Source organism: Clarias gariepinus, chromosome 6 (genome assembly GCF_024256425.1).
Source record: "Clarias gariepinus isolate MV-2021 ecotype Netherlands chromosome 6, CGAR_prim_01v2, whole genome shotgun sequence".
Lineage (NCBI taxonomy): Eukaryota > Metazoa > Chordata > Actinopteri > Siluriformes > Clariidae > Clarias > Clarias gariepinus.
In genome coordinates, this window is record NC_071105.1 from 22,543,624 (window position 1) to 22,666,266 (window position 122,643).

The following is a 122,643-nucleotide window of genomic DNA, read 5'->3' on the forward strand; positions in this document are numbered from 1 at the left end:
AAATAAATAAAATAAACTAACATAAAATAAAACGTCATTCATTTCTATAACTGCTGTGCAGAGCCAAGCACATAAATTAAAATGTATGATAATAAGAAAAGTATGTGAAGGAAACTTTAATGCCATATTTTAATGCAAATGCCCTCAGGAGAGCATGAAAGGATCCATTTGCCTTTGATAACACTCCACTTGAATAGCAGTAAAAGCACTTTTTTTAACGAGAATGTAAAAAGTATGTAGTCTTGAAGTAGTCAAAAAAATGCTTTTTGTGGTACATTTATATTTAAGCCTCTGTATCCTGACAGAGCTGGAATAAATGTGCTGAATTAAATTCTAATTATCTCCCAGCATACCCTAAATAATGAAATGGGATTAGTCATTAAACTAGCGGTCGCCAAAGCGAACTGTACCCTTAGATCAAATTGAATTCAAGTAAAAATCAGTAAATTACCAATCTATACGAGTTCAAATAACGTCCTGACATTTTAGAAGAAACTAATTTGTCATTTTTATCAAAGCTTACAAAAATCCATCAAATTACCCAGTTACTTTTTTTATATAAAATATTTCTAAGTAAAACATTTATCGAACGTACTGTAGTGCGACAAGATTTATAATCAGATGCCTGTTATTCACCTCTGTTATTCACGGTGTGATTTTCTCATGCTTCTTACTTCTTGCCTAGCTTCCAACCTCACGTGTTCCTAATAGACTGGAGACAATCAATAACAAGAGGCTTGTGCAAGGAAGAAACGAAACATCGGTCTTTAATTCTGTAACGTAAAATAAAAAACAACAACAAAAAAGAACCTCCCCTCGTTTTCCTCTCTCGCTTTCTCTATGTGTTGCACAACTAGAAGAAATAGACTCACTGCTTAGGTAGGGTGTTAGTGTGGCATGCTTCTAGAAATAGAGAGAAGGTCTGAAGAAACGAGAGAGACAGAAAAACAGATGGAAGGGAAGACGGTGAAATAGAGAGAATATGCACATTTTACCCAACAGCGACTTTCACTTTTAGCCGTCTGAATCTGTCACCTCTTTCTCAGGTTGACAGAGTCGAGTGGATAAAAGGTGAATGTAAAATGGCAGAAAGCCTGACAATAACCAAACTGCTGATCTTAGTCATTTCATTGGCTCTGAGTCAAAGCTTTTGTTGAGGGAAAATACGACTCTTCGGCAAGTGGAGTGCACTCATTTTGATTTTTAAATGTCACAGTTATTACAAGTAAGCAAGCCCCTGCATTATTATTCATAATGCAAACAGTATGAGTGTTATTTAGAGGACATGAGTGTACAGACTGAGAGTGCGAAATGTGTGCAGTGAGAAATGGCTTCAAATCAGTAATTTCAATTCAGTTAAAAAAAAAAAGACAAAAATAACAATTAATTAAACTCTGGTCAAGAAAAATAGAAATAAATAGCTTTAATTAAAAAATCAGGAGAGGGCCACCATCATTTCGCATTGTTTTACACTGTCATTAGCTATTGTTTTATACTGTACCATCATTCTGCATTTGTTTTTAATAGTAACTGTTGTGCAATGGTTACATAATATAATCATAATATAATCTCTTATACTACAGAAAACAAGATGATGCAAATCTATATCAAATGTATGACACAATCAATATACCAAACTATCAATAATTACTGATTTGAACAAAGGCATGAGAAAAGAACAGACTAGGAGTATCGGTGAGAGGTTTTTTTAGGGCCAGTCAGCAAAAAAAAAAAAAAAAACAGATCAGGAATGAATATAACGAACACAAAAATTCTCACATTCATAACAAAATGTGAAAAAGGTTGAGTATTCAACTGTATCTAATGTACGACTGCGATAAGCGCACACACAATACGAGTTTGAACGACAATTAATTACAAAAACACCTCCTCACCCACTAGTTTCCCCAAAACACTGAGAAATGTGAAATCTACCATTTTCTGGTGATCTGTTTGACACAATACTTTCAGGAAACTATAGGGGAAACCCATAAAACTGAACAAAAAAATGGCATTGCACGAAAAGGGTTAAAAGATATATCGTTATCTGGCTGCCTCGGTTATTCCCTTCTGCCAGAATCTACAGCAGGGCTGTATCGCACCCACACAGTTAAGCGGTTCATGGTGTATCCAAGCAGAGCAGCTCGAGAAACTTTTAAGGAATCTCAGAGGAAATGCTGGGAAAAAAATTTCACTGTTCATACAAAGAAAGTGTGTACACCGTTTAGAGATACGAAGGCGGGGTTGGGGTGGTATCGAATGCAAATAGGTTCCTGGCAACAAAAAAAGTGTTTTTTTTTTTTTTTTTTTTTTTTTAGAAATGATCGATTTTTTGGTTTGTTTTGAGCTAGCTGTTCCAAAAATGTTTATAAAAAATAAATTATTGCATGTTATATCATTACATATATGTTTACTGTATATGTTTACATGGAAATCTTGAAGTTTGAAATTGTTAACTTTTTACCAAACAAATGCATTGAATATTTTCACTCTTTCATGCCATATTGCAAAAAACAGCATTTAATTCACAAAAAAAAGTGGAACACAACTGATGATGAGGCACAGTGAGTATAATGTGAACAGTGGATGCTTTTGTTCACCGAGGCGAGCTGTGATGGAAGCTCAAGTTGACAGGCTCAGCTCAGATAAAGCATGATTTCCCTGATGCTCTCATCGTTCTGACATTAAATAACACTTGTGTTACTTCTTTGGATGCATTTGTATTTACGATTATTTGTGATGGAGAAATACGGAAATCTACGTATATACATATACACACAAATCTATTTACAGTGGGACAGAGAAATCTGTAGAAATAAGCAGTGTATTTATACATTTGGGCAGAGATAGATAAGAGAGAGAGAGAGAGAGAGAGAGAGAGAGAGAGAATAACTGCATTAATCTAAGTTAAAAAAAAAAGTTCATTACTGCCATTTTAATTATTTCGGGAAAAAAATCTGCATCCCCTAATGTGGTCTGTTTCCTTTCATTCAAGCTATAAAAGGCGAAGCTTCATTTGTTCTTTTAATTGGCTAAGTGGTGGAGTGATTAAGGCAGACTAAAGCCTGCTTGTAATTGGTTTCGGTTGGCTGTTGCATAGCACCCGATCCATTGTAGTAAATAAAACTAATTTTTTAGAATGCCGTTGCCAGATTTTAATTCGTTCTGTTAACACAGATGGATTTAGGGAAGGAAGGCACTGTACATTCCAATCCCGTGATGATAAAGCACCCCAGAGCTTGTTAAATCCATTAATGTGAGCAAACACGCAACATGTAAACAATGTAAACCATACGAGACTCGCATGACAACACCCACACACGCGCACACACACACACACACATATAGGATTTCGCTGTTCTTGTAATGTACCTACAGTATATGGATTCCTGTATTACTGTAACTAAACAACGCTATGCCTACCTAAACACCTTAACACCTTAACTCTCAGTAACTAAAGGTTTTTCACACAAATGCCACACACACACACACACACACACACACATAAGCTATTGTTTCTGGCTTTGACTGGCTCCACACACCCATGGAGTATTCCATCTGTGACTCTTATTAAGCAGGCTCCTACTCTAGGACCCTGCTTTACACAGACACATATATACACACACACACACACACACACACACTACATGCATAAAAAAGAAGCTTGATGCACAAGCCATATCCTAGAGAGAACACAAGCATCCCACTGTGATGAGAATGGCAGCTCACACAAGCCACCGTACACACAAATACACATATAAAAAAGTCTACTAATGCAATCATATATGGATAGGATTTGTAGAAAATATTAGTTTTTTTTCCTATTCATTAAATCTGGATAGTTATTAGGCCCTAATTATTGTATAATGACATTCATGGAGGAAATTACCTAAAAACACACACAAGTCCATGTTGAATGTCCTGGAGATGTTGAACCGGACTACTAACCCCTCAAAATAGGCCACAAATCAGTTTCCCTCCATTTCATCCCTCATTCTGCCAGCTGATTAATTTCTTCCCCAGAGATTATTTTCCCACTTAGAGATATACACACTTCATCGTCTGGCTGACTAGTGAACCCTTGGCTACGCGTTGCGAGAGTGTTCGAGGGGCTTTTCCCCCCACCACAACAAGTACTGCATGATTAACTGAGCCATGCTGCAAGACAATTGCTCAGAAAGACAGTGTTTGAATGCTTTGGATGCTTAAGCAGCAACATGTGTTCAGGGCCTTGGTATTGGTCTTCCTAAAGAGGCATTGCTTCGATCAGACATCCCCCATGCTGCCTGTGTGGCAATGTGGCTGACAGATTAAGATGCTGATTCAGAATCAAATGTGACCCAAACAACTTTCCAGTTATAAGCCTCATCCAGCAACAGCTGTAAGAAGTCGAGAGAGCAAAGTTACTGTATGTGTGATCTGACCTGGCTTAGTTAAAATCTAAAGAAAAAAAAAGGGTCTGGAGGAGAGATCACGCAGCATGGAAGGAAGGTAGTGTTCATCAACAAGACTTTCTTAAAGCCTGAAAATGGCTCCTATACTCTGGTCTTGAAGCTGTTTTGTGAATGCCGTGTGTCTCATTGCCCAGATAGAGTGCAATAACTGATTCTCAATGGCAAGTTCCCATCTATACTAAGGTATACAGTATGCGGTGTGAGATCACAACCTGTTAACTCACAGGAATTCAGTGTAGAAAAAAAAAAGTTCTGAGATTTATTCATCATGTGAAAAACAATCTTAAACTTTTTTACGTTTATAGGACATGAATCTTTCAATAAACACTTGTACTAGGATACGTAGTATATGTAGAATATGTAGTAACAGTTTATCTTGTAACAGTACCTTATCAGAGAGTCTAATGACATTGTGGTATATGCTATTCAAGTAACTGTTACCACTTTAGAGGTTCGAATATGCAAACTGAAACCATGAAAATACAAGTGTGTTAAAATGAACTTTTCTTCGAATCCGGTCTAGAACCAAAACTCCCCCTTTCTTCACTAAACCGCCTCATGCACTGTGATATTAAATAGACGTAATATAAATCAATAGTTTAAATAAAATCACGCAAAACACTGTAAATTGTTCCTTCAACATGGTCTTTAAATGTCCTTGAATTCTTACATTGTCAAAAATAAAGCATCTTGTACCTACACAGTGGGCACAGAAAGGACTTCAGGATGTCTTCAGAACCTTGCAATCTAGAGACACATTAGGAACACCTTCAAGACACATTAAAGTCCTAATATTATTAACACCCCAGACATCGTCAGGACTAATTTAAAGCCTCATGTTAAAACCATGGTGAAAATAAAGTGATTAGCACTGTGGCCTCGCACCTCCAGGGTCATGGGTTTGATTCCCATCTCAGGTCTGTGTGCATGGGGTTTGCATATTCTCACGGTGAGTTACCTCAGGGTACTCTGGTTTCTTCTCACAGTTCAAGGACAGGATGATTAGGCCAATTGGTGTGTGAACGAGTGTGTGAATGAGTGTGTGAGTGAGCGCTGAATTGGCATCCAGTCCAGACTGTATCGCGCCTGAAGTGTCCTGGACAATCAGTATAGAGGATAAATGAATGAACGTTAAAGTCCTACTGTATAATGAAGGAGTAACAAAGAATTAGGAATATTATTTTAATGAAGATGAACGTAAGACCTCTTGACTTTTAAAAGACCTATTATAGATGACCTCGTGGCTAGCCTGCATGCCCACTAGGTATGAGAGAGGAAAACAAAAAAGTGTACAGGTAAGTTTTGATATAGGACAGATAGTCTGAGTGCTTAGTTGCATAGTGGTTAGCACTGTTGCCTTGCACCTCCAGGGTCCGAGTTCGATTCCGGCCTTGGGTCTGTTGGGTCTTGGGTGTGTTGCATGTTCTCTCCATGCTTGGTGGGTTTTCTCCAGGTACTCTGGTTTCCTTCCACAGTCCAAAAACACGCATTAGTCTAATTGGCGATCCCAAATTACTCATAGTGTGTGAATGAGCGTGTGTGTGTGTGTGGATTGGCACCATGTCCAGGGTGAACCCTGCCTTGTTCCCTAAGTCTTTCGGGATAGGCTCCAGACTCCCCATGACCCTGTATACAGGATAAAGCGTTATAGTCGATGAATTTGAACAAAAATAATTTAATTTGCTTGATTTTAAGGCAATACATAGATACATATGTCCAAACATTAAATATGCAAAAAACAAATACATATTCAAATAATAACAAAAATCCTGAAACTTGTTCACACTGATTCCAGGTACATCACAGAGTAGCTATATTGTCCTGAGCTGGTTTATCCCATGCACGGTCCACTTCCGGTTTAACCTTCCGTTAATGGTGACCGTAAAGCCGGGTGCAGCACCTCTCTCTCTCTCTCTCTCTCTCTCTCTGTTCCTTTTCCCAACGGCAGAGGTCGCTTGGCGTTTCCCAGGGACTCTGGGCGCATGGACGCGTTCTCCCTCCACAACACACCGAGTGTGTGTGAATTAACACTAAACCCATCCACGGCGCGTTCTACACCATAACGCATGGCACTGCTGCTTTTTTTTTAAAGGTCTCTCACACACACACACACTAGTTGTCAGGTCGCAGTTTAGCCTTAGAGTCTAAGAACCACTTTTATTATAGCTGCTTATAAAAGTGAACTTTTTTTATTCTTTGGACTGGCGCTCGGTCCGGTGAACCTGAACAGCAGTCAGTAGACCATCCTCAGGCATAATGTGCTTTATCGTGCTGAAGTAAAAACCGCGAACGGATGTGAGGAAAAGAGCGCCTGGAGAGAGAGAGAGAGAGAAAGAGAGAGAGAGAGAGAGACTCAACCCCTTTTTTTCTTCTTTCAATCGTTCTGTTTCTTTTTTGTTTGGGTTAACAATAGAGCAAGCGCGCTCGAGAGAGAGAGAGAGAGAGAGGGAGAGAGAGAGACTGGTAGACGCTGAACCTGTTTTCATGCCTTCAGTGGAGCGGAGCGGGCGATGGATGTGAGATTTTATCCTGCACCCCCTTCGAGCGTGGGCTCCTGCACGTTATCCACCGACTCCAGCCTTGCCTCTCTGGACTATTACCACTGCAACAAGGTAATGACCCAAGTGCAACCATGCTTTGCTTTTTTCCCCTCTTCTTTTTCTTTTCCTGCGCGCAGACTTACTTTTCTATCTCGGTTTTCCAAAAACGCATAGCTGGTGCGTCCATGCCGCGCGGCTCAACTCTGTCTGCCTGCGGAAGTTGAACAGATGCTCTCCTGTCCTTCCTTAGCTCCCGTGTTGTTGTTTAGGTGTGCGTTTTCACAATCGCGCGACCATAGACTAAAACAAGCAAACAATCAAACAAACAATAAAAAAAGCAAAAACAAACACGCGTAGACCGGCGATGCGTGAAAGAAGATGGGATGTCTGGGGGAAGAATTTCCAAACTTTGTCTTTGGAGGAATCGTGGAGGCGAACAGCCGAGCGCGCGATGCTCTCTGACTATTGGCTAATTGGTGGCACAACAAAAACAAGGGCGCGTGCCTGAATTTGACGTCGCGCCTCTGGGGAAACTTCGGCTCCCGAAACGAGAAGAAACTCAGCGCGTGTATCAGCCGCAGGATTTCTCGAGACACGAAACTTTTTTTTTTTTTTGGAGGGGGATTTGCTGAGACGGAGAATGTTATTGGAAGTGAAATTGACACCAGGTTTCGGCGTGGTTAAATTTCCCAAGTTTAAAAACAAATAAATAGACATAGGCACTTTTTTTCTCTCTCCCGCGCGCGCTTTCTCATTTAGGACAAGATGAGCTACATTGTTGCGAAATTGTAATACAAAAGTTACAGTTTCAAAGCCTTGAACGTACAGTATTTTATCGGACTTTTCATGTCTGCTCGGTTTGGTGTTGATGCCACTCTAACCCTGTAAACGGCGCTGCGGTGACGTAGTCCAGCTCCACGTGCTAGCAGAGACCGACAATTAATTACCGCGCGGTCTAATTATTCCCCAAACTAATCGGATTCTCTTATTGGTCAACGGAGGGCAACGTGGAATGTGCAAACGAATAAATCAGTCGTTTTAGCTAAAAAAAAATAAATAAAAAAATGCACAACTAAACAAAAACATGCTTTCCCCACAGATGAATAGATCCTATCATTTTTAAAGCCTGTGTAACCAAACTGGCCGGTGCGCGCGCTGCATTTTAGTAACCTACTGCTACTTCTCACTGGGACCATATATGGCATTATATACTCTGCCTCTAACTTCTAAGAAATAACAGTCCTAATTATAACATCCTCAAGCTTAAATTAAACCTTAAATCAATAGACATTTCAGCACGTGTCTCCGGCTCATGTGCAATAGTTAGTCACAGGGCGTAGGCTAATACACCTTACAGAACAGCAATATCAGCTGAGGAGAGATGTGTGTATCGCCGCAGGGCCTTGAAAGCCGAGCAGACACACAGCTGTGAGTCGGTTACATGCTTCCACGGGTGGGCTTTTTCCCCCACATCTCATACAGAATTTGATGTTATTTCATGCAATGTTAAAACTGGTCTGTTTTGGGGAGTTTATTGTTTTGCCAAGCGACTTGAAGTGAATTCGGCTTTTAGTTCCATCCCCATGAACAGTGTTAAGATATGTTTAAAGTGTTATTTTGACTCATTAAGGATGCAACAGCTCTGAAAGCACTTAGAGGTGATGGGGAAGTGCGCCTCTTGGAGTTCTGCTTCCACTGACCGTCTTTGCATTCTGCTAAAATTGTGCAGCTTTTTAAAACTAGATTGTTTATATATATTTTTGTTTACCCAATTTTATAAAATATTTCTTTGCATGCAGATTTTAATGAAGGCGTGATGTGTTACATATAACACATCAATTTAGTTTTTAATATATCAGTTAATGTTTTTTTGCATGAAGGTTGCCATGGCCCTGTTTGTCAGGATTGCGGTTACGGCTCTTTTTTTAGACCAGTCACATTTTTAAATTAAAGAGCTGAAAGATTTAGTGGTGAAATTGCCTTTAAATGTTTCTGAGAGGGCAGTATGTTGAGTAGAACGACATCTACGATCGATATGCCACCAAACCAATCATGTTGTGTCAGTTGTTCATTGTCCATCCTGGTGACCTTCTGCTTGTGTGTGTGTGTAATGGCTATTCGCGAGAAATTTACTATAGTCACATCCATGTTGGGATCTGACTTATGCATGGATTCATTTTTTTGTTTAAAAATCACAGCCACGAAAGCACTTTTATTTAAACTTTTTTGTCTATTAAAAATGTAAGCACAGCAGGTAGTCTCTTAGATAAATGGTGTCAGTAAATAAAAGTCAGAAGTATCATTAAATAACTTTATGCAACAATGTAGGAAAGAAAATGGATGGAAGGCTTTGATGTATGACTGGTATTGCTTTGCTCCTCATCCTGTGGTACTGCACTTAAAACTCCCCATCTCCCCTGTAAGTAACTCATAATTTGGTGATGTGTGTTTATAGAAGTGTGTCGCAGAGTTTAGCTTGTGGGTCGGAACATATGGAAAAGATCAGCCCTCGAGCCAAAGAGGGTACAGTATGCCGACTGCACAGGCTGAAAAATGATCTTTTTTTTTTTTAAGTGGACATTATGCAGCAAATTTGAAGGGAAACGTCTGCTCTCTTGGCCACAATAGCCCCTTTATGTAAGCCTGCTTTAATAAAGCAAATGTTCAAATGCGGCTGTGAGGTCGTGCATCCTATAGGAGCCCGCATGTGCATAATAAGAGCATCGAGATATACATTGGGGTTCTGTGGCATCCCTTGAACCGGAAATGGTTCTGCGAAACTAGGCCAACCATAATGAGTGGCTCTCGTTTCCTGTTGCTAACATGTTAATGCACTAGCTGCTGACTTTTAACATCTACACATGAACGCTGGCACTTGCAGTGGAAATGGCACTTTTGGGAGGAAACTCGATGCTAGAAGGGGCGAGCAGGTTCCTCATTCGAACCAGAGAATTAATAACGCGGATTGTCCCAGGCTGTTCTGTTCTGTTCTGTAGTAGCTGCCCTGAAAGAGCTGGATGCCGTGGAATAAATAACTTGTTGCTTGTTGCTATAGGAAATTCAAAATACCAGTCAACAGCAATATTTAAATGGGAGGAGCATAACTACTACGATCATGTAAAAAAAATCGATAAGCGTACATGCTTGGTCTTAAATAAAGGCCCAGGACAAGAATCCACTAGACATGTTTGCATTCATTTAGAAAAACTAACCACCATTGCATCACAATGCAACAGTCAGATGTTTTATTTATTGTTTTTATCAACCTATGAAAAGAAATCTTTCTAACCTCCTCTTATCAGAATGCTTTTTTTGGTAACATGCCACATGTTTTGTGTAGCATAACTCATGCTGACTTCCGTTAAACAGAAGACCCAGCACACTTAGCATTACAAAACATCAATATGCAGTCACTGAGGAAGTGATAAATAGGCAACAAGCAGTCAAATGATCATTCGCGATCACTTATGTCATACTTCCTGTGATATGCACACTGAGTTTATATAGCCTGAACTGTAAGGTGTTGGAAGCGAATAGATTCTAATAATTGTATCACATACACCAGAGCTGACACTTATTTCATATTCAAGACATGTTTTCCTGTTTGGAGTAGCCTAAACTGAAGGAGTTTAACTGCAGGCAGTCTCCTCTTTTCCTGATCTATTCAGCTGCATTTTATCTATGCGTTCATGTTGAACTCTGGAGCTGAGATTAGCTAGCAGCTAGAACAGCGTGGCAACCATTTTGTACAGTGGTAATATAGAAAGCTATTATCTCTCACAAATGCACAAATTCATTTTATATCCTCTGTCTCTCTCTCTCTCTCTCTCTCTCTCTCTCTCGTGTGTGGGTGTATTGTTTGTTAAGCATACTCTCTATGCATTCCTCCAGTAAAGGCCATCTCTTTATAAATGCATGTTTTGTCCAGAGAATATTTGCTGAATGCATTATGATTTGTGTGCTTACAGCCTCAGGCTTGTTCACTTAGCACACACAAAAAAAGAAAAAAGTAGGAAAGTTTATGAGAAGCCCCTATACCCACCCTCCCCCATCCTCCACGCTCACCCAACTTGCTAACCTTATTGTATAGGACTGAAATGCTCTACAATACAAACATTCAGATGAAATGAGACAAATCAGGCAAACATACTGTAGCATGAATGTAATCAGACCTGCCAAGTTCAACAACATTCAATACATGGTTTCGAGCATGCTGAACCACTTTTGGCCATTAGCGAGGACATTTAGAACACAGAGTGGCAGTACAAAAGGTTTTCAAACATTTACAGTAAACAGTAGAACCTGAAACCTATTTTGAGATATAATACACTGCGTTAGGAACCGTAGGAAAACAGAACCATATGTATATAAAAAAAACATGCTTTTGTTTCATGTTGTGCGGGCTATACCTGAAAGAGTTCATTAAACAGCCGCAAAACTTTAAGTCCACTGTTTAATTACATGCCCGTGTCCAACTGTCAAAACTGAGCTTAAAGTATTTGGCCCAGTTTCTCTTATCAATATAAAGTTACACCAAACTTTAAATGACAGTTTAGATTTTTTTTTTCAACCCCATTTTCAGTCTGAATCACTAATCAGTGTGTGGGTGGGAGTGACAGGTTCTCTGTTACCTGCCTGATGACTGTAAAAGACCTTGATTCATTTAAGGATACTTTGAAGCCCCATTAGTGAACTCAGCGCATTATTCAAACCTCCCTCTCTCTCTCTTTCTCTCTCTCTCACTCTTTCTCTCCCTCTCTCTCACTCTTTCTTTCTCTCTCTCTCTCACTCTCTTTCTCTCGGTGCCTATATCTACTTCTCTTTCTTTCTCTAGCTTTCACATGTCCACTTATACCAACTAAAAATAGCTTGAAAGCAGTGCAATTACTGGAAATTGTTAGCACTGAATCTAAGAGTAGGATGATATGGCTTGTAGACTCAAGATATATAACAACATTTAATGACAACAAAATCAATTAAAAAAAGGCAGCAATGCAACAGCATTAAAGAAACAAAAACAAGAATACCAACAACAATAATAATACATGTAATAATAATAATAATAATAATAATCATAATATTATTATTATTACAAGAAGCAATCTGTGGGGTCCAAGCACACTTGACAGCAACATTGTTTTTGAGAGTTACGGTTTAGACGAGGATGAGTGTTTTGACACCAACCATATGAAGATAGTTACACCAGAAAATCTCCCAGGACTAACAAGGTTTCACATTTTATGCAAAGGAGTTCCAAAATGAGGTAGGCGGAGCTAAATGTGTCTGTGTTACAAGTTTTACCCCATTAAACCCTGTTATCAGGGATAAAAATGTTTCTCTGACTCATGTCTCTTGAGATGTTTCTTTATTAAGGCACATCTTTTCTGCTAAAGTGAAGGCTGTACAGCAGAGGGAATTTTTTTTAATGTAGAAGAAAAATTGTGGGAAAAATGGAAACAAAAGGGTTCCAAGCACCTTGTGTTTGGCTCAGTAATCATAATAATAATAATGCATTCTACTGTGCGTGTGTGCGTGTGTGTCTGTGTGTGTGTGCGCGCATGCATGTGTATGTGTAATGTGCTCACATTGATAATACACCCTAAGGCAAGATCTATGGAGCATATGATTCGATGGGAATAAGCCCCAGGTGTACAATCGTACTGATTTAACACACACATGCGCACACACATGCGCACACACATAAAACAGTTTCTTTTCCATATTTTGATACCTTCCTCTTTCCCTACTCTGAACATGCGTCTGTTTTTTTCTTTTTTTCTCTATCATCCTGCTTTACATCCAACTGGTTACACTCGCTATCAGTAAGTAAAGTGTTGTTCATGTACAATAAAAGTGCTTGTTCCTCTTTTCCTAAACCGATTCCCTACAACCATGTTTACAGTCAACATCTTCCCCCTCCCATGACTCAAACATTGTGGAAATATTAGATATGGCATTTACATTTATTCTTTTGGCAGATGCTTTTATCCACGGCAACTTATGAATGAGGCAAAATACAATGCAAGCAGGTACGAAATGAAGCGTTGGCCCGCAGCACTCCGTTTTTTCACACGGCAAGGGTAATTAGGCAGAAAGAAGCAGTCTAACTGACTGAGAGACAGAATAACTGACTGAAATCGAGGCCGCTCCTGGGTTCCTCATTCACTTTGACCGGAGGGAAACTTGCTCTGCTCACCAGGCGAGGAGCTAAACCACTCGTATTGTAAAGCAAGGAACGCACTACTGAATAAAAACGGCAGAGACAGGACACAAAAGGATCAGCTCCGCTAGGAATATTTATGAGTTCGAAATGACAGTCATCAAAGTCCTCTTTGCGTGTGAAAATGATTTGGTTCGGCTTCAAGAATGTTAGATAAAACGTCAAAAATACTTGTAAAAATCTCCGTCTCTAAGCCAAATTACATGTTGTCACATATTTTGCAGTGAGCAAATTATACCTTTCATACTTGCATAAAAAAAAAGAAACCATAAAGGTGTTTTTGCTTGGAAAAAAAAATGAGTAGTAAACCTCATAGTGTGCAGTTAAGGGGAAAAGTGAAATGTTACGATGCGTACCCTACGCCTGGTGACACCTTTCCCATGGTGCGAACGCTGCATTCTGCATGAGTCACAAGTGAGTGTACGCACCCCTGTATGTGTGTGTGTGTGTGTGTGTGTTACTCCACTCGACCGAGAGATGCGGGGGCATAAGCCGACCTTATGGTTCCCGGAAACTAAAAGTGTCCACATCGATGATCCCTCTCGATTTGATGCAGCCAGCTGACTAATTTATCCATTCCTGGCTGACTAAATTTTCTCAAATGAAGGTCCTAAACTGACAAAGTGTGATTAATAATGTTATGAATATTCAAGCACTAAAAAAAAAACTTGTTGGTTGCTAAAAATGCCTAAACACTTCAAAACATACAACACTGATACTTTATGGGGTCCTGTTCATGCAGCGTTTTAATTACATAGAAAATAAAAAAAATCACCTAGAAGGTTGATATAGTTTCTATCATTGTTATACAGTTTTATTTACTTAGATACTTTAGTAGTGAAATATATTGTTTTCAATTTTATTCTTTACATTAAACATATTTTCGGTATTAAACCCAAAGATTTTGTGCGTTCCGGTCCTCTACCCTGCCACTTAGTGGTATTAAAGAAATTACTACCTTCTCTAGTGACATCATAGCATTATGAGTTTTTCCCCCATTATGTGGCTACTTTCCTCTGAAATCCACTCCCGAGGTAGACGTGTAGCTGAGTTTCCTTTTGACAAACGTATAAAGTTGCTTAATCGATCCGCCCAAGCTTAACATTTCCACTCTGTCAGCATGAAATATGTTGGAAGTCATTAAAACAAACCTTTGAAAATGTTCTAGTTTAAGAATGCAACGGCCAGACATCATGCGAGTGTGCTAACAGTTGCTTGTAATCGAAATGCTGACTGTTGCTTGAAATCTTTACTGTTGTAGTTCATCGTGTCAGACATTTGTACATTACTGAGTTATCAGTTTACAACACGAGTAGCATCTTTGATTACCTGATAGTCCTTAAATGTACTTTTCAGATGTATTAAATCAACTTTGTGAAATATCCTGTTCTGTTACATTTACAACAGCATCCACTTAAATTTTTTTTTTAAACGAAAATCACTTTTTGTTTTATTGTTATTTCAAAACAACAAAAAAAAGTGATAACATTACATATATTTTAACACTACTCTACACACTGAACAGCCATGGCATTAAAACTACCAGCACAATATTGCAAAGGTTGTCCATGTAACTGACCTGCTAAGACATGGACTTCACATGAGGCCTCTGAGGATGTGCGGTGGTATCTGGCATCAAGGCATTAGCAGGAATCCTGTAAGTTGTCAGGGCCATGGATTGGACTTGTTGGTCCAGCACATCCCACAGATATGAAGGCCACCTTAACACACCTTGAACTTATCGTTATGTGCCTTAAACCATTTTTGAACCAATTTTGCAGTGTGGCAGGGTGCGATATCCATTGCCATCAGGGACAGTTGTTACTTGTGCCAGCAACATTGTTTGGGTAGGTGGTAGGTGTCGAAGTAGCATCCATGTGTATACCAGGATGCAAGGTTTCCCAGCAACTTATTACCCAGAGCATCCTACTATGTGGTGCCGTTTCTTCCCCAGGTAAGCAACACTGACACAAGTGGTATCCACAAGAAAATCTGATTCATCAGAGCAGGCCACCTTGTTCCAGTGTTCTGATCCAGTTCTGATGCCCAGTGTAGATGCTTTTGATGGTGGACACAGGTCAGCATGGGCACTCTGATTAGTCTGCTGCGACTTAACCACATACTGTACACATAAAGCTGTGATGCTCTCGGCAGCATTCAGCAGTTTGTCTCCTCTAGGATTAAACCAGTACCATGTTACCTGTTCACTTTTGGTAGCTACTAAACCACTGCATACTGGAAACATCCACAAGACCTTCCTTTTTGGAGATACTCTGGCCAAGTTTTCCAGACCCATGTCGAAGTCATGCAGATCTTACGCTTGCCCCTTTTTTACCTGCTTTCAACACATCCTGCCTTTAACTTGACTGTTGAAATGACAATTTAATTGCTGCATAGTATATCTCACCCCCTGACAGGTGGCACTGTAATCACTGTCTGTGATTTATGGATGACCGGTATAGATATGGGTGGGTGTTTTTTAAGTTTATGCTTCAAATATCAGTCTCTATGTATTAATTATTAAAAAAGGAAATTAAGACTATAATAATTGAGTAGTGTAAAGCTGATAAGCTGCCTTATAGTATTTTTTTTAGATGCTGTACAGAGTGGATATAAATTATAAGAAAGCATCAGTGTTAGATTTTAAAGACTGTTATCTTAGCTAGCTAACAATGCTTTACATTTACTTACCATTACACATGGATATGAAAATAAATTTGCAGTGGATAAAAGCTTAATAATGTAAATGGCGGTTCAAATATTCATACTTATACGATACTTTAAAAAATGTGAATGTGGAGGGATAAATGATCTATCACTAGCTCTACAATCTAACTAGGATTACGTAATGCAATATATCACAATGTCTCATCAATGGTATAATAAAAATGATTTGAGGCAAACTATTACACACACACACACACACACACACGTGAGATTGATAAGCCGCTGCATTTGTGATTTCTAATTTTGTTTAAGTCTATAATCCCCAACTGGCTTGATGCCAGATTTTCTCCTAATACCAACAACAGAAAAGTGGTAACTCTTAGATAATAATAATAACCATAATAATATAATAAAACCCCTTAAATTTACTGATATCTGTGCTTTTGAAAAATGTTTACCTATAGACTAGACAGTTTGTGCTTAGTCTTTTTTGTAAATAATGGATGATCCTACTCTACTTTGTTCACATTTATTACACCAGGATAATATTTCACAAACACCTTCTCAATCACTGCTGATGATGTGGTATGGACATGCAAAGCAAGCTACCGAGCCTTTGACCCTGTCACTCATTGGACTGAATAACATCACTGCATTGGTTGCTTCGCTATACAATTCTGGCTATTTCTCATGAACGTTGGTGTTGATGTTGTGCTCAGTTGCAAAAACGTTAAAAAAAATTTACATTAATAGATTTATTAACAGAAATGAAACATCTTATTTATGAAAAAACTCTAGTATGTTTATTTCCGCTGCCTCTACATGAGAAAATTAGTAAAATACTGAATATATGTGTGTGTGTGTGTGTGTATAGATATATACAGTGTATATATATATATATATATATATATATATATATATATATGTATATAATCGAGTGCGTGTAGCTGCTGTTTGGTAAAGGCTTGTCGGTAGCAGTGGGAGAGCTAGCCCAGCATTGCGCTAATTGGCCTTGGCAGAAAAGACAGAGTTGGAGCCCTTGTGAGCAGGGGCCTCGGTTTTGAAAGGCTGCTGGCTGGACGCTGAATAGCAGACTGATTCACTAATGCACACTGTAAATAATAATGATTCCCCATCCATGGGGAAAAGAGTGCTATGGACTTCTGTTGAAATTTGCTGAAATAGCAGAGGGTAAAAAAAAAAAAAAAAAACCTTTTCATCTGTAGAGATGCCAAGACCTGCTGAGAGAAGATCTCACAGCTCATAATGTAGCATCGTAGCTCCAGGTGCTGGGAGACCAAAATACCTGTCGGGAACAAAAATAGATCCTGTCTTGATTATTGCAAATGATTTCACTGGTTAACCGTGAGTCTGAGTGCTTAAGTTGTAAAGGCTTTACTGCTAGCGTTAATGACGCTGTCTGTGAATAGTAATTTTATTTGCAAGGTAAAACTCCATTTCGAGTTAAGTGAAATGCTTGACCCTTGTAGTTTTACTCATAGTCACATTCTTTCCAGTGAAACGTAAGAAGAGATTATACCTATTTAATCACCTCTACAGGATTTTACACTGCCATGATAGCCGGTGACGATTACTCTGATTATATTATATTACTAGATCTGTCAATTTTTATGTTTTTTTCTTATATTTTTGCATAAAAGCTCTGCAGTTAAAATAGAGCGAAAAGAGCTCTCATTTTCTTCTCAATAAAATAGCAGATGAGACACATTAAAACATGTGAGCGGCCGCAACAAGCCCTGATGTGTAAAAGACTTATATTGAAAAATATTGGACAGTTTTTTTTTGCACATTAATGCAGAATGATATAACTGACCCGGCTGCACAGCTGACAAGCTTTTTACTCCCTGTCATTCTTCCCTTAAACCCCAGAATGATGGAAATCGCTATTTTCTTGTCTCGTTTAATATAACAAAAAACGAATATCACACACGCCTAGTAATAAGTTTGACCTTGTGTATGACCTTACAGTAAACAACTCAGGGCAACTTCAAGAAGATCTATTAATATAAGTCCTTTTCAGTGATTTGGGGCACTTTGATCAGGATCGGTCGGTCCTTGATGTGGGCCTGCATTTCCTACCCATCCGCCCATAGCTACAGTGGTGTGCCGTGGTGCTCTAACACACCCCCACCTACACAAGGAAGTGGTGGAGGGTTCAGCAGTAGCTGCTACAGCCCCCCACAGCACACATTTACCCCCACCCCCACCCCCACCCCCATCGCATCATATTTCCCCTGCTCCTCATTATATCAATGGGGGAAGGTGAACCTCAACGGGTAAGGTTTTTTTTCTTGCTCATAATTTTTCAAGGGTCTGCAATGTCAATCAGTGAGGTAGAAACCTAAGAGGAAGGAATGGCGGATTATAGATGGAAGGGCGTGACAGATATTTTCTGGGGCACAGTATTTTTCAGACGACTATAATGTCAATCAATGGTGTGGAAACCCAAAATGAGCCGCGCCACCAGATGTTGCCACACTCCGACTGTCACTTTAAAGACAGAGGTTTATTGTTCTAGTCCAGCCAGCGTGGTTGAGAACTCAGAACCCATAAAGTGCTGACTGATGTCTCCTCTCTTTATGGAGGAACAAAAACTAAAGAAGGCTTCTTCGGAAGAATCCAATCCAAAGCGGCTAAGTACAAGTGTTCCTGTTTAATAGTGGTGCCAGATTTTTTTTTCTGTAATTTTTATTCTTTTCTTTTTTTTGTGTAGTATTAAAAACATGTAATATATCATTCATGATGGATGATGGATGAGCAGACAGTCACTGCTGTTATAGTGCAACATTTCAGATGGACATGAAAAGCATTTTTGTGTCTCGGTTCCATTATAGGCAAAGCCATTGTGTATTGGATTGTCTGATACATATGGCTTCTTGGCTAAGTTTGAAATGGGAAGTGTCTTTGTGGCAGCAGAGCCTCAACCAAACAGGATGGCATCTCACATGCAGCACAGTTTCTTTGTCACCCACGTGTATGTGGCTTTCAGTATTGCGCTTTTTGGTCAGGAAGTGTTTTAACCCCTGCACAAATGTGTGCGTGCGTGTGTGTGTGTGTGTGTGTGTGTGTGTGTGTGTGTGTGCATGTCTTTGTGTCTATGCATGGCCGTGTGTGTGCATGTAGAGCTGCTGTAATTCCAGAATGGACACTGGGGATGTTGACTTAGTAGCAGATAACCGAGGTTTCTAATGGCCTTTCTTTGATTTACTGCTGTTGCTGTTCTACCCCCGTAAGTCTCCAGTTGTTTCAGGTCTTTCTCACAAGTCCTCCGGGGGAAATAAATAATGGTAATTAAATAAAAGTCCAAATAAAACTAGGAACATAATGTAAGCTTGAACATCTCATGAGTGGAAAGGTTTTACATAACTGCTGTCATTTTTCAATAAAATAATAATAATAACAATAATAATAATAATAATAAAAATATGGCATCACTATCAGCTATGAAAAAAAGGAGAGGAAAAATAGTCAACTTTAGCACTACATACAATGATGGTGTTTTTTTTTTTTCCCAGCACACGATTGGTGTTCTGAGTGTTGTGCTGTTCTGATGAGGGACTTTTTAAAGGAAGCGTTACATAAATACAATGAAACTGCTTGCCTTATTTTTAGCCCACCCGCTCGCAGACCTTTCTCATCTGTGGCTTTTCAGCGAGACCTGCAAACTTGTAGTTCAAGCTTTTGAACTGTGTTTGCTTAGAAAGCTTTTGCTCAGTGCCTCTTTTTTTTCCTCCTAGTTCTGCATTTTCTATTTTTTATTGTTTTTAACCAAGGGCTTACTCTGTTCTGGGCTGAAAACTTGAAATTGTATAAACCTTTGTTAGATTGAAAACTGTGTCAAGTCTTAGCACAATGTAACTTTTCACCATGGAAAAAGAATGAGCTGTGGGAATGTGTGTAAAAACGAATCTGAAACAGAAGATTAAACACAGTGCAAGGATGCTAGCTCTTGTTTACTGTAATCATATTTAAGCTGTTGCTTACCTTTTGGAAAATTAAGATGTGTATTCTGGTAGTAAAACCTGTAACACATATACTCATGTTTTCGAACGAAAGATGCCAAAGACACATGACTCGTTTCTAAATTATGCTAATTATATTTAATGCTAAGCGTGTTTGTTTGTTAGCGCCGCAGCTTCGTGACTGCAGTGTATGCTGTCATTTTGCTAGTAACGGTTTTGGGTTTTGGATGTTCAGCTTCAGGTTTCAGTTTTATTTGTATCGGAAGAAAATCTGAGGGTTTTTTAAAAAGTTTGAAGTGATTTATTGTGAGCGTTTTGAATCCCAATAGTTTTAGTTCAAACTAGTTGTGGGTAGTATTAGCGTGAAGTAATAGCAGGCTTTTTATGGCGGAGTTATTTCGGTAGCTTTCCCTCATCACATAGCATAATAGAATGTAGCCTAACAGTGTGAAATGGACTCTCATCGTCCTCTTTTTTATCTGTAAAGTGAGTCTGGTGTAACAAAAAAGAGAGACAATTTCATGCAGGTTTGACTACCTGTAATGTGGAAAAAAAAGTTTGACATGGGCCTGAAAGTTGCTGATAGTCTATCTGAGTTGATTATCAAAACATTTGACCAGGAGAAATGTGAGAGACATGTGGAAATGGTTTTCACGTGTATTTGAGAGGGCTTGACCCAACGCGGAGCCCCAGACAAAGCTAAAAGACTAATAGGGAACTACCACATAGTTTGCAAGTTAGGATGAAGTATGACTAAAAACTTTCACCGACTGGGGTTTGAGGTACCAAAAGGAGGTTTAAGAAAAAAGCAGGGTGTCTTATCTTAATAAGATCAGCTTTTTGTAGATCTTTGAGAAAACCAGGAATGAATGTAACTTGTGTTCTCTTTTATTATTTTTTTTTATGGCATTTTTGAGAAGTGGAAGCATAGCTGAGTAGATTCCATAGGCTAAGTAGGAGAATATGGGATAAATAAACAGAGCGGGCAAGGGGTATGGACGTAGAAGAGGAATGCACTGTCGGGCTTTATTGAGAAAGAGAGAGAGAGAAAATAGAGAGAGAGAGAGAGAGAGAGAGAGCAGGGTTGGGCAAACACAGGCAGTTGTCTTAGCTTCCTATGGCATGTCCTGAGCAAACAGTGGCAGAGCTGACTGGCTTAGGATTGCCTGGGGCCTCCAGTAGGAGCTCCCCCCAAGGCCCACACACACACACACACACACACACATTCACAAGCATACATGTACGTGCAGTCATGCATACACACTTCTTGTAGCTTACTGTACATGCTAGCTACACTAAATTAATATAACCTGCTTTGTCATTTTTTGCCCAACTGTGTCACTATATTTGCTCATGTCACGTTTTTGGCTGCTGCTGATCGCTCGTGAGAGTCTAAAACAAAAATCCCCTTTAGACTATTATTGCATGTTTACAGATGACTGTCCTGGCTAAGTGTGAACTTTGAGCCGCGCAGGGACCCTCCCAGCCACAATCACTACACCTTGAATTTCCTGGAACACACCAACGACTTCAAGGTGCTGCATACAGTACAGCTATTAATGACATCCTTTCTATATGTGTATATATTTATATTTCTTTAGTCCACACAATCCTGTATCACAACATGCTTATTTCGTGTCTGGAATTTAGTGGTGTTTAATGGCCGAGTAAAGAGTTTGTGTAATTGTAATAAAAGCTTGAGTTTCTTTGAGTTTTGATTTCTTTAAGGCTGCACTGTTCTCTGTCTCAGCGTGCATGTATGCATGTGTGTGTGTGTGTACCGGTGTGTGTACTAGTGAGGAATGTGATGTGTTGTTGTAGCAGAGATAATGTACGATCACAGTGCAAACAGAGAGCTCTCTTATTCCAGCTCACTCCTAATCACTCCTAATCTTTGACACAAAGACACTGGAATCTGTCCTTTCTTTCTCTATCTCTCGTTCTGCCTCTCTCTCTCTCTCTCTCTCTCTCTCTCTCTCTCTCTCTCTCTCTGTGTGAATGGCAGGATGTTGGGGTACGTGTGGGTTGGTAATCACATAGAGCATAGAGGCACTATGGCACAGGAACTGACAGCTGTCTTTATCATATACTCTGCATCCTGGGAAAGCAATTTAGTGCAGTTTTTATACAGTTTCACTCAATTGCCCAGTAGATGTGTTTTCGTTAGCAGCGAAAGAAGGTGCAGAGGAAGATAGTTTCCTGTAATTACCGGATTCTCAGAGCACAGCAGTGATGATACTTTTTCTTTAGATGTTAGACAAGCAATTAAATACATTTCATACGTGTATTAGCAGGCTGGTTTCCCATAGACTGGTGCATGTAGTATATGGAAAATGTTTGGTGCTTCCAGGTTTGTTTTTAAATAAGTTTTGAGATCATTATGATGGTGTATATATATATATATATATATATATATATATATATATGTTTGTGTGTGTGTGTGTGTACTGTATATATGCACACAGAGTACTAGTTAAAAATTTGGATTTATTTGCTACATCCTAGAACAATAGTGGATTTTTTTCAAAACCAGGAAATAACACATATGGCATTAGGTAATTGAGTGAAAACACCAACAACAATCAGTAGTTATTTTAAGACACGAAGGTAAGCCTTTCTCGAATAGGTATTGCAAGAACAGTATTGTCAAGTGCATTTGCAAAACCCATCAAGCACCATGATTAAACAGGCTCTCATGAAGACCTTCTCAGAAAGGCAAGACCAAAACTTACATCAAGTTCATTTAGAGTTACCAGCCTCAGAAATCACTAATACAGCACCTCAGATTAGAACCGTTATGAAGGCTTCACAGAGCATAAGTAGCAGACAACTTCAGCAGACTATGGAATTAGAGGGTGTGTCCAAGGTTTTAACTGGTAGTGTGTTTATACATAAATATGTAGTAATGTAAGGAGAGATCAATTGAAGTCAGTACCCCTTTTTCTATTCTACTGTATGTGTTTTTGTGTAAACACATAATAGAAATAATCTGCTTGTAGTGGGTCTTAGGTTTAGGCAAATACAACCGCAGACTAATAACAAGATATAACCTTTTCCCAGTGCCATTATTTATTAAATGAAACTGAGGCCAAAAAAATGCTGATCATCAGCACTTTATAATTGTTCATCAACAGATGTGCAGACCTCTATAAAAGCAGAAGTTTAGGCAGTTTGCTGGCCTGGAGCAATCTGGTATGTGTTAACACAATGCCAAAAGGGCAAAGACATAACCAATGTTCTTAGAGAAGCAACTTTTGCTGCACATTCCTCTGGAAAAAAGTTATGAGATCATTTCCAAACAATTTGAAGTGGAACGTTCTACAGAGAGAAAGATTATTCACTAGTTAAAGCACTTTCAGCACAACGTCAGACCATACAATCCTGAGAGAAATGTAAGAGGAACACCTCAGACCCTACAGACATCACTGAGCATGTTAAATGTTAAAGTCTGTGACAGCACAATTAGAAGAAGACTGAACAAGTACAGACTGAGTTCACAAAACTGCATCTGAACAATGTCCTATAGAGAAATGAGACAGAAGTGAATTTGTTTGGCCTTGATGCCCAGTGCCATGTTTGGTGAAAACTAAACAGCATTTCAGCGGAAACACCTCATATCCACTGTCAAGCATGGCGGTCGATGGACGATGGTTTGGACTTGATTTGCAGCCACAGGACCTGGGTACCTTGTGTGTGTGTGTATGTCTGTGCATCTATATACCGTATGTGCATATATTGTATACATGGTGACATTACATTATAGCTTTGTCTCATATGACAGAATCCCATTGATGAAAAAAGTAACCCTCTTTGTATAACAGTACCCCCATTTCTTTGACCCTCCTACATCCCAATCAAGCTCTGTTCTTTTCTCCTTCATTACTGTATATTCAGACTGCCGCTTCAATTGAGTAACTCTGCACCCTGTACTGTAATTATCCCGAACCCACAGCAATGCGTTGTGTATAAGCCTCTCTCCTCCGCCGCTATGATTTTCCTCCCAGGCTGCACTCTCTTCAACCTCTGACCCTCGTGAAAACGAGATAAAATGTTTGTTTTTCCAAGTGCGGTTACAGCTTTCGGCGGCGCAGGGTAAACTTCAAATTACAAGAGCCGAGCGAAAGTGGCACGGCTGCCGCTGACATCTGGTCTCAACCGGGTCCTCCTTGTCCTCTGTCTTTTTTTTTTTTTTTTTTCCTTTTTCTTTTTATATCAGAGCTGAACAAACAGGCATCCCTTAACACTTTTTTAAGACACTAATCAATAAAGCCAGGTTGTCTTAGCCTGCTTTGATTCTTAATCTTTATTTCCTTTTTTTTTTTCTGGCTGTTCTTTTTAAGTGCCCTTAATTTAGTCCCCTGCTGCTGGCTGCGATTAGGAGAAAAGAGGAAAGCATGTAATGCAGCGCAGTCGAAGCATTGATGAAACACTCTTATTTTAGAGCCCCTTAAAGCCGTGTTGGAGGAAACCACAGCACCTATGGCAGGGCTTATGTCGGGGCTGGATGCTCTGTGCAGTTTTGGAGTGTTCCATGTCCAAACTGGCAGCTCGCCAATATGCATGCATCCATTTTATTATACTGAGTGTGTGTGTGTGAGAGAGAGAGGACCACGAAAAGAGAGAGAGGAATTTATTTTTTAAAGTGCTGCAGGGGGAATAGCACAGTTGAATATTTAAATTCCTTGTTTAGGTTTTAAATGAGTTTCGAATTGAGTTAGTCTCCAGCAAGGCTTTGACATTTTTAAGGTACAAAGCTGGTACTTTTTTTCCTATCTGTAACCCATTACGTTCTTTTTCTTTTTTTGTTAATTATTGATGTGTGCTTGCTTCATAAACTTGCTTCTGTACCGCCTTATATTGGAAACTGTGATGCAACTCTGAAAACTCTTTCATACTGAAGATTTCAACACTAAGCATCCATCTCATCTGCATTTCTTTATCACTGTACTATAGCTTTAGGAGTGAGGAAGAAATTTTTTTTTTTCTGTAAGCTAAAGTAAAATTCGGGAAACATACAAAGTGGCAACACGACCGTGCTTTAATGAAGCGAGTGCTGTAGACTTCTGTAACTAAATAGAAAGAGTCAGGTGAAGAGGAAAATAGCGGTGCTGCTCGGCAAGGACGCGATGACTACGTTCAAATAGGCCCTGGGAATTTTAATAGCCCGGGAAGTGCAAGCTCAGATGTAAATTTGCATTCTCAGCAAAGTCCTATTAAATAAAACTGTTTCTCAGAGACCCACTTCGGTCTGTGCCATGTAGTGTTAGCCAAGGCCACTTAATACAACTGGATTTTTATAAAGTAGATACTGTTATATTTATAAAGGGCTTTAATAAATAAATTCGGGTTAATAAAGTGCAAACTGTATTTAGAGTATTAATCAGGCCCAGATGCTTTTCGATTGGTATTTATGTAAAGTGCATATCTTTCTATTAGACAGTATATACTGTATATTTATTTATTTATTTATTTATTTATTTCTTACATTTTTGAATGGCTTTTTTATTTTATTTTATTTTATTTTGTTATTATTTTTTTACAAAATGCATGTCAGGTGAAAACATTTCACATAAGGAACTCTCTAAAAGAGACTTTAGCATTTGCATTTATAGAACAAAGAAGAGATAGAAATGTAAATAAATGCATTTATTAAGGCTTTCTCTCGAACTCCTCTCGCTATGGTAATAGCATTCCTGTGTACTTGTCCTATCAGATAAGCTCGAGCTATTTTAGTGATATTCTATGTTTGGCTCAGAGACTGTTTCTCTGTGATGCCAGCATTCAGTCCAGGTAATGCAGACTTTCCATTCATCCCGCTTTTTTTCTGTTTATGAGAAAGAAAGAAAAAAAAAATTACCACCTGGTGCATTCCCTGCCCTCAATACCCAACTCGACGATGATTATTCCATAGAAGGATGCAGAGGGCCCACCCCCACGATGTTAAATACACAAAAACACACAGGCAGAGGTTGCACATGACTGACGCTGAATAGAATGAAAACGATGGCTGGTGCTGACTTGCACAGCGTATAGTGGATCACATACAGGGACTATTGTGTGCAGTCAACATCACCATACAAACTCATGAGGCCCTTCTCTTTACTAATATTCTTGCATGCATCAGTGTGCCACACAAAGCTTTTATTTTCTTCCCTCCCCTTTTCTGACGGTGCATTCTCTGTATTCTGGTGTGAAACCTATACTATGTCTTAATCCAGTAACCATCTGGAATTTAAAAATCAGACATCAAAAGCCTTCCTAAGGCTGGTGTGTTTCGCCTTGAGAATACAGTTCCTCCAGCGACTGAATGAGAGAATAGCTAGCTAATATTTAAAGAGAGTTTGAGAGAGAGAGAGAGAGAGAGAGAGAGGCTAAAGTGGCGTATGTTTGCCAAGGCCCTGTGGGCATGCGTGGGGTGATGCTTTCATGTGCCTCAAACACGAACCAAGAAAAACACAGAAACACTCACTAAGTCTTTGTCAGTGTTGCCATTGTCATTTGTTGGCCAACGTAAAACAAGGAGTGATCTCCAAAAGAGCGAGAGTGAGAGAGAGAGGGGCAGCGAGACAGAATCGCTGTACGAAAGGAGAGCAAACGGCCTAGTAACAGGCCACAGCTCATGAGAATGGAGAGAGGGAGAGAGATGGAGAGAATAATGCTTGAGCCCTGGGATTAGAAGCGTAACAGCTGGTGTATAAAGCCAGGATACAAAAAAACCTTCAACAAGCCCCTTAGGCTCATCATTCACTCATGCAACAGTAAAACACACACACGCACACAAGCACACACACACAGCAACACATACAAGTTTATACTGTATAAATATACTACGAGTAGGGCCTTAATTAACTGGTTACGTAGTTCAGTTGCTTGGGTGACCCTTAACAACACACACACACACAATATGCATGTTTGGCCGTGCATATTATTAGTAGTAGTAGTATTGTTAACAAAAAATAAAGCTTAATGTCTCTATATGGTCTACATTCATAGAGCAATATAGGGATATTCGGTCATCACCAAAATATAAAAAAACAACCCCTCCTCCATACACACACACACACACACAAATTGAAAGGAAGGAACCCAGGCAGGATGGTACATGTGTTCGTGCTGATTGTGACTCTCTCTTTTCTTAAGCAAATATAATACACTGTTCATGCATTGTATCGTTTCGGCTCCTGTGTCCGCTCTAAATCATGCCCATCTCTCTCTCTCTTTCTCTCTGTCTTTCTCTTTCTCTCTCTATCTATCTCTTTATCTATCTCTCTATCTATCTTGTACTATTTCCATATTATGCTGACTTAATTAGGGACAAAGTTCAACCTGTTTTCTAAACCCTCCACACAAACTTACACACTTCTCTCTGATTTAATGACTGGTTTGCTCGGTGGTGTGGAAGCAGAACCAAGCGCGAATGGCTCGCTTGCAGCCGCTGCATCTGTCTCACGTTCTTCCAGTTATTAAAGCAATCTTCCGTGATTAAGAATGCTAATTTCTGAATCGTTTGGCGAGTTTACATATTTTGTCGTATTACGCAAATTAATTAGAGAGAAAATAAAACAGGGTGCAGCTGATTAAATCTTTTCAGAGCATGCAATTTGATTATATTTACAAAGGGAAATCAAATATGATGGCAGTCTAAGTTTCTTTCTTTTTTTTTTGGAGTACTTCAGGGATAGCCCTAGCTTTATATAAAGACCTTTCTTAGAAGTACTTGGAGGAAATATCTGGAGGGAAAATTACAACCTATAGTCTCAATAATCCTAATTGCACATCTGGGAGTTGAACTAGTGACCTGTGGGGTCCTGACGGGGGCCTTAACCGAGCCGCTGCCTTCCTCCATCAGCTCACCACCTACCTCAATTAAACTTACAGTAGACTTTTAGACCTTATCTCCCTGGAGTGTGTCACACATACAGTACACACCTCTAATGTTCCTCAGCGAAATGAATAACACATGTTCTACAGCCAGTGACGAGGGTCGTCAGAGATTATTCAGCCGAACAGTCATCCATTTGCCTAGAGCACAGCCCTTCTTAGCTATTTAATACTGTATCTGACGGTGAGGTGATTTGTTATGCGCTCACACAATGTACAGGCCGTTCCACCTGCCGCCGTATTGTCCGTTGTTCTCTTTGACCTTTCGTTTGGCCATGCATTAGCGCACTTGAGCTCATAAACAAGAAGAATGCCGTACTGTAATAAAATTGGTTCAAAAGTGCTCAAGAACAATGCGACTTTTGTTTCGTCAAGAACTTTCCTGCTTAAGGCAGTCATTGTATGTGCGCTGAATATTTGTGGTTTTCTTTTTTTCTCTCGTTGATTGGCCAAGGGATTCTGTTGTGGGGCTGATACATCCCACAAATCCACAGCCATTAGTGAATCGCAAGATGGATCTCAGATTCCTGGAGAGTCTCTTTCTCCCTTTCACTCTACTAGGGCTATTACTAGTGATGCACGAGCACATTTTTCTTGGCCCGATTCCGATTTCCGAAGTCCGACCTGCTGATTCCGATTTCTTTTCTTTCTAAAAACTATAATTGATTATAAAAGCATTCGCAAATATTTGAAAAACGTTTCTTTAATGAAAATTTCAGCTGCATGTTTATAATAAAACATGGACTATTAGATAACTTTCATAAACAAAAACAAAAAAAAAATGTTACTGGACAGATTTTAACGTCAAATAAAAAAAAATGTCATCCAGCTTCCTCTGAGCCACGTGACACCAGTGTCTTTATTTTATACTGCCGTATAAATTTTAAATTTAAATTAGGGGCAAAAATTGGAGGAAAAAATATAATCGACATAATAATAATAATATGACATTTATGGTTTATGAGCATCGATGCATTATCGCCACCTACAGGACTGGAGTGTTGTGCAAAAGATTGGCGCCTTGTATGCAATAAGACATAAAAAAAGTCGCTTTGTTTGAGATAAGACATTTACAAAAATCAACAAGTTACGCAGTATTTGAATCGATATTAAGTATTTTTATTCCTTTATAATATTTGAAAATCTAGATTGACTTTTTAAAATATTGTTTTAAATGCATTTACATCCATATCTACAGTATTGCTTTTTTACCTAATAAAGTTCTTTACTCCAGATGTTTCTTATCCCCTTTGTCTCCTTTAGGACTGCTTGTACATCCTAATCTAGAAGGCTCTGTTTCTTCACACAGGGTGATCGACTGCACTGTAAACGTTACCTTTACACGTTTGCTGCTGTTTTCATACATGGCGGCTATCAAACCCACTAAAGAGCATGACATTGCTCTCCAGAACTAAGTGAAGCAACTCTCTATTTTCGGCTGAGTAACACTGCACACTTGTGAAGGTTTTTTTTTTTTTTTTTTTCACACAGCGGGCTACCTTTTCTTGAAGCCACACTCTCTTTCAGCTTATCACAGCAACATGATTTTATAGAAAGGTCATTCTCGAAAAATGCGGCATGGTTTGAGTTCACTTGTCCACGTTTGAGAGAAGGGTCCATAAATCATGAGAAGGAAGGTTTTTTTTGCCTTTTTAATTGACTACCTGAGAGATTTTGGACCAATGTATCAGCCAGTGCTTTTCACCACCACCATTAAAGCACCAATTCTTTTGGCAGAATGGTGTTCAGAGTTCACAATGCATGTGGCTTATGGAGACACAATACCTTATAAAGACATGAATGTAAAAATAAAACATGCTGTTTGGGGACATACTATACTGTGCACTATTAAATATGTTGGAATTTGCATTATATGTACAGGCATAAGCTCCTTTATAGGGAGAAAAATATGAGAGGTCCTCTTTGTGTCTCTATTAGAGTTGCTCAGTTATTTTGACTTTTATTTGTCCCTCCCAACATGACCAGAGGAGATATTTTTTAGGATTTTTATAATCCTGGTTGCCATTGCTTATAATATACTCAGTCTTATCACCTGCATATCTCACAGGCTGCTCCGCTCTTGTCTGCCTCTAGAGGGTGCATGTACAACCCTTGTTTACTTTAATGCAGATGTTTGCGGTTTGGACTAAATGTGCTTGCTGAGTCATAAGAGTGTTGTTCTGGTAATGCACATCAAGCAAACAATCTAGGTTACGTTAAAAACAGGTAGCTGTGAAAATCTGCCCTGCAGCTCGTCTGGTTTGGTTTCATTTAATGGAACTAGTTAAGGTCATTTGCACGCTGTTTTGTTTTAAGATTCATCAAAATCAGTTGGTTGTGTTGCAGATGTATCTAGTCCTATTCCTCTGCCCTGGGCTTTCCAGATGTCTCACTTATAGCAGAATCTTAGTGTGTGTGTGTGTGTGCGTGTGTGGGTGTGTGCGTGTGCGTGTGTGTGTGTGTGTGTGCGTGCATGAGAGAGAGTGCAGACACACTCTGACTGGCCCCTAAATGGGTCACTCGGTCTACACACAATGACCCCACTGTTCAGACCTTATTACAGCTCATCAGGTGGCTGTTTGGCAAAGCCATGTGCAAATCACATCCTGACATCCGATCATATGCACATACATACACATACGTACCAGACAAGTTTGAAATTATGTTCTACATTCTAGATCGATTCAGGATCTTTTTTTTTTTTTTCAAAATGATGAAAAATGCCATTAGGTAATTAAGTAACAACAACAACGACAACAACATTCAGTTGTTATTTTAAAACATGAAGGTCAGCTGTTCTGCAACAGTTCTTGCAAGAACAGTATAGTCAAGTGCATTTCTAAAACATCATGATAAAACTTGTTTCATAAAGACCATCCCAGGAAAGCAAGAACAAAACTTATATCTTCTGCAAAGGAAAAGTTAATTTAGAGTTATCAGCCTAAAAAAATCAATAACTATATATATATATGATTGTGTCCATGTGTCTGTTTTATACACACATACATACATAGAGTACATATTGTTTGTGTATCTATATATATTGTATGGTAGAAAAAACACACACACACACACACACACAGCTTGAACCCTGGAAATGACCTAGGCATGTTTTATGCATTATAATTTTGCTAAATTATATTATTAATTAATTAACTAATTTATTATATATATATATATATATATATATATATATATATTTATATATATATATATATATATCTTATATATTATTATATGTTTTTCTTTCAATATAACTAAAAACACATGATGTCACACACTGGAAAATACACAGTCACTTCCACATGCCAGGTATATATGTGTGTGTGAAGTGTACGTGTGTGCTAAGTTTAGCTGCCTGCTATGGAGCCGGCATACGCAGAGACATCTCACACAGGGAAAAATCACCTAAAGTGTCTGGAGTATAGCTGTACTTTGACAGATACTTTTTGACGAGTAAAACCCGAGTCCCTGAGCTCGCCGCTTACTCTGCCATACTGTTTCTAGTAGTCCTGCAGATATTCTTTTTTTTTTTGTTGTTGTATGTTCACTCTTTGAAGCTTTTTTAAATTTAGCACTTCCCTATGTAAATCCTGTACTTAATTACATGTGTAGAGAGAATGCAAATCTCTTAAAAGCATGCATTAAACATTTAACTTGATCCTTTCCTGCAGACACCCTGTTGTGTCATATTGATATTTTTTGCCCCTTTCTGAACTCCAAAACTCCGCTAAAGCGCTACAGCATTGCTCTGCACTAATAAGCACTGATTGATATTGGCATTTCTTTCTAAGCGTATTAAAGCTGAACTTGAGTCAGCCCTCTGTCTGTTTTTTTTTTTTTTTTTTTACAGGAAGAGTCCTGGTGTCAAACATCAGCCAATTATTTCTTCTAGCGAATCAGTTAATCGCAGAAGCATGACAAGGCAGGATTTCTTCCACTGTCAAGCGAGCCATTTCGCTGTGTTCATCATGAACGGCCGGCAATCAGTTTCACGCCGTTCAATTCCACAGCCACGCCGCATCCTTTAGTGACTCGGAAGGGCTGGAATCGAGACGAAATCAAAAGCACACAGAGGTCCCGAATTGAGAAATCCGTGCATGTTCCTGATCCGGACGAGGGTCAGGTCTTTGTTGTGCGTCTGCCTGCTTGAGAACGGTTCGCCTCTCTTACGGAGTTGAGCATGTAATTTAAGATTCACTCTCATTCTGTCAGTCATGTTATTCCTCTTTTTGAAATTGCTCTGACTTCAGTGCAAAATACAATAATGCAATTCACTCTAATGCATCTTTTGAGATCCGCTACTTGCTTGTGTGTGTGTGTATGTGTGTGTGTGTGTGTGTGTGTGTGAGTGAGTTATGGTGTGATTATATAGCTAAGAGCTGCCATGTTGGAGAGCCAGTCACGTGAAAGCATGCTCAGTGCAGCACAAGTCCATTAACATGAAGAGCCTAGAGGAGGAAAAAAAAACCTTTCAGATAGACACAGAGAAAATGGTTGCTCTCTCTCTCTCTCTCTTTTTTAATATATGCACATATATATATATATATATATATATATATATATATAGTCAAGACATACACACATTCAAAACATTTCTCCTGGTAAAATTGTAGACACGCATCTTGCAGGCCTGACTTAAGCGAGCCTCAGAATAAAAACTTAATCCGACAGTAAAGTTCTTTAGGGTGACAAGTTCTCGCCACTATATTCATCTGTGGTCAGAGATGCCCAAGCCTTCACCACCGTCTAACCTTCCATGCTCCTTCTTCTCCTTTTTTCGTCCGTCGATGTCGCCGCAAACTGGCCCAGACGAGCCAGTGTGATTTCACTGCTTTAGAGAATGGGGAAGCTCCACAGAGGTCTGAGAGTGTGTTCTCGTTTCTTTTATTCACTCAGCGCAGTTCTCTTATCCAGTGTGTTATGCATTACTGAAACGCATTAGTTAGACCACTGAGAGTGATGACTGATGACTGCTTGGTGCGAGCTGTCAGTGGACAGTGGTTTCTGTAGGAGGGTTTTTCTAAATGGTTTTCATTAGAGGGCCGAAGGCAATCTGAGCGCGAGTAACGTCAAGATTTAAGCGTCTCACATCTGCCTTCCAGATTCTGGGGATGCGTATTGACGGATGTTTATAGGATTAAAAGACATTCCGGGCTTATTCCGGAGCGATGCATGGACTTCCAACGAGATTCCACCCGTGGAGGTTTTATCAGAGGTTTAAAAAAAAAGGGTTGAGAATTAGGATAACTGTATTATGATTGAATAAATCCAATGGTTATACCCTTGGCCTTTAGTGGTCGACGTTGGCCTCCACAGTCCCTAGTTGGACTACAGAGGTTTGTAGATGGATGGATTGATATTATGATTTACATACATTACACTCACTCACTCATCATCTATACCGCTTTATCCTGTATTCAGGGTCACGGGGACCTGGAGCCTATCCCAGGAGGCTTAGAGCGTGAGGCGGGGTACACCCTGGACAGGGTGCCAATCCATCGCAGGGCACACACACACACACACTCACACACCACGGGTAATTTGAGAACGCCAATCAGCCTAACCTACATTTCTTTGGACTGTGGGAGGAAACCGGAGTACCCGGGGGAAAACCAACAAGCACGAGGAGAACATGCAAACTCCATGCACACAGAGACAGGAATCGAGCCTGGCAGGGATTGAACTCAGACCCTGGAGGTGCAAGGCGACAGTGTTAACCACTATACCACCGTGCCACCGACATACATTTCAGTTTATTTTAAAACTTGATTTTGGCAGCATTGTGTTGGGTGGGGCGACATGGTGGCTTAGTGGTTAGCACCGTCATCCCACACCTTCATGGCTGGAGGTCAGAATCTCGCCTGTGGTCTGTGTGTGTGGAGTATGTGCTTGGTGGGTTCCCTCCAGGTTCTCCTACAGTCCAAAGACTTGCTCGTACCCGGCAATAGGTTGGCCTTGCAACCAAGTTCCCTTGGAAAGTCTCCAGGCATAATCGGTATAGTCAATAGGAGGGATGTATATCATAGATAGCTTCTCTGTGTTGTCTGAGTTGAATTTTGTGAATTTTCTCTGTATGTCCATTTGGGTTTTGTTTTTTTTTGGATTTTTGTCACCTCCAAGGAACATGCTGCTAGGTAGCTCGGCGGTGCTAAAGCCTCTCTTAACGTGTCGAAGTCTGTCCTACCTGTCTCGCTGCTCTGAAGATTCTATTTTATCAAAGCGTCTGGGATTTGATTCCCGCGGGTCAATCAGTTATTTGAAGGCTATGTAAAAGCTTTGCCTAAAATAAACATTACAGCAAAGCTCGATACGGTATTGATCTGAAATATTTTAAGTATCAAAGACACATGAATAGCATTCGCAACTGTAAAAGTGTAATTTTCTATTAAAGTCTCTGATCAAGTGGTAATGAGACCGCAAGACCGAACGTAATCCGTAGCTCGGTTGTAGCTGTGCGGTTTTGTTTTGAAAATGTTTGTATATTTAGAAGTTAGGACCGGATGAATGACATCAACTATTGGAAAAATTCAGATAGAATGAGCTTGAATCACTTCCTCAGTCTTTGCTTGGTTAAAGAATTGTGTGTTTCCTTGAGTGATGTACAGTTCGGATGAAGCAAGCTATCCATGACCAGTTATGAAGTATTTCAGTTGAGTGACTGATCCTAACGGTGCCTCTGCTTTAAAGGTTTGGAAAGCACACATGAAGATTTCATGTATCATCCATCATCCTGTCTTCCCTCGCTTTTGTCTTGTGCCATGCTACACCCATATTTTCTTCCTTCAGAAATATCAAAATCGTCTGAAGTCATCTCATGGGTTACTTTGTAAAAGTAGGCTATATGTGGCGAGCCCTGCGTCTCGCACAAAGAGCTAACAGTAGCAAGGCAAGGGGTATTCCCGTTCGAAAGCCGGTGTCGAGGAGGTATGTCAATGGCAGGAAGTGTGTGTGTGTTAGGAGGAAAAGGCTGCCTTGGGTACTGGTAAAGGCAGGGGGTAAAAATAGGGCATTGGGCAAGTAGGCAGGAAACCAGCGAACTGTGGCCTCGTAGAGGAATGTCTTCTGCAGCCCAGAGATAAGAGTTTTAACTCTCTCCTCTTCGTTCATACACAGATGCACACACTTAGCACATCAAGCATACTCGCACACACTTTGTTTCGGATCTAAAGCACTAAATGCCACCATCACAGCTGTGAAAGCTCTCCTGTATAAAAGCTCTTAACTTTAATCCCAGCTGCAGGCTGTAATGAGCCGGTCTTCATGTCTTTGACATTACAAGGCCGGTGTCACTCCACTTCCCTGTGCATGTTTGTGGGAGCAGATATACAAAGTAGAAAAAAACGGGGGGGAAAAAAAACCAGGTCCCTACGTATATAGCCGCAGATTCACCTGTTTTGTAATCAAATCCAGCACTTGGTATAATCTTGGTCCAGGAAACTACACTTTAATTGCAAGTGGAATATTTCTCGCACAAATACGTTGTGACCAAAACAAACATTCCACTAGTGGAAAATGCCAATTGAAACAGATTAATTTCAGTGTTATTGCATTCAAAGGCACAACTTTCACTGCTCAATCACATCTCGTCATTTCATCGGAGTTACCGAGTGACATGAGAAACTGCGAAACCAACGTTTAACACTTTAAGCGCCTGGAGCCTGTTTGATTGATAAGACGTAGGACGTACAGTAGGATTGGAGCCATGGGCAAAGCTTAAGGTAGGAAGAAAGACATAAAAAACGAGTTGGCAAGAGAATGCACTAAAATATCAACTGTATTTATATTGGCTATTTTTTTGCGGTCTCTCAGGGCAGTGATCAGAAGCTTGTGAGTTCAAGTCCCAGAACTGCCAGAGATCATGATCTCTCTGATATCCTCTTAACGAGTGCGCGTACAGTATGAGTGACAATGACTCGGTGGTTAAAGCAAGCTGACCAGGAGCTAATAGAGATCAGGGCAGCTGGAGGATCTGTTTCGACATTCGTTTTTTTTCCTCTCCTCTGGGCTGCATCCTCTTCTCTCCGTCCTTCTGTCACTCTCCACTTACTCACTGTTCCTTTTTTTTTTTCCAGGAGTCTACCTTTTTCATTCCTTCCATCATTCTGTACTCGTAGCTCTCTGTCTCTGTCTCTCTCTCTCTCTCTCTCCCCCCACAGGCCCAGTGGCATGCCATTACAGGGCTAATGAGAGCTGTCCACAGGCAGAGAGCTGGCTCGGTCGACACACACTAACCAACACTGACACACTCATTATACAACTGGCACCCGCCGAGCGAGGGAGTCCCTTCTCGTGCCCTCTCTTTTTTCTTCAAATCCTCTCCTCCAGTGCTTTTTCCTTCTTGTACCATGTCCTTCTGTTCCTTCCATGGAGTTCCTCTAACCGCCTTGAAATGTCCCGCACTGTGATTTGTTAATCGCAACCGAAGCTGAGGTCAGCGTTGCTTTGTCACCCCGGAGCACAGCGCGATTCTAGAAGTGTGATATGTTATCTGAAAAGAGTAGCTCAGACAAAGTTTGAGGTTGATCCCAGTGGGATCTCAGCGTACACCAGAATCCACAAGTATTCAAATCTACTGATAGTTTTTACGACTATTGGCTTCATGACATATCAGGACATGCTCCGGGTTCCATACATGATCCGAGTTAAGCATTCTGCTGATGTACACTGACCACGAGGAAAGTTATAACATAAAACAACATCACAGAGCTTCTCATGGTCCAGCACTTGGGAGTTTGTCCACATTCTAAAGAGACCACCATTCACAGTTAAAAAAAAAAAGGAATCGGTACTAATATGTAATTTATCTTGTTGGTCATGTGGTATTCTTATCCTTTACATCTTTAACACCCTGCAAATGTTTTTAGCCATGCCTCATTTCTTCAAATAAAATGAAATTTAATTATGTAGATTAAATTAAAGAAATAGGAACTAATGTTTTACTGTGACAGGCTGCAAAGTGCCTAAAGGTACAGTTAAAAAAAAAAAAGGGTGTTTATGTAACAACCTCATTCAGCAACCTCATTTCCCCTCTCGTCTGTTTCAGCCATTCAGCATCAGCCGTGTACTAATCACCGCGCTGATCATATGTCATCATCTGCACACACTTCTCATGGGTTTGTGCATTAAGTTAGATTTCTTTTTGGTTAGGTACAGGTTACTGGATTTAAAATAAGTCCTGGACAACTATTCGTTAAGACTGCAAGAAAGTCTGGCTCATTGGATACAAAATATGAAGCAATAAGGGGTGGCTCAGAAACCTTTGCACCGTGCTGTACCTTTTATTTGTATCTTCCACAAATACTAAAAATGTGTCCATATTTAAAATGAATTACATTACATATTTGTACCGTGATTACCTTTTCGTGTAAAGATGCATGTTTCTAGGTTAAAAATGCATTTTAAAGGTACAAAAAAAAGTGTCCCCTTGATGAGACCACCTCCCATTCGTTGGTAGAGTTTGTATCTTTCATCTTTTTATGTGTGCCTGGTGGACTTGTAAAATGTCACAGGAAACAAGTGCGCAATCTCACGACACACAGATTGAAATGAAAAACATTGTCATGTTACACCATCTCTGTGTGGGTGTGTGCATGTTTGTTTTTAGATCTTTATGGGGACCAAATGGTCCCATAAACACAGGCAGGTTTGATTTAGTTCAGATCGACGGCTGGTCACAATGAGCAGGAAAAAACGAGCGAGGAAAAATCTTAATGTTTTGTTTTTGCTTGTTGAGATTACAGTAAGGGTTAGGATCAGGGTCAGGTGTTAATTAGCTGCATTAATTATTAAGGTCCTCATAAGGATAGTAGGACGTGTGTGTGTGTGTGTTGGCTAGGGACTTCCCCCTCTGTGGTCTGTAAGGTAAACATGACATTACTGGCTAATTGAACTGCCAGATATTGCTGACCAATCAGCATGCGGGACGGTTGCCACGGCCGAACAAATAGGGAAGGAGGGAGCAGTAAATGAGTGCAGGGAAGGATACGGAGGCAGAACAATGAAGGCCGGGCAGCCGGCCAACAAAACAAGCAGAAACGGATGCCATATTGCTGGAGCTTATCGCTGGTGTGAGGAGATACTTACCAGGCCAGAGCAATGCGTGCATTCTGATATTTTAGAGTGCTTTCCCTTTGACTCCCCTCCAACCCCACGATCTAATGCGTCTAATAACGAGAAACTTCTTGACCAGAAGTGAAAAAGCCAGTACAAAAGAGAATCTGGTACCTTTTTGCTGAGCTTGGCTCAGGATGCTTTGGAGTTCTGCCATTTAGTGTAATAACAGGGTTATGTAGCAGGTGTAGGGACCTGGTTTCAGGGGTTCCATTCGAACTGTGTAAAACACGCACTGTTATTGCACATGCACACCAGGACCAACCCACTGGCTTTTTGCTGTGTGTGTAGCCAGTTATGCGAGACCCCCAAGAGCAGCTGGCTGGGTAATGTTACCTGAAACGTAAGTCCTCTCATGTTGTATCATTTACACCCATCTGCATTAATGGTCTGTGTGTATGAGAGAGAGAGAGTAGGTTCTATCTGTGGGTGTGTGTGTGTGTGTGTGTGTGTGTGTGTCTTCACCTATGAATGGAATCTTAAGCATTACCCAGTTCCCTCATTCCCCATCACTGGAAGATAAAGACCCTCTTATAGTCCATGCATTGTGTTCACACACACACACACACACACACACACACACGCATGCACGCACCATTCCAGTGTGTATGTGTGTGTGCGTGTGTGTGTGTGTGTTACATATGTCTGTGTATACAAGAGTTACCAGAATACACATCAATGGTCTTTTTTTTTTAACCATAACAACATAAAAATTTCACAGCGCACTGTACTGCACATTCCTCATATTCTCATATCAGCAGCAAATGCACAAATTCGAGCTTCCTTTGTTGTTTGCACAGACCACAGAATCTTAGCAGGCACTTTCAGTATTGCACAAGCAGTTTATCATTTATATCGTTGTGGTGCAAAGTGCTGACATTTAACAACAAATAAGAAAAAGTGAATCATCTCCTGAGCCCAGCTTCACGGTGTCCCCGAATCGCTCCATGTGGCTCCAGGTGTGCCCGCTGCGCTCTCTGCCATGGTGATGGTCAGTCTTATAGCGGCGTATAGAACACTAGCTTAGATAATTTCATACCACTTGTGGACCACTGTGAGCCTCGGCTTATGTACCAGCGTTACTCATAAAGTAAACACAAGCCTGCCAGGCTTTCCCTTCCTTTCCTTTCCTTTTCTTTTCTTTTCTTTTCTTTTTTTTTCTCTCTCTGAAGAGTTGTTCAAGTTTACTTCTGGTGAGCTAACTCTCAGGTACCACACACACAAACAGAGTTAAAAAATATATATATAATACACACACACACACACACACACACACACACACACTTGGGTGAATTTCCTAAGCAGAAATGTTTACAGGGTTTTTGCTCAACAGCTTGTCAGGTATGATCAGAGGGATCTTTAATATTTTTTACAGAGTTTATGAAAACATTTCAACTCCTCATTACCCAACGTTTCCTTTAGTCGTCTCTTACTTAAATCAGGTCATTGGTGGACTAAAAATATTTTGATAACAAGCTAGTAATAACCATTTGTTAATTTTTATTTCCTTACATGATTTTTTTTTTTTGTCTTTTTTTTTTATTTTGCTCTCAAGGCACCAAGTTAGATTTTTAAAATCTTGTTTAAAATGTGTTTATTAAGCTGTTAAACTATGATTTTGATCAGAAAATAACTTTGTGATTATTTCAACACATATTGCGATTGCAGTTTACACTGCGATATCAACTGCGATAAAACTATTAAATGTAGCATTGATCTAGGCTAGCAGCAAATAATTGGACAATTGAGAGTTTGTTTACCAAATTGTATTTATTACCTTAAAAGTAAATAAATAAATAAATTAACAGATATTTGACAAGTAATAAATCGCAGGCTTTTACAATTAAATAACTGCACAGGTCCATATTGCGCTTTCGATTTTAATGCGATTTATTCCGTTATCAATGTCTCTGGGCACCGAGCTAGACTTTTTAAAATCTAGTTTGAAATGTGTTTATTAATCCAGCCATTAGGGCGGCGCCATTTGATCAATCAAAAAATCACTTTACGCGGTTTAAACTGTGACGTTTAACTATTAAGTGTACCATTTGTATTCAATTGTAAAAAAAAAAACTCATATTTAACAAATAAGCAAATACATCAATTCGCATTTACACTTGGTTTGTCTTTTACTTCAGTACTTTTTAGCATTCTTTCTTCGAATGTCCTTCTGCTGCACTTTGCTCGACACTTGTCTTTAAACGTCCTGTACGCAGAAAAGTGATAAATAAAACCCTAAGTCTGTAAGAGGTTTTAGAAGATCTCGTAATGACTTGCAGCCACTCTTTATAACCATGCTGAACTCATTTCTTCTTGTTAATGTGTCATGCTCAACTTTGTACAGTACTGTCTGCTTTCATATTCACTTTAGACAGGAACGATTTCAGATCTTTCTACTACTTCCTGTCGTAAGACGTAGCGTTTCACTGTGATTCCCTAACCAGCCTTAATCGAACGCTGTACGTCTGTGGTTTCTTTAAACCTTTGATTTAAACACTCCAGATGCCTGTGGTGGAGCCTAAAGACAAAACATTCCAAAACTAAACGTAAATTCGGGCTCTGTGTTGAACACTCAGTCATATCACACTTTTGATACTCGTGTACAGTATGTATCATGATAGAGCATGTACTGTAGGTTTTTTTTTTTAAGAGAGTGTGAAATATTGAGCTTAGGTGACCTGGGCCTCATCCCAAGGAACTCAGGGCAGATGGCAGGGTACTCCCTGGATGGGCTGCCAACTTATCGCAGGGCACAAGCACAAGCACTCAAGCATCCAGGCATACACTATGAACGATTTGGTAACACGAGTCAGCCTACAGCGCATATCTTCTCCTTCTTTTGAGGTTTATGAGTTGTTGATGCAGTACCGCCACCTGCTGGACTGGAGTATGGCGCAGAAGATTGACAGGCAACAAAAAAGATTATTGCTTTGTATAAAGCAATCAGAAGTCACACAGTATTTCAGTGCTTATAGGACACTTTAATAAACGATACCTGTAATAAATATAGCTGCTTGAAATAAATTAGACAGTAAACATTAATGTTATTGAATTGATTCGAATATTGGAATAAGCAAAAATCTAATTAAATCGAACTGTCTAGCTGTGATTCACAGTTCCACTGGTCCAATATCTCTAGTTTCATCACCTAAACATGTGCATCTCTCTCTCTCTCTCTCTCTCTCCAAGACATGAGAAGCCACAGTGCTCTAAAGACAATGTGGGAATTTAATCCGAGTATAAGGACGACAGGTCCGGGTGGGTTAAACGATGAAACTTTCCCATCTGGCACCAGTTTGATGAACAAATAAATTGGAATTGTCAGAAGTTTTAGGGGCCACGTGTGTCCTCTCGGTTATTGCGGTTTGGCTGATTACATTTGGCAGATGCAAAAATTTCAGCCTGCTTTAGGAACAGATGGTTGTAAGTAGATTGCTTTAACGTTTTGGACGACTCTTTCCTTCTTTTGTGTGGCGTGAGTCATGCAAATGGGAGATTATTTTAAAGCAGCGTGCATGTTATTACTGCAAAGGCAATAATCCGTAAAGAAAGGAACAGAGAGCAGGGCTCAACTGATGAAAGCACCTTCTCAGCTTAATTTGTCTTGCAACTGTCAAGAAACGCAGGTGTGCTTTTTCTTTTTTTAAAAAAACAACAACGTATTTTAACTTTTCACCGGCGCCGTATAGCGGCGGTATCTCAGGGGAGCGCCACCTGTCTGCGAGGATGAAGGCTGCATTCATTCTTTCCAAACGCAGATGCGTTTCCTTTGGAACGGTTACACGACCTGACCATGAGTTCAGCTGATTAGCGGTTAGGGAGGAGAGCGAGAATGCAACCGTTCAGACCTTATCCGTAGGACGTGCGATTCACTGACATCATCGTCTCCTGACGTCATCGTCTTATTCCGTGTTAATAAGCTTCAGAGAAATGCTGGAGCGAGCAAGATCCGTTTCCTCATGCAGACACACACGAGTGCTCACATTAGATCCTTAGGAGCGTGTTCGGGGCGCATGTCGTACCCTGACCTTCACACTAGAGCAATAAAAATCTTGTGCGCAAGTAGAAAAAAGAAAAAAGACGCAAGCTGAAGAAAAAATTGTTAAGCTCAGTGATATGTAGATATTACAGGTATCGTCAGGGATTTTGGTGGTTAGGTGAACTTAGCTGTTTCGAAACTCAAAATCCACCTCAGAAAAGTCCCCTGAACTTGTTCACTGTTCTCACCTACACCATGTCCCATGAACACACACACACACACACTTATGTTTTTAGTTTAAAAAACGACTAACCTTGACTTTAAATTGGCTGATTTCACAAAGATTATTCTTTTTTTCTGTCTCTCTCTCTCTCTTCCAAGACCTGCGCAGAAAGAGTGTGCTATTCTTACACTCCGAATACTGAATCATTCAACAGTTCTTTCCTTGAGAGCGATACAGACAGACACAAAGACAGAGAGACAGATCGGGGAGTCGAAATCTCTCATTTATACCACATCGTTACTAACAAGCTCGACATGTCGACTATTCTTAGCGCTGAGAGCTTGATTCCTGGAGAAACTCGTGTATTTTTGTGTGTGTGTGTGTGTGTGTGTGTGTGTGTGAGTAAGTGAGAAAGCGAGCATGTAAAGCACAACAACTTCTTTTACCCAGTTGTAATTTACACAACTTTCTCCGCGAGTTCCAGAATTAACTCCTAACCGCCAAGTTCGGCTTCTCGTCCGCGGGTTGCCATCAAAGGTGATCAGTGTTCTGACCGACTGCACCCGTGTCCTAACAGCGACCACATCCCGGCCACGTGTTTATGGATATGTAACCCTGGGTTACTGGTTGGTTCCTATGGCAACGCCCATCAGTAATGCCTTCCAATCAGCAACGGATCCGAATACCGAGTGCAGTGGCCTGTGCTTGTGTGTGGGGGCTCTTTAGAAACAGCAGTATTGAATTGCAGGTGCACTGTTCAGCAGGCCCCCCTCCCCCTACGAACCCAGCACCCTCGTTCGCTGCGTTATCTTAATTAGAACCCGCTGACACACACACACACAGACACGCGCATGCACACATATACACACACACACACACACATACACATACACTGTGCAGCTGAAATGCAATTTTCTCAATTTGCATAATGAGGATTCAGAGAGCCTGGGAAAAGCTGAGAGAGAGAGAGAGAGAATGAGAGAGTCAGAGACAGAGAAAAGAGAGAGAGAGAGAGAGAGAGAACAAGAGAGAGAGGCTTTTAGTTGCAGTTGTTTTGATGATGCATATTTTTCTGTTTTTCCCTCATCTGTTTTCGTGTGTGTGTGTGTGTGTGTGTGTGTATCTGTGTGTGTTTGCGTGCGCATGCTAGCAGGTCACACTCGCAGAAAAGACCTGCCATCACAATCAACACCAGAACAACACCCACACAGCATGCGACACACACTTTAGAGTTCGCAGCTGTTAGAAATCAGATTATTAAACCTGAGCATCGGCGTAATAGTGTGGAGATTGTTTAAAAAAATCCGCAACTTAATTATGAGAAAATATGTTTGCTTTCAACAAAACACACCAGTCCCTGTGAAACCTCCCTCTTTTTAATTTTTAACTTCAGTGTGTGTTAAAACTTTCTTTGGCATCACACAGCCGATGTTTATGTTGCCACACACTAGGTAGATTTATTACACCTGTATTTCAGTGTTTGACTTGGCACATAGCCACACACACACACACACACACACACACACACACAAACACACAGGTCTATACATGCACTTTAATAATTATGCACTCCATACATACATACTCGCACGCATATAGGCACACACATACACACACACACACACACACACACACACACACACACACATTCCATCCCATAAACGTACATTAATCCGTACACAGAGCGTCCACTCTAAACCCAGCCTAATATCGGAGTATCAGAGCTGAATCTGATACACACTAAGAGCATCTTGTCCCTGTCGTGTCCCTGCAGGCAGAGACTCTGAATATAGAATAATTCCACTGGCCTCCATGGCTTTCAGACCATAATTGCAACTTAATCTCTGGCCCTGTGCAATTTGCATGGTAATAATATCCAATATTCAAAATGTAATAATGCTCTTGTGGTCGAGGCCTTGCATTTGCATCCGAACTCGAGCAGCTGCTGTTCCACTGCTCTTCTCTTTGATGCAGATGTTTCTCTCTCTCTCTCTCTCTCTCTCTCTCTCTTTCTGTTGTACAAGTGACTACACTGTATTTTTATTTTATTATACACTACCACAGTTCCACTGCCTCTGTTCTGGTGTCACTAGGCTATATATATATAGATATATAATTCTGAATATGTGAGTTTTCTTAGAAGAGGTGAACTGGGCGTGGTCTGTGGGAAAAACGTGGTTGGTGACAATTTATGATTAGGGTAGCATAATAATGTTTATTTTTCTTAAGTATTAAATATGTATAAGTATTCTGCTTTAGCAGAGTAATGAATTACTAGCATTATTTAATATTTTGCTATTTATAGTTTATATATATATTTTAGACCCAACATGGCTTCGAAACTAACAGTAGAAGATGGACCTACTGTATAATAGATCCAAACCCAACACCACTGGACTTTTGTTCCCTTTGAGTTCATTTGAAGCCATTAGTCTATCAGAATCAGAACAATCGTTGCACTAAAGGAGGAAATCATCTCTGCATGAAACATCACTTCTAATCCATTAAGAAACGTTCGACGTTCTTGTATTCGGCATATACACGAGTTTGAAACCCGAGGCCATCAATTTAAGCGTTTGCGCAAGTAATTTATTCATTTAAATACATTTTACCTATGGGTCCAGACTTTTAGGGCCCTCTGTATATGTGTATAGTTTCACTAAATAATCCTGAGCAGCTGATGTCATTAAAGAGAATCAATAAACACTAACATCTAATGTTATTAGCATCTAAAGCAGACACCTTTAGCTAGTTTTGGCATCACAGCTGATTATGATCATAGCGGGCACGTTCAAGTCGAAACGGGATTTGTGATTACAAGGAATAAGAGAAGAAAAACAACTACTATACTATTTCTCTATATAATACCCTGCTACACTAATGCACTTATGTTAGTGCTTGGGTACTGGAGTCGTGATTGGACTGCCTGCTTCATGTTTAAAACACTGGCCTCCCAGGATCTCCTTACAACATAAGGAAATCTCTTGGAGATTGTGCTTTCCCCTGCAGGAACAGAATGTCTTGGTAAACAAACCGGTATGTTTTTCTTTTATTAAAGGAAAGGAACAATAAAGGTGTATCTGGAAGGGGCCAAGTTTTAACGGTGATGATGAGATGAAGCAGGCGGTCTGATCATACCTCTGGTGTACTGAGAAAACTTTATTCAAGCACTAGTGAAACACTGGGATAAGAGCATTAGCGTAGCAGAGGAGTATATAGAGACATATATAGGTAGTTTCGACTCTCATTACTGTGTTCTCCTGCACAATCCAAAGTCCAGGGTCGACTTGAACACCCTTTTAAACAGTGATGTGTGTATGTGTATGTGTGTGTGTGTTTGTGTGTATGTTTGTGGTGATAAACCTATCACTCTCTTAATCTCTATGAGTCTCTATTGTGCATGTGTGTGCCCATTTCTTTACAGCTATAAAAGAATGAGGCAGTCTTTTGTGAAAACTGTTGCTTTTGATATTCTGCTACTGCATTGCTTTAAGTTGCTTTAACATTAAGTAAAAGCTTCTGTAAAACTAATTCAGGTAAGGATTAGCCTCTGTAGTGGTGTCAAGTGCAAACTAGTGCATATGTGTGTGTGTGTGTGTGTGTGTGTGTGTAAGAGTTGACTGTTGTGCTGCATGCAGTTACTGTAAACGCCTTGGCCTTACTGACACGTGCAGTGGTTAACAGGAGGTGCAAAGAAAAGGTTACACGTCTAAGTTTAGAAGCATGTAAAAGTGCGCGAGAGTCTCATAAGTCAGAACGATGCACGGAATCGGCCTACCTCAACTGACACCAAACACCGTCCAAGTGTTAATAATGACAGAATGATTACGCTTGTCATTACATTAATTTCTTGAAAGATGCTCATTCCAGGACAACACTTCGCCCGATAAAGACGCTCGACAGACTGAGCGAGGAAGTGTGTCGGACTTTTTTCTGTAAGGGGATTAGGAATGGGCAATTCCACCACATATTGGTGGAGTCACTGTATGAGCATAGCCTGAACTTTATACCTTGACTGCTTTGTACATTTCCCGAAAACCTTTTTTATCTAGTGGTTACTGTATTTCTGTAGTACTCATATACTGGAATATTTTAATGTTGCACCAGTAGTTAATCAGATACACTGTGCAAAGGTACATAGGAATATTTGCATTTGTATTTATTTGCACAACCACCAACCACCTGGACAGCTGCGCATTCGTGCAGATGTCTGAGCGGCCAATCGGGTGGCAGCGTCTCGATGCATGCAATCATCCAGATACAGGTCCAGAGTGTCACCTAATGTTAAAATCAATGATCAGAATAGGGGAAATGTGCGATCTTGGTTCTTTTGAATGTGGTACGGGTGCTGGCGTGGGTTGATGGGCTTGTTTAAGTGCTTGAATTAGCAAAATGCTGCATAAAACAAAAAACTTTGGAGATGAGATTTTCTCCCAGTTACATTCTCTATATCCGTGTATGGTATAAAATTAAGGAAGATTGAGAAGGGACTGCAACGTTCATAGCAGTAGCATCCAGATCAGGAGGTCACCAGTTATGTGGCTGGAAACACCTCGGGGATGAAAGTCAGAGGAGAATAGACGGACCGATTTGAGCTGGAGAGAAAACCATGGTGACTCATATAGCCACTCTGTGCATCCGCGGTCTGCAGAAAAGCACTGCTTGTTTGTTTGTTTGTTTGTTTTTCACACTACACTACTACTCAGCAGTTTCTCAAATACTCCAACCGCAACATCCATCCTACGGTCAAGTCACTGAAAACACATTTTCCTCCATCATGATGTTTGACGTGACATTACAGTAACTTGAAGCTCTTGAGCTCTACTGTGTCGGCGTTGCGTCGCTGCCGCCTGATTGGCTGATTAAATAACTGCATGAATAAGCAGGTATAGTTTTTCTACTGACTCATGCATCATTTGAGTGTTTCTTTTTCCCCCCAGTACTCATCTTATTCACAGGTAGGTTAACAGATGACTTCATGGCAATATTTCTCACTAGACCTCTTCCCACCTGTGAGAGACAACAGTCATTTACAGAATCCAAAAAGAGAAATGTACATGGACTGGTTCAAAATATTTACCCACCCCCAATTCTAGTTCGGTGTTTGCAATGAGCAGAAGTGTGTGAGTGTGTGTGTGTGTGTGTGTTTGAAAGGAAGAGATTGATACTGGGCAGACTGGAGGCTCTAATTAGTTGTTGCCACAAGCATCTGTTAATCTTTTACACTTCAATCTTTCTTTAGCTGGCCAAACAAGAGAGAAATACAAGTTGCATGAGACGTGAAGCCTCTGTGCAGTGTGTATACGTGCGTGTGTGTGTGTGTGTGTGTGTGTGTTTGGCACCGAGTGCTGTGTGAATCATTAGATGCTGGATTACTCGGGTTCCCAAACCCAGCCTGCCAACCCTCCCGCCGCTAGTGTTTTCCCAACCCGTCGTCACACATGGCGCGAAGCGGAGGAGATCCCTCACTGTGGGCCGCGCCACGCGTTCCTGCCATAACTCATAGCCTGCTTCAGGACATCATCTCACTCACACACATACACACACACACACACACTTGAGCGGAGTCATCATTTCTTGTGATCAAAATGTCTAGCACTGTCATTACACTGAATTGTCCCTGTTCTTGTCCTTTCTTTCCTTCTGTCTTTGCCTTTCTCATTCTTTCTGCCCTGTCCTGTATGTGCCATTTCAATGTCTCTGTCTTTCTCTGTGTCTCTGTCCCTCCTCTACAGAACAGATACAGTGTAGGAGACCGCGCTAGGCTGTACAGCGGTTTGCCCGTGAGGCCCAACCCTGACGGGAAAAGACTGCCCTCTTCAGGGGTGAGACCCTCCAGCTCTCCCTCTCTTGCTCTCTCTCTCTTTCTCTTTCTGCTGCACCATGTCTCTCTCTTTTCTTTTAGTGCCCTCAGCAGACGGTAAAGCCTGTCTTGCGTGGTTTTGTGGTTAAGAAAGCTGCCAGGCAGAAGGGTCATGTGATTGACTGACAGCCACGACCAAGCGCGTCCCCATGGGGTCACACTTCACACCCACGACAGGCTCCCGAACTCCCCATCCACCCCCTCAACACTTACACACAAACACGCACACACGCACACACACACACACACACACACACCCACATACAGTTTAAATCAGAAATAAAAGATCTCCTGAATATGAATGGCCTGTGAGTGAGCGATGTGAGTGCTGAAGAGAGACTTCATGATAATTCAGCGACACGAGCGAGTGTATACGTCAAAGCCTTCTGCACTTGTTATATCCAGTGTTCTTTTATGCCAGGTTGGTCACCAGGACCTGAACTTTTTGTTTCAGCTTTATCACCGACCATAACGTATTCAAAATGGGGCCCTGGAGAGGAAAAATCTCTCACTCGAGTGGAATTTCTGGTGCCATTTTGGCAAGGTCTTTAGAGCGAGTGCACCTCCATTTTATTAGTGAACAACAATGCATGTGGCTGAGGCCATGCTTTGGCACACACACACAGTCTTTGTTTACAGAGTAGCCAGTATAAATACAAATCCTTTTTTTTTTTTTTTCTACCTGACCTAAAAGCCCTGGACATTTCCATCTGTCTCTTTCTCTCTCCGCACACACACTTTTTCTCTCTCTGTCACTCTGTCACTCTCTTGCATGCACTCACTCACACTTTTTGCTCCAACTGAATTCATTCACAAACTCTCCCCCACACACACACACACACACACACACACACACTAACGACTATTCTTAATCACTCAGAAAAGTTAAAAAGTTCACTTTTCACTTCCCGGTTCCCCTAAACAGACAGCTTAACCTAACAAAAAACAGCTAATTGGAACAAAAAAAGAGAATAAAATGTGAAGCCAGCAAGATCTTTCAGAGTGTTATGAATTTATCTGCATGTCGTACATACAGTATAGGCGAACAGACAATAGGAATAAAGAATTCCTTTTTTTTTTTTCTTCCCCCGAAAGACTTTTTTTTTTTTTTTTCAGGACTATCAGAGCTTTCTGAATTATCTTTTCAGTCCTCTGTTGGAGCCGAGTCCCGCCAAAGCGACTTTGTGGGTGGCTTCTTTTTCTGTAATTATAAAAGAGATGGTATTGATGTTTCAGGCGCCTTCTTAAATCATTTATCAGCAGGAGAGTGCTAACAGAGCACTTCCTCCGAGCCCACCACTCCGCACCGTGGCTATCGGTCATACGCTATCTCAAGCCAATATTGTAAATGCAATCTGCGGCACGATACGACACAAATCATTCCAATGAGCAGAGTGTGTGTGTGTGTGTGTGTGTGTGTGTGTGCATGTCAAAGGTGTTAGAACTGTGTATTCGAATAAAGTGGATTCTTTTTATCTATTAAGTTGAAGTTAATTTTGTCTTAGATGTCTATTTTCTCTCTCTCTCTCTCTCTCTCTCTATCATCACTTCATGGCAGTCTTGGAGGAACAATCTAAATAAAGTTTCCGGCACGCGCATTTGCATATGAATGTGTTTTGAAATTATCTCCCTTTTATCAAACATCTCCTCTTCCTTCTTTTAAGAAGTCTAACCAAAGCGGCACATGGTTCAGCACAGAGCAACCACTTAAGCAGCTTTTAAAGGAAATGTGTCTCTTTTTTTTGTAGTTTTTTTCCACTCCGTGTCAGGTGTTGTGGTGGAGTAGAGGGGAGCTAAGGGGAGCCGAGGGGAGGAGTGTGAGCTTTAAGGCCTTTGTTCCGTATCTGTACATCACTCCACACGGGCTTCAGTTAAATATGGGTTCAGCTGAACATCCGCTCCTTTGCCAAAATAACCCTCTCCTGCACGTCCCACCCGCTCATCTGTTCACCTTTGTGTGCGACACACACACACACACACACACATGCATACATACACATACACATAGAGATACACAGCCTCTTGCAGAAGCATGCACAGAAACTGAGTTCATTCCATTATTTTATTTCTCAGAACTCTGCTTTCCTCTGTCTTTTTTTTGTGTGTGTGTGTTGTTGTAGTAAAGGGCACAACCTAATGCTGCATGCTATCTCTATAGCAACTCAACAGTGGCCTTATCCTGAGGCACAAACTTCAACAAGCAAACTGATGACAAGTTCTGAGCCAACAACATACAAATATTAGATTTCTGGAATATACACATCTAGGCTCGCATTTTATAACCTCAAATTCACTCCTGAATGCTGTCATGTGACATTTCATTTCTCTGGATATATTTAGGCAATTATCACACCTGAGGTCGTGCACAGCTGTGTTATCTATACCCGCATCAGAGCCGTGCCGATATTCAGCACAACAGCACGACCTCAAGTTTGATATGACGTTTTTTGCAACAACTCTACAAAAAATTTTTTTATCAACAGATAGTAATTTGTTTGCTTTATTTAAGCAGTTATTTTGGCCAGTTAGCAACCGATATAGAGTAAAGGTGTAGAAAATAGAGTGTAAAATTCCTTGTTCCAGAGATCAAGTAGTGCCTTATATCAGGGGTTAAAGAAGGATTTGAGATAAAAAAAAAATGTTTTTTTGTTCAATTCAAAGCTTTACACAATCAAAAGTATTATTTACGTTTGTATGAAATGTGAATGTGTATGAATCAAAATGATAAGATTGTCCCTGATAAGCAAGCCGAGGACGACGGCGACAGTGGCAAGGAAAAACTCCCTGAGATGAAGGAACCAGACTCACCAGGGAACCCATCCTCATCTGGGTGAAACGGATAGCAGGAATTGATCTGCATCATACTGTGTGAGACTGGAAGTCCAGTATAACAGGAGATGTGTAAAGTTAAAATGGAGTCCAGTTCGTTCTTGGAGGCTCGGGTAGTCTTGTGTTAGAAGCTAGTTAGCTCTGTAACTCTGAAGCGAGTACTAAGGAGACAAAGAGTTGGTAAACCTGCTAAAATAGGGTCTGTGACTGGGTTTTGGCAGGCGGCTGCTCTCCCCTCTCTTCAGTACCGCAGACCATACCGACCTACTCTACTACCCACCAGTGTAATTAAAGATTATTAGAGCACCTATGATGTGGAGTGACACATATACTTAAAAATCTTTGTGCTGTTATTGCACTATTATCAGCACTCATGGAATGCCTCTCGTCCTATCAGATTCCTCGAGTCACAATGCTTATATCATGTGCGATATGTAGCGATGTCCTGCACTCATATGTTAGCTGATTGAAGTCCCTAATTCTGATACAGCAGTGAAAATAATCAGACATCAGCTTTGAGGCTCGCTATATTAAAAATGCATTAGAATAAACAGAATGCTGTTCTTTGTTTTTAATAATGATCATTCCGCCATTATGTAGTCGTGTCCAAAAATTGTACCGGGCACTGTCTGGTGCATTCCCACACTGCAGGACGTTTGTGTCCAACAGAAGAAATCCCTAATGATATGATATTTGATATTTGTAGGAAATAGTCAGCAGGGCACCGTCTGGGGTCGAGCCAAAGAGTATCAGGAATTAAAATTTGAATATATTGCCATGTGATTTTATGACGATCTATAAAGGGAAATGAAATTCACTCGAGTTGTTAGTGCTGACCTGGTCTCCCGTCCCAGGACAATTTTTAAGGTTTATGATACAATCAAGATGAATTATTGATATCTGCAACCAGTTTGCACCCCCACCCCGCGTACTGTTTCAGACTTTTTCCCTCTGCACATGCACGCATTAACTTGAGTATTAAAGGCTTTTAGTTGTGTATTAAAGGCTTTCTGTGCTGATTGCTTCTGTATTGAGACGCAGTTAGAGCTGGAATCATGCAAGGTAAAGAGTTAGCATCGACTACAGAAACGCAGAGTGGATTTAGCAAAGGTTGGTGCACTACATTGAAATGGCATGCTCAGGAACAACAACCCTGTCAGATAAGGCTTCCGACAGTGACCTCTCGGTTGTATATTTTCTTCCACTGACTCTGTGTAGCCAGCTTTTCCCGTGCTCCACATGATCTCAAATACTGTACTTATGCTTTTGTTGATCGTCTGTAAATTCAGCAGGCACCTTAGATAGGTGTTCCTTTTTCTACACTGAAGTGCAGATGTCCATTAGGCGTCTCAGGGGCAGGTGGCAGGCAATCATTCATAGTTCTGTACATTTTAAGTCAGAATGAAATCCTATTTATCTCTTTTGAGCCACCAGTTACACAGTTATACTTATAACATGATCTCCATCTTCAGTGCTGCGATTGTTCTGAGCTGATTCTGATAGACTGCTGACTTCAGATGAGCCCAAAGGAAAAAGTCAAGTGTTAAGTCTGATTCTATTTGATCTTTTCTTGTTAGTTTTGAAGAAGTCTCGAGTCTAAAATGAAAAGAAAAATGTTACATTTTATATAAAATTTTGAGAAACATTCTTTGTGATAAATCGTGCTTTATACATGATTTTTAGATGTTGCCCAGTTTACTGTAGCTTCTGTAATATAATTGCATCTTGTGGAATAAAAAGAAAACTGCAGCAAGTGCTAAGGGCTGCTGGGGGAGCGATCACTAAACATTTATTCAATTAAGAGAGGAGATGGTGAATGACAGGCATGCCAGAGTCATGCCTTTTCTTTCTTCTTTTTAAACCTCAAATTGGCCTGGTTTAAGATATTGCATGCGTGCCAAGATCTCGCGTTATAAGTAATTGGAATTAAATCCACTATATTTCTGCAGAGTAAGACAAACAGTAAGTGTAGACAGCATATCTATTATGTATCATTTCTACTTTATAAGAATTATTGCTTTGATGGGATTATGGCCTGGATATCATCGCACTCACTCGTTTTCTATGGCGCTTATCATGTACAGAGTCGTGGGAGACCTGGAGCCGATCCCAGGGGACAGTCCATCGCAAGACACCACCAGCATGCGCACTCACACACTCCTTCACACACTAATCAGTGACCTGATGACCTAAAAGCAGTGACCTTATTTGTCATGATCCCATAAAATACAGTAATAAGATTAAAATCTGCCTTTCTCACTACCCAAACTTTAAGCCTAGTATCAGGTTTTAAACCCATCTTCTCACTAGAGGCGGGCAACACATTCGCTGGCTGCTACACTGTACAACGGATGACTTTATGCTGACGATTCTCAACCGTCTATTACTGGGGTACTCAAACAATTCACTGGATAGTAGCCTGTAGCACAAGTCAAGTGTGGTAACCTCTTGACTTTCGTGGTTATTAGCGTCCACTTGCTCTGCCAGATCTAAGGTCAGGAGCCAGTGCTGTCTTCTGCTGTCTGCTTTTACAGAGATACATCAGTGGGGATGCTGCACTTCATGTATTCTGCACACATGCAACATGGCCGTATTATATTGCTTTCAACTTGAGTGACAGGGAGTGGATGCAACAGTCTCTTAATTAATTAGTTCATTCATTCATTTATTTATTTGTTTAGGGATATTATTATTATTAGACGTGTTTTGGACATTCTGGAAAATAAGATGTGGGTGAGATGGGGGGATGGGTTGTACAAACTTTCAGTTTAGAATTAACCAACAAACTAACAGGTGCTTCTCTCTTGGTCTGAGAGTTCCTTATCTAATGCTAGCAGGGTCTTCTGTTTTGTGGCCACAATGTATGTATGTATGTATGTATGTGTGTGTATGTGTGTGTGTGTGTGTGTGTGTGTGTGTGTGGCAGGACAGCACCTCTTGTTCAGTTTCCATGTTGCCCCGATACCATCAAACCAAACATCTGCTCTTCTTACCTGTGTTTTCTGCTCATGCTGCCCTTCCCCCCCCCCCCCCCCGCATGCCCAGCCCCCCCCCCCCCTTAACCCCCCCCCCACCCTTCCAGACATGCTTCTCATATTCACATTGAAACCCCTCCCCCATCTTCTCCTCTCCTCTCTTTTCCTCTCCTCTCTGTCTGATTTGGAAGGCTTGCATAGTCAATTGCGTTAGAGTTTGAGAGATGGAGTGAGTCGGAGTTGCCATATTTTTGTGTAATATTAATATTTCATAAGCGCCATTCTAGGCTGCAGATCTAAGAGAGAAGGAGCCTATTAGATTCTGCAGCGCTAGGACATTATTCAGCCTGCGCAGAGGATCCAGAAGCACGAGCGACTGTCATTACAGCTACTGCTCTTTATTTTTATCCTGATTGAGGTCGAAAAAAAAAAAAAAAAAGAGGAAATGATGAATACAGTACTGGCAGCCTTACGGTTGTTTGATGTGTGCAGTTGAAGTTTGCCTCTTGAGTGCATGTGTGTGTGTCTGAGTGTGTGTGTGTCAGCCACCAGATTGGCACGTGCATACCAGGAGGCTTGTAGTAAATTAAGGAGGTCCCCAGGTGTAATATAAAGAAGAACAAATTGATATTAGAACCCGGGTTTAACGCACAATAGACAAATTAATTGGAAAAGAAAAAGATGTAAAGGCAGGAAAAAAAAAAGTGGACAGTGAATTTTTTTGTCTCTTAGCATCTTATCTCATCCAAACGAAATAGATATATGCGTTACCGATCATTAGCATTTGTGGGAAGACAAACACATATACCAGTAAATACACAAAACACAGACATGTATAACAAATTCACAAGTGCACACACTAATGCATGATGTGCAAATGTATTAATGTAGTCTCTCAGCTTTCTCTGAAATTCAAATGAATTGGAGGGGGCTATCATCTCCCTCTCTCTCACTCTGTGTGTGTGTGTGTGTGAGGGTGTGTGTGTACGCTTCTCTCTTTCTGAAATAAACTGTCATCTATCTATTAGTGTACCGTAAATATTACATGAGCATTGGATCTCGATGGCTTTGGCATGATACCTAATGTTTGTGCGCTGGTGTGTATGTGTGTGCGTTCAGAGAAAGAAGAGAGTATTATTTTATTTCAGCATTGCTTGTTTACTGCTACTGTTCCTGACCTACTTCCATCCTTCCCTAGTCAGCGTAGCAGACTCGGATCTGCCCCTGTCTCAAACGGCCGTCCCTACAGTACAATTACCACGTAAAAAGGAACCCGAACGGAGATGTTTGTACTAAATAACACATGTGTAATTAAGACCTAATGAGCTCTTGTCACGACGGAATGTGCAATTAGACTGGTAATAGAAAATCTCGGCACAGTGTGCGGCGACAGCGGCGCGGAGAGAGAGAGAGAGAGAGAAGAAAAGAGAATAGCAGGAGAAGAGCGAGGGTGAGAGAAAGAAAGTGGGAGACGAAAGCGGGAGATGAAAGTGATTGCAGAAACATGATGTGTGAGAGAGACCAGAGGTTGCGAGAGGAATATTCGCTTATGGAAAGCATGATCGCTTCATTAATGCGTCCCAGTCATAGAAGAATCCTCTAACAGACCCAGCAGGGGCCTAAAAGCCCAGGTCACCCTTCATTTTTTTTTTTTTTTTTTGTCATTTAGCATTTTTTTTTTTATATATATAAACATATTTTGCGGCACGTTCGTTTAAACATCTGAAATGAAAAGCTGATCATGTCTGCTGGAATGGAAACTAATATAAACTCATGATAGCTACTCCAACCGTGATGCATTTCCTCCTGCAGAGTCGTATTCGATGACGTTCGCCTCCGTCGAACCCGAGTTTATCGAACCAGGCCTCGGTGCTGGCCTGACTCCCTCAGTGTTCCAGCTGAGGAATCTCAGCCATTCGTACAATAGGATGGAGTTTAATGTGACATTATCATCGGTTCGCATATCGGCAAGTTGTTTGTGCGGCACGTTCCGTTATTTATGCACATTATGCAAGGTAGGAGCGAGATAAAAGCCATACTTCCCTGGTGGGCAAAAGTCACCCAGGTAATAGAGAAAGCAAAAGAAGTTTGTGGAGGGAAGTTAGAAGTCTGCGAGAAATGATGACATACGTGTGTGTGTGTGTGTGTGTGTACATGTACATGTACGTGGAAAAGAAATGCTTTGCTCAAAGAAAGGGATTGATGCTCCAGGCTTCTTGTCGCGTCCTTATGAAAAGCAACTGTTCTGTCTGAAGTCTCTCTCTCGCGCGCACACACACACTTTCTTTCTCTCGCTATATGAAATGGTTTGACATTTCTTGTCCTTATGATCTAATGTATGCAGCAGCTCTAATCTAATGGTAGCAGTTGACAAAGCTTTTACAAACACCCTTTCTCTCGCCCTCACACACACACACACACACACGCACACACACAGCATCAAGACATTTCGAAAATGACTTTTTCATTTCACAGAAAAACAAGCACGTCATGCCAGGATTGTAGATTTCCTAGACTTTCAAGAAGGTCGCCATTTTGAGGGGGAAAACAGCTACTTCCTCGATACTGTGACAAAACAGTCAAGGCCAGTTAATTCCAACATGCGTTAAAAAGTGAAAAGGTGCGGTTAATCATGCACATACAGGAACATGGTAGAGTAGATGCTGGTGTAAAACCTGCTAGTGGAAAGACGTTACAGTAGGTAGTGTGAGTGTTTGAGGCGTCATGGTGTCGTGGAGGAAACTGTAAAAACCATGGCACTTCATATCCGCCAGTCATTATTAACGTCGCGGCTGTTGACGATTAGCTAAAGGGGAGCCGTGCATCCGATGCAGCCTCCTGAACCGGCAGGTTTACAAGGTGTTTGCGTGATTATTTATCGCCGAGTAGAGTCGTGCCGCGCGCCCCGCGTCTGGCTACGTTACGTTCCAGCGTCTGCGGCATAAGCGATGCCCTGCGGTGGCTCCGGTGTCGGCACTCCGCGTGTAATCACTTGTTCCTGAAATTAGATTTCAGTACGTCGCTCCTTGAAATCTCTTCGCACTTTATAAACCTAGTTAACTCGCGGCTTTGTTTTTTTTTTGTCCCCTCTCACTCAGCGCACGAGCCGAATCGGGGAAACCGAGCGATGAATGAGACGCCGTGAGTGTCATATCCAAACACTGAGGACTAATTAAGACCAGCAGACGATGGCGAATGGTTCTCCAGCGGTTGACTTGATTGCTTGCGCGTACACACATGCGCGCACACGCACTGACTGTAGAAGAGAGTGGAATTTGTGTAGGTGTCTCCGTTTGGATACATTTACATGTTAATTAGGGAGGCAGTTCAGCTGTTCTGGCTCATTTGTTCAGGCTTTAATCCATAAAGAAACAATGATCCTTCTCCCCAGCAGAGACGTGTGTGTGTGTGTGTGTGTGTGCTGGTAAAAAGAAATGACGGTTTTGACATTGTAGAGACTTTTGTCTTCGAAAAGATCTCGTTTTTGTTATTTAGGTGTGAGTCAAAGACAAAAAAATAGGTCGCAATACCTCATAAAGAGAGCAGTGTGTGTGTGTGTGTGTGTGTGTGAGCTGAACTCTTCTGCCTAAATACACCTGTGGTATAACCAAACTATCATTGTTGCTTTTAGCTTGAAACAAAATGCAACAAGCAGACACACACACAAACACACGTGCGTGCACACACACACACACACACACACACACACACACACAGAGGATAGATGGATTTTGGATGGCTGCCTCGCTCTATCAGTTGTTTGAATGGCACATCATTAGGCATACCGCAAACGCACAGCGAGGTGTCAAATCCTTAGTGAAAGAGAGAGAGAGAGAGAGAGAGAGGGAGAGAGGGAGGTTGCTCTAATTTGGAACACTAAATTTAACCCAGCATGACCATACCTACTCTTATATACAGCATCTTATATACAGCATCTTATATAGTCGGGAGTGTGTATACACACACACACACACAACTTTATGTAGTAGGTGTGGGGTAGCCATCTTGTTGTCGGTGTTGCACTCAGTGTCACGGTGGGGAGTGTTTCTAAGCCACCTCGTGAAACCCAGCTGTCACAGTCACTGAGAGTTAACACACACGTAGACACATATACACACAGTCCCAGACACACACTCACACACAGACTGATACACACTGGCCACGGTGCTGCTGTGTGTCATACAGAGATGTACCGCATGAGTAAAACACTCTACCCTGGCAGCTGGAGTCTCAGCTGATGCCCACACATGCATGTACTGTACACACACACACACACACACACACACACACACACACGTGTGTATATATATATACACACACATTTCCTACAAATTTCTTTGTTTTATACTAATGATGTTGGAAATAAAGTTTTCCGTAGGTTCCCTGTGTGTTATTCTAGCACTCTCAGAGATGAAGAGTAGCTTTGAGTATAAGGACGAGACAAGCGTTATATACAGTATACATACGTACACTCAGCTCCGGGGGAAAGACTGCTGAAAGGAAGAGTTTATTGAAAGAAAAATATCTTTAGGTGCAAATATTACAGAACACCACCTACGCATTATACAATATGTATAATAAATATGAAGTTTTAACGAAAGACCTCAATTATTGCAACATCTGTGCACGTGAACTACCGTGCATGCAAACTTCGATTTTATTTTAAGTCACCTTAGTGTTCAGGAACTCTTAAGCGGTCATCCATGACTTCCTGTTTCGTTGTGGTAGAAATATGAGGTGACACACAGGCCATATTTACTGAGTCATACAGTACCTTATTATGGGGAAGCTGAGAAAGTACACTAATGTGCACACAAATGTGTGTTCACTTTCATTGTGCAATGAATATAAACATCTGTAAATAAACATCTGCTGGTCAGTGATTAAAAATCCAGCATCGCGTACGTGGCTTGGCTTGGAGTTTGCATGTTCTCCCCATGCTTGGTGGGTTTCCTCCGGGTACTCCGGTTTCCTCCCAAAGACATGCAGATTAGCCTAATTGGCGTTCCCAAATTGCCTGTATTGTGTCAATGTGTGTGCCCTGAGATGGATGGGCACCCTGACCAGTAAAGGGTGCACCCGCCTCGTGCCCTAAGCCTCCTGGGATAGGCTCCAGGCCTTCCGCGATCCTGAATACAGGATAATGCAGAATAGTCGATGAGAGGGTACATGGCTTCATGGCATACTACAAGATTTTTACATACTAATCTGGCTGCCTCTGCTAAGAAGTTCCAACAGGGTCATAATTGGATGCGTGTGGTGCCGTGATCCCAAACATGCACGCTTTTCCCTCGATGACCCTCCCGGTGTCCTGACCTTGGACCCGAGCGCGGAGCCGAGCCGTGTGCCGATCAGGAGAATACATAAGCGTTTCCGGATCGAGCAGCCATCTCAGATTTCCCTGCTCTGTTGTCTCTAATCTCATCAAGCTTTATAGCAGAAGAGTCTGTGTTGTGTCTTATGTTGGCAGAGGCGAAGTTACACAAAGTACTGAGTGCACTGGAATGAATGTACTCTGTTTAAAGGTTTGATTTCTCTCAAGTGTGAGATAAAAGCTAATAAACCACGTAAAAACTTTTTTCTTTCGTAAAGGATTTAATAAAGGTGCCAGTATTTCTGAAGTTTGCTGTAAGCCTCACGCACAAACAGGGAAGCAGCTTTAGTATTAGAGAATGTACACACACACACACCGGAGTGTATAGTGTGTGGGTAGACAGACGGAGTCAGAGGCGGCTGCTGGAGCGGGTGGCAGTGCCGAAGGCCGTTCTGCCCTTTTGGCTGCGTTATATGTGTGTGTGTGTGTTTGTGTGACATGTGACATGTGTGTCTGTGTGTCTGCGAGCATATGACAGTAAGATCTGGCTGTATAATTATGACTTTCACGTTCTTCACCCCTCCCCACCCTCGTGACACGTGTCCATGTGCATCCATACCCCTGACTGGCCTAATTACCCCTCAGCTAATGAACTGTAATTAATGAACTGAGAAAGTTAGTCTCTCTCTCTCTCTCTCTCTCTCTCTGTGTGTTTTATGTTTGTCTCATGTCTGTGATTTATGCCTTTTTCTGTCCTATATGGCATTTTTTTTCCGATTAGGTCTAATTTTACGGCAAACATAAACTAACTCTCTCTCTCCCCCTCTCTCTCTCTCTTTTTCCACAGTTTGATGGTGAAAACATGTACATGAATGAAAATAACCAAGAGTTCCTTTCCCCAAGTCAGGTAAGAGTCCGTTCCTGTCCTGATCAAGCAACATGTAGGCCGTGCACTTGAATTTATATTGTGATGAATAATTCTGAATCAGTTTTCTAAAAAATCAATGAATCCATTTTTTCCAGTGACAAGGACACACACACACACACACACACACACACACAGCTGTGAGGAACATGTCGTAGGCCATATGGTAGTGTTTGTGTTTGTGGATTTGCTGATTGCGTTGTGTGCCTTTTCTCCCTATTAAGCAAACAGAAGCAGATAAACAGACAGAGCAATCCCTCACTCCTCTTATCCTGTCTCATCACTCCATCATAGGATATGTCACTCTGCACGACCTTTATCAGCCGCACCTACATAAAGTAAAAAGACTATTACTGTACAATAGTTTATATTAGATTACATACATAGACACACATACACACGACATGACTTTATCTACAAAACAGCTTTCATACTTTCGCTTATTCAACTGCTCTCTGCAAAGCAGTGCATTATGGGTAGGTTTCCAAACCTGTGTATTTGCTGCTATCTGTATAAGTGTGATTATATGTAGTGTATAAATGGCACACACTTTTGAACGGTAAGTAATAATCTGTTTTAATTCTCTATATTCATCTTAAAATTCTAAGGTCTAGTTTATACTTTTCTGTGTGTGTCAACACGTCACAGTAAATAGATTATTTTAGAGTTTTAAGTATTTTAAAGATACTATTTGTATCACGTGTTTTAACAAAATTTTGTTTAAAAGAATGAGACTTGACATTGACATTTGTGGTTGATGTGCAGTCATGTATTGTAATGTTAAAGTTAGGTACAAGCCCAAGAGTTGACTATTTAAAGTGCAATCATGATACAAAAGAAAATATCAGATCATGTCATAGTGCACATTATACATGTATGTACGTATGCTGCAAAAATTCCAGCAGCTTCAGTGTAAAACCCCTGTGTGACAGTTACGGTGTCCGTCCTCATAGTTGCATGTCGTGCGTCACATGAGCGTGTCCACTAGGAGGCAGAGTCTGGGATTTCACTGCAAAATGCCTGAAGAAGAAGAAGTGAATAATTATATTTTGATATAACTATATAACTCGCCTCCACAGTCTTAAACACAGATATCTTAATTAATTATCAAGATGTAACATTTGAACAGTAGAAAATAATTAAGGTTAGTTTTTTTTTTTTTATATTTTGTATTTGGTTCAATGGTGGGATGATGATAATAGTCAATCAGTCGTTAATATATGGCAATCAATTTGAATCGTTAAGAATTCCTAGAACATGCAATGTTGCATGTTTTTTCTGCACATCTGTGCAACTGCTGTGTAGCAGAAAAATGCATGCAAAGAACATGTGTGCATATAATGGTGATGACTTCACATGCTCACCACATGGGTGTGTAAAATGGAGGATGACATATCTCAAATTGATCTGTTGTACAATTTTCCTGAGAAGAAAAGGCTGCTCCTGGATGTGGGTGCACTTTGATTTTGGGGAAATTTTTTTTATTATAAATTAACCACCAACAAAGGAAAATCTTATTATCAAGAGTGCGATATGCAAAATGTGTCACTAGGAATATGTGCACAATGGTAAATACACGTTGGCCCACAATGATAATCAAAGTACTTCTGATTTGACATTCGTGTCGTGTTTGTATCATTAATAAATCCGGTAATAGATGCTCATGCAAGTAATCCTAGTTGATGTACAGTACTTGTGTGTAATGTATTCTGGGTGTAGTAATAGTGAATTGTATTGAGATTGATTTTCATGAAACGCAACAAGTGCAGTTAAAACAATTATTATTTGATCAATTGGTTTACTTACTGTAAACTGATGATCGATTGTGGTATGATTCCCGAATCCCATTATTAATTGTCTTATATTTTCCCTTGAAGAATCACAATGAAAGTATAATTATTTTAATGGCTGAATGATTTAAATGTTTTCTAGGTTAAAATAATTAGCAGAACATTACAGATTATTTTAAAATGATTGTTGTTTAAGTACCATGCATCACATATCAATTAACATACAAAATTTACAATAATGTTTTTTAAAAGGTTTTTTAATCACATGACCAGGGCTGATTATAATACTGTATGTAAGGATGACACATGACTGGCAGTTGGAAAGCAAGACAAACAACAAGCAACAGATTCTGGAAAGAAGAAATGGCATTTAACCAAAGTAGACATTTTTACGCACTTCGGGGAAATTTGCATGATTGATTTTTGAGAAAATCTTACAGTTTTGTGTAAATGCTGCATTTTATTTCACATATTTATAAAAATCATTAAGGGTCAGGAAAATTCAGTCAGATAAGGCGAATACATCTTTTAAAAAAGTAATAGCTTTTAAGTTCGGCCCACTGCACCATCTCATTGTGAAATACATAGTTTATCGTCGTGTGGACTCTCATTACACTAGCTAACTAACATCAAGTGAAGCACTGTTTGGAGTTACAATATGGGTATAAGCATTAAGTCAAACCGGGACTTGTGGTGACATTTCTTGTGAATAAAGGTGCTAAAATCAATTGACAATTACAGAAGACTTCCTGCATAGTACAATGATGAAACTCTTAGCTGCAGTAAAACATTTGAATGGTGCAAATGTTTTAAAGAAGCCCATGTGTGTGAATGACGATCCCAGCCAAAAGGGCTCAGTGCTCCTTACTGTGAACATTCAGCAAATGGAACACCTGATCCTTGAAAATTAAAGGATAACTTGTTTCCAACTTGCAGAAGAGACACATCAGTCTATTCTAATTATTCACCAACACCACTTAGACTTTACAGAAGCTCAGCTGGGAGTTTTTAGCATATCCCCGTTCAGTCCTAACCTTCCTCCTAAGTCACTTGCACATAGTTGGGCTATTAACAGAGTTCCTGGGAGGCCAGTGTTTCAGACGTGAAGCTAGGCGGTCTGATCATTGTTCTGGCGTACTGAGAAAACTTTCTATCCAAGCACTATTGACACTCTGGGAACGGTGCATTAGTGTAGCAGGGGATTATATTGAGAAATAAAGGTAGTTTTTACTCTCATAACTGCGTTTTGTTATTCTGAACGATCAAAAGTCCTGGTTTGACTTGAACCACCCTCATACAGTATATATTGATGTCCACAGCGAGGAGACCAGCTGCAGTATTTCTCTCCCTCCCTCGCTTGTCTCACTGCACATCAGCACTTTCCGGATGTCGTTATAGTGCTGCGTCAGAGCAGGACTGTTGGCTGATTAAATAATTATATCACTGTGAAGTATTCCTGTGAAACAGTTATCACACCTATGCAAAAGATTCTTGACACAATGATTCTGGATACACAAATGGACCGCACTTCAACCAGGGGGGCTACGATCACATGTTCGTGGCCCAAATCTGGCTTTTAATTCTCATTCGGAGAATCACTTAGCTATATGGTCCTAAATTAGGTACAGGTCTGATTGTTAAGAAGACTTTTTTGTCAATCCAACTCAACATCCATTATACTTTTATGTGAGGAAGGATGTAGGATGAGAGAGAAGAAGGATTTAGTGGCAGCACGAGTGATGAGATAACATATCATAAACATTTTGGGTGATGTTGAAAAATTCGCTTATCATTTCTGCTGTGCGTTTGAAGAGATCTCAAAAGAAAAAGAAAAACGAAATCTGAAAGTAAAGAAAAAACTAATCTAAGGATGCAAGGGCCGAATGAGGTGTCCTTCTTATAGGGGGCATGAACGCATCATGTTATGTGTCGTGATCTGTTCAGACGCGGGTCATGTTGAAATCATAATACGAACGACATGATTTGGCATGGTCAGATTTGGCATGTGATAATTGGTTGAACATTTCAGTCAGGTGTAAAACTAGATTAATCCAGTCTAGGCTTAAGAGAAACCTATCATGAAATAAAAGATATGAAAGAATGTGAATGACATCGCAGTATCTCATTTAAACATACTGCTGTCTGTGTGTCATCTCCTGTCCTTATGTCACTCATGACTGAGGGCAAAGAGAGGTAGAGGGAGACGGAGAAATTGAAGTAGAGAACGACTGTAATCACTCTCCCTCTCTTTCTTTACCTCTCTTTCTCTGTTGCTTGCACTTGTCTCTGCCTTCCCTTCACTCACTGTCTTTGTTTCTAACTGTTTACTCAGGCTCTTTTATATTTGACATCTGTCTTCCTCTTTCCTCCACTTGACCAGACTGATTTTTCTTTAACCTCTCAAATGTTCCTGAGACACAAACGCACACACACACACACACACACACACAAAACCTGCCTTTTTGTAATGTTCTTGACAGCACCAAGTAAACAGTCAAAGATGCTTTAGTTACTAAAATTCTCAGCTCTTATACGTTAGTACCCGTCCTCCGCATGCTGTGTAACGGCAGAGGCGCTAGGATTAGCTGTGGATTATTCGAGGTAATTTTTTTATTTTAGATGAACTTTTGCAGGTGAACATTTATAATGAGCATCATCTTAAATTAAATTCATATTATGGAAAATAATGAGGTTTTAGACACAACAAAGGATTACCACACACACACACACATACGCAGAACATGTCTGTCATGAGCTAGTTCAGAGCTCACTTTAGGTACATGAGTACTCCCTGGAGTCTTCACATTGACCCTGGCTGTCCGCCAGTGGCCTCTGACCTTGTCTGATTGGAGGGGAGAGATAGACAACGCTTGGCCCCTAACGAGCCCTCTGTGTGTTTAAGGTCAGGGAGGATCGCTGTGCGCAAGAACAAAAGAGTCTGGGGGCTGACCTCCCACGAAGAGGCAATCGATCGCAACCAAACAAGAGAAGGGGGGAGAGAGTTGAATAAAATAGAGGACAGAGACTATATGGCTAATATACTGTACATTAGGAGTTTCATGATATGATTCCTAACTAGTATTGTAAATCCACGGGAAAAATAATGTAGATTTAGTTTCCTTTTGATTTTCTCTAATAAATATAAGTTTGAATCCACTATGGGAACATCTCTGATTTGTGCCCATCAGACCTGTGCGTAGTTCGTCTCTACAAGTTTTCCCTATAACAATTAATTCCACCCTAATTCAATATATTGAAGACAATTCCATCCACTTCGTCTATTCCGCCAAGCCTGGATCTTTGCTATCGATGCAGAGAATCAGCAGTAGCATTAGTATTAGCATTAGCATGCTTGGCCGCAGTACACAGAAGGAATAATTCTCTAATGGCCTCGCTGTTTGGACTCGCAGAAGACGCAGCAGCATAGATTATAATCTAGCAATTAGCGAAACAAGGTTTTATTGATTGCCGTTCCGGGTCCTTGGAGCTCAGGCTGCCAAGTAGCGCTAGCGGAAAAGGCAGAGCACGGAGAAGAGAAGGAGAAGAGCTAGTTCAGTTTATTCAGTTTGTTCTGAAGTGGAATTGGCTGGAAATAAAGTTAGACTTTAAAGGCAAGTGCTCTAGTGTGTGAGAGCAGGAATCATCAGGATTGATGTATCCTCATAGGAGTTTTGGCAAGCCTTTACCTCACCTTTTTCCCTCCCTTATTTTAATTTACCCTGTGCTAATCATAATGTGCCGGTCATCGCTCTGGACACCGTCCTGCTCGTGCAGGAAGCAAGCCACCACATCTTCTTCAGCTGCTGGCCAGCACAGTTATAGAAGACCATAAATTTGGTTTTACGTGACCCAGCAGAGGCTAACGTTGGCTGGCACGTTATATATCAGTGACAAGAGAAAACCACGCCGATGAGATCATTGTGAGCTGAAAGTCCAGAGGCCTCAATCACCGATGGTGGATGAATTAAGATTTTTTAACTGTCTTGTGCCACTTCCAAAATGGTGGTCACAAACAATTTTTCCACTGTAAATACGGTTCTCATTATGTAATGTACAACTTTCTACACCAAAACTACCAGGAAGCATTCAATATCTCTCTTTACATATAAAAAAAAAAAAAATTTCCGCAGTATGGTGATGGAAATGTGCAATTTTTTATTTTATTTTTTTACTCAGCAAATTGCTGCTTCTTAGGTTTGCAACAGAAAAGAGTTTGCCCTATCATCCAGAGACTGCAGATTGATGATGCCACGTTCAGGAGTGATACTGGCAGTCCTGGGGAAAGAATTGGCCAAGTTCACATACTTAATCTCCCATATCAATCACGGCGACATTAGCCAAGCCCACCCAAGCAGATAGCGCTTTCCCTCAAGTGTTTTATGCTATCCGCCGATGTTGTGTGATTGGCAGTTTGAAGTGATGGTGTTAAGTGCCTCAAGGAAGCACATAATAGTTGACGTGTAGCCAAAGGAGCCTTCGTTCTCCCTAGTTGGTATCTTAGTACCTTGATACCTAGTTGCTTCATAAGAGAGATCCCAATGATGGGGTGGGAACGAACAATTAGTATGTTAATCATTAAGATTAGGGGAAAAAAATATCTGGGAAAATTTACCTGATCCTAACAGGTACCAGAGGAAAACTGGGTTCTAGTGTGTTTCCTAGCAACCTGCGAGAACGCTGGAGTAATCATGAATCCAAATGGTTTATTTTTCATTATGGTTTGTTCTGAACCAAAATGATTTTTTTCGTGTTTCCTGTGCCAGCGTAACAAGCCTCGCTCTTTAGTTGGAAACTAGTTAGAACAAAATAAAATTACAGCTAAGAGCCTTCTCTGCTTAAAGGAAGCCTCGGCTATGAATAAAACCAAACACTGGATTTAATCAGGAGCATATTTGTATTTGTAACATTTTCAGACCATCTTTCCACTTTGCACTGTGATTTAATGCTTGGGGAATCATAGGGAAAATACTTTCGACACTGATTTTCTTGTCATGCCCCATCTTTGAAAACCTGCCAACCAGCAGGATTTTTTGGGTTGTCTGAACATTATGGTGACTTTAATTTGGCAGTGTTATGGACATCCAGCCACGTTGGTATTAGGTCGTTTAAGACAAGGTAAAATTAATTTAATGAAATTATGTTGAAGCGACGATGTGATATGGAGGATTGAATGCCACTAACACAATGTTGCAAAAGCAAATTCAGAACAATATCAATACCAAATCAATGGACCAAACGATTCAAACTTCAGTCATGCAGGGTGAATACTAAATTAATTTCAAATTAAGATGCTCCTTATACTTATTAATAATTTAATAGAACTTAAAATGTAAGGTAACATTACAACGCTATGAGATGTGGGACATGAGACACACACTCTGTGCTGTATCTGGTATGAAACTGTTGTCTCCAGCCCAGTCGCCAGTCGGCATTCTAAACCCTGTTGGAAACCGAAGTGACGCTGGTGGTCGGACATTGTGTTGCTGTATGTTAATCGGTTTAAATGCTCCAAACAAAAGTTAACATTTAGTAGTTTGGATTTCAACATTATTTCGAGTCATTCTATTAAAAAGCAACAATGTCTCGTCATTGAATCTCACTGTCGTTACAGCTATGTCACCGCCTTTCTTCAGAGGATTCCAGCTGGGTATCTGATGTTATATATTCCTTTAGCCAGGCGTCCGGGAAGTGAGGAAGTCATATTGAGGTCTATTGGGGAAATGTTAGGGTAGAAACTAGGAATTCATGAAATCATAATGAAATGATATAATAATGAAAGAAAAAAAACATCACTGGGGACATAAAGGACAAAGTTGACCTTGTTGTTTAAAAGCCATTCTGGTGCTTTTTTTTTTTCTTGAGATGAAAAACTAGCAGTCTCTTTAATAGCAAAGTGATTTCACCGATACAAAGCAGCCTCGACCTCGTCTGACCGACGTCTTGTATGACACACGCAGGATTATAGAATTTGATCAAATGCAAGACAGCAGGTGTGTGTAGACAGAGTGGACTTAACTCGTTTTACACGAGTCTGATTGAAGTTTGCAGTCCACTGTGACTGACAGGAAGCCTGCTGATTGGCTGTGATTAGGGATTTCATATCATTGGCTCATTTTCTCTGATTAAAGAGCCGCCATGCTGTCGGTAAACTCCTGCCATTTTCAAGGAGGGGTGTGTGTGTGTGTGTGTGTGTGTGTGTGTGTGTGTGTGTGTGTGTGATCATGTCATGTGTACATATGCGTTCTGTGTGTGTTTTCTCCCTGCTGGTCTGAATTACAGCTGAGTGCATTACCGTGATTTACAACTTCCTCCCGCTGTTTAGATTGAAAAGAGAGAGAGAGAGAGAGAGAGAAGCAGGCAAGTAGGCAAGTATGCATTCAGCCCTCTACCCTACCTCGCTCCATCTTTTTTTGTAAAATGAAAACAAAGAGAGGGCCTGCCAAAATATTTCTATAGCCGATCGCTGACCAAGCAGAGAAGCAAGAGACAAAGCCGAGAGAGAGAAGGCTGGCAAGGCGAGATTTGATGTCACAGCAAAACGCTCTCATCTCTCCCTCTCCATCTCCACATCTCTCTCTCTCTCTCTCTCTCTCTCCCAAACTGCTGCCCCACAATGCTCTTCATCAGTCTCTGGCTGTTTAGAATACCTCCCTGACACCGGATTGCTAACAACTGCAGCTGGGTGTTTACTTAAGAGGGTTCAGGTTGCCAAGTCTCCCCACTATCCCTTCTTTAATACCATTATTAGCAACCGAATGTGGACGACAGAGCTCGGTTAAATGGGCTTTTATTGGGCCACACACTTAAGCGTGGCTTTTCCGTATGTATACATCCCATTATCAGTCTGACAATCCACACGGCATCCTTAATGTTTAAAAATCCCTCAGATAAACATTTCGGCGCTGCCACATCGGCTGTGCGCTCGGTGTGAAACGAACAACCTTTGCGCTTTCCTTTCGCCGCTTCTCATCCAACATTACAGCTATGTTTTTGGGAAAATCTTCACAAATAATGTCTCATAATGATGAAAGATAAGGAAAGTCATGTTTAACCAGCATTTCGGAAAAGCAGAGGTTTAACTCTGTAGTACTTGTGCATATCAGGACTTGCACTCTGCAGCGATGACCTTCTAGCCAGACGAATGCTTTTGGTAAGTGTGAAGTCTGTAGACAGATATAGACTAAATTGACAATGTGTCTGTTCACACTGACAAGTGAGTGAGAGACAGACACACACACAAGCACACACACACAGCTGGGGAGGACTGATAAACAGAGAATTGGGCATTGAATTAGTGTTTGCTGCAGACAGACAAATACTCTGTTTATTGTATCTTTTGTGTGTGTGTGTGTGTGTGTGTGTGTGTGTGTGTGTGTCGAAAATACAGAGCGAGAGATCTGGTGCTAACCATGCACTGCTTACACACACAGACACACACACACACACACACAGAGTAAAAAAACACCAAAGGCTAAAGAATCGACACAACATTATTGTTCAGTTGTTTGCAGTACATATTATTAGACATTTGTGCACACAAACTGTTTAACTACACAAAGTTAAATGGAATTGTCCAGATTTTTCCTATCATTCCAATTCCACACTAGGCCACGAGCAGAAATAAGCCAGAGCAAAGTGTTTGTTGTTGTTGTTTTTACATTTTGGCACATCTCTCAAGATCCATGAATCGTTCTCGTGGGTCCCTGACATTGACATAATGTGATCAACATGTACATGTTTAAGAAACTTGTCCTAGGATTTCAGGCAAATCTTCAACAACACTGCTGTTAAAAAAAAATCATCAGAGACTGAAACTCCGCCACATGCCAGTCAGTTCTGGGGGGCGGGGCTTGGCCTCCTCAGATGGATCGCGTATGGCCGACCTCCCAGGCGTGTTCAGTGCAGTATTCCGAGTCCACAAGGTTTGGAGTTAGGTCCTTTTTTTTCTCAGAATTTTGCTTTCGATGCCATGTCAGACAGCTCACGGTTGGGGTCGTGTACAGAGGCAAAAAAAAAGAGTTAAAATAAATAAATGTCACTGTCCAAATACTTACGGACCTGATCATGTGTGTGTGCGCACACATATGTATGTGTGTGTCTGTGTGATACAGTATATACTGTATATATATGTATGTATCTGTGTGTGTGTGCGTGTGTGTATACATTCATCAATGTACACACACACTAATTCTCTTTTCACTCTTCCTCTCTTCTTTCTCTTCTTTCTTTTTCTCTTCTTTTTATTTAACAACACACACACACACACACACACACACAAGACATATTTATACCCTTGAGTGATTTGTTGATTATTATGAAAGATAATTTGGCAATTCATTATCCAGTCACAGCATCGTAGACAGACATTATTGAGTTATTCCTTGAGTCGTCTTTAGAGAATAAACTCATCAAATCTGCAATTTAATCACCCTTTATTTATTTCAGCTAAACCACCTCCCCCTCCCCCTCTCTCTGTCTCTCTCTCTTTCTCTCTCTCTGTCCCCAATTCCTTATCATTAATTCCATTCTTCTCCCCCACGTTGCCTGACTGTCCACTGTAATGTTTCAGTAGTGTGTCTTTTCCAGTCCAGTGTGCAGTTATAATGACCTGTTAACTCTGACCCGACACAGTTCAGCCAGCGAGCTTCTCCTGTCCAATGTTCACGAGGAAACCGAAGGACAGATATGGGGCAAGAGTGGACATTTGTGACCTGACATATTTATTCCTCCTCCTCCATGCTCCTGTAATTTCATAAACTGTGGGTGGCTCAGGGGTTAGCACTCACGTCGCCAGGGTTGGGGGTTCAAATCCCACCTTAAGTCTGTGTGCATGTTCTCCCTGTGCATTGTGGGTTTCCTCCAACAGTCCAAAGACTTGGAGTTGCTTTCATTCCCTTTGACCCTACACTGACCACTGAATATGGAACAAGATTCTGTCTTTTAGTTTGATTGGCAGATTAATCCTAATACTAAGGTCAAAGTGTATTAGTATGAAACACTTTTACTCAGACTCAGTCTGCTAAATGGACTAAGTGTGATTACCACAGGCCAGAATTGCATGTTTCCTGAAAACACTTTGATTAGAAACTTCACCAAGAATATAAGTGAAGGATAAGTGTTGTTGATTTTCATCAGTAAATGCAAATGTCTTTGTAGACGAATGGGACTCTCTCTCTCTCTCTGAGTGTGAAGAAAGTTTAAAGTTCATGTCTGCGCTAAGCATACACGCAGCACACAGTGGTTCCAGATTAGTTTGGAACTCCCTTGAGTATTGTTCTAGTCGTCTGGGTTTGACAACGGCAGCAGCGGGGTGGCATTCAGCACATTGAGTAGCGACTCCACCTCACAGCACACCTGCAGGATCTCAAGATCTTCACTGATCTTTACTGCGCGTCTTCTTGGCATGGGTTTCCTAAAACATGCTGCTAGGAGGATTGACTTTGCCCCTTTACCGCCCCTAGGTGTGAATGAGCATGTGAATATGTGTGATTACTCACCTCATAACGGACATCCTGACCAGGACAAAGCGCTTAGTGGGGCTAAACGAACGAGCGCAGGGTGCTTGGTGATATTAGATCTTGCTAATTGAAACCTGGGCCCACACTGAGTCAGTGTAAAGCTTAAAGTGTGTAAATTCACCACAGTGCCAGGGGGCCTGCATATGTGTGTGTGTGTGTGTAGGTGAAGTGTATGTAAAAACAGCATGAACATACACCCGGCCAAAATAAGTCACCTGGATTTACCTAAGCTAATAATTAAGCACCTTCCATTAGATAATTACTGCAGTGATTAATATGTTTCAGCCGGCAGCAGGATATTTAACCCTAGTGAGAAGCTTCTTATTACTTAAACAACAATGTCAGAAGACATATCTTATGGTCATGGCTAGATGTTACTCTGTTTCAGAAGGGTCAAGTTACTTCTCTGCATTAAGCAAAGAAAACAACTAATGCTGAAACTACAAGAATTGAAAATGCATTATTATACCCTGGAGAGATAGTGGTTCACCATCATCTTCAAGGAAGAAATGTGGTTGGAAGTTTTTTTTTTTTTTTTTTTAATGATTGTGATGGGAGGTCACTTAAAGGCTTAGTAAAAATCAAATGGTTAAAAAAACAACAATAGAACCTAATGCTATGTTTAATGTTAAAAATAAGTGCATTTCCACATGCACGAAGCAGAGGAAACTCTTTGGGATTGGGACTAAGCAGCTGTGTAGCCTTAAGAAAACCACTTATCAATGAGGTTAATTGTCAGTGAGGTTAATTGTAAAAACAGCTTCGGTTTTCTAGAGGGGATAAATAATGTGAAGCATTGAAAAAAGATCATGTGGTCTGATGAGTCTAGTTTTTTACAATGTGCCAGAGTGATGAGCACATCAAGGTAGATGAAGTTATGCACCCATCATGCCTAGTGCCTACCGTGTACAAGTCTGTGCCTGGAGTTTGCTTTAGTTGATCAGCAACATAGACCTGATCAATTGAACACATACTATTACAGTATATGCCCAAAAATGATGTCAGTTGATGAACTGAATATCCTAACCGGACTACTGAGTCCATCAATATACTGATTTTCTTCTCTGATGGCACGAGCATATTCCAAGATGACAATGCTAGGATTCATCAGGCTCAAATTATGAAAGAGTGCTTCAGTGAGCATGAGACATCGTTTTCACACATGGTTTGGTCACCACAGAGTCCAGACCTCAATCCCATTGAGAATCTTCGGGATGTGCTGGAGAAGACTTTACACAGCAGCCCGACTCTCCCATCATCAGTACAAGATCTTGTGGAGAAATTAATGGAAGTAAATGCTGTATCAGCTTTTCAAGACTATTTCAAGGCGAATGTGTGCCGTAAACAAGGCGAAAGAAATATTAGAGTGTGTGACTTTTATTTTTGGCCGGGCAGTGTAGTTGCAGGGTTTGGATGGTAATAGTTGTTTACCTTAGAGAAACATTCATTGATCTTAATGCTATACTTTCAGATGTGTATTTCGTACTGTTTAACCTAGAATGCAGCTGTGATACAAACGATCAGGCTGAACGTTAAACTGTATAAATAACTGCGACCACTAAACGCGGGTTGCTTTTCAATTTCCTTCTAAACCATTCAAATCACTTTGACCTCGGTGACATCACACACTTAATGAAGTATGACAGAAAAGGAGGTGGCATGTTTTTACGAGAAGGGCAGGTTTGTGAAGTGATGGAAATACTCTATGGAACGGCAGGCTATGATTAAAAAATAAATAAAAAATCCTGACTTATGAAAGCGAGGAGAATAAAGTTGTATGTCTTTTTTCATTCCCTCAGACTGGTTAGCAAAAGGTTAGTAATCTAGTGCTGCTCTTTGTTTGAATAACTTGTGCAGAAGAGATGCAGAGGGAGAAGATGAAGGAGAGCGAGAGAGAGAGAGAGAGAGCGAGAGAGAGCAGGAGAGAAAGACAGAGAGAATTTTCTGTTCTGGAGTCGTATTACAGTAACATGAGTCTGGTGTCAGTGGACTTGCTTTGTGATGTCCGACATTATTTCAGAGTGTAGAATAGACACTAGAATGGTTACATATGTGCACACACAAACACAAACACACACACTGAGAGAAACACACAACCCTACAACACATGCACAAGCACATTGGAGGGTTAGATATTTTAGCCTAAGCCATGTGCTGTAAGAGGAATATGGGTATGAGCAGATGGTGTGTAGGCTCCGTGTTCACAGCTATATTTGTGGCTTGATAAGAATCGGTGTGTGTGTGTGTGTGTGTACAGTAAGCGGTGCGACCGGCTTCAACTTCCAAGTGTGATTAATTAATTGTTTGTTGCTGCTGAAGATCTGAACCCGCTTCACCCTTGGAGTGGTCAGTGCAGAATAGGTAAATATTTGCGTGGGTTGATCTGACATACACAACCTCGTTCTAGCTCATACACACATGCACACACACATATGCATGCAGTCACACTGAAGTGTGTGTCTGGTCTTGGGGGTAATTTATGATGGGTGCCTACTGCCAGCCAAATAAAAACAGATGACTCTCCCAAACGTCTGCTTCGATAAAGGCGCATACACACATGCACACACGCACACACACACATATACACACACTGGGAATCTGAGATAAGTGCCTTGCTTTGTCTGTAGTGTTTGTGTGCAAGGTTAGGGTGCATAGACATAAATCATTTGTGTCACAGCACTAATATAAGCAGATAAGTGCGTATTAGGGAAAGGAGGAATCTGTCACCATGCTCGCCCGGTCTCGGCCTCACACTCGGACTTATTGACACACCTAATAAACACTGAGCCACAGCTCCCTCCGTCACACTACTGAATATTTCACTAACATCAGACCAGAGCCGCACTGATGTACCATGCGGTCCAGGTTTAACGAGCTTATTGCACGACTAAAACCGACCCCAGGGCCTCGTAACGCTATTTCTGACTCAAAGCGAGAGCTGTAACGGAGCTGCACTCCTTCACATAACAAATCTTACTATCGTATTTATGCATTTGTAAACCTTCTCAGAGGTTACAATCTTTGTGGAAACTCTCATCCCCGATCTGGATCTGCAGAAAGCACTAAATCGTTCCAGGTTTAAGGTTCCAACTTGAAGCGCAAGTAAAAAATTCGAAATTGGATTAATGCAGTTCTTGGTGTAATAAACTAGACGAAAATAACTTTATGGCCAAATGGCATCTGTTGTGTTAAAACTGAAGCTCACATGGTCATATGGTTGGACATCTAATCAGTCTGCCAGCATACAATGGATTAGATTAATGCCAGAGATGCTTGGAAACCTTCCCAAACTAGACAGATTTTTTTTTTCTCCCCCTGCTCATATTTACTTTTTTTTCTTCTTCTTCCTCTCTGCCTTTCAATCCCTCCCATTGCTCTCCATCTTCTCACTAACCGTCTCTTCAACTGTTTCGTATAAAAAGGTGTTTGTGTGTGTGTGCGTGTGCGCACGTACTCCTTGCACGGCTAATAAAGCAATAGCGAATGTGTTGAACACAGCACGCGCGCATTGTAGATATTCTCAGAAATTTGATAGCATTCATTTTAGAGTGGCTCCTCTGCTCCAGTTAATGAAGGCTCTAAATTGAAACCCTTAAACTCAACACGGGCGCCATCTTGCATCCAAATTGAGTTCTAATATCCTTGAAAATTGAACTCAGGGACACAATGGAAGAGTTAGCAAACAGAGGACGAGGAGATCAGCAGTGCCAACATGTCTTCTGATGCAAAAACATTGGTGCTGTTTTAAAAAAAGAGAGAGAGAGAGAGAAAAAAAACTTGATTAGATTTGACAAGAGACTGTGGACACACATGCATCACATCTGTAATGCACACAATCACATCCTGAAGTTAGACATATGAATTATGCATTTCTCAAAATCGTTCAGCTGGGTACATCCATGAGATTTACATTTTGTCATCAAGGACATTCATCTGAGCTCAAGTTTAATGCTCCTTACAATTCTCTCTCTTTCAGTCTCTATCGCTTTTTCTTCCTTCTCTTTTTGTTTCTGACTATGACTATCTTATGCAACTGCACCCAAAATACTTGTTTTTTCCTCGAATGCTTTCCAAACTTGATGAATACAGCTTTGTGCTGATGAGTCTTGTAGTCCAAGAATTTTCTAACAAGCAAAAATCACCTTTTAACTTGCAGTCGATGAGAAATAATATGGTTATAAACATTATGCGAGAAGTGTTCAAGTTAAACTGGGACTTTTGATTGTGCAGAATAACAGAAAACAGTTATTAGAGTAAAACCTACCTTTATTTCTCTATATAATCCCCTGCTACACTAATGCATTTATCCCAGTGTGTCAATAGTGCTTAGATCGCATCAAGGCAGAAATTATAGCAGAGCTATGATCGGACTGTCTGCTTCACATTTGAAGTGTTGGCCTCCCAGGAACTCCTTTAATTGCCCGAACATGTGGAAACGGCTTGGATCGAGGTCAGGACTGTATGCGGATGTTGCAATAACTCCCAGCCAAGTTCCTGTAATGTGCAAGAGGTGTTCATGAATGATTGTGTCGGCAAGTTGTCCGTCAATTTTTAAAGATCAGGTGCTGCACTCGCTGAATGTTCACAGGAACGACCGCGGTGGGCTCCGAGCCACCTCGGCCTCGATTCATTCACGGACATACGGCCTCCTTTAAACCGTCTGCACCATTTAAATGTTTTACGGCAGCTAAGAGTCTCATCACCGTGCTTGAAGTCTTCGCCAGTCAGGTTTACTCCTTCATTCGAAAGAAATAACTGTACGAATACATCAGGCTATACAAACTGACAGTTTAAGGAGCCAGACAGAGGGATGCACACAAGTGTGTGTTATTAGAGTTGTAGATCGCTATAAAAAGAGCAACATCTGGCCAGTTGCTGTCAGTTGCCTAAGGCATCCAGTGTGTCTGGTTAGGGTAAACATACAGTGACCATTTCAGATTGCAGTTAAGATAAGTTGTTTGTTGATTCGATCTTTCTGGGGGATGCATTTGCACAGCTTTACTGTTCAACCAGTGATTTTTTTTTTCATACAATCCGCTTTAGAAATCTGTAATACATACAATACATACTTACATAATATGCTGTGCTCATACTGTATGTGCTTGTATGTTGTATTATGCTACCATTAATTTACTGCAGCACTTCACGATAACGTTTTTGTTAGTAAATACACTGTCACACACTCTAACAATTCATTTGACTGCCTTTAGCTGTGATTACGGTACACAATGTGGTGACTAATTTATTCTCCATTCTGGACATTATTTTACTGTAACAGACCAGTTCAGACCAGACCAACTTAAGTTTATAACACCGCCTCCGCAGGCTTGAACAGTGGGCATGGGTGCATCACTTTATATGTTTCCTTTTTTTTTTTTACCCTGATGCACTCACCGCTCTGGAATAGGGTCAATCAGGACACATCAGACCACGTGACCTGTTTCCATTGCTCCAAGTCCCAACCATTTGAGTTCCCTTCAAACTGTGTCAGTGGACATGCTCTTACTTTTACCAAAACACATTTTGTCTGCGAAGTTGACGGTTCAGCACTATCCTTTGAGGTGTTAATAATGCATTAGACAGTTCTTAACCTAATTCTAGTCATTTTAATGTTTTCTTTGCTTGATGCAGGTCAATGATTTGACCCTTTTGATGCAGATTTATTTATTTTTTTCGACCAGGCAGGTGTATTTTAGAGTAAGTTTAATGTATCCTGTGTCCTGAATATCTCCATAAATAGGGGTTAATAACACAATGCATAACACCAGAACATCGAGTTGGAGACTGTGTGTTAACAAAGAAATGGGAATCATGTCGGAAAAAAAGATGATATTTTCATCAATATATAGAGAAATTTGGGATACTATGTGCATTAAATTATAATATTGCTACTTTCTCTTGCTCTTATACTCTAACCATGACATTTCTTATATTCTTTTTTACGTGGTTCCTTTGTTCTAACTTGCTTATTATGTCTACACGTCTACTGCGGGTTTCTAAATGGCTAAACAGGCATTGTGAGATATTTGTTATGGACACAGAAAGTTTAAGAATTCAAGAATTTCTTAATAAAATGTGCGTCTGCTTTGTTAATGTAGTTAAGCCTTGATCGTTTATTACACAATTACTTATTCAAGGATTAAAAGTGTACAAAACTTAATTACCGATGGTCACTTTATGTAATAAATGCAGCTTTATTATGCAATAGTGCCATCATAAGTCCTATTATTCATCCACTCTTTATTAAATACTATTCTCATCAGATAGTTTAACATGTGCACTCATGCTTTCATTACGGTTTAATTAATTTAATGAAAATCATTAAATCATTTGGTATTTACTGTGCAATTTCCATGGACTCTAGTACAACTATAATTTGTTCTATTCCGTTATCACATGATTTTAATGCGAGGTTTGTAGCAGTACCGTTGTCTTGTTAGCAAAGTAGCGATTCAGACACATTTTTGGCCCTGGAGAAGTTACCACCGTTCCCACATTTAAACAGACCTGTGCGGTAATCCAGCGCCTGGTTGTCAGAGATCATAGACATGTGAGAACTCTCCAGAGGACATGGCGAGGGACTCTCTTCACACAATGGCTCTCGATGTTTACAACAGACAATTTAGTTTCCTTCCAACAATTATGAGGGAAATTGAATCTCAGGAAATGTTCGTTTTCGCGTCCATTAGACCAAACAATAACAGGGAGGCCCCAAAGCTTTACAAAGACATCTATCTTCAAAGGGACCATTTAGAAAATTAATATCCAAACCCTGGCAGGAAAAATATCACCAATGAGAAAATCACATTGGAGCCATTGGCATTTTTTCCACTAATTAAACTCTGGCCATGGAAACAAAGGTATTCATAAGCAAAAGTGGGAAAAAGTGGCCATAACAATCGCTTTAAAAATAAACACGCTGCATTACAGAACTACAGCTAAATATAGTTGTATAGTAATAAGACTAAATATAGAAGCTGCTTCTTTTATTTGTACGAGATCTGTTTAAACCAAAAGCCTGATACCTGATTTATATTCCAGGCCGTTTTATCATTTGTACTTTCTTGTACGTCAAGTTTCATTATGCTACTACTTGTTAGCGGTGTAGCAATGCTATTCGCCCAAAGATATTCCACTTGACTTCTTAGCCTTGGGGAAAAGGTGAGTTATTGTGACATCCTCGAAATAGAGGTCTTTTATTTAAGAAATATACACCAGTCAGGTGAAATCAGAGGTCCCCGAATCCTTGTCTCTGTCCTCTTCTCCGGCCGTAGATTTGCTAAAAGTATTTGTTTGCGAGATAAATGGCCGTACGGTGAGAGAAGATGACAGGCAACACAAAGATGATATTGAATTGATTTCTGAAATGTTGCAGAACTGACTGTTTGATGTATATGGGCAGACATGAATCATAAAAATTCTATTAAAAAAGCTCTTGAATGGTTGACAGCAGAATATTATTTCTGATGATTAATTTGACTCAGTCATTATGGAAGGGGCTCCAGTCAGATCGCCTCCCACAAAATTGCTTTTCATTCCCCCCTTGAATACCCCTGCTGCTACTTCTCTCTCTCTCTCTCTCTCTCTCTCTCTCTCTCTCTCTCTAGTCCCTTACTATGAGTATTTCATATTTCTGTAGAATGCAGAGTCATATTTTTCATCTGGCCAATCCGCATTTAAATAACATAGCTGATCAGAGGCAGATGCAGAGGTGTGCATTAGAATGAACAATAAAAAAAGACATGATACCAAATCATTCTTTCATCCGCAGACGATGTAATCTACTGATACAGTAGCACACGCTGATTGCGGCTTCGCATAATTCTATGTTCCAACCATCTTGGAGCAATTTGGGGCAAATTCGGAATGACTAATTACTAATCAGAGCCTGCTTTCCATAAGCACCATAGCATCGTCTTGACTGCTAGACAGACCTATAATGCTCTGTTTTTGGCTTTTTATTCTTTTTTTCAACTCTTTTGCGAAGCCAAAAATGCTAACAGTATCTATTTCATTTGTGATGTAAAAGTAAACATGGTCCATTTATGTATGTATGACTTTGTAATAGCATTTCTTCATCTCTCTCCTTTCAGCAGAATTACTCTGGGCAGGGAGGAGGCAGCGGGAATGGAGGAGGCGGCGGCGACGAGGATTATGAGATTCCTCCCATAACTCCACCAAACCACCCTGAACCTCCTCTTCTGCATCTGATGGATCCTGAGTCCAGCTATCTGTGTCACTCGCTGCCCCATAACGGCCTGATCAACCCGTACTCGTACCCCGAGCTGCCTGCTCTCATGATGTCCAACATGCTAGCACAGGACGGCCACCTGCTCTCAAGCCAAATGCCCTCGGTGAGTCTCCAGCACAAGCTTCTTAGGGAAGGGGGTGGTATGGTGACAAAAGAACAGAGCAAGACTGGACGAATGAACTTATTGCCTCTTATTTGGCACCTCATTGGCTTTGAGTTATATGTGATAACTACAACGAGCAGAATATAGCTAAAGTGTGAAATATACCACATACGCCTGAAACATGACACGGCTCTACATAATAGTGATAAGAAAGAGAGAAATGGTGTAAAAGCTGAAGAAAAACATATTCTCAGTTCCCTGCAGTCCATCTCTGTCTGATCGTGATGCCAAAGGGCTGCAGAATAATTTCATCAGTGTCTGGTTTGCTTCAGCGTTCCAGCAGTTATTGTATCTCTGTTAGCGTACCCCACGATATATTCCTCCTGGTCAGCTCGACTCTTGCCATATTGACTGGCCAGGTATTCAATTCAATTACAACATCACACGGAATTTGCAGAGTCATGTAAAACTAGCCAAGCTGTAAATAATAAGGATACTCAGTAATAATATATTGTGTTCATTGATTTTCATATTGAAACGATAGTGTTTCTGCTGCTTGCTTGAAATACCAGGAAAATGATATTTTTGAGATTTTGAAGCCCAGGAACAGAACAGGACGAGTACAGAGATTTGTATTTGAATGAATGTCACTGGATTCTGAAAGCCGTAGGAGAATTTTTCCATACTGATATCTTTGCTGATTACACCCTGGTAGAGAAGTCTTGTAGTGCTGGTAATAAAAGAGAGGTACTCTGGGGAAAGGTTGGAAATTGCGTCATACTTTTATGCACTGCACTTATGCATTATCAGACATGTGCATGAGATGTACTGTAATGCATCATACTATTACATTTATTTGTTATTTTGATTTCCCGTCCCTTTATTAGGCATTGGGTTTGTAGATATTCTGCTCCGGTACCCCTACAGCTTCGATTTTTTTTATTTTCTTCACTCCCGATCCATGCACACTGTGTTACTCAAAGTTTGAAGGAAAAAAACAAACCCTGAACCCTTAAAAAAAAAATTGTATTTTCATGCAGAGACAAATTAGTAAGAAACTGTAGGTAGCTTTGGTTTGTGATTTGGTCCGACATGGTGTGGTTTTGCTGAGGATTTATTTGTGCTGGCTTGGCTTTGACGCGCACAAAATCTGTGGTGATGAAATGCATCAGACACATCAATAGGTCGGTGCATATTTTCCATCATCAGAAAAAAAAGAGGGGAAAAAAGCCATTAGGGTTCATCTTCCTCCCCCAGCTCAGCTGGTAAAGAGAGAGGGAGAGATCTGTTTTCATTAGATGTGGTTTAGAACAAGGGGAAAGGAGAGAGAGAGAGAAAGAAAGAGGCAGAGAGAGAGAAAGATGGAAGAATGAAGGAAAACATCGAAATCCTGAGTGAATGAAGAGAAAGAGAGAAAACGGATTTAAATGGAATGGAATTGAGTCCCTTCAGTACTAAGAGATTTGTTAAAAAAAAAGCAACAAAGATAGAAAAAAATGGGACAGAGCTTTCATTTCACTAGTCATCAGTAATATTAGCTTTTAAGCAAGACCATTTCTTCCACTCATTCCTCATGACAATTTGCATGCCAACGCTAATTTCAGTTCCGAGATGTACATAAAAGCAAAGCAGTCCTATTATGATAAACCATTGTGTGTTATTATGAGCATGCGGCAATTGAGTTGTTTGCTTTATAAACAATATACTTTTAATTCTGTTCGCAATAATACTCAGAGGTCCTGGACAGAGCTCAGTAACCAATATAGCTCAGTCCCTGGTGGTACACTGAGAATAGCTAAACATGTGTTTTGAGGATGTTGAGCTCATCACCTTGGTGCATTTGTGCCTTTAGGCAAGGTTTTTAACCTCAGTTTCTTAGTACAGCAAATGTAACATAAAAACGCTACCACTAATCTTACCCAACCTCCATTCCCTCAGGTTTACCAACTAAACTCTAGCCAGCTGGCAAGATGACAGTATTAATATTTACATTTCAAACATTTCGAAGCTACTTTGTAATCATGGAATTATTAGTGCATTGTGTATATAAACTGGTCGTGCTACTCAACTAGCCTAGCATAAATTTTTCAGCTGCTTACTTAGACCCCGATACATCAGTTAATTGAAAGCCATTTGCCCATTTGCCAAAAGGCCTAAGATTCCTTCAGGAGCAAGTATCAAATATTTCCAGATGAACATGATATCTATTCTTGATGCGCTGATGCAGTTTGGCAGGGCTCCCGCTCGTCTCGCTAATGCGCTACCTGTCATAGCATCTTCCAGTGGCCCCGATGCATTAGACATCTAATATCCATGATCAAGTGGCACGGATCTTATCAATCAACCTCAGGAAGGTACTGTACAAATTTTCTGAAGAAGGAAGAGGAGATTTGATCTGAGGGAGTACTAGGTAAACAAGAACGTGATGTGCAACAGTTAACAAACTGTTACAGGTTACCGAGAACACTTCTGTTAAATCAGGCTCTCTTCCTTTCAGTGTCAAGGTCATGTTTTTTTTTTTGTTTTGTTTTTTAAAGCATCACCTAAAATATTGCTCACACAATTAAAATTACTATTTATTTAGTATTTACACTCGCCGCTTAAGGTACACCTGCACATGAATGCAGTTATCTACGAGACAAGGCATAGAATCATGCATATACAGGTCAAGAGCTTGAGGTAATGTTCACATCAAAGCACCTTGTTGATGAGACAGATCAGAAAAGAATGACCTGACTGATTTGACCGGACCGGAAGTCAATAGTAGTAACTCAAACTAGATAAAGACGACAACTGGAGAATTCGTGAGGTAGGGGCGTAAATGCTTTTCATGTGCAAAAAGCTGAAAGCAGCTAATTTCTGGTCCACAAAGTTTTAAAGATACGAGTCGGTATATTGGCTGTAATTTCAGGGAGTGTGTATGAGTTGAAGGGACATGGCTTGAACCACTCTCTCTCTCTCTGCAGCCCCCTACCCCTGTATGTTAAACTCACAGGCACAGAGAATCTAGCATAAACGTCCAAGCCAATAACATTCCTGTAATATTTTAACTTTTTCTTGTCAGAAGTACAATATGTGCTACAGGTTTGGCTCTTAAAGTGTTTGAAACTTGGTTTCATGGGTGTATTTAAGGAGGATAGCAGTTTTCCAATGTAGTTCTAAAGCATTTTTCAGCATGTGACCACTCTACTGTACAAACCCATTATAGTCCATGGGGTGATTTTTCTTGAAGCCCTTTGTTGAAGGGGTGAATTATTATTGATCGACATGGCTATTACCAAAGTTTTTGGAGCCCTTCAACGTGCCCTGTCTGATTTTGCAATCTGGGTTATTCTGCAATTTAAGTCAGGGGAGCAGAACGGTTTGGTACAGGTACCCAATGGATTCTCAACATTTATCTGTCTGTCTGTTTATTTATTTATTTATTTTTATATATTTACTTTTATTAATTATTTTTTGGGGGGAGGGATTTCATTCTATTGGGCTCAGGAAAACCAGCCTAATGTTTTGATCTGAGTTTCATCAGGGCACATGCAAAATTCAGGGATATGGCCACCTAGTCCCAAATTGAAAAAACAGGAATTTTGAAAAAACAGTTGGTCAGATTCGTTAGAAAAGTAATAACACACCCTTTCCCAGCAGGTGGAGGCTACCCTATTAGGTGCGACCCCTTTTAATTGCTAAAGTTTTCATGCTTTAAAAATAGCAATAACAATAGCTACTGCTAATAGGCACTCTTTACAACCATGGTGAACAGTTGAGCATCTCAGATTGCACAACACATCAAAACTTGAAGTGGATGAACTACAACAGCAGAAGATCACGTCAGGTTCCACTCCTGTCAGCCAAGAACAAGGAACCGGTGCTATTGTGGAGGGAAAAAATGACCTTTTTCCAGTTTTCACTTGTCCAGTTCCGATGAGCCTGCCAGGAACAATACAGCAACTCATATATCATCCATTACGCTGTTATAGTAATAGGTGTAAAATCGAGTAGTCTCAGAAAAGCAAAACTTTAATAAAGCATGAATATTTTATTAGGTTGATAGCAGGATTGTCATGAGAAATAACTAATATGGCTTTTAGTTTTATTGTATTGGTACATAGACCTGTACAATTTTCATATGTTTATCTTGGATATTTTGGACATTTATTCATGTTAGCAATGAAAGCGCTGGAAGACAAAAAAAGCTCGAATACAAAGGCATTTTCACAGCTCATTTGCTTAGGTGCTATGACCAGATCTCATTTCTGGTCACTGTGTGACATTCCTTTTCTGGCTTCCATTTTCATTATATTCATTTCACTCAGTATTCCAGAAGGCTCGATTTCAAGCGTTTGCTTAGTGAACCTTTAATATTTACCTTTGTATTACTATTCAAATATTGAGCCTCCTGCTGTATATCCAGTGCCGTAAAAAGGCTAAAGATCACCGAAAGATTATATATTTTACATCTACTCTCTATATACGTGCCCAAACTAACATACTCAGTAATATCGCGACACGAAAGCGAGGAGCGACTCGTACGTGTGAAAATCAGATGACTGTGACTTGTGGTTTGAGTGATAAGATAATAGTTAGAGTCTAATGATTCTTACTTATCGTTAGCAGTATTGTTCCTCCAGGTTGGAACAAATGTCAAAAGCAAATCTCCTGCATTCGAAAGCAGCTCGGAAATTGCTGACGATCTTCTCACCTCCACGTTGATTCGCAAACTCTCCACCATCTGTTCTTTACGAGCAGTTATTCTCAAAGAGCATTCCCAATGCCAAGCCCACAGGATACGGATTCTTTGAAGCCACTTCCATAAAATAAGTGCAGTGGATAAAGCAATGCATCTGCAGCCCTGCACAGGCCTGGTAAAGCCATCGCAGCCTAAATTAACTGGACTGTGGTCTGCGCTGTGCCAGAAATAGTCCCAAGATGATGGCCTACCAAAACTAGGAGGCAGTTTGTGGACATTAGGACTCCAAACAGCTTTAATCAGATATATTTATGTTGAATTTGACCCAGGTTTTCTAAATGAACGTCTAGTGAAAAAGCTTACTTCATCAATCATCTGATGTTTGTCTGCAGGGCTAGGAATGGAACTTCTGCTTGTGTGTGTGTGTGTGTGTGTTTGTTTTAAAGCTAGAAATAAAAAAAACAAGCAAACCAAATTTCTTCTGAAATATTGTCTTGATTAATCTCCTCCAATCCAAAGATATTTACGCCACCATACAATCCTAGATTTATATTCTCTGCAGAAATGCTTTATAGAACTATTAATAACTTTGATATTTTTCCCCCTTGTGGCGGGTGGAAAAGCTTGATAGAAGACATTTTCTGTAAGCAATATTACACAGATGATTGATGCGTTCTCCAAACAAAGAACAATCTTTTTGAAATTTGACTATGGAAAACAGTGAGGAAAGAGAGCAACATGAAAGAAAAAAAAAAAAACCCTGATTTTTAAACAGCTTTCTTTTCACCTTTTGCGATTATTTATTTTCAAATAGTCCTTCAGGGTAATGTACCATTTTCTTATTTCACACTGCTATTTCCCATAAATGAGGCGAAGGCGCTATAAATCAAGAGCCAAACAAAGACTTGTGCAGAAGCTCGACGAGGTCTAAAGATTTATGTAACACATTCATGTTTTCCACTTCTTCATTTTAGTGCTGCACTGTGAAAGCCTGCCTAATAAAAGGCCCTATTAATATTTCCTGTTGCCTAGCAACCGCAGGCAGCAAGTAATAGCATTCCGCGGAAAAATAGATGACCGGGCCGATAAGGAAAAATTCAATTCTTTTATTATCTCTGGGGAGAGGGTGCCTTATTTCTCTCCCCCGCAATATGATATGAGAGTGCGCTTGTGTATTAAGAAATGTTTTAAAGAAATAGAAGTTATTTTCCAATTTCATTATGTCACAAATGAGAGAAGTGGGCAGGGGGAGGGGGTAGAACTGCTTCATTTTTTTTTCTTTTTTTTTTCTTTACTTTTTTAAAATAAAGTTAATTAGTTATCTACTCAAGGATATGCACATCTTTGTATATGTAAGGTTTCTTTATATAGATCTATTCATACATAGCTGACTCTGTTTCTATATTTACTTATATAGGAACACACGTGTGTGTGTGTGTGTGTGTAGTAGCTTTGGAAACCTAGCTCTGATTTGAATGTGAGTCAGCATACCAGTAGCATATCCTCAGCACCCTTATCTAAGCTAGAGGCAGAGAGTGAAGGACCTGGTGCTGCTCCGTTACCAGCTATTACTACTGCACTAGATAAAGCCCTGTTTTATGTATCTCATTTGGTCACCAGCTCCACCATCTTATCATAGCATGAAATCATGTCCATATTACTGTGCTTTATATCTCCCGCATGAATCAGCTGACTGCAGCTCCTTCCAAACGACATACTTTTAGCTCACCGGCTGCTGTTGTGGGTGAGAGAGTGAGCGGGAAGGGGGGGGGGGGGGGGGGATGATAGAACGAGAGGTGATTGCAAAGAAAAAAAAAAGACAGCGAAGAGAAGGAAAATGTGATGCTCTTTTCTCCTATTCTACCTTTTATTTTTTTTCTCTCTTTCTCTCTCTCCGTCTCTTTCTGATGGCTATTAGAGGACGGTGTGGATGCTGCTGTGGTAGTGGTGAGCTTTGTGTCAAACTGCAGGCATCTCCACTCCTTTCCTCATGTGCTGAAGTGAGACCCGAGGTCGAAACGGTTCAGTAAAAGGGTGCCAAGATTATTTTTGACAAACAATTTTCGCGAAAGCTTTCTTTTACAGTGTGCCAGGGAAACTAACGATGTGAAAAGAAAAGTTTCCCTTTAAAACAGTCAATTGATGCCAATTTGGATGTTACATAGTGAGTTGTTCAGTCAACAGCATAAGCGTACAGTACAATCGATGTCCAATTCGGCACTCATTTCCCCGGTAATGCTGTTTATAACTGAGGATATTTGTTTTGATGCAGCAGGCACAGTTATACAAGAATACCCTGAGGGGGACTTTAATTTAAAAATGTATTTTTTCATATGTCAGATATATGCTGGAAGAAAACACTTTTTTATTTATTTATTTATTTTTTTTAGAAATAGCAAATGGTTTTGCAGCAAAAAAGTAATTTGCAGCCTTTCCAATGATGCATTTGGACAAGCCTTAGGAGTTTAAGAGCGCATTCTGTTTTCTGTTTGTTTGAGAAAACTTCTGGATGCATTCTATGTGACATCAGTGCCAGTTTTAAGGGGGTTAAAATGTGTAGTAATGTGTGCACTATGCATGACACAGCAGTAAATCTTACTTCTGGAGCGAAATGAGTTTTAAATGTTTTCTTGCAGGAATGAGAAAGTGCCGTACTCACTCAGCTACATGCTCAGTCACCGACCAAGAATCAAGCCATTCCTAAGTAGACTTCCTCACTAATAGCTGCCAAACAACATCAGAAAAAAAGAAGGAAAAAAAAACGGAAAAAACCAAAACATGATAATAATTAAGACGGAATTGATTCTTGCCAAAGTTGACTATAGCTGCTTGTAAAAGCACACTTCATTACACCCGAGCGATTCTCTACGGAGTGTGTGAAGCCTGTTTAGATAGAATAGTGCCAAGGCAGATGTGTTTGGAGTTAGCAGGGGGTTTTGGATTGACTCTTGGAGAGATGCTTTGCTGTCACACACACATGCAGTGCATGTGCGAAGAGTTAACACACTCGCTAATCATTCTCAAATGAACCTAATTGTCGCCTCGACTCCCTGCTGAGAAATGTGTGTGTGTGTCTGTGAGTGCCTGTGTGTGCATGCGCGTATGTGTGTGTTGTGTTTTGGGCGCCAGGCTCCTCTTCTCATTAGAAGCAGAAGAAATGTTCTGTCTTGCAGTCTGGATCATGTGTGGAGTGTGCTGCTTCTTTTTCCTTCCAAAGCCATTTCAGAGCTGTCATGTCAAACCGTGCTCCCACCCCCTACATATAATGCCTCTAGTGGTGAAAGGGAAAGAAGGAGAAAAACTCTCGGTCTTTCAGCCAAACAGACGGACATAAATACATGCTGGCTTTGGAGAGCATTTCCCCTGTTCTTCCCTTTTTTTTAGTTAATTATTAGTTTTTTCTAATTAACTCTCACTTTATACCGTATATGTACAAGTAGACTGGAACATGTACCTCTATGCTTCTCTCATATTGTAATTCATTAACTGCCACTGTGTAAATAGCTGATCAGATAAGCAGCACATTTCCTGCTCTGCCTTGTCTTACTACGTGAACGCTTCTCTTTCTCTTATATAAGGTTTCTTGTATGATATATTTAATAAATATAATGTATCTTATATATACTTATATATATATATATATATATATATATATATATATATAATATATATATGTGTGTGTGTACATATATATATATATATATATATATATATATATATATATATATATAATTTATTTATATATTTTTTGATCTTATAAAAAATGTTTTGTGAGATGAATTATCAAGATATGCTTACAGAACAAATATGCACCTTGACCATGTGCATTATGTAAATCTTAATCTGAAAGAGCACACAAATAACTAGCTCTAAATGGATACAAATGCAAAGATAAATACAAGATTGTACTTTTTTTTTTTTCTAACTTTTTGCATCCAGTAACAGAATCCTTAGTAACTGATGGTCATGGTCACAGTGGTTTAAATCAGACTCCATCTGTCATATTTTGGTAAAGTGTTTATTGTGAATTGGTTATAATAAAAATATAATGGAAGGAAGAAACTAAATAGCTGGAAGAAACCAAGCGGCACAGTGGCTTAGTGGTCAGTACTGTCGACTTGCACCTCCATGGTCTGGGCTTGATTCCCAACTCGTACCTGCGTGCATGAAGTTTGCATGTAGAGACCCTGTATACAGGATAAAGCAGTATAGACAATGAACGAGTGAGTAAATAAGTAGGAAACCAGAATATAAGGGGCATTCAAGTCAAACAGATATTTGTAATGAACATTCTTTGAAGTGCAGTAAAACATTGGAATGGTGCAAACGTTTTAAAGAAAGTGTACAATCCCAGCCAAGATCATTCATGAACACCACTTGCACATTACAGAATTACATGTTTGGACAATTAAAGGTGTTCCTGGGGGGCCAGCGTTTCAGACGTGCAACAGGCAGCTCAATCATAGTTTCGGCACACTGAAAAAACTTTTTGCTTTGATGTATCAAAGTAAGTACATTGGTGTCGCGGGGGGTTATACAGTATAGAGAAATAAAGTTTTTTATTAGTAAGTTTTTTAAAAACTCTGTTCTGTTATTCTGCACAATCACAATCAATCCCAGTTTGACTTGGACACCCCTCATATATACATAGTGTATAACTGTCGTGTGTACACATCTCCAGTTGAGAGTAATTATGATCTCGAGTGATGTAGCTGAAGTTGAGGAACTGTTGGAACCAGAAGTCACACATCTTACCAACAGGAATGCCATTTTTACCTCTGCATTTTCATCCAGTATTTTGCAGTGTTTCTGTAAGCATAATTCATATTTAATTTGAAAAAGATTTAGGTCGTGCCTACTTTAGGATTAAATCTGAATAGGGATACAGATATTTGGAGCACTAAATGGACGCAGATGGTATTATTGTGTTCCACCCACGCTATGTAACATGGTAAAAAGTACTGTCTGGCATTTATCATGTAATTTATATACATATATATTGTTTGGACTGAAGCAGAAGGATGCCATAGTAGAAGTTAAACTATGATTCATTCAACAGGAAATCATTCTTAATATTCTTTTGTGTCATGAAAAAATAGCAGGTGAAGTTTGATCCATGTGGCTTAAAAGTAAAACCCAGTTCCCACTTTCATGATTGACCACTATGAATTCTCTAACCGTAATAAGTCGTACAGTAACATCTTGGCATGGGCTTTGAATTTCTCAAACATACTCAAAGAAACCTCGGCGAAACTGCTGCTATTTATGACCCATACTGTAGGTCTGCTGTAGGTTCACCATAAGCCAATCCATGTTCACTCCTGGCCTTCTGTCGTCAATTCATTCCGGCAAGGAGTCATAAGCGCCAGAGTTTTCTGTTTCTATTTCTAGATAACTGACATAAGTTGTGCATGTTAAAATCAAAACCATCTGCAATTTAAATAGATGAAGTAATGATTTAAAGTCAGAGTGTTTCATATATAATATTTACCGATCAGCCTTAACATTAACACTGCCTTCAGGTGAATTAATAACATTGATTATCAATTATATATCAGTAAAGTGGTGACCGGTGACAGGATCGTGGACACCCAAGGCTGACCTAAACCAAACTTCTGGTCTGGTCCCACAGAAAAGGCGATGTAGCGCAAATTGCAAAAAAAAAGACAGAAAGTTATCAGAACACCAAGCGCATCACAGCTTGCCACTTACGGGGCTTAGCAGGGGAAGAGTCGAAGGTTGTTAATCCAAATGCAAACAAGTCTGATCCTCGGAGGCCCCACCTCACAACCCACAGCACCCAAAAGATCTGTCATAAACATCCCAGTGCCAGACAAAACAGCCCCCCGCCTCCCCTCTCCCAGAAGTCTTATGGAGTCATGCCCCGAGGGCACAAGGGGAACCTGCACAGTATTTACAGCATTATTTTATTCCTATCATTTTATTCCTATTATGACTTTTTGTTGGTCTGAAATTGAAAACCTGCATCCACGTTGTTGCTTTGCTGAATAAACTAGTCACACCTACATACTGACCTGCCCCGGTGTTTTGGTCCCACAGAACAATCCACTGTTGCTTATTTTGACCTGTTACTTAAATTCATTGGGACTTGGTGGAAAACCCTTGACTGTATGTGTACAACAGGATCCTGCCTTATTACCTGATATAACAGTGTAAATAGCAGGTCCACACTGCTTACTGATTAAACCAGTGTGTGATTTATAAATCCTCTAACTTATTAGCGCCCCTAGCAGGGTTATAAATGACCCTCCGATGACTACACGCAGCCAGAGAGACAGAGATGGAGGAAGTGAGGAGCAGTGGTGGGTTTTCATGTTCTGCCCTCAGGGTGAACGGGGAGTTGTGGGGAGGGCAAAGCGCGGCGGGCCTCCCTCTGTTTTCTCCCTCCCTCTATCTCTCCCTCTTCCTCTGTTTACAGCATTTGTGAAGGATCAGTCTCTGGCGCTCGGCTAATTAAAGCTGCCATAGCCGTGAGCCTGCCGGGATAATGTTCTATTATTATAGTCATTTGTTTCAATTAAACGCTCTGTGATTTTACAATAGCAACTGTGAACCTGGGCCGAGTGAGCCATCACTCCCAACAAGATGTCTCCAATCACACAGAGAGAGAGAGAGAGAGGAAGAGAAAGGGGGATGGATGAGAGCTAGAGAAAGGGAAGGACAATAGAGCTGCCAAGATGCCAAGATACACCACATCTCCCAGCGGCTATTAGACTTGGTGCATTCACTCAACCATCCGAAAGTGTCATGACAGATTCTACAAAATATTTCAGCTGCTGATAAATTGTTAAATTACCATCAATCCCTTTCTTCCGTTACTAGTGAACAACTCAAAATAGATTACACGAATTTCGCACTGTTTTAGACAGGTTTGTGTCGTAATAATTGATTTAGCTTTCAAATATATTTAAAGAGGCAAAACAGGTGGAAGAGGATTAAAGGTTATGGGCCCGCCCGTCCGTATCTGTAACGACTGCTTTCAGTAAGAAAGGATATATGTGCAGTCAACTCTATACTGACAGCAAGTCTACGCTAATTGAAGGTCAGACACCAGCAGTCAGTCTACTACAGGAGAAGCAATACTCGCAGACATAACAAACAGTCAATATTCAGACACGTCCACCTGGTGAAACTTACAAGGGACGCAAAAGAAGGGATAAAGGCCTCCATTCTGCCAGCTTTGCCCTATTAAATATATTTATATTGAAATATTTGTGAACTGTTTAGCGATTCCAGTGCTTATGTTTTAGTTAGTCTGGCATTTTTTTGTTATTTCATTCTTCATTATTTTATTACTTAAGTTGTTATAATGGCATTTATTAGAAGGAATGATATGGTTGAATTGTTAACACCTAATAACAGTAGAGCAAGAGCTTCTTTTCTCACTTGCTATTTTCATATCATATTAATAAGAATTCCTTTGTAGAGGTACACCAATCAGCCGCAACACTAATACCTGGTGACAGAATCATGGACACCCAGCTCCATCTATGCCTGTGGGAACCCAAGACCAGCCTGTCTGGTCCAATTCCACAGAAAAAGCCAAGGCAGCACAAATTGCTGAAAAAAAGTAAACACTGACTATGAAATAAAGGTATCAGAACACCCAATGCATAACAGCCTACCATGTATTCAAGGTTGTTGATCCGGCCCCCAAATTCCCCAGATCTTAAAATGACTGAGCATTCATGCGCTGGACAAACAAGTCTAATCCACTGTGAACCCATCATATAACCCACAGCACCCAAAGTGTCCACTGCTAAGATCCCAGTGCCAGAGAGCATAGCACACCTCTAGGGGTTTTGTGGAGTCATGGCCCAAGGGGCTTTGGTGGCACAAGGGGAACCAAAACCCACATTCAAATCCATTCACTGAAGCACTTTTAGCAAGAAAACACATCTGATAAGATTATGTCATCACTTTGTCTGGTTAGTAAGTGGTTCATCCATGTTATGTTTAAAGTAGGGATGCACCGAAATGAAAATTCTGGGCCGAAAACGAAACCGAAATTTTGTGGATGCACTTGGCCGAAAACGGATACCGAAACCAAAAATGGCGTCATTAAAAAACATGTTTAAAATATTTTCTTTTTGTTTGTATTAAAAAAATGTTGCATATTGCAACTTTGCTGTCCTCATCTGAAACTTTGAAGTGCTTCCAAACCGCCGACATACTCCGTGTTTGATGCGTAATGACAGCGCGAACGAGACGGGAGGATGGGATAGGCGTGGCGACAATTTTGGCTTTTATTTTCGGCGCTTTCTTACGTTTCGGCCGAAACCGATGATGCGATTTCGGCCGAAAATTTTCGGCGGCCAAAATTTCGGTGCATCCCTAGTTTAAAGCGACTGTTCCAGGGGTGAATCCCAAATACCTCTTTAACTGCTGTTCAAGGGCACTACTTGTTGTGTGGAACAAGGGATTCTATACCCAACACTGTGCACTAACTTTCCATTTTACACTATTTGGGATTCACCCCTGGAACAGTTAGTTAACTATTAATTATAAAACTTGAAATTTTCAGTATTAATTACCTTTACATAATTTTATGAAGTGTAAGGCACAGCGAATCAACGCTAACAAAGAGCACCAAACACAGGATGAATCACATATTTGTACAACATACGAAGGCAACTGTTAATCTCTTAGAAAGTAATAAATATATTAATTTGAAGAAGTTTGATTTATAATAAATCAAACTTCTTCTCATTAATATCTTTATTATCTTCTTCATTCATTTTCACAAGCTTGTTTCTCTTTTGAATAAGTTATGAAGTCCACCACAGCGTAGTGCATAGGAAAATAATTAGCAGAACAGAAGCTATCCGTTGTTAGTGTACTATAGTATCTGTTTGACAGAGCATCATTTATTTCATCAGCTAATCTTAAACTGTTCAAATGAGATTATTGCATATTATTGCATAGACTAGCTAGCAAACTACAGGATGTGAAGCGTGATTGTGGTAATGGCATGAAGTTAAGCGGAGAGCCTGTGTTCGTGCATGGCTGGGCAGAATGAAGGATTAAGCGCTGCTGCATCTTTAAGAAAAGATTCATTTGTACCAGCATCTTCATCAGGGCCTATCCAAATAGTCTGCTTTTTGTACAATTAAAAGAATAACATTATGAATATTGATATGCCATAATATGTTGAGTCGTTTTCCGCTCCCTTTTTATTACCGACGAAAAAAATTTTCACCATCTAAAAACCTGAATCTCCTTATACGGTTTAGACGGCACACAACGACAAGACGCTTTCCTTGTTTGATGCTGGCTCATCTCAAGTGCAGAAGCTTGAAATTGTCCTTCAGCAGCACCTTTCTGGATGCATTGTGATGGTAATGAAATGGCACCACATCAGACATCAGCAATCGTTACTGTTTATGAGTGCAAAAACAGTGTTTCGCCACACCGACACTGAGAGGTGGCACGCAATTCGAGTAAGCCTTTGAATTCTCTACGGAGGAAAAACTCTGCTGATCAAGATATTAGGTTTATGTTGTTGTTGTTTTTTCTGTACTATTGTGTGCTTTATCCTGCTAGCGTGAGCCCGGGAGAGCAGCTGGGAATTGGCCAGTTATGTTGGTCTAGTGGACGAACGAGCCAGTCACAGTGCATGCGAGAGGGTCATAGGATCACTGGAGCAATAACACTGTGATATTCTTTCTATTGTCAATCTTGCACACACTCTCTCTCTCTCTCTCTCTCTCTCTTTCTCTCTCTCACACACACACACACACGCGCACATACAAAATACTACTCACGATTGGATAAGCACACTTGTTGTTTTGACTATGATGGACATGGCATGACCACAAAGAGTTCTCGTTACAGCAGAGAAACAGGAAATGAATCAGAGAACTTTCCAGTGTTTTCACCGCCGATATCGGGTCCATAAAAACAACAATATGCTGCATATGTGTGTGTGTTTGTGTGTGTGTCTGTGCGGCTGTAAGTGTATGAAGCCAAAGGTGTCTCCCGTCACGTCGCAGAGGTAATTTAAAACCCCTGTACCGCATTTATCTCTTTGTGCAGTGAAACCTTGAATAAACATAAATTTATGGATCCGGCCTTATCGTAAGTGTATTTCTGGATAATGGCACCGCTGTTGACCTCTTATATTAGAATGCAGAAGGGAGCAAACCTGTTTGTCTTGGGCTCAGAGACAGTAATGGGCAAATAAAGGAAGTTACAGAGATCCCCCCCCCCCCCCCCCCCCACACCACCACCCCCACCCCCACAGTGGATGATACCATTTAGTAATTAGCATACAGTACCTATGGCAACCGCTAACCTTTGTAAGACTCTTTCATAATGTTTGTACAGCCGTGCCCAACCTGCTTTATATAGCTCTACTGATGACTGTTAGAGATAGCAGTCTCTCTCCGTCTGTCTCACCCGCTCTGTCATAACTGTTACAGACAGCCGTCTATCTTTTTCTCTTCCTTTGCTTTCTCCTGTCCACTCTGTCAGTCGTTATCTTTCTTTCCTTCTCTCTCTCTCTCTCTCTCTTTTTTTACTACCCTTTTTTATTCTCTTTCTATCTATCTTATTTTCTCTCGTCCACTTTCTCAATCTGTCCTTTATTTGCCCCGCCCCAGACCCCCCCTGCACCTCTCTCTCCCTCCCTCTTGTCCTCCCTCCCTCCCTTCCTCATGTCTGTCAGACCAGCAGACAGCAATGAAAACAAATATTTGACATACGTTAAACGTATGGGAAACTGGCACCGTGCGAAACGGTGTTTGTGTAATGATCTCGCTGACTGATCTTTCCTCAAAAAATGGTAGTTAGGAGAGAACTCAGTTCCTCCAAGGTGTGTACCCTTTTTCCCCCTCTTTTCTTTTTTTTTCTGCTACATTCATAACTGAAAATGAATCAGAAGCAAATGAGACACTAAACAAAAAGCTGGTGCACGCTGTCATAAAACATGGCTTTGTTTACCAATCCGGGCCTGTTTCGAAATATGAAATACGAAAGTGATGGCTTTGTAATATGAGAAGGGATAAAGGATAAATTTGCTCGTTCAGAGGCTAGTGACGTCAGGCTTTTTATCGCAAATCATATCAGCAGTATAATCAGCATCACAGTATACTTAATGTTCTGTGTATTTTAAAATATTGAAATAATAATGCATATGTTTAATCGATTAAATTGTTACTTGACAATATAGAGGAATTAGATTTAGAATAATACTTATAACATCCTTGATGAAGTGGTGGAAGCATGTGTGTGTGTGTGTGTGCGCGCGCTCGTTTCACTTCCTGCTATAAATTAGGGCTGTAGTCCATCCAGCAGGCAATGGGAGCTGTAACTCAAGTCAATGCCTTCGAAATGATATTCAGAATTTAAATCATGGTGCTTCTATGCCAGTTTTGAAACAAATACCATAAATTATTCAGATTTTTTTTTAGAGAGAGAGAGAGAGAGAGAGAGAGGTTGGTATTTTGCCTGTTGACAATAGAGAACTGAAGATACCTTCTGTCCTCGCACAAAAAAAAAAAAAAAAAAAGTGCTGCAATCATGGGTCAAAGCAGGAGCACTGAGTTGGTGTTAGGTGAGCGTTGTTCTTTACTGTCCCGCTTTCTTGTCTTCTTCTGTTGTTTAGAAAAAAAGCTCTAGTGTGCCCAGATTAAAGAGCACGGCTGCTGCTTCTAGCCCGAGGCTGTTGCTATGGAAATAGGCTTGCAGTAGCTATGATAGGCCATTCGTGTTTGATTAATTGGTTTTTCAATGCTTCTTGGTTTGTGGAAGTTCTTAAAGAGCAACTCCACTGAAGATGGAAAATGAATTGATTTTCTCTCTCATTCTCTCAACTCTACCCCCCTCCTCCTCCTCCTCCTCTCCTCTCCTCCACTCCCCCTCATCTCCTCTCCCCATAACACCCCCCCCTCCTTTTCTCTAACGCAGAAGCTATTTCGTCGTGTTTGAAATTTGAAGTGATGGTGGTTTTGAAATATGATTTCAGGTTGAGTTCAGCCTCAGAGGAGGTAAGGGAGGAGGTTGGAGGGTGTAAGGGGAGGTTTTTTTTTTTTTCTTTTTTTTTTTTTTCTGTGAACGGATTTGAAATGCAAAAAGCATTGCTTTTGTTCAGGTTTTCCTCTTTGTTATCAGCAGCAAGGAAACCATCTAATGTCCTGTAAATACAGGGAACTGGAACCACCGCTAGCGCAGGTGTACGGGCCGCTCTGTATCGGCGCGTCACTATCCGCCGAGGCCATGCTGAGGCCAATTAACACGATTACGGGCCCGTGCAAAGATCACAGTGCCTCTAACTAGTGTGTACGCTGAGTCGCTTCATCCCGAGCCCTCTAACTTCATCGATCGCTTCGAGTTTCTATCTAATGTATTATTCAACACATGAATGTTGCATGCCACTAATAAATGCTAGTTCATCAATTTTTTCAGATCGGTGCTACACTAAGTATTCCGATTTATGTGTAAATGAATGAAACGAACGTGTAAATGAATGAATGTGCTGCGTGCGGTAGAATCGACAGGCCCTTCCACGCCCGGATGAGCTGAGGGGGCAGAATTAAAACGCTATAAATTGTTAGATGAAACACGTGTTTGTCGTTTATGCTGCCAATAATTGTTGTACTTGTTTTTTTTTTTTCTGTACGTTTCTGAGCTCGTGACCTGTTTGTGTTTGTGTTTGTCTGTGTTTTATTGTTATTAGATCAAGCTTTTCTTTTGCGGTTGCTCTCAGATCTTCTTAAGATAAGCTTTGATGGTATAGCGGCTTTCTGCTGCCTTTGAGAGTCATGTTGAAAAACCGTGTGGTAAAGGACTTACTGTAAACTTTGTATTTATCTATGCGATCTCTGTGTTTGATTTATCAGATCAGTCAGTGTGAAAGTAAAATTTCTGCCACTCCATATTTAAATGTTGAACAGAACATGCAGAGGTCTGCTACTATGTGACTTAACACGTGCGCATCCTTTTATGGTTTCGAGGACTCATTTGGCAATAAGGACACCATTGGTGTGGTTTTTTTGGGGGGGCCTTCAAGTGAACACACACACACATGGAATTGGTCTACGTAGCTCACATCTTCCCAGCCCTTGAGAAAGTGAGCACTCTTGACTTTCACACAGATACTGATATCATCTTGTACCGAGGAGTGGTGTGGAGTGCATGTTAGCCTGTACTACAGAATCCTGGATAGTGCCAGGAACATAGCTTTTAGCTAGATCTCTTCGCCAAGCGAAGGATCGATGGTTTTCCCGGTCATCGCTGGATGAGGTTGTGCTCTACCAGCATGGCCAGCAAGTTAGGCTGAAAAAGACTGAGGGTGAGTTAAGATCTGGCTGATTAGCTCTTAGTAAAGTGTGGTTTCTTCTCTTGCCTTTAGATGCAGGCTCTGGCCGGGTCAGACAGCGGGCACTACCCCCGTGCCCACCATGCCCCCAAGCTAAACACTCCTCCTTCGATACTGCCCCATCCCATGAGCGCTCTGTCCCAGCTCAGCTCTCGGATTGGCCGAGGCTCCTTTACCTACGCTTCCCCTTCGTCCGTGGGGAGTCAGTCAGCCACGCCCTCTCCTTCGAACTCCACCCAGGAAGAGGATGCAGATTACCACACAAAGGTACAGGAAGGGAGGTGGACCGTGTTTCTGTTTGAAGTGACAGTTGTCTTATGCGGTTGAGGGTTTGGAACGCAGGATGTACAGACCAATGTGTTCGAGAATCGTTGTTTAATCAGCTGTTCATAACTTTAGGTGATTTTATTCTGTCTTGTAAAGGATTAGGCTTGTAGTTTGTGTGCAAATAATTGTGATTGACAAATGCTTTTACTGCAAGAGGCCTCTTTTAGATTGTTTACAAATTATAGCAATTCAGCCTCACATACAACTGCCTTTTGTTCTTTTCTTCACCAAAGCATGTTCTCTCTCTCTCTCTCTCTCTCTCTCTCACTCTCTCACTCACACTCTTTTTGTCCTCTCTATTTTTATTGTCCTAGAAATCCGATTAATCCTGCTTGTCCGTCAGTCTCTTCCTTTATTGAAAGTGTCAGTTGGAATTTAATTTAATGCACTGTCTGCTAGAAGTCCCTCATTATCGTGATGCGTCGTGCTTAATTGGAGCCCAGAATAAAAAATAAAAAAGGGGGCGAATCAACTCACACAATGCCTAAATTACATTGTTTTTAGCCCATTTGACTCTCCCTAATGAAAGCTGCTCGATGGTAGGTGTATCGCAGTCCGTGTAACTTCTCACAGCCTTAATGTTCTCTATCATTTTAAACCGGCTGCATTGTTTCTGCGCCGAAGCGCCTTTGACAACAACAACAATGCCGCCATATTGTCTCCTAACAGCATGTTATTTACCAGAAGGCAAAGTGAATTATATTATTAAATATATTATAGTGAATCCACCTTTCACACACACACACACACACACACACACACAAACACATCACTTCATGTTAATGCATGAAGTCATATTTTTCTGAGCCAAAGCGGTTGTGTTTTCGTGTGTGTTTAGGATACATGTCTGTTAAGGATCAGAGATTTTAATGAGTGAAGGTCCATCTGTAATAAGGTGTTTGTTGGCTGCTGCTCTGGCTCCATTCTCAGCCTTATTCCTATCAAAACAATAGAGCTATAACTCAGTCAGAGGGGGTGTGGTGGTGTAGTGGTGGTGGTTGGGTGTGTGTGTGTGTGTGTGTGGGGGGGGGGGGGTTACTTTTGCATATTTATCTGCAGCTGTGCAGTATGAAGTGTGCATGTGGTTATATCCATATTATTCATAAACATATATCTGTCTGTGAGGTCATGTTGTTTGCACACATGCTGTAAATATTCAGCTGGATGTGAATATGAACGACTTAATTTAGACTGAGTTACTTTAGAAACTTACTACTACATACAGTACCTTCCTTCTTCTATGATTTCAATTCAAACAAGATTTCTCAGTATTTTTACCACCCACGTGTGTGTGTGTGTGTGTGTGTGTGTGTGTGTGTGTGTGTGTGTACCAGTGTACTGTAGATCATGTTTTGATATGGGCTTTTTTTTGCCATGCAAATGTGTGCTTGTACTGTATGTAAACCATGATGTGTGTGCCAACAGAAATTATTACGTCCAACACACGGCCCTTACGCCAACCTTCTTATTTCTATACGTGTCCTATAAGCGACGCTGGCATGCCTTGCTAATTTCCACCAGATTTCGGTTCTCCTTCTTTTCCGTCTCACTCCCTCTAACCCTCACACAATGTACGGATATGAGAAATACTCAGGTTTTCACGATCAGTCTGAGCACTGTACCTGTTCCTGAATTAATCCTGTTGTGGCGTCAATGTGAATAATGAGCACCGTGTATTGCTTAAGCCACCCGAAAAATCAACCGCTGCCCCAGAAACCTCTTTCACTCATTGGTTTGTAATCTCTACTTCGACGGAAACATGTCATTGCCTCCCAGCTTCTCTCTCTCTCTCTCTCTCTCTCTCTTATTCTCTCTGTGCACAGCTAGTCATTTGAATGATGATTTTTTTTTTTCGCTTTAAATGTGCAACTGCACATCGGCAGAAGAAACAAATATCATCGTGCATCAGACATGAGATGAAGCCATGTAGCACTGATTCAAATGGGACATTAACAATGCCTGCACAGACTGGCCCATGGTAGAGAAATCAATTTTGCCCTGAATATTTCAGATCTTTTTTTCCAGGGCTTTTAACTGTGTATGTGTGTGTGAGAGAGAGAGAGAGAGACAGACAGATAGATAGACAGACATTGTCCATAACCTGTCAGAGCAGATTACTCCGACAGAGCTTGAGTGAAAGCACTCTCTGGGTTCCAGTGTATCCCATTTTTATTTCATAATGTTTGCAGATAAAAGACATCTTATGTTTGCGTAGCCGAACGCAAGCCTAACTAGAACCTTATTATCGGTTTCAGGAGGAGGTACGAAACTAGGCCGGGTTGATCTTTATTTCCTCGCTCTTATTTCCTTTTGTCTTGCGTCTGTTAGAAATAGCCTGCGAAAAAAGAGAGAAAAAAAAATTAGAGGTACATTATAATACCGAGTCAACCACGAAAAACGCTTTCTGCTCATTTCAAGCCGTTTTACTGAATGGCTGTCGTGCAAAATAAAGTTTTTTTTTTTCCTTTTTCATTTCCCTGACCTCCATTAGCTTCTCTGCTTTTTGTTTTTGTTTTTGTTTTTTCACAAGGTGGTGGATCTTATGTTTGGGGGGGGAAAAAGAAATCTATGCAGAGAAGATTGAGTTTGTGTTTTAAATAGGTTTCGGTGAATTTTCTTTATAATAACCACAGTAAGAATGATAAATGTTGTTTATTGTTTGACTCTCATAACTCTTTCTTCATCTTTCATCCATTATCTGGTACAGCAAGAACAATGCGGTGGGAATTAGTTTTCAGATGGTGTGTGTGTGTGTGTGTAGCAGAACTGAATTTCACAATACCTGCCTGTTTGATAAGGTGTATTAAAATAAGACCTTTTAAAATGTGTGTGTGTGTGTGTGTGCACAATGTGGTTCAAAACTCTGGATCCTTAGGCAATAATGTATTTAGAAGTATAAATTACAGCAAATAATGAAATCACATGGCCCTCTGAGCTTGCGCCACTTGTGTCTACATGACACATACTTGAGTATGAGAAGTTTAAACATTTCTTAATGGATCAGAACCGATGTATTTTTTCATGCAGTGATCGTTCACGGCTGATTCTGACTGCACTGAGAATATTAGCTATGGTCTTCTGTCGTAGTCGTCTTGGATCTGGAAAAAATGTATAAAAATGTCTTGCAGAATCTTGTGCCTCCTTGTCCAGTATATACATTACATATGTATGTGCACATCCTCACCCTGTTCCTCCTGCATCCTCAGATCACGGGGGAGAAAAGACCCTCCTCAGACATGATGAAGCCCAAACCCAAGCCCCAAAAGAAGAAGAAGAAGAAGGATCCCAACGAGCCTCAGAAGCCCGTCTCAGCCTACGCTCTCTTCTTCCGGGATACTCAGGCGGCCATTAAAGGGCAGAACCCCAACGCTACGTTCGGGGACGTCTCCAAGATCGTGGCTTCTATGTGGGATAGTTTGGGGGAGGAGCAAAAACAGGTGAGAAGCTTCATCAGTCCTCTCTGTAAAAAGATTCTTGTTTGTTTGTTTTGTTTGTTTTTTTCTGGCCATCTCAATGTCAGGTCTTATACTGGAAGAAAAAAGGAGTCTTGAATGTGTATAGGAACTTTTCCTCCACCTGGAACACACGTTTCCAGCTAATGAACAGATGTGGTGTGGAATTAATGAGGTGTGCCAGAGCAGAACAGTTCTTACTATGCAAATGTGTTTCTGTTTTGTTTAATGTTTGACTGTAAGATGCTGACGGTAATAGAGCTGAAGGGCATCCGTGTTGTACGTCCATACACACTTGTCCTGGACGTTTTTTAAATCGGATGATGCACCATGAAATGACCTTAATCTGTGTGTGTGTGTGTCCTCACAAGCAAAGCTGATGATTTTTTTTAACAAAGTTTGTAGCTTTTATAAAAAAATATATAAATATAAATAAATAAATATATATATATAAAGAAGCACTGAGATTAAGGATAGATTTAGGTGTAGTAATTAGCTGAAATAATAACGATGCCAATAGAAGGTCCTCACTAAGACAAAGTAGTCTGTATGTTTCTGTGTGTGTGAGACTGTGTGTGTCAGTAATGAGCTGCACATGAACCAGAGTGATGATGTGTGTGTGAGACAGAGAGAGAAGGGACACGGTATTTTTAGAATATCCTCCATAACAAAGGCCTGCTATTGCATGTCAAATAAAAGCACCTGTCTCCATGACAGAGTACAGACCACTCACCCCTCTGCCATGTGATATTTCTCTCTCTCTCTCTCTCTCTCTCTCTCTCTTTACTTCTTTTTCTTTCTCTTCTTCCTCCTCTCTGAGAGCTGCTGTGTCCTTTTATGTGCAGTTAATTTTTGCCTCCTTCCCTTCTCCCCTCTTCACCATGAATCTTCATTTTGCTGCTGACACCCTTGAATGTGAATTCCTCATTTCCTGGGCCCTTTTATTTATATCTGTTGCCTGGTGATTTGATCATGCTGAGAATACAAGATTAGCCATCGCCCAGCGCCCTTCTTTTTCTCCCTCAAGGACATCTGCTCTCCGAAATGTTATTGTTTGTGCTTCTTAACCCTTTGTCTCCCAAGACATGCATATATATATATATATATATATATATATATATATATATAGCAGTGTGTATGTGTGTGTATATATATATATATATATATATATATATATATATATATATATATATACACACTGCTCAAAAAAATAAGGAGACACTTAGTCCCAGTTTGACTTGAACACCCCTCGTATGTGTATGTAAGGTTCAAGCCAAACCAGGACTAAGTGTTCTCTTATTATTATTTTTTTTGTGCAGTAAATATATATATATATATATATAAATATGACTATAACATATATGCACATGACTGTTCCCCTTTACTGTTTTATCACACTGCATCATTTTTGAGAATGTTACTGCTGGGAAAATGCTGTTTGTCCTTGAACTTCTGAGCCCAATGTTTTTTTCGTCTATGACTCTAATTTGTACCTTTTCTGAACACATCTGTTTGATTTTATTGGAGCTGCTAAGGTCGTCACTGCTCTGACGTCCAGGGTGATTAAACTGAGGTCTTTTTTTTTTTTAGGACATCATCACCTGCTGCCGATTATCTACAGTGCTCTATTAAACATAATTTAATAAATAAATAAATAATATGATGATTCATCACTCTTCATTATGTCTAATAAATTAACGGAAAATGTTTTTATCAGTAGAGTTTTGTTGGTGGCAGACAAAAAATATTAACATACATTTTCTTTTTAGTCTATAATTACCATCTGAACTAATTTTGTTCCTGTATAGCTTTTTTAGCAGACTTCAGATTCCTTCCTGGAAGACTGCTTACTTTTTTATAAGGGCAGTATATTTCATACCCAACATCTGTTTCTGAAATGCTCTTCAGATGGATATCATCAGGGAAACACTGTGCAGTTCATGTAGGCTGCGTCGGTTTCTGTCCTCAGCATCCTCATGACCGAGCGACTACTGACGAGCTGAACGCTCCAGCCTTTCTCATAGGCCTGTTAACAGATGATAGATAGACGTCATCTCCAATGCAGCGCTACCATTCTGTTTAGTGTTAGCCCTGACCTGTCTCTTATATCAAAGCGGAATCAATGACATGGAAACATGATAAACAGGAAGCTGTACACAGGCCCATCGTCTCTGTTTTTATACTGTGTGTAGAGGCAAGTGATAAAGTAAAGTAAGAGTTGCAGCAACTGTGTGCCATAAGTATGAACCATGTAGCGTTAGGATAAAGGAAATGATGGAAGGGAAAAAATATATGTATATATTCTTGCAGATGTTTAACAGCTTTTTATATTAATTCCCATGGGATTTAATTCTAGATGCGTTAAAATCTGCCTACAGATACACTACAGAGACGGCTCATTGCCTGTCATCAGTTCCCCGAGTGACTCTGAGTTTCTTCCAACATAGCCAAGGTTATGAGATTAGGAGATATTACGTCTGAGATTCAGGATACGATTTAGACAAGAGGCGCTCCAGCGTAGCCTCGGTGAGAGAGAGAGAGAGAGAGAGAGAGCAGGAGAGAGCAGGAGAGAGCGAGACGAAAAACCACTCAGTCAGAGATTCCCGTATTTCCTCACCGGCATCCCCTGAACCAGAGCTCTCCAGCACTACACTACACTGCACTACACTACCCATAAGTAGTGTGAGCACGAATCAAGCCCTCTCCTTAATTCTCCTGTTCCTTCTCCCCCCCGAGGGTATACGCCCCTTTCCTCGTGTCAGGAGGTTCCGCAAGTTATTGTCTTCCATAATTAACCGGTTATCAAACAAGAACATTTCATTAAGATACAATTACCAGCTAATTCTGCTGGGGGGCCACCTGCCATGTCGGGATTAAGAAGGCAACATGGTGCTCGTTCACGCCAGCAGCAGGCCCCCATTCGTTAGCTCTAATTCATCGAGACCTCTCTCTCTCTCTCTCTCTCTCTCTCTCTCTGTGACGGCTTCAATTGCTAATGAATCCGCTCACTTTGGAATAATTAGAAATCCTTAGGCGTGTTAATTTATTTAAGAGTCGCTGTCGTTAGAGCCACTCATTAGCTCGGGTTAAATTAATTTGAAACCCGAGCTGCCGGGAGCTCCTCGAGAGTTCATTATTACAAAAGCCATACAACCTCGTTCAATATTTAACTGTCAGCGACGACGCGGGGACTCAAACTTCGAGCCGGCGTTATCAATGCTTAAGACTAATAATCTCGTTAGCGCGGAGGTTTCCGCAGCGTTTGTTTGCTTGTTTTGCTTGGGTTTTAGGAAGCTACTGTATTACGCAGCAGATACAAGAAGTCATTAATTGGACGGCCATTAACTTAACCCCAGTAGTTGCTGCGCGCAACATTCGGCTTTCTGACTCTCTTCCATAATCAGATTAGACAGATGATTCTCTGTGTGTGTGTGTGTGAGGGAAAGAGAGAGGGGCGGGAGGGAAGGGGTTGGGGCAGGATTACTGAGAACACTAGCCAGTGTGTATAGTGAGGTTGAAGTTCAACGATGGCGTCTGTTTGGGGTGTGTTTAACATGTGCGTCCGCATCCCGTCGGCGCGCATCCTCGTGCATTTCCCTGCAGCACCGTGCACGGTATCAAAGCTCAATGGTAATTTTAGCCAGAGTATAGCAGTCAGAGTCAGGCCCAGCCATATGTAAATGTTTAAATCGTGTTGCTCTCCTTGTCGTTACTCGCACGCTGTAACAAGCTCCCTGGAGAGAAACAGCACCACTATTTTTCCTCATCAGTTTAAACGCCGTTGCCACGCTCATCATTTTAATGTTGTTTTTTCTCATCAATTAAACCACACCGCTGCCGGTGCCGCTGCCCTCCACGCAATGTAGCATTTATTTATTTATATGCTGAGCCTTTGTCCAGATTTCCTCTCATCAGCTAAAATCATGTTGTTGTCCTTCTCAATTTCACAGCAAAAAAAAAAAAACTCCCTTTTTTTTTCACGAACAGGGAAAATGATTGACATGCCATTACATTAGCCTACATTCCAATCTCGCCATTTCTCAGGCTTCATTCCTTTGCTATAGATTGCCTTCTCTGTTAAACCCTGCCGTCTTTTTTCTCTCTCCCTCTCTCTTTCTCTATTTCTCTCTCACTTTCTCTCTTTGTGCCGTTCCTTTGATGTGACACCCACTCTGATAGAACGATGTGCCTCCTTAATGGACTCTCCAGCCGAAATGCTGAAACTGATTTCCTTTTGCATTGTCTTCAACAGGGTTTTGGGGAAACCACTTTTGATGAAATTACACTCCTCTGATGGAGTTTCATACAATAATCTCAGACGAGGGAAGAGAAAATGGTTCATCTGGCCTTTTTTTTTTTTTCCTCCATGAGTGGGGTGAAAGATATTAAAGATGTATTTGACACAGTGGTTGACATGACATTGACCATGGCCTAAGCTCGGGTCAAATGGCTGAAGTCGTGCTGTGTGTGTTTGTGTATGAGTGTCTAAACACTGTTGTTCTCTCTCTCTCTCTCTCTCTCTCTCACATTCTCAGGGGTATAAGAGAAAAACAGAAGCGGCTAAGAAGGAGTACCTGAAGGCCCTGGCAGCGTACCGAGCCAGCCTGGTTTCCAAGGTAACGGCAAGAGGAGGGGGTCATGTCTTTGATATGTACGGGTCAGTGGTGATGGGGGGATGAGCTATATTATACATTAGATGGAGAAATTCAAGAGAATCCCCGGGGAGGGGCTGTCAGGGGAGTGTATATGTATATGTGTGTGTGTGTGTGTGTGTGTGTGCATGGATGCACCACCATGCAAAATTAGACCCCAAACAGTCTTCTTAGTGTGTGTGTGTGTGTGTGTGTGTTCATTCAGCATTAGCTTACATTTTAATGCAATCTTCCCCTTTCTGTAAGAATAATACACATTATACATTAAGGTTTTGAGAGAATTTATTATTTTTTTTCTTTAGCTCATCCATTAGATTTCATGCACTGATATATTACTTAATCTCATAATGGCAGGAGAATATACACAACCCATAGATCGATAGCTGATTTGGGAAAGCATTTCATCTCGGGATAGTTCGGACGGGATCTGTGTAATGGATCGTTTTATTGCATATTTTCATCTACATAATAAAACACACCATTTTCATACCCCTAATTTCACAGCCATTGTTTTGCTTTTCAAAAACGCAAATTGCATTTTCATGCTAAACACCTTCGCCCTGTCTCCCTCGGTGGATCTCTCTCTCCCTCTCTCTTTCTCTCCCTCTTTCTCTCCCTCTCTCTCTTTTTCTCCCTCTCTCTTATTTTTCTATACTCCTCTCTCTCTCTCTCTCTCTCTCTCTCTCTCTAAGCTCTTTGGCCCAAAACAAGAGGCTTGATTAAGCTATGAATGGTGTATTCATCAAGCCTCCTCCCTCAGCAGCTCCTATTAAACGCCTTTCTCGTCCTTCGTCTCACATAATTAAATATTTCGTCAAAATCTGTTTCTCGCAGACACTTTGATTGATGCATCAGTGAACTAGCAGGCACTGAAAAGAAAGAAAGTGGAAAAAATAGGGTGGGGAAGAAAAAAAAAAAAAAATGAAACATCCACTGCATTCCCAGCACATGGAGTCTTCAAGGCTCCAAACATATATTTATGTAGAGAAAATGACTGTTGTTCTTAAAGGATGTTATTTTTCATATATCTCTTCAGAGAACTTGTAGAGAGCGTACTTGAACTAAACTGAAAGAGAGAAGTGATTGTGCGCAGGCTGAAGAAGCTAGCTTTTATGCAGCTCGTGCAATGGCTATGCACCTGGCAGCATTTTCAACGTTAATACGTTATTGTGAGGGTTTTGTCTCGATAAATGTATGTTGGGTGATTATGAGGGCCAAGTGAAAGCAGCCATTTTAAAAGAGGCCCTCCTCCCTCTTCAGGCGTAATACAAATGTCAAATGCGATATTAGCATTTCTTCCAGACGCATCGGGCTAACTGTGAGAACTCCGATCGCAGCGTGGTCTTTCAGCTTGCTTGTAAATATGGGGGAAAAGAACGATCTAGGAATTCTGCGAGACAGTCGACCACAAAGCTTGTTTGGCAAATCTGTTTCGTGACATACGACGTGCTTAAGTGAATAAAACTAAACGTATCCTCTGTCCATAAATCCGTCCGTCTGAGGGTTCGTGTAAACCCGCGGGTTTTAAAGGGATGCCGTGGTGTAGCAATATTAAAGAATGGCTTCCTGGAGAACTTCCAAGTCCCGTTGTTTAATTTTAAGATGGATTTGTTTGGACGTTTCTAAAAGCAGGTGACTTCTATCAAACACACTGATACACATGCGCATATACAGTACATACACTCACACACACCGGCTCTCACATAGTTTCCCTGTTTTCGTTTCTCTGTGTTTTTCCCCCCTTTTTTTTTTTTGCCAATGCATCACTCCATTCCCCCAGTTAGTATTTTCATATCGATCACGCCTGTCGCTCTGTTCCACATATTTGAGAGCCGTGCTCATAGATCATGCCAGTTACCGTGACAGCTAATGAAAGTACCAGTTTTTCATCATAAAGTATAAACGCTGCCAATAAGCAAACAGTAAATGGCAGTTTTTTACATAACACACATTTGGTTATGATGCTGTGTAGTTCTTACAGCTCTTATTAGCTGAACAACAAATGGTCTCATCAGTGTCTTTTTATAGTGCGTGCATAAGACATCTTGTCTGTTCTTATATTAATGTGTTAATATGACCTAACAAAACTGCATGCATTTTACTCTGTCTGTTTTTTTTTGCACCGTGTGTTCTGTCTTAAACACATGGAATAATTAAGTGTATCTTTATCTAATTTGTGTTTCCCCTTTTTCTCTTAGACCTACAACGATCCAGTGGAGAATAAAAGTGCCCAGTCCAGCCAGCCTTCATCTCACATGATGCCCCCTAACCCCCCGCTGTACAGTGTGCCCCCTCAGCCTTCCTCTCCTTATCTGGGCCCGAGCCCCTTCCCTCTATCTGACCTACAGAGTTACGCGGCTGCCGGAGCGCCTCGGCACGCGCTGCCCCGCTCGGCCATGCTGCCCGCACTCAGTGCCTCCCCTCCGGCCTCTTTCCAAATCAGCCCCCCTCTCCACCAGCAGCTCTCCCTGCACCAGGGCTCGCTCCTCAACCAGCCAATCCGCATGCAGCAGGTCCAGTCGCAGCCAATCATCTCCCACCAGATGGGCCTCCAGTCCTCTCTCCACTCCCCGGGCCCAGGCCAGCAGGTTAGTTCGCAGAGAAATCCTTCATATTAACTTTTCAGAGCTCACACTGTAACCCTTGAGCATCACCTCGCACAAGCTGAAGTGAACAGAGCTCCAGATCTCCAGTGGTGTGTGATTACAGCGTGCTGTAATGAGGTGTGATGTTTTTGACTCGGGGCAGAGGCGTGCTCGGTTGCTGTGTTGTTTTGTGAGATGAAAGTGTGTACTGAGGTGTCATCTGAATCAGCAGAGACCTGCAACGTGTGAAACCGAATGAAACTGCCTGATTTTAGAAACTATCTCTCTGTGTGCTTAGCACATTTCTGCAAAGCCGTTAAAAGGGGAAAAAAAAATCATTTAAGGCCCAGGCAGGAGGTTACAGTTCAAACTGTAGCTGCGTTTTCTTCCCTCTTGTGTTTCTAAATTGCTCATTCATCAGAATTTGATGAAAAAAAAATAATGCATTTTGGAAGTCTTTTAGAGGGAAGAGTTAATGAGGATGTCTCTCGCTATCTTTCTTCACAGGGCTTCTCTCACTTACAGTCAGAATATCAGAAGACTGTTGGAGGCTCTCAGTCTCCTGGAGCTCCGAACCCAGTGGGACAGAACCCTGACTGGGACAGTGAGTACTGCAATCGGGAGTGTGGAGGAAACCACTGCAGGTGTGTATTTGTGTGTTTGTTTGTGTGATCCTTAAAGTGACGCCAAAGCTCCGATATCGGATTCTGAACGCAATACGTTGACACCCGTGTCAAAGTATTGAGCCTATAGTCGAGGAGTGATTTGCCGAATTTGACACCTTTCTGCAACAACCTGACTTGCTTTTTTATTCTGTGTTGGTTAAAATAGCCTGTTTTTGTGTTAACACTCCGGTTGTGCGTAATAAACTCTTTAGCTCTGATGGTGCTGATAAGGTTATTTATTCGAATATAATATAATATGGATCGTAGTTTAAATGATGTAGACAAAATGATGTGAATTAACAATCATGAAAAGACCGTCACATCCTTATGTGGATATTCCCCAAAAAGTGAGAAGCACACAGCTGTGTAACGTGATAAGACCTCCTTATGATAAAGTAAAGTTATAAATAATGACACGTTAAAATAACAATGTAACACTATACAAACTCATATTAAACTGCGCGTCATGTGTGCTGGAACTGGACCGACAAGTGAACTCAAATCAGCACTATGCTGATTCAGCACATTACCTGATATATTTGAATATGAATATATTTGGTACACCTGTGTGTTCATGCTATAGAGCAGCAATCTCCTCAAATCGTCTGTTCTTTTTCTGTTCTGTGCTCCGCGGGCCGTATGCGAACTGTGCCTGAGAAACCGAGGGCCTGAGAAAGGCCAGACTCATATGAAAGTCTAAAACCAGAAGAGCCACGTTTATCCCTTCACATCTGGAGTAGTTTGGAGAGACTTTGAGATAGATGACAAGATTTGAAATGGATGATCATATTTTTTTTCTTTGTGTACAAACTGTAATTTGTCCTAACAAATGTTGGTTTGTTTGTTTATTATTTTTCAGTGGCAGCATGATAGGCAGGGACAAGCCACTCTACCTCACTTGAAGTGATTGGAGAAGAAGCAAAAAGACGATGTGTGACAAAAAAAAAAGTGATAAAACAACACCAGGGAGTACCCTACACCTCTCCACCCTTCCCCCCCCCCCCCCCCTGTCACCTTCTGTTTTTACTCAGTGTCATTTTCATTCGTTTTTAGAAGGATGTGTACGCGTGTTCTGAAGACTACTAGTGATCCTCTCATTTTTTTTTTTTTTTTTTGCCAAGCACTTAAAACGTACAAGGCCTCCCACTAGAGACCTTCCAGAGCACTCTTACTTTCTGAATTAAAAAAAAAAAAAGCAACAAAAAAAAAAAAAAACATAGATATATTAAAGGAAAAACTAAACAAACTACCATAAAACTGGCCCTCAGGGCAAACGAGCTTTAATTAAAACAGAGGAAAACTTTCCTCTCCTTGATTACTTTCTCATGCCCTCGTTTTGTTCTTTTTATTTATTTCTTGCTTGCTCCATTTTTTTTTTTTTTTTTTTGCCAAGAACAGGTCTTGTACTGTAGAGAAATACTCTTATGATGAAGTCATTAAAGACCAACATCTTACTGTAGGTCCATCTGATGCTCTGAGAATTTTGAAAAGATATTAGTAAGGTCAGAAAAGGTTAAAAAAAAAATGAAACAGCTGAATAGATAAATACATTTAACAACTTTCTTTTGTAATTTTAAAGACCTTAATAGGTCTTTAATAATCTGTCACAGTGTGATTGTAAATATCACTTTTTTTGGGATCAAATTGGAAAAAAAAATGAAGTCCAGATATTTTTTTCTTCTTTAATATGACTTATAGTTCATTAATTTGTATTTTAAATGGTATCCTGTGAGCGTGTGCTGGTATATAAGCAACTGAGTGCCAGTATGCCTGTGTGGGTGTGTGCGTGTGGGTGAGTGCGTGTGTGTGTGTTGCAAAATTGATCAGCCTGTGCAGATATTAGAGGAGTGTTTCACACAAACACAATCTTGCATTAAATCTGTGCTCACTGGTGGATTGTCAAATAAAGATCGATGGTTCTAAAACCATTACAAACTTCATGACCTGCATCTCCATTTGGGATCCGCGAACGGCGGCGCCGACCGTGTAAATTAGCAGAAAACCCCGACTCAAGCCCCGGTTTGTAACCTTTTTCCCCCCGAACAGGCTTGTTCGAAGAACCAAAACTCGTTCGGGATTTGATTGGCTTCGTTTGTTATCTCAGGTTGTACGTTTCAGACCCATGAAAACGGGGACGGGTTTTCACAGGAACTCGACCCCCAGTATTAAAACAAAGGCCTTCTTTTAAAGGCGATTAGAGTCATTCTTTTTGCCTGGTCTGACTTGATGAATCCAAACCAGTGCAACTTTTAGAGGTGAATGAAACCGTGCTCGATGTGAGATATTTCAGCACATGTTTAAAAACCACAGTGGGTCTATAGTTTTCTAGTAGCTTTGCTAGGTGTTATATTGTGTTGATCTCATCCTTAAGTTTTGTGGGGAAAAAAAATACATTTGATCATTTAGTCAAGCTTTTTTTTTCCTTTCTTTCTTTCACTGTAGCATAATATTTTAGTTTGGTTAAAAATAAGACATTTTTAAGACATTTAATTTGTGTACAAACCTGCCAATTGTAGTTATTTTATTTGTAAAGCCAGTAATTATAATTATTTTAAATTGTTACCAACTTTTTTTTCTTTTGCAAGTTGCCCATCAGTTATTTAATTGTTTAACAGGTTTCCTATCTATTTATGAACAAAATGAGATCATTTTTGCATATAACTACATTATTTTGTTTGTCCGTTTTGTTTTATTTTGCTTTTTGGTTTGATGAAGATTGCTTTTTGTTTGTTTGTTTGTTTGTTTGTTTTTTTACTTTTTGATACTGGCATCTTCTTTCCTTGCAGCCAGGCAATTTTGTGTCACTATACCTTTTTGGTTTCATTTGTCCGTAATAAAAAAAAATGTTAAAGGTGAAATAAATGGTCTTTCTTTGTTTCTTTTTTTTGCATGTCATTACACAAACATTTAATACATACACAATTTTTAACTTTGTTCTGTACAAGACAAACGTGAATGCTTGTTTATTCGCAGCTCACATAAACCCGAGTTAGCCTTAATATAAATACAAATCATTTTTCAAGAGAGTATTGGTGGAATTCTGATCACGTGATATGAATACTGAATTTCAAAATTCATTACAGCATTGATGGTCTGATTAAAGTACATACATTACTGCTGTATAGAGATGCAGAATGTTGATATTCTATAAGTAGCTGTGCTTTTTCTATCCGACGTACTGCGAAATTAAAGCTATACTACAGGATTGCTGAGCACCCCACTTCCCCAAACACCGTTATATGTTTTATTCATACTGCACCATGCACCTCTGCTAGTATTGAATTGGCAAATAGATCATTATTGAGCAATTGGAAACCTGAAGCACCATTCCATGCTATGACACACATTATGTGGAAATCGCAGTCATACATTCTTAATGAAACACAAGATAATGGGGGGGGGGTACTAGAAGGCAGAAATACTCAGTGCGGTCTCTAGCCGTTATGTTTGTGCCTTCTCTCACATCCACTCGCACATACTGTATGTTTCTATAGCTGTTCTATGTACGCTGCATATTGACACAATAGATTTAATAATATTTTCTTTGGGTGGAAATTTATGCTTTCAGGCTTTTTGTGCGCATTTGTGTGTTTGTGTGTGTATGATTGGTAGATGTCATGAAAGACCTCTAGCTTATCTTTAATGTATACCTATAAATACGCCCACGTTTTACTGCGCTTGTGTAATGCGAATTTCTTTAATAGCGAACTCTGCTGCATGGTGTTTTTACTCACACACTAAGCATTAGGGGAAAAAAAACATAAGCATAACCATTAAAAAAGTGTAAAAGTAAGAATAAGTCAGCAGATGGACATGTGAACAAAGGATCAAAGCAAAAAGGCAGTTCGTTATTCGTTACATAGGAACTTTCCACTTGCAGGAGCTTCACATTGTGGTACATCAGGCACTTAACACTTTCTTTGACAGGAGATGGCTGCATATTTTTTGCTCTCCTGTCTGGCCTTTTATTTTTTTTTTGCTTTTTGACGTGGTCATGTAACCCATGGGCTATAGTTTTCACATATATACATATGCAGCCACATACAGTATGTAACTCATCTCCTAGTCTTTACCAGAGCAAATCTGTGTTTCAGGTGAAGTCCTAATCGTGTGCTTTTTTTTTTTCTTCTCTTCTCTTTAACAATAGCCCAGTCAGGAAGATAGACGGAGTGAGAGAGAGAGAGAGAGAGAGAAAGAGAGAGAGCGCAAGCAGGCCCAGGAAACGTGGGCGGATTTGACAAGAAAAGAGTTTCAGTTTCTTCCTTTTATAAGATGTTTCCTTTTCTGTTTTTTTTTCTTAGATTCAGCAAAATGAAGAAAAAAAAATAGTTTCAAAAGAAAGAATTTGCAACCTGCATGATAACTGTGGTAACTGTAGCTAAGCGGTGTCAGTGTATCTTGGTTCTGAGAATTTTGCAGAAATGTTTGGAGCTTAAATCTCTTTTTTTCCCTTTTTCATCATTATAATGCTGTAACTATTGTGCACACACGATAAATATAAAACTAATACAGAAATTAAGTCTGGAGGAACAAATTTTGCAATGTTGTAATTAAATGAAGACTGTAATTATAACAATGGCACAATTTTTTAAAGCATATATATACAGTATGTGTGTGTACTGTATATATGTGTGCGTGGGTGTGTACAGTAGTTTTATATATATATATATATATATATATATATATATATATATACACACAATATAACAATATAAATAAAATAAAAAAATACAATAAAAAATATGTATAATTTAAAAAGTAGTTGCGAAAAATTTAAAACCCTGCAAGCTGACAGTAAATGATAAATACTCCTCAGGAGAAAGCCCATTTCAATAACAAAGCTTCACAGAAGATGGAGAATCACCTTATGCACCACCTGGATTTGTTAAGCACACAGTAACTGGGACACAGTGGGTGTCTAGATTGTGTAGATAAAGTTATAACACACAGCACTATGCTGGCAGGAAGTTTGTGTTTGAGCGAACAAAAGCTTTTTAGTTCATTAACCTTTTTTTTATATGCCGCTGCTAGCTTTCGACAGCCCACATTACCCTGACAAACCATACGAGTGGCCATGTTGGAACTGAAATAACAGTCATGTTCCTTGGGCCTCAACTGATTTCTCTTAACTCATATCAGAAGTATGAGTCAAAGCCGTGAAACTACAGAGCTAAGTTTGGTTCTCACAGTTACAGAAATAGAAGCTGTTCAGCTAGTGCTAATCATGAAGAAATACAGACATCAAATAATAATAACAAGAATGCTACAATCATACCTGTAAGATATGCATTTTATATGTTTATATGTATATTTAAAGCAGCACATATAAAAAAAAACTTGCTAGTTGAAAAAAAAAATACATAAGGCAACAAAGGAAAAAAACAAGATGAAGCGTTGCAGCCCAATAATTACTTGTTTATAACATATTCAAGATTGAGGCAGCTACACAAGGAAATTTTCATCTGTTTTGAAAGTATTTGTTTATTCATTTACATCTTTGCAGTTTCTTTCATACTATTGTATTGTTTGTATAGCTCACATCGTGAGTGTTTCATTCCATATTCAGTGTGGTGGTGTACAGAGGCCAAATGCAAAAAAAAAAAAAAAAAACACCATTGTTTTAAAATTTATAGACCTGACTGTGTATTGTTTACTGATTTTTAAAAATATATATTACATCCTACTTGTGAGTTATAGTGGTGTTAAATTAGCTAATACACCAACCCTTGGATTTTGGATTGTTGAAATGTTACACAGAATCACATGGTGTTTTATGGTTAAGTACCCTTGAACAAGGCACACACCCATACACACACAAAATCCCACAATAAGGCACATCTGTGTTCTTCTGCATGATGCTTTTGTCAGGAATCCGATCAGAAATTGAAGATGAAAGCCCTGCAATTTGTGTGTGCCTTTAATTTACTTAATCAGGTTTGTTCGGAGTCTCCGCATGACCCTGTGGCGGTGATGCTCAAATGAAAAATAACACAAATGAGAATGCCTGTGACAAATGATTCGATTGCGAAATTAATAATAACAACTCAATAAAAGAGCACACAGAGAGGAAGATTTTTTTTTTCTCCAAAAAGTCTTAAATGGAGCAGGTCTTTGTTACTGGTGTGAGTGTGCGTCAGATTTATGCAGTTTAAACTACAGCTTTGTACATTATATAATTATATATCAGTTATATATATATATATATATATATATATATATATATAACTGTATATATGTTCCATGTTCCGGAAGCGTGACTGTACATCAAAGCACTCGTATATCAAAGCGAATTTTCCCATTATAAATAATGGAATTTCGATGATTTGTTCAACAAACCAAAAAGATTTATATAAAAATTATTAATACAAAATATAAAGTAGAATTAACCTGCACTTTACCTCAAAAGGTGGCTGAAGTAAGAAGAGAGAGGAGAGGGGCTATTGGGTAGGACTACTTTTACACACACGTGCACATACAGAGACAAACACACACGCACACCAACGGAAACACTGCTCCAATGACAACCTCTCCGATGCCTCCTTTTGAAGATTTCATGGAAATGTGACAACACATTGTCGTTATACAGATTTATCTCCCGCACTGCTACAGGCTTTGTTACCTTTATCTTCCCGGAGGCCACTGTTGCAGGACAGTTTCTTGAACACAAAATAAAAAAATGCTTTACGCGCTCACACACGTTGTCACAACGTTTTAGTAAACAGTTAATATGCGCACGGATGTTGATTATACGAGTGACCCAAGCACACTGAGACCGAGCATGGGAGATGATTATCCATAATTCCACAGCTCAAAAGAGGGAAGAACCATTGAGAATATATATATATATATATATATATATATATATTAGGAGAAATATCTTCGTCTCCTGTATCAGCTGTGTAAGTAAAGTGCACTTGAGATTGTAGGAAGTGAAACCAGTCGATATAGTTGTATTTGGAGAGAATGGTGTACTCGATACAGCCATAAAAAATTATCAAAGGGGATAAAATACACAAAAATATCTGCATCTGAACTATTATATACTTGCACACCCACACTTATGCAGTTACATTCATACTGAAGGTGGGGAGGTGTGGGAAAAGTAACACTAGACTAAGACTTTCACTGGAAATGTAAAGTATTTTAGTGAACATTAACATAATCTATTTTGGCCAGGAATCTCTAGCAAAACATATATGGCTAAACTCTAAAGATTCCCAGGTTAAAGAAATTAAAATAATACATAATTATAATTACATGCTGCAGTCTTTGAGGACTTTACAGTATGTGACCACCTTTTAGGGGTATCTCTGATGAGCTGAATCTCAGAGCTATTAAATGTGCAGCCGAGTGGTGAAGTTCTGCCACAGCATGATGTTTCTCATATGATGAAGTTGAGATCCTGAGACCCTCCGTTCACACACTAGAGCTCTATAAAGTCACTTGAGGTAGAGCCGACTCAGGATGGATATCTGCCTTATGACATATGAGATGCACAATGGACAATGCCATCAGATCTATGTATTACATTCGTTTGACCCATGTTTAAACATAGACCTTTCCTGTCCAAAGTAGACATTACAATATGCAGTGGACCTTGGTAAACAAAAAACTATTTCCCCAAACTTGAACTTCGGCACATTGAATAAAAATTTGCATGTGTTCTATTACACTATATGCACAAAAGATTGGAAACACCTGATCATCACACCCATGTGTTCTATTTGAAGAACCAGTTGCACATTTATTTTCCCTGTCCTGTTAGACTAGCTTCCACTCTTCTGAGATGGCTTTCCACTAGATTTTCGAACATGGCTTTGGGGATTGGCTCATTCAGCCACAAGAACATAAGTGAGGTCAAGTCATGATATTGGATGAAGAAGGCACTTAAAGTCATGGAGCTTGTTTTGTTGATGGAACAAGTTTGGGTCTGTTAAGTCCAGTGAAGAATGGCACTGTGGCTTTCCACCTCAGCTGTGCGTGCGTGGAGTTTGCATGTTCTCCCTGTGCGTAATGGGTTTCCTCCTACAGACATGCAGAGTAGGCGAATTGGCATTTTCAAATTAATTGTGTGTCCTGTGATGGATTGGGTGTACCCCCACCTCATAGCCTGAGTCCCCTGGGATAGGCTCCTGTGAACTTGTGTAGGATAAGTGGTATAGAGAATAAGTGAGTGAGAGAGAGCTTCAGTGAAGGAAAAACATAATGCAATGAGACCCTATACATTTGTGGTAACTGGGAAGGAACCAGATATAGGTGTAATGATCAGGAGTTCATGCAGTTCTGGCTATATAGTATTTTTTTTTTTACTATTGCAACCTACATATATAAGAACATAAATAACTTGTGCTTCAATATTTTCCAATGCACCGATTAATCTTATTGCAGTAAGAGGCCCAAATACACATTCAGAACAAATTTAAGGCTGCATCTTAAAACATCTAAAGTGCATTAATACATCTAAATAGTAATGATGCCAATGCTGTATTGAAACATACCACATTTAGTATAGTAATACGAAATGGGACATGGCCCAAGTAGGATATAATTATCTGCCACCTTTTCTCAATATTACACAAACATTATGAGAATATAAACTTTATTGTGCACATCAATCTTACTGCAACAGCTCCCGAGTCCCAGGTGAAAACGCCAAATCCTCTCAGCTGCTATTTTGCTTATAATCTCACAGCATGTTTCTACTGGATGTCGGCTCACATCGAGCCTCATGCATGCTCTCGCACTCAACAATGCAAGCTAAGTCAGTATCTTCAGATGCAATATCTAATCTAATATCTCATATCAAAATATCTAATTATAATTAATTTTTGCATTATTCTCTCCAGTCTGGCAGTGGTTGACTATTAAATGTAAATCAGATAACTTTAATCTATTATTCAGTGTCTTTCCTATCAAATTCCAAACCAAACTAGAACAAATAAACACCGTAGCTGTTCATCATGAAACTCCTATGCGGTTTGTTTCACCTCGAACATGCTGCCTCCTTCTTTCCTCTGATTGGCTGCTGCTCTTTCCTGTCACAGACTTCTTTAATGGCTGAAGTTGGGATGTGATGACGTTTGGTGTACTGTACCTGCAGGTATCTGCACGTGATCTGTGCATTTAAATTTTCCACCAATTCTGACACTCCACTGTGAATTACTATTACAGGATTTGTCAGGGTGATTCACAACAGCCCACGAACATTTTAGGCAAAACAAGCAGTGTGATTCCAAAAAGTGAAAAATAAATACAAAGCAGAAAAATATAGATATAGAATATAAAAATAAAAAGTTATGCACTGTATAGCAAAAGAGCAATAAATTGCAGTTAGTTTAAACCATCATTTGATTTTGATTTCATACTTTAATACTAAACAGGTTCTTTCAATTATATATTTCTGCCACAGAAGGTAAACCGAAAAAATATACTCTGCAGCTTTCATGTGTTCTGATCAAGGAAAGTAAGTAGAATAATCACATACATTTACTAATCAGCCACATCCACCATCTTCACAACAACTGACCGTTTCAGGAGCTACACCTCACCTTGAAAATTTCAGCTTGCTTTTTCAGACACCTTCTTCCCTTTAAACACATTAATTTCTCTGAAATATTATTGCGGCATCTTATTTAGAGTAGACTTCATACATATTAAACGTAGTACACGTGTGGCCTTTTTTTCTTTCCAGTGCCTACACTTTAAACTGAAGGGCTTTTTAAAGGTGACCTGATTAGGCGTTGTTCCACCTGGACCTCATTAGGTAAAACTACACCCAATGACCTTTTGTATGATTGGCAAGTTACAATGCCTCGCTGCACAGCTGTAGCTGTACAGCTGCTCTTAAAACCGAAAACACTCAGTTTAAAAAGAAAAAAAAAAGGCGCACAGTTTTTCACAGTTTTTCTCATATAACACATATGGCATTAGGTAATTAAATGACACCAACAACAGCAACAACAGCAAGAACAGTCAGTTGTTATTTTAAGACACGAAGGTCATTCTTTTTGGAATAATTCTCGCAAGAACAGTATTGTCAAGTGCATTTGCAAAACCCATCAAGCACCATGATAAAACTAGCCCTCATGAAGACCATCCCAGGGAAGCAAGACCAAAACTTACCTCTGCAGAGCAGAAGTTCATTTAGAGTTACCAGTCTCAAAATTAACCAATTAAAATTAACATTACATATATCTATCTATCTATACTGTATATATATATATATATATATATATATATATATATATATATATATACAGTATGTATGTATGTATAAACTGACCTTATTGGATTCACCGAGAAAATTCAAACATGAATTTACTCTCATTAACAGAGAGTACTTAAAATAAAATAAAAAAACAGAAAAAGTGAGAGAGCAAGAGAGGGAGAGAGATTATTTTTGGAGGCATGATGAAAACCGGTATGTCTAATACAACCTCATTTTCTCCCTTCTCCCCCTCTTTCACTTTGCTCTCCCTCTCTCTCTCTCTCTCTCTCTCTATCTCCCTCTCTCCCCCTTCTCCTTTTACTGCTTCTCAAACAAGAAATTCCAATCTCTCAGCATTACTCTGAATTCTGCGCACACCCCCTCCTCTCCCTTACTTAGAGCAGCCTGCTTTAAAATTCATAACTACATTCACAAGTATAAAAGCAGCACAGATGGAATATTTCCAGGAAGCTTGCTTGAGCAAAAATACAATTGGCTCTGGCATATTTAATAACCCTATCCTGCCTCTTTAGTACATGCAGTAATAATAACAATCATAAAAAAGAGGGGGAAAAAAAGTCAAACCATGTCTTAGCATGAAATGACTACCTATAATTCCAGCCACTAGCAAAAAACAAGTGGAGAGAGAGAGCAAGAGAGAGAGAGAGAGAGAGTTGATAGATACTGCACTAATGGATGATTTGAATGTTTCTGCCGTATAAACCAGTTTGAAAAACTAATTGGTTTTTGGAGCTCAGAAACTCAAGTTTGTGGTATTTTAGTGTAGCCCTAAATTTAGGGCATTTGGCAGAGGCCCTTATCCAGACTGACTTAAATTTATCTCATTTATACAACTGAGCACTTGCGGGTTGAGGGGACAACACTGACTACTTGGTGGTGCTAAAATTTGAACCTTCTGATCGGAAACAGTAGGGGTCAATGACTTTTAGCTCTGTAGTCTATTATCATCATCATCATCATCATCATCATCATCACCATTATTATTAAGATCCATATTGGTGTTTCTGCATGTCATTTAAGTTCTGAATGGGTGAGAAAATGCATCAGGCGAACACAAGGTTAGAGAAGGAACAGACAATGGTGACCCTTTTCAATATGGATTTCACTGCTGTACTTTGAGAAATAATCTCTCTCTGTCTCTTTCGCTCTCTCACTCTTACCCTGTATCAGTCTTTTTCCCTCTCGTTGTGTATGGAGACAGTATGGAAGAGAGAGAGGGCTGTGTGTGTGTGTGTGTGTGTGTTTTGTACATGAGCAAGCATTGTGGGACGTCCTGAACTGAATTAGGTCATCTCTTCAATCAGAGCTCTCTCTCTCTCTCTCTCTCTCTCTCTTTCTCTCTCTCTCTCTCTCTCTCTCTTTCTCTCTGGTGGAGACACAGAGACCCCTACTGTTTCACACAGGGACTTCTTTTGCACCATCATGTCACTTACAGCACTTCCAATGCAGGTCATTTCCCCCATGTCCCACAGTTGCCTGTGGTTTGGAGCAGATTCATTCCCTGACTTTGTTAAAGTGATAATTTAATGCCAAATCTACAGGCTCTTGTTAGTTAGGGTGAAGCAGGCTTAAAGGAATGAGTGTTGTACTAGTTTCAGGCTACTGTACAGTTGGTGTTCTATTGCCCCCTGGCAAAATGTCAGATGTATTACAATTTTTGTTTTCTGTCCATTTTTTTGTGTGTGTGCTTGTGTACACATGTATCTATGTGTGAACTGGTATAGATATGGATGTTAAATTATAACATTTTCAGACATACAGTACAGAAGCAATCAAAAGTTTGGACATACCTTCTTATTCCATGGTCTTTCCTGATTTGTATTTCTTACTACATTATAAAACAATGTTAAAAGTGTCCAAAATATATTATAATCTCATTTGAACAGTTAATAGAGATGTGTCTGCTACTTATGCTCTGTAAGGCCTTTATATGGGCTCTAATCTGAGGTGCTGTATTAGTGATTTCTGAGGCTGGTAACTCCAAATGAACTTCTCCTCTGTTGCTTTCCTGCGATGGTCTTCATGAGAGACAGTTTCATCATGGTGCTTGATGGGTTTTGCAAATGCAGTTGCAAATGTTCTTACAAGAACTGTTACAGAACAGCAGACTGTCGTGTCTTAAAATAACAAGTGAATGTTTCTTTTGTTGTTACTTAATTACCTAATACCATATGTTATTTCACAGTTTTGAAAAAAAAAAATCAGTATTGTTATAAAATGTAGAAACACACACACACACACACACACACACACACATACATACATACATGCAAATTTTTTTTTCTTTAAAGTTCCTTTGGTTTTGTAGTTTTATTTTACATTGTGAGGACCAACAAGGTGAAAAATGTCAGCTCTTTCTATGCTTGCAACATTTGGGCCCCACCAAGACATAAAAACACTGAAATGTATCAAAGGCTGCAATGCATCATGACTTCATTATAAAGTGATTAACAGCCCACACAGTTAGACCCTGTTTCTGCGTCACCTGGTCCAACCATGAATGTAGATTTTCATACATCATATATTACATTTTTTAAAACTGCAATCTGAATGATCTGGAAATCCACTTGTAGCTGTCCTGTCGGATCTGTCTAAAATGGACTCCTATCCTCTCCAATACTGCGCAGAGGATAAATATGTCAGACACAAACAGACCTGCACATATACAGTACTGCGTTTGCTGCTGAACAGTAAAGCCCCTTGTCCTATACAATCAACAGCATGAAGGACAGAGACAATCACCTTAATTGTGGAAGAGAAAAGAGAACTGAGGGAGGAAAAAAATGGAAAGATGCAACCTTTTATTAATGCACCACCTCCCCCAGCCTCAGCCAATTTTCTCTCTTCTCCCCCGCCTAAGTGGCCGTCTAGTTTTTATCTAATCAAAATATATTCACTCCATATCTGCTCTCTCTTTCTTTCTCTCTCTCTTTGATCTAAAAGACTGATTGGCAATTTCTCCAACTAACTGATATAGAACACTGAAGCCTGCTGCCAATCTTATGGCACTGCTGTTGCCATGCCAACAGTTAGAGGGTAAAATCGGGGGGCAGGATGGGGCTTTGCTTTCATATGAAACCTTT

The 122,643-nt window shown here is 40.2% G+C and overlaps 1 protein-coding gene across 6 annotated transcripts; it reads left to right on the forward strand.

The window, feature by feature from the left end:
• The first annotated feature begins 6,439 nt into the window (after nt 1–6,439).
• tox2 (TOX high mobility group box family member 2) lies at nt 6,440–110,547 on the forward strand. Of its 6 annotated transcripts, none has more exons than XM_053498420.1 (10): nt 6,440–7,066; nt 47,796–47,885; nt 59,889–59,948; nt 79,368–79,628; nt 97,685–97,918; nt 101,185–101,415; nt 105,966–106,046; nt 108,281–108,670; nt 109,175–109,311; nt 110,192–110,547. In XM_053498420.1, exons 1-10 carry the CDS (start codon nt 6,965–6,967, stop codon nt 110,232–110,234), a joined length of 1,629 nt encoding a protein of 542 aa, XP_053354395.1. In that variant the 5' UTR covers nt 6,440–6,964; the 3' UTR covers nt 110,235–110,547. The 6 variants fall into 6 exon arrangements, with proteins under 6 accessions (XP_053354395.1, XP_053354396.1, XP_053354397.1 ...); XM_053498421.1 differs by having other exon boundaries at nt 6,441–7,066; nt 79,371–79,628; XM_053498422.1 differs by lacking the exon at nt 47,796–47,885 and having other exon boundaries at nt 6,443–7,066.
• The last annotated feature ends 12,096 nt before the right edge of the window (nt 110,548–122,643 follow it).

What these genes read in the sequence shown, in the direction of transcription:
- tox2 (XM_053498420.1), top strand. Translation starts at nt 6,965, where the DNA reads ATGGATGTGAGATTTTATCCTGCACCCCCTTCGAGCGTGGGCTCCTGC. An exon ending in ACTATTACCACTGCAACAAG is followed by an intron (nt 7,067 to 47,795) that starts GTAATGACCCAA and finishes CCTCCTCTACAG; the next exon opens with AACAGATACAGTGTAGGAGA. An exon ending in AAAGACTGCCCTCTTCAGGG is followed by an intron (nt 47,886 to 59,888) that starts GTGAGACCCTCC and finishes CTTTTTCCACAG; the next exon opens with TTTGATGGTGAAAACATGTA.